Source organism: Sorex fumeus, unplaced genomic scaffold, assembly GCF_029834395.1.
Source record: "Sorex fumeus unplaced genomic scaffold, SorFum_2.1 ptg000001l, whole genome shotgun sequence".
Classification (NCBI taxonomy): Eukaryota; Metazoa; Chordata; class Mammalia; order Eulipotyphla; family Soricidae; genus Sorex; species Sorex fumeus.
In genome coordinates, this window is record NW_026606058.1 from 3,133,541 (window position 1) to 3,267,500 (window position 133,960).

The 133,960-nt window shown below is 45.5% G+C and overlaps 1 protein-coding gene and 1 non-coding gene across 2 annotated transcripts; both read right to left on the reverse strand.

Moving 5' to 3' along the window:
• Positions 1-303: 303 nt before the first annotated feature.
• On the reverse strand, positions 304-410 carry LOC130035816 (U6 spliceosomal RNA). The gene has a single exon (XR_008794263.1). It is a non-coding gene; the product is annotated as a U6 spliceosomal RNA (small nuclear RNA).
• Positions 411-8,042: 7,632 nt separating this feature from the next.
• On the reverse strand, positions 8,043-70,023 carry THEM4 (thioesterase superfamily member 4). Its single transcript, XM_056115778.1, has 6 exons — positions 69,917-70,023; positions 57,649-57,826; positions 45,828-45,987; positions 44,564-44,674; positions 14,712-14,836; positions 8,043-8,401 (listed from the first exon to the last, which is right to left on the reverse strand). Exons 1-6 carry the CDS (start codon positions 70,004-70,006, stop codon positions 8,367-8,369), a joined length of 699 nt encoding a protein of 232 aa, XP_055971753.1. The 5' UTR covers positions 70,007-70,023; the 3' UTR covers positions 8,043-8,366.
• Between the last annotated feature and the right edge of the window lie 63,937 nt (positions 70,024-133,960).

Genomic DNA, 133,960 nt, shown 5'->3' on the forward strand with positions numbered 1-133,960 from the left:
ATGACCCAAAAAGAAAAAAAAATTATTTTAAGTTTATTTTATTTATTTATTTTTATTATTGCTACCGTTTTATTTATTTTTTTAAATTTTTGGGGGTGGGGGGATATTATCCATGGTGGTGGAAAATGGGCGCTGGTGGAGGGATGGGTATCTGATCATTGTATAATCGAAACCCAAGCACAAAAAATTGTAAATCTACAACTGTAAAAAAAAAAAAAAAAAGGGAAAAAAAAAGAGAAAAAAAAAGAGAAAAAAAATTTTTTTTTTATTAGTGAAACACCATGAGGTACAGTTATAGACTTAAAAAATGTGGAATGCTTCACAAATTTGCATGCCATTCTTGCACAGGGGCCATGATAATCTTCTCTGTATCGTTTCAATTTTAGTATATGTGCTGCCAAAGTGAGCAGTTTAAGATTATTTTTAAGACACCACGATTAGTCCTTACTGACTTCTAGTCACTATACCAAACCAGCCACCTACGTATATTTCTCCACCATTTTCTGCATATGTGATGTCTGTTCTTTGCACATTCTTCAAGTTCACAGACTTGCTACTCTTCCTCATGTGTATAGATGAGTTTCCTGAAAACAGGACAAAAGTATGGATCTACTGTTAGGTCACCCTAGCTCTGCTGGGCATCAAACCAGACCCTGTTCCCTCTCTTTGAAGCTATTCTCTAGCCTGTGCTGGCTAACATCCCAATTTGTGTTATTTTCATTCTGATAAAGCCTTTTTTCTATTCAATAATTACTGTGGCCTTTTATTAGAATAAAAGCCTCACCCTACTGAGATCCACCACCAAGTCAAGGACTCCTGTCAAACGGTCAAAGAATCAAACCAGATGACCACAGATCCGGAAAATGAGGAGACAGACCCCAGAGGTAAGATGCTAGGCCCAAATATTCAACTTGTATTTTTCAGTAAAAGTTTATCCTTATATTTTTTCTTATACACCTGTATAATCCGTAACTTCTAACCTCTTTGTCTGAAAAAAACTTGTGGATTTAAGATGCTAAAAATGAAGACAGGTGGTTGCAGAGGAGAGCTTATAAGGCTGAAATGTTAAATACAAAGTCTCTGTAACGCATAAGGCAGCTTTACAGAATTATAGGACCTTAAATGTCCTTACAGACTTCCAAGGTGGCACAGGAGGGCATGATAAATGCCGAATGCTGTACCTTATCCCTCTTGTGGCATGACTTTCTAAGTCATAGGAAATCCCAAAGCATTTCGATAGATGATCTTCTGCCTTATCTGGGGAAGAGAACAGGAAACTGACTTTCTCATCATTGGCTAAGATCTGCACTTCTTTCTCTTATAATTTTATTTATTTTTTTCCCCCGCCTCACATAAGTCACTCGTGGGCCCAGGACATCACATTTACAAACAAAACAACAAAAAGGAAATTGCTTCTATTCAGAATCATCAGGACCTATTGATGTGGTGGGCCCCACGGGTGACTAATGTGAGGAGAAAGAAGGTCACTTTCTCCCCCACGGAATTTCAGGAGTAGACAAGCAGTGAAATAAATAGATTTTATTTGGAGGGTTTAAAGTATGGAGGGAGAGAGAGAGAAGAGAAGAGAAGAGAGAGAGAGAGAGAGAGAGAAACACATTCAAGAGAGAACACAGGCATCTCCAGGACAGAGAGAGAGAGAGTCCCTACACACATCCTAGCATTGGACACGAAAACATGAAAGTTCACATCTCAAGAGGAGAGATGCGGACGACACCTGTGTTCAAGCACCACACGTGCTTGGCCACGTGGGTGCAAGCAGCACATGGGCTCGGGCAGCATACGCGTCTCTCTTATAATTTTAGTAGCACAGCGGGTAGGGCATTTGCCTTGGATGGGCCAACGTGGCCGACCCGAGTTCGATTCCTCCACTACCGAGAGTATCTCGCCTGCACAGCAAAGCCTGGCAAGCTCCCCGTGACATATTTGATATGCCAAATACAGTAACAACAAGTCTCACAATGGAGACGTTACTCGTTGCTCAAGCAAACTGATGAACAACAGGAGGACAGTGACAGTGACAGTGACTTATAATTTTATGTATTCTATTTAAGTAGATATGTGTTGTGTGTGTGTGTGTGTGTGTGTGCACATGTGTGTGTGTGTCCCTTGGCAATAAATTTCAAAAAGAGAAGGCAGAAATGTGATCTGAAAAAGAATCCCAAGGTTGGACAACCTTTGGAGATGATTCTGGGGAACTGATGCCTGAGAAGAATCTGAGTGACAGCTGTCCAAATAGAGAAGGTTGGCCCTTTAGGAGAGATGATTTCACAGGCATAAAAAGCCCTGACAAGCCTGAAGATAACCACCCAAAGAACAAAATCCTCTTCCTGAGACGGACTGACAGTACAGCAGGGAGGGAACTTGCCTTCCATGTGGCCAGCCCAGATTCAATCCCTGACACTATATATGGTCCCCTGAGGCTTCCAGGAGTGATTCCTGAGTGCAGGGCCAGGAGTCACTCCTAAGCACCACCAGGTGTGATCCCCAAACAACAAAACAAAACAAAACAAAACAAAAATCCTTTTCCTTTATCCAAATTCTGGCTAGAGCTGCTACCCAGACTGTTACCTGCATAGAAAGCCCCTGAGTCAGGGAAACTTGGAAAAAGGCTTATAAAACCAGCTTTGCCCAAGCCACTAAAGTTCATGGGCACACTGGTCTTCATGCTGAAAACTTGGGGTGCCCTCAGAGGGGTGTAGGCTGAGTCCCGGCCCTGCCAAAACTCTACCCACAGCAGCTGCATTACAAACAGCCCAATTTCATTGCTTCACAACTAATCCCCAATCAGTCCCAAGAATCAGACTAAACCCACACCTCTCGAGTTCCCAGGCACACTGGGTTTTTGAGGTGTCCTCGGAGTGGGGGTGGGCAGCCCCCCCCATGCCCCAGTAGCTGCACCCACATCCCACAACCTCCTACATATAAATTCACTGGCCCAGCCTGACAGATCCTGGAGCTCTTGGGGCGACATTTCCAAATTCCACAATATTGACAGCCCAGTTAGGAGCACGACAGATTAGATGGGAAAGCAGCAAAAAAGCCAACTAAACTCAAAAATAATGACACAGAAGGCTCAATAGCGATAAATGGCTTAGTAAATCCTCAAAGACTCATGGTGAAATATAACAATTCTCACCAATTTTCTTCTCCTGAAGTGTTTTTTTTTTGATAATTCCATCGATCATTTAATAATCAAAATAATCAAAATGCACTGCACTGTCCTCCCGTTGTTCATCGATTTGCTTGAGCGGGCACCAGTAATGTCTCCATTGTGAGACTTGCTATTGTTTTTGGCATATTGAATATGTCACGGGTAGCTTGCCAGGCTTTGCCTATACTCTCGGTAGCTTGCCGGGCTCTCTGAGAGGGACGGAGGAATCGAACCCAGGTCGGTCACATGCAAGGCAAATGCCCAATTTTGTACCTACTCGGGGGCAGGCAGGAAACTGGGTACAATAGTGGAGGGACAATCATAGTAGTGGTGGAACTGGTGTAAAAAAATAAAATAAAAGCAGCTTTGCAAGAGGCCGGAATGATAGTACAGTGGGCAGGGCCTTTGCCTTGCATGTAGCCAAAATGGGTTCAATCCTCGGCACCTGGTATGGTCCCCTGAGTCCCATCAGGAGTGATGTCTGAGTGCAGAGCTAGGAGTAAGCCCAGAGGCCTACTGTGTGTGTACCCGCCTGTCCCCAGAGAAACAAACAGCTTTGAGGAGGCAGGTGGGCACACTCCCTACTGGGGAGCCTCTTACTCTGCTTTCTTTTATTTTATGGTACAGACTTCCAATTAGGGGCTGCCTACTTCCAAACGCATGGCATAATTCTTTTCTTTTACTTGACAGGTTCTCTCTTTGCCTTAATCTTCTAGTAAAGGTAATTTGCAGCACTCTTCTGCAATCCTTTTCTGCAAGAATAGACAACTAACCCAAGAAACCGGAATTTGGGCTTCAAAGGCCCACACCTGGCAGGAACTCAGATGGGCGTGTAAGGTCCTGAGATGCTCGGGCATTTCAGGGGAGATCCTGGCGGGCCTGCAGAATAGAGTGGGCTCTCCAAATGCCGGCTTCCTCCCCATCCAGTGCCGGTGTTCCACACTCCTGCATGGGCTGAAAGGCCCAAATAAAATTTTTAAAAAGGAGAAGAGGTTCAACAGGTGTGGATCAACGTAAACTCTTCTTGCCTGCTGACTTGAACGTCAGCAGGGGAATTGTAGAGAAAAATTTGTTTTATTAGTGAGCCCTGAGGCAGCCCCAGACCATGATATCCTGCCTCTGGTGGTACCCCAGGGAAGGGGAGACCTGGGAAAAAGCCCACCCATCAAAGTACCTGATGACAAACTGTCAATCTCTCATCTGCATTTCCACACACCTAGAATGTTTCCTGCTCAGGGAGTGCTCCCAAAGTTTGAAATGTATTATTTTCATTTTGGGTCAGACATCTTATCATCTCATGCCTACTTTGGACAAACTGGCAGGCTACCGAATGTAGCCTGCCCACACGGCAGAGTCTGGCAAACTCCCCGTGGCGTACCCAATATGCCAAAGACCAGTAACAATGAAGGGTCTCATTCTCCTAACTCTGAAAGAGCCTTGAATATGGCACTTTTTTTAAAAGTCTCAGGCAGGGCTAGGATGAAGGAGACGTTACTGGGGCCTGTTCGAGGCAATCGACAAGTAACAGGATGGTTGTGATTGTGACTGTTGGGTCAGACATAGGCAACTTCCAGTGTTCCTTCCAATCATTAATGAATTCATTTTAATTGTACTACTCCTTTCTTTGGGTCACACCCAGAAGTGTTCAGGGACCCTCCTGGTTCTGTCCTCAGGGATCCTATGTGGTACTTGGAGATCCAACTGAGGGCCACAGTATGTGAAGGACAAGCTCCTTGGCCCCTCAGTACCTCCCCAGCCCCTGTTAGTTTTAACATAAAGTAGTCACCATGAAGTCAGTTATTCATGTTTGGGTTTCAAGCATACAGAGTATCAACACCGATGTCCACTTCTCTCCACCAATGTCCATCCCCCACTGTACCCTGTTGGGGCTTGACTGAGCCATCAGGGTGAGCCCATGTAGGGACCCAGGAAAATGGGCAAGATTTCTCGTGTGTCCTGACTGGTGTGGATGAAGCTGAACATTTTCCCCCTTCAAACTGCCTTCAGTAAATAATTTCATAAATTTCAGTATACTGAAAGACTCAGTTTTTCCTTTTCTCACAGATGCCCAGCCTGAACTTTGACATAGAGATTTCGGGCTCTGGCCCAACCTAGTCTTTGGGATGGATGCAAATCTCAAATGCTTGCCCAGTTTGTCTTTGGGATTCAAACCCAAATACTTTAGCCCAAGAAAGGTTTCTGTTTTGGTTGTGTATCTCTTTTCTTAGGCCAAAATGCACTAGCCTGCGGATACAAGGAGACAATACATATTTTGCTGCCTCAATATTTTCTGTAACTTCTTTTGGTGACATCACAGTATCACGCCCTTTAGAGGTACCATGATCAATACATGGAGATTTCGGGGCTCTCTACCTTTGTCACAGGTCTGAGAGAACCTGGGCCCTCCATGACATAAACTTCTTTCGTGTTCCTTGTCTGAGCGCCTCCAACTGAACGAATATTCATGCAACAGTTCTCTCCTCCTACTTACCTACCTCAGCATGACACTCTCCAGATCCCTCCAAACTGCAGCAAATTGCATAACCTTATCTTTTCCTCTGGCTGAATAATATTCCATTGTGTATGTGTACCAATCTTTTTTTTTTTTTTTGCTTTTTGGGTCACACCCGGCGATGTTCAGGGGTTACTCCTGGCTGATGCACTCAGGAATCACTCCTGGCGGTGCTCGGGGGATAATATGGGATGCTGGGAATTGAACCTGTGTCGGCCATGTTGGCTGCGTGCAAGGCAAACGCCCTACCCGCTGTGCTATTGCTCCAGTCCCATGTGTACCAATCTTTATCCACTTGTCCGTTCTTAGACACTTGTGTTGTTTTCATACATTGACTATTGTGTACAGTGCTGCAAGAGATGTAGAGTCCAAATGTGTTTTCTCCATTTTGTTTTGAGGCCTTGGAAGCTTAATTCCTACATTTTTTTAGGAATGTCCACATTGTTTTCTAGAACGGCTGGATCATTCAACATTCCCACCAGCAACTGAGAGTCCTTTTCTCCCCGCATCCACACCAGCACTGGTTGTTCTTGTTCTTTTTGATGGTGCCAGTCTCCATCAGCCTTGGTGCAGAATGGCTTACCTGTCTGTCAGACTGCCCTATAAACTGGAGTTTGCTGTATTCTCGGGGGGCTGCATATTCTAGGGAGCTCTAAGCTTTAACCTTTGAAAAGCAAATTGTTTTCTTTTCATCCATATAAGGATGTTACTTTATTTAACATTTTGGACACACACACACACACACGCACACACATTTGAACCTAGTATCTGTGGAAAGCAAACTGGGAGACACAGCTGTCTGTGTAATTTCAGGATGCGGAGAAGAAGGCTGATCGCCAGAGAAGGCAACTTCAGGGCCTCTGTCCTGTGATGTGCCTGACTCTTCCCAAATCTCTGTTGGGGTCTTCAGTGAGAGGGCTTGCAAGTCTCACTGTTGCAGAGGCCCATCAGCTGAGATCTTTCTTGAAGCTTAGGAAACGCAGGTGGGCCTTGGAGATGGAACTTCTAAGAGTGAGTCTTCCTAAGGTCTGGCCAGGAAGTCTGGTCAAGTCTGGCAGGAAACCTAGCTGATCTGGCCGTGGGAAGCAATGGGCAGAACACTTTGAGAGTATTCCTAAGTGATTAGGTTGAGCCACAGGAAACTGTCAATACCTGCTATTGTAATTTTCTAAATCCGCTATTTCCTATGGCTCGGACAAATGTGTTAACACAGGGAAAAGAAAGGAAGAAACTGAAGCCCCAAAAAATCTAACCTGGTGCCTACAACAGATGACATCTATTTATGGAAAGTAGCCTGTTGTTAAGAACAGGCTTAAACATTAACTTTTCCCATGCATGACTTTCTCTTGCCTGAGAAAATTTATGCAAGTCCAGGTGTATAAAACAGGTATACAAAGTAAACATTCATAAAGAAACTTATAAACGTTCTAGCTTTCATTTTAATTAATTTTCTGATCTTTGGGCTATACCCGGCAGTGCTCATCAGGGTTTTATCCTGGCTCTGCACCCAGGAATCACTCCTGATGGGGTCTAGGGGACCATATGAGGTGTTGGGAATAGAACTCAGGTCAGCTGCATGCAAGGCGAATGCCCTACCTGCTATACTGTTACTCTGGTCCCCAAACTTATTTTTAAAACATTTTATTTTTTATTTTTCACGAATCCCACATTTCGTTATAAGATCCGATAGGGGAGTCACAACCCATAGTTTCTGAAGCTAGGTTCTAGAACATTAGTCTTTCAGTGCATTTTTTAGTGGCGTAAGGTTTATGTGTGAGAAAGTGTGTGTGTGTGTGTGTGTGTGTGTGTGTGTGTGTGTGTGTGTTGCTAGGAACCGAATCCACAGCTCCACACATGTAAGACAAATATTCTACCACTGAGCCATATCACTGGCAGCTGTAAGTTTTGTTATGCATTAAACTGAGTCCCCCACAAGAGTGATTTTCAAGTCCTCATGTTTCCAGTTATATGACTTAATTTGGGGATAGGGTCTTTATAGAGGATATCAGTCTAAACTGAAGTTCTTAGAGTAGGTCCTGGATTTATCAAAGGGGGAATGGGGCCAGCGATACAGAGGGAAGATGATGGGAAACTTGCCAGACCATGCCACATGCAAGTGGAGGGTCGAGTGATGCATCCACAAGGCCAGGAGCCTCCAAGGGGCTCACAGAGGGGTGAGGGAGGCTCTTACTGGGTCACAGAGTCTGCTCAGTCTTCCTCAGACCCTGCCTGGGAATGCGCAGGGATTACTCCTGGTTCTGCACTCAGGAATTACTCCTGGCAGTGCTCAGGGGACCATATGGGATGCTGAGAATCGAGCCCGGGTCGGCCGCGTGCAAGGCAAAGGCCCGATCTGTTGTGCTATCACTCCACCCCCGAAAAAAAGTTTTGATACAACAAACATAACTTTGTCATTTATGTAGCATGAGCATGTGCATACATACATACAGATGTGTGCCCACAGATCGATTCTCTCCTTCGGTTTTCTGGCATATTCAAGTTTGCGGTAAAAGTCTCAGTGTGATTGTTCTTTCTTCCATCTGGAGCTCCCGGAGCTGTTTTTAGCTTCACCTGATGGGGGACTCCACAGCGGAGGAGAGCAGGGCCGGGAACAGCAGCTTCTTCCAGAGGAGGAAAAGTCTTAGGTGGACTGGTGTGGAATTCTCCAGAAGATCCTTTATTTCAAAATTTGTCAATATCCAGCTTTATAAATAAACCTAAAAATGAAAACCAGATGGAACTTCTCTAAGTAAAATCAGATGGACAAAGAAAGGTGACCAGATTCATGTTTGTAGTGCCAATCTGTATGTCACCACTCATGGTTGTGCCAAATGAAGACAGTGAGACATCATGAGGTACAGTTGCAGACCTACACATTTTTGTGCTTGAGTTTCAATTATACAATGATCAAATACTCATCCCTTCACTGGTGCCCATTTCCCACCACCACGGATCCCAGTATCCCTCCCACCCCCCATCCCACCCTGCCTCTGTGGCAGGGCATTCCCTTTTGTTCTCTCTCTCTTACTGGGTGTTGTGGTTTGCAAAAGAGGCAATGGGTGACAGTCATGTTTAGTCTATAGTCTACTTTCCGCATGCTTCTCCCATCCTGGGAGGATCCTCCCGACACCTTTATTTGGTGTTCCTTTCTCTATCTGAGCTCCCTTTTCCTTTAGTATGTGTGGTTGACCTCCAACCCATGGAGTAAAATTCCTGGTACTAATATTGGCCATTCTTGGGTGTTAGTTTCCTATTTTGTTACTTTATGTTCCCCAGATGAATGCAATCTTTCTATGTCTATCCCTTTCTTTCTGAGTCATTTCGCTTAACATGATACTTTCCATGTAGTACCACTTGTATGTAAATTTCGTGACTTGAACAACCAACCAACTTTTATTTGTTTTGGGGCCATAACTGGTGCGTCTCCTGGCTCTGTGCTGACTGACTCCTGGCTCTGTGATCAGGAATCACTCCTGGAAGTGCTCCCCCCCCATACCATATGGGATGCTAGGGATCGAACCTGGGTTGGACACATGCAAGGCAAGCACCCTCCCCAATGTACTATGGCTCCAGTCCAAGAACCAACTTTTGATATCATGATAGTTTATAAGGTCCCCAGGAAACCAGTTCCTTTGCTACTCGGTCATTTCATGGTTCATCACCACTTTCATTACGTACAGTTGAGGAAATGAAAGGGAGCCTGAGCACAACAGAGCCATCTGGCACCTGTATGATGTGGAAAGGTCAGTGAATCAGCTGTGTGAGCCACAGCCATAGCCTGGAGATTTGAAGTTGATTGCGGATTCAAAGTATTCTTGATCTTCTTTCTGTTTCCTTTAGCCATCATTCCACAGAAAGATGACGGGAGAAACACGTTTTGTAAGATACAAAAAAAGGCACTACCCATTAAGTGAAAAAGTTTAACAAGTGTCACTACTTAACATGAAAAGCTCATATTCATAAAAATAACTTAAAGCCGGAAATGATCACTTGGACCGGAATTGAGTGTTGAAAGTAGGTAAAGGGATGTACCTGATAACCTTTCAGGATCTGTGTTGGAAGCCAAAAGAAGAGGGGGCAGGAAGGAGTCAGGAGGGGAACTGGTGGGACACTGGTGATGGACTGGTGAAGGGACAGATGTTGGAACATCGTATGACTTTTGAAACCCAATCACGAACAACTTTGTAACTGTGTGTCTGACTGTGATTCAATTAAAAAAATAAATTAATTAAAAAATATGGGGCTGGAGTGATAGCACAGCGGGTAGGGCGTTCGCCTTGCACGCAGCCAACATGACCGACACAGGTTCGATTCCCAGCACCCCATATGGTCCCCTGAGCACCGCCAGGAGTGATTCCTGAGTGCATGAGCCAGGAGTAACCCCTGAGCATCGCCGGGTGTGACCCAAAAAGAAAAAAAAATAAACTTAAAGCAAAAACCAATGTACATAGTACAAGGAGCTATAAAAAACAACAACAAGAGTTTAGTATAGAATATATAAAGAACATATGTTTGAGAGAGATAAACACCTTATAAGTCAGTGTGAAAAATGAGAAAATATCACAGCATGGACAAACAAGAACTTAAGAGAATGGAAACAAATACAGTCAATAAATATATGAAGATATGTCCAATGCATAAGAGATCAGGGAGTGCAAAAGATGCCATCTTACAACCATCTCTAGGCAAACATCGGGGAGTCGGGCATTATCTATCACTAAGAAGAGCGGAATGGGGGGAAGCCTAGGAAGGCTGATGGGGCTGTAATCTGGCACTGCTATGAGAACACTGCTAGCACTGATAGCACAGCGGGTAGGGCGTTCGCCTTGCATGTAGCCAACATGACTGACACAGGTTCAATTCCCAGCACCCCTGGTGCTCCTCTGCAGGGCTGGACAGCCTCAGAGCTCACAATCAAGTTCCTCTCTCCTTTTTTGTGAGGGAGGGTATCTTACTATGCTTAGGGTGATTCCTGGCTCTGTGCTCAGTGATCACACCTGGCAGTACTCGGGGTATCTTATGTGGCGTTGGGGATCAAACCAGGGACCGGTCACATGTAAGATAAGTGTCTTGAGCCCTGTGCTATCTTTTTAGCTTTGACCCAGAAATTCTTTTCCTAATTATATACCAATCTGTCACCCATGTGAACCCGAAGGAGACACGAACAAGGAGGCTCCCAGCAGCCCATCCTAACAGAGGCACCATCTGAAGGGAAGGCAAACCCACTGCGCCAGTCACACAGTGACTTCTGAGGAAGGATCTAAGGTGGAGGGATAGTTGCCAAGAAAACCAACTATGGGATTCCAAACAGGACTAGAGGGCTGGAATTCCCAGTTCCACCTCCTCGATGTCTGGGGAGAGGAAGGAGGATAGAAGTGGAACTGATAACCAGTGGTCCCAGTCAACCATTCACACCTCTGGAGCAGAACCTTCACCACAGCCCAGGGTGGGCTCCGGGCAGCTGAACTGCAGGCAAGCAGGGTCTGGGGGAACATGAAGAGCTCAGTGATCTAGGAAGTAAACAGGCTTCTTGAGTTCTAGCACCTTCCAGTGTGAGCCAGTCTAGCACATTAACTGAGCCAGGGGAGATGTCCCAGGGCCCTCAGATTCACACCCAGGCATCATAAGTACAGACAACAGGCCTGAGCATAGGACATTCTTGGGCGCTGAGTGCATGACCTGTAGAATTACCTCTGGGTTGACGGTGTCAGAACTGACTTCTCAGATGCCCAGCTGGTGAATAAGAACTGCCTGTCACTGCCAACAACACTGAAAACATGACATCTAAGTGCAATCCCTAGAACCCTGAAATGTACCTGTCATGGGGTTGGGGGGACATGAAATATGAAGGAAGTTGGTACTGGTGGTATTGAAATTTATTATGTGCCTACAGCTCAACTCTCAATAACTTTGTAAATCAACTCTAAATTACTGTTAAAAAACCGAGCTTCCTGTTACTGGGGAGAAAGTGCCTTATTGTCACATTACAACTGAGATACACAACCCTAACTTGACACCTGAGTTAACTCTCAAAATCTGGAACAAGTAGTTCCAGAAGATGAGGCTCCAAGGGCCCCTCACTAGCAAAGGTGCTTTGAAGCAGGAGTGCTCAGCTGAGAGCACTTCGAGGGGAAGACCTCTGGAGAATGGCCCTCAGAGAGCTCAGGGGACGGTACCTAGCCTCGAGACAGTCATCGTGTGCTGCGATTTCTTCTTATATTTCAAATGCAAGGGCGGGGCGCTTCTCTTGCAGATGGCTGACCCAGGTTCAATCCCACGCGGTCCCCTGAGTACTGCCAGGAGTGCTCCCTGAGCACAGAGCGAGTGCTGCCTGAGTGCAGAGCCCTGAGCACCGCCCGGGTACGGACCCCAAACAAGCAAACAAAAGGGATTTACCTTTGAACACAATTTGGTTTCTTTGCTCCAAATTTCTTTCTTTCTTTTTTTTTTTTTTTTGCTTTTTGGGTCACACCCAGCGATGCTCAGGGGTTATTCCTGGGGCTCTGCACTCAGGAATTATTCCTGGTGGTGCTTGGGGGACCAGATGGGATGCCGGGGATTGAACCCAGGTCGGGCTGTGTGCAAGGCAAACGCCCTACCCGCTGTGCTATCACTCTGGCCCCTCCCCAAATTTCTTAAAGAACATGAGCTCTAGGACCACAAACCTAGTTCCTCTCCTTGTGATCAGCTCCCAGGGCTGGTTCTCAAGCCTCAGCGAGGGTGTTCCCTACCGTTCACATCCCTTTCTCAGGCAGCACTGCAATGTCGATGCAATGCAAGTATGAATATTTTCCCTCCCTGTCTTTCATTACTATTAATTTAGGGGTGGGGGTTGGGCCACACTGGGTGGTATCAAGGTGGTTCTGCATTCAGGGCTCACCCCTGGCAATGCTCAGTGGATCCTCTGTGGTTCTAAGGATTGAACAGGGTTGGCCCTGTGCGATGCAAGTGCTTTATCCCCTGTGCTTCCTCTCCTGTTCAGGATAGATATTTTTCTTTTAAAAAATCCCCCCCCACACACACACACTTGATTCAAACACTGTTGATTACAGTGTTGTTCACGATGATTTGTTACAAGCATTCAATATTCAAACACCAATCCCACCACCTCTAGCTGCTGACTTTTTTCATCTGAAATAATTTCAAGCTCACAGAACGACTGCGGAGCTGCTACGAGATACAAGGAAGGACTTTCTCCCAAGCCGATCTAAACTTGCAGATGACAATGCAGTGTCACTTGTTAGAATGTTCTCTGTGAGCGCCAGAGCTCTCTGGGTTCCCACCGGCTTCCTTTTTCCATACCTGGGATGTCCTTCTCTGATGACAACCTGGCTTTCATCCCCTTCCCCCTGCCCTGGCACCAGCCCTGTCCCCATCCTCCCACCCCCGTTCTCTTACTGATGCTGCTTCTCCGCGCTGGGCCACACCAGCGCAGCGGTCTCCTTCCTCTGCTGTCGGACCCAGGCGAGGACATGACCAGGCCCCAAAGTCCCTGTCTCTATGGCAGCCTCTCAGCCCCCAGCCTACCACGTCCGCCTTCCCCAAATGGAATCAGTTAGGGAAGGATGGGTGAAAGCGAAAGAGGAAGAAAATGTGGAGAGAGGAGAGGAGAGGAGAGGAGAGGAGAGGAGAGGAGAGGAGAGGAGAGGAGAGGAGAGGAGAGGAGAGGAGAGGAGGGGAGGGGAGGGGAGGGGAGGGGAGGGGAGGGGAGGGGAGGGGAGGGGAGGAGAGGAGAGGAGAGGGGAGGGGAGGGGAGGGGAGGAGAGGGGAGGAGAGGGGAGGGGAGGAGAGGGGAGGAGAGGGGAGGAGAGGGGAGGAGAGGAGAGGAGAGGAGAGGAGAGGAGAGGAGAGGAGAGGAGAGGAGAGGAGAGGAGAGGAGAGGAGAACCCGTTGGTTCTGTCCATCACCCTCCCTCCTGCATCTGTGGTCTCCCCTGGCTCTCTATGGACACGCTGACACCAGAGTTGTGCTCTGTGTCCCTCACCAGCCTTGTGGAGCTAAAGTGTAATATAAAATTTTGGCAACTATAACCCTTCCTGTTGGTGCCATTTGTCCAATGTGGTGACCCACGGTCGTGTGCCGAGGCATCCACATGCCAATGAAACGGCTCCATAACGCAGGCAAAGTTTTTCCTTTTTTGGAGGGCCAGAGTGATAGCACAGCAGACAGGGCACTTGCCTTGCGTGCGGCTGAGCCAGGTTTGATCCCCGGCATCCCATATGGTCCCCTGAATTCTCCAGGAGTGATCCCTGTGCACAGACCCACACGTAAGCCCCGAGTACCCCTGGGTGTGGCTCACACTTCTTTATATGGCACCTGCAATGCTTCTTATGACACTTATGATACTGTCTGCTGATAAGGCTCTAATCCTACTGGCCGAGACTTTTTGTTTACTTGTTCAAATAACGAAGCATGAGTTGCACAATTGCTGGAGCCCTCGAGCAACTGTATGCATTTTAATTGAGCATGCATTTTAATATCTTTTTTGGATAAGGTCTTAAGGGTGTCTGACTGGAAATCTCACAGGTATCAGCAAAAACAAATACTGTCAGGTTCAAGGAGAACAAGAATGGGAAAAAGACCAAAGGTGAGCTTGAGTCTTCAGTCCCGGAGCTGAGCAGTCACCAGCCAGAAGGGACAGCAACAGGTGTCCACGGCCCCTCTTTGGGGCCCTGCCACCTGAAGGGATAGTGGAGCCCCACTGAGGGTCCCGGCCACCCACAGAATCCTGACACCTCTGTCAGGCCACATTAAAAGACTCTGAAGTATATGCCGGGGCCTCCAGCTGCTTCGGTCAGCCCGCTCACACAGGGTACGAGACACCTGCCACTTCTGGCTCTGCTCTCCTCTCCCGCGAGTCTCATTCAACTCTGTGTTCTATCTAGATGCTAAGAACCTAACAGACTCCATAGCACGTGCCCCTGCTGAACACGAAACATAACGCCCCATACCGAAACCCCAAAAATACCCAAAGAAGCCAAACTTCCAAGAACCTAAACGAAACCTGGACCAGTGGCAGCATCTTACTTGTTGCCTCTGTGTAGAGGGTCTTCTCATCAGCACTGTGCACAGTGCAGGAAACGAATATTTTCCTTCCTTCAATTTTGTCAACTTGGCTATTGATCACAACAGTAGTCAAAAGGGGGATAGGTCTGCAGAGGAAAAAAAAATTAAGTTTTAATCAGACTGATGTATCTATTTATCAAGAGATGATCAAGGATACAGCAAGGGTGGGAAGCTGACGTCGGTCTCGGTGACAACATTCCTCAATGGGCTGACGTCAGGAGCCGTGTGTACCTCCTTTCTCTTGGATACCACACTCAAGTTGACTCCGGGGTAACTGCTCCCAGACTGGCCTGCGGAGGTAGGCTGAGATCACCTAAAATTCATGGCACAGGCTGTCCCGTCTGAAGAGCCCAGCAAAGTCTGAAGGGGTCAGAAACCCTTTAAAGACACAGCAATAGGACAGTAGAATGTCCCAGTCAGTTGCTTTTATCTTCTCTGTCATCAAAATCTCTCCCTCAGTGCTCTTTAGAGAAACTCACAGAGGGACTGGAGCAATAGTAAAGCTGGGAGAGTGTCTGCCTTGCTTGCAGCTGACCTAGGTTCAATCCCCGGCATCCCATACGGTCCCCTGAGCACCACTAGGAATGACTCTGGAGTGCAGAGCCAGGAATAAGCTCTGAACACCACAGGGTGTGGTCCCCAAAACAAACAACGAAGACAGACACGACAGATTACTAGTAATGGCTCCACAGAACTTTCTGGTGTGGCTGACATGTGCCACCTCTTTGATTTTTTGTTTTTGGGCGACACCCATCGATGCTGAAGACCCACTCCTACTCTGCATTCAGGAATCGCTCTTGGCAGTGCGTGGGATGATATGGGATAGGACTGGGCTGGCCATCTGCAAGGCAAGCACCCTACCAGCTGTACTAAGGCTCTGGCCCCAGACTTGTTCCACTTCTGAGCAGTGGGGGACAGCACTGGCAGGATGGAGCTCTTATAATCTCTCACTCACAGTATCTTTGTAAATCTTTAAACGTATTTTACTTTAATTAACTTACACGTACAAGGAGAGTTACAAGTGGCTACCGTCACTTTTGAGAATCTTGGAAATAGAAAACTGTAATAAAGGACTATTTAAAAATTTTATTTTATATATATTTTATATAGATACAATTCTTCATCCTTATTGAGGTACTGTGATTTACAATACTTGATGATTTCATATGCACCTATTTCCAGCACCACACTAATCATGTGAGTACCCTCGAGTACCCTCCCTATCAGGTCCCACCCCGCAGGCCACCAGCTCCTTTCTGTTGATAATGGTCTTTATTTATTTGGCTTTGGGTCACACCCAGCCGGGCTGTGGGCTTATTCCTGGGTTTATTCCTTGATCAGGGATTATTCCTGGCGGTGCTCAGGGGACTATATGAAATGCCAGGGATCAAAGCCAGGTCGGCCACGTGCAAGGAAAGTGTCCTACCTGCTGTACGTACTATCATTCTGGTCCCCATAGGTCTCTCTTTAAAGGTGAAATTTCAGGTAACAGTACCGATGAGCACGATGTTTCTGTGTGCCTACAGCGCCATCATGTGGACAGAGGTAGCAGAGACGTTAGCACTGTGATTTATTTATTTTTTTTCAAAGGGCCCTCCCGTTGATCATCGATTTGCTCGAGCGGGCCCAGTAACGTCTCCATTGGAGACTTTGTTGTTACTGTGTCTGGCATATCGAATACTCTCGGTAGCTTGCCGGGCTCTCCGAGAGGGGCGGATATTTTTATTTATTTTTTAAAATTTTTTTCTCTTTTTTTAGTAGTGAAACACCATGAGGTACAGTTATAGGCTTACAAATTTTGTGCTTGGGTTTCAGTTATACAATGATCAAGTGCCCATCCCTCCACCAGTGCCCGCTCCTACACCTCTTGAAGGAACAACTAAGCCTGGCTTTTATCTCTTTAACTATCTCCTTTGGGCCACCTTTCTCTCCCCCCAAATTATTTTGCTTTCTTTTCAAGCAACGCATTAAAAAATTAAAACACCGTGATTGGCAAAATTATTTGTAGCTGAGTTTCTGACATCCAATATTGCAGTACCAATCCCACGACCGGTGTCAACTTCCCTCCACCAGGGTTGCCTTTTGTTTTTTATTTTAAAATATGATATATGATTTTTATTGAGTAACCGTGAGATACACAGTTATAAAGTTCTTCATGATTGGATTCCAGTCCTTCACCAGTGTACATTTCCCACCACCAATGTCCCGAGTTTCTCCCCCGCCACAACCTCATCCTCCCCATCTGCCCCAGCCTGCCTCTAAGATGGCAGACACTTTATTTTTTTGGGTCACGCCCGGCGATGCTCAAGGGTTACTCCTGGCTCTGCACTCAGGAATCACCCCTGGCGGTGCTCAGGGGACCATATGGGATGCTGGGATTCGAACCTGGGTTGGCTGCGTGCAAGGCAAACGCCCTCCCGGCTGTGCTATTGCTCCAGCCCCAATGGCAGACACTTTTTTAAAAAATTGTATTGATTCATCGTGAGCTACAGTTACAAGCTTTCATGTTTGAGTTACAATCACACAATGATCAAACACCCATCCCTCCACCAGTGCACGTTCCCCACCACCAATAACCCCAGTATAGCCCCCTTCCCCACCCTCCCCCTGCCTCTATGGCAGGCAGGATTCCCCATACTCTCTCTCTACTTCTTATGGTTTGCAATACAGACACTGAGAGGTTATCATGTTTGGTCCTTTATCCACTTTCAGCACACATCTCCCATCCCGACCGGTTCCTCCAACCATCGTTTTCTTAGTGATCCCTTCTCTATTCCAGCTGCCTTCCCCCCTTTGCTCATGAGGCCGGCTTCCAGCTAGGGAGCAATCTTCCTGTCCCTTACGTCTACTATCCTTAGGTGTCGGTCTTGTGTTATGTTGATACTCCACAAATGAGTGCGGTGTCAGTCTTGTGTTATGTTATTTTATACTCCACAAACGAGTGCGGTCCTTCTATGTCTGTCCCCCTCTTTCTGACTCATTTCACATCGCATGATACTCTCCATGTCTATCCACTTATAAGCACATTTCATGACTTCATCTCTCCTAAACAGCTGCATAGTACTCCATTGTGTAGAAGTACCAAAGTTTCTTTAACCAGTCGTCTGTTCTCGGGCATTCAGGTTGTTTCCAGATTTTGGCTATTGTGAACAGTGCTGCAATGAACATATAGGTACAGATGTCATTTCTACTGTGCTTTTTTGCACCCTCCGGACATATTCCCAGGAGTGGTATTGCGAGGTCATATCGAAGCTCAACTTCTAGTTTTTGAAGGATTGTCCATATTGTTTTCCGAAAAGGCTGGACCAGTCGGCATTCCCACCAACAGTGAAAGAACGTCCCTTTTCCCTCAGATCCACTCCAGCACCAGTTGCTTTTGTTCTTTTGGATGCGGGCCAGTCTCTGGGGTGTGAGATGATATCTCATTGTTGTTTTGATTTGCATCTCCTGATGAGTAGTGATGTGGAGCATTTTTTCATGTGCCTTTTGGCCATTTGGATTTCTGTTTTGAGGATGGCAGACACGTTTTTTTCTTTCTCTTGCTCTCTCTCTTTCCTGCTGGGCATTATGGTTTGTAATACAGGTACTGAAGGATTATCATGTTTGTCGCTTTCCCTGTTTTCAGCACTCAGGTCGTGTCCTCAGTGCTCATTTCTAACTAGCATTGTCGTAGTGCTTACTTCTTTATCCTAACTGCCCTGCACGGCTCTTCTGCATGTGGCAAGCTCCCATCCATGGACCAGTACTCCTGGAGGGCCACACTTTTATTGTGCATCTGGTCGGCATAAGTTCCTGAGGGTCTAAATCAGTTCCTATTTCTGCTGATTCTCCCCCATGGTGGTTTATTTCCTTGTGTATTTTGCGAGGATCTAGTTATTGTGAAGAAAAATATCCTTCAAAATTTTGAGACTGGACAGATAGCACAGCAGGGAGGACACTTACGTTGCAGGCAGCTGGCCAGGGTTTGATTCTGGGCAAAACCAAAAAAATAAAAAAGTCTACTTAAAAAAAAACTTAATTTTCGGAGGCAGAGAGCGGGGTGCTGGTGGACAGCAGCATGGCTGGTCAGGGAATAAGGCAGCTGTTGTTCTGGGTATGGAGGTGAGCTCCGCCATGAATGATCCCTTTTTGGGTAAGGAGTCCTCATTTGAACTAGTAAAGAAGGTAATAACCATGTTTGTCCAGCGACAGGTATTTGCAGAGAGCAAGGATGAAGTCGCATTAGTCCTTTTCAGGACAGATGGCACCGAGAATGCCCTTGCCAGGGAAGATCAGTATCAGAACATCACAGTGCACAGACATCTCACGCTACCAGATTTTGACTTGCCGGATGACCCTGAAAACAAAATCCAGCCAGGTTCTCAACATGCTGGCTTCGTGGATGCACTCAGCATGTGCATGGATTTGATTCAGCAAGAAACAGTTGGAAAGAAGTTGAGAAGTCTTCACTGAACCTCAGCAGCTCGTTCAGCAAAGATCAACTGGAGACGGTCATCGAGAACTTGAAAAGATCTGGCATTTCCCTGCAGTTCTTCCTGCCTTTTGCCATTGGCAAGGAAGATGGAACAGGGGACAGAGGAGATGATGACTTTGCCTCACCTTGTCATAGATCCTCATTTCCTCCGGAGGGAATTATTATTTTTTTTTGGAGGGAATTATTGAGCAGCAAAAAGAAGGTATTCAGATGGTGAAAAAAATAATGACTTTAGAAAGTGAAGAAGGGCTGGAGGAAATTTATTCCTTCGGTAAGAGTCTGAGACAATTGTGTGTATTTAAGAAAATTGAGAGGCGTCCCATACCCTGGCCCTGTCAACTAACCATTGGCTCTAATTTGTCCATAAAGATTATAAATTGATTGTACAGGAGAGAGTTAAAAAATCTTGGACAGTTGTGGATGCAAGAACCCACAAGAAAGAAGATATACAAAAAAGAAACCGTTCATTGCTTGAATGATGACGATGAGACAGAAATTTCAAAAGAAGATATCGTTCAAGGGTTCTGCTATGGGAGTGATATCATCCCTTCCTCTGAAGTGGACGAAGAGCAAATGAAATATCAATCAAACGGGAAGTGCTTCTCTGTTTTGGGAATTGTAGATCTTCTCAGGTCCACAGGAAGTATTTTATGGGAAATCAAGTTCTAAGGGTCTTTGCAGCAAAAGATATTGAGGCAGCCGTGGTCACTCTGTCCTCCCTCATTCATGCCCTGGATGAGTTAGACACGGTGGCCATCGTTCGATATGCTTATGATCGAAGAGCGAACCTTCAAGTTGGCGTGGCTTTTCCTTATATTAAGGACACCTATGAGTGTTCAGTGTATGTGCAGCTGCCTTTCATGGAAGACTTGTGGCAATACATGGTTTCCTCCTTGAAAAATAATAAGTGCACTGAGGACAGCCGCACACGCTAGGGCAAAAGGCAGTTCAGATAGAGAAGGGAGCACCAAATAAAGGGTGTTGGGAGGTTCCTCTCAGGATGGGAAATGCGTGATGAGAGTAGACTATAGACCGAACAAGATTGCCACTCAATGTCTCTTTTGCAAACCACAGCACTCAAAAGGAGAGAGATAACAAAAGGGAATGCCCTGACACAGTGGTAGGGTAGGATGGGGGAGATGGGGGGTGGGAGGGATACTGGGACTGGTGGTGGTGGAGAATGGGCACTGGTGGAGGGATGGGTACTTGATCATTGTATAACTGAAACCCAAGCACAAAAATTTGTAAGTCTGCAACTGTACCTCCCGGTGTTTCACGAATAAAAATAAAAAAAAATAATAAGTGCACTCCCACTGAAACACAGCTGAATGCTATTGACGCTCTGATTGTCTCCATGAGCTTGGTAAAGAAAGATGAAGAGGAGGATACTATTGAAGACTTGTTTCCAAACACCAAAACCCCCAATTCTCAATTTCAGAGGTTATTTCAGTGTCTGCTGCACAGAGCCTTACATCCGGGAGAGCCTCTACCTCCAAGTCAGCCACACATTTTGAATATGCTGGATCCCCCAGCAGAAGTAACAGCTAAATGTAGGATTCCTCTCTCGAAAGTAAAGACCCTTTGGGGCTGGAGTCATAGCACAGCGGGGAGGGCGTTTGCCTTGCATGCAGCCGACCTAGGTTCGATTCCCAGCATCCCATATGGTCCCCCGAGCACCGCCAGGAGTCATTCCTGAGTGCATGAACCAGGAGTAACTCCTGTGCATCGCCGGGTATGACCCCCCCTCCAAAAAAAAAGTAAAGACCCTTTTCCCTCTGACTGAAGCCATCAAGAGAAAGGATCAAATAACTGCTCAGGGCATTTTCCAAGACAACCATGAAGAAGGACCCACATCTCAAAAACCCAAGATGGAGGGAGGGGAAGCCCCATTTAGTGTCTGCAGTCTGGCTGAAGGCACTGTCACCTATGTTGGAAGTGTGAATCCTCTGGAAAATTTCTGCCTGCTAGTGGGGCAGAAGAATTCCAGCTTAGGGGAAGTGAGCCAACAGCTGATAAATCACACTGAACAGTTTTTGGATACAAATGAAACAGCCTGTTTTATGAAGAGCATGGATTGCATCAAAGCCTTCCACAAAGAGGCCAGTCAGTTTTCGGAAGAGCTGCGTTTTGACGATTTCTTGAAGGCCCTTTGGGAAAAGGTGGAAATTAAACAATAAAATCATTTCTGGGAGACTGTCGTTCAGGATGAAATTTCTCTGATTACCAAAGATGAAGCCGCTGGAAGCTCTGTCACAGCTGGAGAAGCCAAAAAGTTTCTGGCCCCCAAAGAAAACCCAAATGAAGAAAAAGTGGCCATGCCTGAGGATGACGTGGGTGATTTACTGGACTTGATCTAGGTCATGGATATGTGATCAGAGAATGGCCATCACTCTGACGCTGGGACTTCTACACTCCTTAAGAAGCTATTCACGAAGAAATGGGGATTCTAAGTGTATTACTTAATTACATTTCTATTTTAAAACAGAGGGAATAATTTAGAGCCCCAGTTTTTAAAGAGTCCTTGTTATTTTCTGGGGAAAAAAGCTCCACAAAAAACAAACAGAAAAACCACCTTAATTTTATTTTAGGTACCGCAGCTTACAATACTGTTAATATTAGGGCTTCTCTCATAAGTCATCCTGGCACCACACCCTCCAGCACAGTGTCTGCTTTCCTCCCCAGCTATCCAAGACATCCAACTATTCCCCCCATCCTATAACTCCATGGTAAGCTTCCTAGTTGCTAGAGTTCTCGCTGGCACGCCCCCTTGAGGTTGCTGGGCCTGCAGGGAGTGTGCGGGTTCTGACATCTCTGGGAACTGAGCTGTCGTTAGGGGAACCTGACATTTCTAAGGATAACAGATCAATTGGCCTCTACTTGCTGGCAGCTGATGTCTTGAGATATGTGAAACACATCTTTGGGCGTCAGTAAGACTTCAACCTTGCCTCTGCCTTTGAGCATCAAGGACAGTACTCCAGCAGCTTCTTCCTAGTCCTAAATACCCTGCCGCCCCCTCCCCTGCCACCTACTCATTAGTGCACATAACCATGCTACCTCAGCCTCTATTTAACCATTGTCCTTTTTTTTGGGGGGGGGAGTCACACACGGCGATGCACAGGGGTTACTCCTGGCTCATGCGCTCAGGAATGACTCCTGATGGTGCTCAGGGGACCATATGGGATGCTGGAAATTGAACCTGGGTCAGCCACGTGCAAGGCAAACACCCAACCCACTGTGCTATCACTCCAGCTCCAACCACTGCCTTTCTTTTCTTTCTTTCTTTTTTTTTTATTAGTGAAACACCATGAGGTACAGTTGTAGATTTACAAATTTTTGTGCTTGGATTTCGGTCATACCATGATCAAATACCCATCCCTCCACCAGTGCCCATTTTCCACCACCAGGATAATATCCCTCCCCCCATCCCCCCCTGCCACTGTGGCAGGGCATTCCCTTTTGTTCTCTCTCTCCTTTTGGGTGTTGTGATCAGCAAAAGAGGCATTGAGTGGCAAACATGTTCAGTCCAGTCTACTTTCAACCTGCATCTCCCCTCCTGGGAGGATCCTCCAAACACCCTCCATTTGGTGTTCCCTTTTCTATCTGAACTGTCCTTTCCCCTAGAATACCTGGCTGGCCTCTAGGCTATGGAGTAACCCTCCTGGTGTTGATCTCAGCTATTCTTGGGTATTAATCTCATATTTTGTTATTTTATATCCCCCAGATGAATGCAATCTTTCTATGTCTATCCCTCTCTATCTGACTCATTTCGCTTAGCATGATACTTTCCATATTGTACCACTTGTATGTAAAGTTCATGACTTCATCTTTTCTAACAGCTACATAGTACTCCATTGTGTAGATGTACCAAAGTTTCTTTAACCAGTCATCTGTTCTTGGGCATTCAGGTCTCTTCCAGTTTCTGGCTACTGTAAAGAGTGCTGCAATGAACAAACAAGTACCACTGCCTTTCTTAATAAACTTTTTCACACAACAAGTCTATGGCCCATGTGGGTAGCTATTTCCTAGTCATACTGACCGCATGAGTCTTGAGCACTCGTTCCTGACTTGAGGAACAATCCTCTGTTTCCCAGGGTCCAGGTAGTTGCAGGACAACTACACCTACTGAAAACCAGTTCTCGGATTCTGTTACCTTTGGGCATTTGTTATCCTTCTACTGCATTTCTTTAGACCCTGCCTATGAGAGAGATCACTCTGTACCTGTCGCTCTTCTGCTGACTAACTTCACTCAGCATGAGACTCTCCAGATTCATCCAGAGGACTTCATGACTTCAACTTTCCTTATAACCGAGTCGTATTCCAGTGTGTAGAATCCAGTCATCTGTGTTTGGACACTGGGGTTGTTTCCCAGATTCTGGCAACTGTGACTAGCTCTGCAGTGAACACAGGAATGCAAATATCTTTTCGACCTTGTGTTTTTTGGGCATTTGGGTTATATTCACAGGAGTGAAATTGCTGGGTTGTCTAGAAGCTTACTTCATAGTTCTTTTTAAGGAATGCCCACATTGTTTTCCAGAAAGGCTGGATCAACCAACCAAAATATTATTGATAATTAAAAAATAAAGTGATTTATTTTAAAGCAAACATTTTAAAAGTATGTATACCACCCTTGGCCCTCTTCTCCTTCAAGTTTAATAAGTTAGGACCTTGACTATATGCTTTGCACGCATATAGTCAAGAATTCAAATCCCCCATCTCCCACAGGCACTGAATGTGATCCTGGCTTGAGCCTGGTGGTCCGGGCAATGCCAGTGATTTCCGATAACACCACAATTGAGGATGAGCACCATTAAAAAGGACAGGACCCCTGAAAAATGTCACAGCTTAAGCAATGTGTGAGCACTGTACCAGAGAGTGTGGCCTTGGTAACCACGTGTTTGAACACTGCAGAGACAAACAGCAAACACAGTCCCAAGTCTGACAGTCTGACTGAGCGAGCAGCACAGCTGGAGGAAACTGAGCTTCCGAGAAGGCGGCCAAGCACGTGAGCACCGCAGCCTGATGTGCAATCCTGGGGAATGCCGTACTTAACAGAAGCTTCAAAAATAAACAATAAAAGCAGAATTGCCTGTATTTGGTGGGACTCGGTGCTGACTCCTGCCTCTGTGCTTAGGGGTTGCTCTTGGTGGTGCTCAAGAGGACAATGTGGTTTTGGGGAACAAGTCTGGGTGTCCCACATGTGGAACATGTTCTCAGGACTCTGAGCTATTTCCCCAGCCCTTAGACTGACGGAGTAATCTAAAAATTCCATTTTAAGGTACATATCCCGAAGAATAAACACAAGATCACAGATTTGCTGTTAAGGCTCTGAGGCCCCATACCTGGTGGTGCTCAGGGGCTACTCCTGGCTCTGTGCTCAGGGGACAATGAGGTACTGGGGAGCAAACCTTGGTAGCTGCATGCAAGGCAAGTGCCTAATACTATTTTCTGGTCCCTCACCGATATTTTTATATCCACATATATTACAGCATTATTAAAAATAGTCAAGAACTAGAAGTAAGCTTCTCTTTTCCCAACTTCAAATGACACTAGGAATCTATAGTAATCAAGAGAGATGGTACTGGCTAAGGGAGATTTTAATTTTATTTATTACTTTAGAGCCCCCCCCCCCCCCAACCCAGCAATGCTCAGGGTTACTCTTGGCTCGGCACTCAGGGATCACTTCCGGCAGTATGTAAGGGACCATACAGGGTGACAGGAATTGAACCTGGGTCAGCTGCTTGCAATACAAACATCCTACCCACTGTATTATATCTCCAGCCCCTAAATAATTTTTTTTTGGGGGGGCATACCCAGTGGTGCTCAGGGTTTACTCCTGGCTCTGCATTCAGGGATCACTTCTGGCGGTGCGTGAGTGACCATACAGACCCAGGATTGATCCTGGGTCGATGACTTGCAAGGCAAGCTCCCTACCCATTGTACTATCACTCCAGCTCCTTGGAATATGGGAGACTCTCAGACAAATAGAATAGAATAAAGAGTCCAGAGCCAGATCCTCAGGTATGTGTATAGTCAAATCTTTAATAAAGGGGCAAAAAAATTTGAAGTGGAGCAAGGAAAGCTTCTTCAACAACTGGTGTTAGGAAAACTGATCAGTGACATGCATAAAAACAAAACCTAAATACCATATAAAAAGACCACCTATTGGCCTTGTTTCAGAGACTCATAAATATATCTTTTTTTTTTTCTTTTTGGGTCACACCCAGTGATGCTCAGGGGTTATTCCTGGCTCTGCAGTCAGGAATTACTCTTGGCAGTACTTGGGGGACCATATGGGATGCCACATATCAAACCCAGGTTGGCCACGTGCAAGGCAAACGCCCTACCCGCTAATGCTATCACTCTGGCCCCGATATCTTGAAAGAGATCAACTATCTGCAGAAATTTCTCGGACACCCATTTCTGGCTGAGACATCCGGGGCACTCTTGGAGTGGGAAGGCGTCCAGCAGCCACTTGCTTCCACACTGCAAAGTTGCTGCCATGCCTCTGGCCAGACTCTCTAGTCTGAGGACTGATTCAAGGCCATTAGCCAAGCTAAGAGAAGCAAAGACGGGCAAATGGGACACATCAAACTAAAAAGCTTCTGCACTGCAAAAGAAACGATGACCAGAATAAAAGAATACCCTATACTCTGGGAGAAAAGATCTGCCCACCACTCATCTGGTAAGGGGTTAGTGTTCAAGATCTATAAAGCATTGATAGAACTTTACCCAAAACAAAAACAAACAACCCATAAAAAATGGGGGGGGGGAGAGATCAGTAGAAACACTCTGCATCATTTATCATTAGGTAAACGCAAATTAAAACAACAGTGATATATCATCTCACACCACTGAGACTGGCCCATATCACAAAGAACAAAAACAAACAGTGCTGGTGTGGATGCGGGGAAAAGGGACCCTCATTGACTGCTGGCGGGAATGTCAACTGGCCCATCCTTTTTAGAAAACAACACGGAAACTTCTCAAAATCTAGGAATTGAGCTTCCATAAAACTCCACTCTTGGTTATCTTCCCCAAAGACCCTTTTTTCTTCAGAAAAGACATTTTCACTCCTCTCTTTGTTGCAGCACTATTCACAATAGCCAAATTCTGGAAACAACCCAAGCAGTGTGGAAGAGCAAATGGTTGAATAAAGAAACTATGGTACATATATATTCAGTGGAATACAGCTTGGATATAAGAAAAGAGGAAATCATACAATTTTCTGCTACATAGATGTCTTTAGAGAGTATCATGATGAATGAAGTTAGGAGAGAGGCAGAGACATAGTGACCCCTCTCACATATGAGGTATAAAGAAAGTAGAGGAATAAGAACCAAAGGCAACAGAAACTGAGAACTGGTCTTCAGTAGGATGCTTACTGCGGGATTGGGGAGGTGAGGGGCCACACAGGGTCTATGGCGAGGAAAGTATACACTGGTGGCGGCTGCGGTGCTGGGATAATTTATCCAAGAAGCCCTGCCATTAATAGTACTTAGAGTACTGTAAACCATGGTGCCTAAAAAAAATAAATGGTAGGAAAGAAAAAAGATACTGCAACTGCAAACAAGTATGAACAGATGAATGGATTAATAAAATACGGTATATCCATGTGACAGAATATTGCTGAGCTTTAAAAAAGGAGGGAAAATCCTGTCATGTGTCACAAGGATGAATCCTGAAGATGGAACACTAAGTATCAGCCACAAAAAAAAATACTTCTACTTGTATAAACTAATTGAAACAGTCCAATTAACAAGAAGAATAAGAATAGTAATTTCTAATGGCTAAAGAGAGGGAAAATGGAGCCACCATAATAATGGGCAGAGAACTGTGACACAAGAGTGAGAAAATAATGAACACATTTGTGTGATATGTTTAAAAATGGGTTATACCCCTAAACAACAAGGTATTATAAACCAGTGATAATAATGATAAAAGTACTGCAAAAAAAATAAAGAGAAAAAAAAAGGAAAAAAAAAGGCTGTCTTAATACAAAACAAAATGGAAAACTACACTGAGGCATATCTTTGTGAATCTTTATTGTAATGGGATGAGAAGACAATTCTTACTGTTGGTGCTTTTTGGTCATACCCCATGGTGCTCAGGGATTACTCCCGGCTCTGTGCTCAGGAACGGTTCCTTGCATGGCTGGGGAGACCATATGGTGTGCTGGAGATCACACCCAGACTGATGGCATGCAAGACAAGTGACCATGAGGAGATAATTTTTAAGCCTTCCAGAGAAAAACAAGGCGATATATAAAGACCTGGGACTCAAAAATACGGGTTCATATTTCTTGACAGGAATACTAGGTTCTAGAATGCAATATGGCAATGGATTCTGTCTATCAGAAAGCAGCCTCTGGGGGAAGCCATCTGATGTCTGTATTCTAAGGTTTCCCACCTGGGTTACCAGTTGTCTGAGTTCTGAGGTGTCCCTGTTCCGGGTGCCAGATGTCGCTGCCACTGTCTTGTGGTGAGGTGCATTTGGGGCTGATGACTGTCCCCCGGCCAATGCATGAAGGAATGGAACCACAGGTTGGTCATCAGTGGCACTTTATTATTATCATTATTATTATTATTTTTTGCTTTTTGGGTCACACCTGGCATTGCACAGGGGTTACTCCTGGCTCTGCGCTCAGGAATTACTCCTGGCAGTGCTCAGGGGACCATATGGGATGCTGGGAATCGAACCCGGGTCGGCTGCATGCAAGGCAAATGCCCTACCCGCTGTGCTATTGCTCCAGCCCCATCATGGCACTTTATTCAAATTCATCAGATTATAGAGAAATTGTGAAGGGTTGGGGGGAAGCAATCACACATAGATGTGTTTTACCATTAACACGAACAATGAACAGATGTCAAGTCCCTCGTTCAGGGGAAATTCTTCTAGGAGAGCCACCCACGGACAGAACTTCATCCAGGGGCTCTGGCACTCTAGATTCCGACTAGGAGATTTGCTCAAGGGTGGAATTCCATATAAGGGCATACAACTTTCTCCTTTCCTTTCTTGGTAAAGCACAGCGGGTAGGGCGTTCGCCTTACAAGCGGCCAACATGGCCGACCCGAGTTCGATTCCTCCGCCCCTCTCGGAGAGCCCGGCAAGCTACCGAGAGTATTCGATATGCCAGACACAGTAACAACAAAGTCTCCAATGGAGACGTTACTGGGCCCGCTCGAGCAAATCGACGATCAACGGGAGGGCCTTTACCTTTACCTTTACCTTCTTGGTAAATCCATTTAAGCAACCATTAGATTTACTTCTTAATATTTATAATCATTTTGCATAAATTCAGCAAGAGATATACACTTCCGTCTATCCCCTAGATAAGGTCAAAAGGTCTCTCTAGACTCATGGTAGATGTGGCTTTTCCTGGGGACATCTCACTATATTTCCCAGACTACAGTCTTCAGGACAGGTTATTTCTTCCAACCCCCAAAAGGGTTCTATTCAGTTAACTTCTTTTTGGGTCATGTCAAGAGTTTATTCCATGATTGTACTCTTAACTTATTATACTTCCTATGGTGCTTAGGCTGTCCATGTCGAAGGTAGGGTAGTTTACAGCTTTCCCTGGGTCCATCCAAGTCCCTTGGCGGGACCCATCTCTTGGGGTATAAGGAACTAAGATCAATCTAAGGGCAACTGAGGCTTAAGTCAAGTAAATATGACAGATGCTCAGGAGTAAATATTATTCAGACTCAATTAACTCCCATATTACAAAAGCATAGCATTAAATGTTTTCCTGTGTCAATACAAAAAGGACATAGCTCAGAATAAAAACATGCAAAGAGGGGCTGGAGCGATAGTACAGCGGGTAGGGCATTTGCCTTGCACGCAGCCAACATGGCCGACCCTGGTTCAATTCCCAGCATCCCATATGGTCCCTCGAGCACCGCCAGGAGTAATTCCTGAGTCATGAGCCAGGAGTAACCCCTGAGCATTGCCGGGTGTGACCCCCCCCCCCAAAAAAAGCAAAAAAAATGCAAAGAACATAAGGGAAAGAGAAAAGCAATATTTCACTTACAAATACAAAATCCAGAGCCAGCAGAAGGTTTGACTTTACAAGTTACAGAGTCTTATTTGGAGATATTTGTCGCTAACAGGGGAAGAAGAGCAAAAATAAGAGGTTAAAGATAAACATGGAGGATTGGGTGTTCCCTGATGGAATTGGGTGTGCCTCAGGAGCACTGTAGTGGGTGTAATTCAATTAACTTAAGCTCCCTGTGGGAGGAGAAAGGACAACCCAATGTTAAGCCTAAAATGCTTGGAACTGTAATCCAACAGAAGGGGAGCATGAAAATAGGTAGAGGGGACATTCTGATAATGCTACAGCAATAGAAGCTTGCTGTGGGTGTGATGCAGCACCCACATTTAGAGAAGGTTAAGCTAGAACTTTCCAAATCTCACAGCACCGTTAACCAACAGCAAGACCTTTGCCTTTAAAAGCTAAGACCGTCAATGTTGCTACGTGTCCAATTTTTTCACAATGAAAAATTATGTAAGGCACACAAAAAGGTCTATTCTGAAATACCAGCATGAACTTACGACCTTGCTAAACATTAATCATTTTCCAGCTCTGATGATGAAATAACTCAGCACCAAGGTCCAGCCCGAAAACAAACCCAAAAACCTCCAAAAGCTTAGCGCTGTCATATGTTTGTATTTGACTCTACAGAAGGGTGTTATGAGAAAGTATGGAGCATGGACAGGCCAGGTTTGGAGAAGCTACATTGAAAGAATTGTGCTTTAAAGAGCCATAATACAGCAAGGAGGGAGTTTGCCTTGCATGCGGTTGACCAGGGTTTGATCTTAGCATCCCATATGGTTCTCCAGTGCCACCAGGAGTGATTCCTGAGTGCAGAGACAGGAGGAATCCCTGAGTACTACCAGGTGTGACCACCCCTCAAGCCCCGCAAAAATTTGTGCTTACACACGTCAAAGCATAAGGAAGCCAGTGGTTCTCTTAGGCCAGAAGAGAGGACACTATGTTCATCCAGGCATCCTTTTGTGTGCTCACCTCACAAGTGGAACAACTGAGTTATATTTTCTGTCCTTTATAAAGCACAATTTCTCATTTAAAATGACATCCGAAAATTTTATATATCTTGTCACAGACAGATGTGTCTTGTTGCTAGGGTCAAAAGTATTGACGAGAACAATGACTTCAAAAGCAGTCAACACTGACCAAATATTCTTTTGTATTTTGGGCCATACCTGGCAGTGCTCAGGACTTACTCCTGGCTCTGTACTCAGGGATCACTCCTGAAGGTACTCTGGGGGGGGGGGTACCTATGGGGTGCCAGGGATCAAGCCCAGCCCAGCTTGCTACATGCAAGGCAAATGCCCTCCCTGCTGTACTATGGTCAGCCACTGGGCACATGGCTTGTACTAGAACAGTCACAAGATTGCCTGGCAGGAACACACAGTTCCCTAAGGAGAAGACGCCAGGGGCAAGCGCTGGGCTTCGTGTCCATCTGAGCCTCAAGTCCCGCCCTGCTGCCCGCATTTCTGTCATTACCTAAGGGGAACTCATTTAAACCGGTCAGGGGGATGAGCTTTCCCACACTGACTCTCAGTCTTGGCACTGGTTTTTGTTCCTTTTCACTGACCCTTGGGGTAGTGACTCATCCCCATGTGATGTTCCTCCAGTCGCTCGAGTTGCCGTATAGGATTGAGGGTGAACCTTGATTGATTTGTGGCAAATGGCGCCAGAGCTGCTTCACAGAGACTGCGTGGATCAAGAACAGGTGATCACCGAAGGGATCCCCAGAGAGCCCGACTGATTGAGGAGGACCTGAAAAGGGCCTGACCCACTGGCTGAAGAAGCTGGACTTCTCCAGGGAGACTGCAAGTAGGTACCTTGACGCACACAGTGACTTGGGGGAATTTTAAGGTTGGTTGCACAAAAGGGCAAGTGCAAATCATTGTTTTGTGAATCTTTTCTCTGTCACTATGTTTCTCTTTTGAAATGCTCATTAAAACTAGAGGTAAGAATATATCCCACTCGGCTTTGCTTTCACTGTTAAATGTGTGCAGAAAGCATAGCCTTGACTCTCTGGTTACAGAATTTTGGATTCAGTAGTTTGGGATCGGACAGGGGAAACTTTAAAGAAACATCGTTGGGACTGGAATGACAGTGCAGCAGGTAGGGCATCTGCCTTGCATGCAGACACAACCCGGGTTCGATCCCCAGCATCCTATATGGTCTCCCAAGCACTGCCAGGAGTAATTCCTGAGTGCAAGAGCCAAGAGTAACCCCAGAGCATCGCCAAGTATGACCCCAACAGCCAAATATAAATAAAAAAGAAACATCGCTGTCAGATCCCTGAAGTTCGTAGCAGTTTCAGTCTTTTATATATGGGCTCTTATTAAATCATGTTTGGGACTATCAGGGAAAACTCTAACGTCTCAACTCTTTCCGGGAATGAAAATCTCACTGTGAGACTGAGCTGGCCGCAGTCTTTTCCAGGGCTTCTGTCCACTGTCTGCAGTAAATTCCATGTTTGCTAAGGTTGATCTTTTTGGTTTTGTTTTGGGGCCACACCTGGCAGCACTCAGGGGTTTCTCCTGGTTCTGCACTCAGAAATTATTCCTGGTGGGCTTGGGGGACCAAACGGAATGCCAGGGACTGAACCCAGGTTGGCTGCATGCAAGGCAAATGCCCTACCCACTGTACTTTGGCCCCAAATGTTAATCTTTTAATTTTGTTCTCTTCCTCAGAATTGAGAGAGCTGGAAATGCTAACACCTCACTGTGTTACAACAACTTGGCTATAATTTAACTTCAGATTATTAAAGCTCTTTCTTGATCTGTTTGCCCATAAAACAGATTGGGAACACATTATGCTGTGAGTGTTGGGGAAACGGAGGGCGTTAATCCCAACAGAGTCTTTGCCTTTCTCAACCCCACATCAATTTCTTTACCGCCAATCTTGATGGGTCAGTAAAACATCTGATCGTGTGTGATGGCCGCATCACTCCTCTGTAGAGTCAGTTCATCTTTCTGTATGGAGGTCTGTGGGATACTGAAATTTTACAGCTAAGGTGGGATTAAAAGTAAAAATCTCCAACAACAAACAGTAAATGAACCAGGAAAACTGCATCCTTGCTAAAAAAAAAAAATCAGAGTAATGTGTAAGCTACATTTATTCAAACCTTAATTAGAAAATTTTTCTATCCACCTCAGAACCAACTCTCCATCACCCAGATGTTAGGAGGGGACAGTTGCAGATTCTGATTCATAGACTGTAAGTCAATGTGTTATGTACTGTGATTTTTTTTTTCTTTTTGGGTCACACCCGGCAATGCACAGGGGTTACTCCTGGCTCTGCACTCAGCACCCTGGCGGTGCTCATGGGACCATATGGGATGCTGGGAATCGAACCCAGGTCAGCCGCGTGCAAGGCAAATACCCTACCTGCTGTGCTATCGCTCCAGCCCCATGTACTGTGATTTTTGAGTGTGAAAAATTAATTTGATGTTTCTTGAGTTACATGTTATGGTACTGAGACTTTAAGAAGATAGTATTATATTACTAGTGATAGTTCTCAGATCTAAGAAATATAAAATTTAACTAAAACCATAAAAAATAGGATTTGGCTGCACCTTTCTTCACCTCTCCATAACTCAATATTAACATACAAAGACATCCTAACTATAAGTTCCTAATCACACAACAACACACGAATAAACAACTCCAGATTGCAAAGATCACAACAGTAAAGCAACACAGAACCCCACCCGGCTTAGTGAGTGATGCTAGCCGGGAAGACTCAACGAGTAAAAAGGAGCTATAAAACCTCTCTGATAAGAAATTTTGGGATCCCACCAGAGTCTCCTGCCCCTGCGCCTGACTGTCCTCACCGGGGCCCCTTGGAGGGGGGCGGGTTGAATTTCCCTCCCTGCCCCGAGCAGAGTTCCAGCAGCTGAAGACCTCCAGAACCAGCCACCACCATGCTGAGACCACCCTCCACACGCATGAAGGTACCGGCAGAGGAACAAAGACATGAGGGTCTCGGGGCTGAGATCTCCAAGCCTGCTCGGATCGGGGCTGAGCATCCTCCACCCAGATCCTCCATCTTCCAGTAGGCAGGGGCCACAACCACCAACTGCCTACCCCCCTCTCCCCACGCCGTGTAATCCCATCAACGGCCAAGACCCAGAGACTATAAAACCCAGCTCCTGGACATCTTATTATCTCATTCTTACTTTGGACAACACGGCAGGCTACTGAATGTAACCTGCCCACACGGCAGAGTCTGGCAAACTCCCCGTGGCGTACCCAATATGCCAAATACCAGTAACAATGATGGGTCTCATTCTCCTAACCCTGAAAGAGCCTTGAATATGGCACTTTAAAATCTCAGGGCGAGGACGAAGGAGACATTACTGGGGCCTGCTCGAGGCAATTGACGAACAACAGGATGATCGTGATAGTGATCGTGTAAAGAAATTTAGAGAGGAATTACTGAGGTTGTATAGGAAGCTTAACAACAATGGAAATGGACTGCCAATAAGACACAGAGGAAATGGGAGCAGAAATGAAGAAACTATAATAGAAATGACAGACCTGAAAAACCTCGTAGGTGAAAGGAAAAATTCAGTGGAAGGCCTCAGCAGCAGAGTAACAGCTGCCGAGGACAGAAACAGTGAGCTCCAGTATGAGGTGTGGAAAACCTCCAGACAACAGCAGAAGATGGAAAAAAAGCTTCAAAATAAACCAACATCTGACAAGATAACTTCGGGATGAATTCAAGAGGAACAGCGTAAGAACAAGAATCATCTTAATTATCACAATAGTACAGCTTTTGTTTGTTTTTGTTTTGGGGCACACCTGGCAGTGCTCAGGGGTTTCTCCTGGTTCTGCGCTCAGAAATTACTCCTGGTGTGCTTGGGGTACCAAATGGGAGGGGTTGAACCCAGGTTGGCTGCGTGCAAGGCAAATGCAGAAAGACAACCCTTATAAAGAAGCCACAGTCAAAGACATCATTGCCAATAAGTTTCCAGAGCTGGAGAACGCATGCACCCAGATCCAGGAGGACTGCAGGGTGCCAGTCAAAAGAAAGAGAAATAAAAATACTCCAAGACACATCTTGATCAGAATGATGAAAACCACAGAGAGAATACTAGGAGCAACAAGATCAAAAAAAGAAATTATATACAAAAGACGGTCCTTAAGACTTACAGTAGACTTATCAGATGAAGACAGTGGTGGGATATAGTGAAAAAACTCATTGACACGAACACCTCACTGAGAATACTTTACCCAGTGAGACTCTCATTCAGATATGGAGAAACAACACACAACTTCACAGATAAACAACAACTCAGGAACTTTGTTATAAGAATAACTAAATGGGCCACTTTAAGACAAATCCCCCAAACATGACAAATTCCTGCAGAGAGATGGCTCAGAACTCCATGACAATAATTTCTCTCAATGTCAGTGGGGTTAAATGCACCAGTTAAGAGAGAGAGAGAGGCAGGGTGGATTAGAAAATTGAACCCAACACTCTGATGCCTGCAAGAAACACATTATTATTATTTTTTTTTTTAAAGAAAAGTATCTGCCAGGGTTGGAGTGATAGTACAGCGGCTAGGGCGTTTGCCTTGCATGCGGACAATCCAGGTTCAATTTCCAGCATCCCATAGGATCCCTCGAGCACTGCCAGGAGTAATTCCTCAGTGCAAAGCCAGGAGTAACTCCTAGGCATCGCTACTTGTGACCCGAAAAGCAAATAAAGAAATACATAAATAAATAAAAATAAAAGTACCTGCCATAGAGACAAGGAACATCGGCAGTGGAAAATGTACAATGGTGAAGGGATGGGTATTGGAATATTGTATGACTGACACCCAATCATGAACAGCTTTATAACTGTGTATCTCACAGTGTTTCAATTAAAAAACCTCATGACACACACACATTCACACACACACACACACACACACACACACACACACACACACACGAAACCCAAGAAAGGGATGGAGTGATAGCACGGCAGGGAGGGTGCTGACCTTGCACATAGGTGACCAGGTTCGATCATCTGCATCCCATAAGGTTCCTGGAGCACCACATGGAGTGATCCCTGAGTGCAGAGCTAGGAGTCAGCTGAGCACCAGTAAGTGAGACCCCCAAGAAAGCACCGGCATTGGCAAGGCCAGGGTCACTTTAGGAGAGGACTCGGGGAGGAGTATGTGACCTTGTCAGGGCAGGGCTCGGGAGAACAGAAATACATTTACACAGTCAGGGTGAACACTGACTCAAAGTCAAAGGTTGGAAGATAATTCTTCAAGCAAACAACCCCCTCAAAAGGCTGGGGTGACCATACTAATATTAGACAACATAGACTTCATGCTGAAAAGGTTATATGAGACAGCAAAGGTAATTTCTTAATGATCAAGGGATCTGTACATCAGGAAGAATGCACTCTCCTAAACAAATATACACTTTATTAGGGACCAGCAAAATACTTAAAACTACTTTAATCGTCTTGAAGAAAGATAATGATAGCAACATAATAATAGTGGGAGATTTCAACTCTCCTTTGTCACCTTTTGATAAATCAAGTAGATGAAAAATCAGCAAAAAATACTTTACTTGAGGGGAGAAATGAAAGTGTATGTGTATATATATGTGTGTGTGTGTGTGTGTGTGTGTTCTCAAAAGGCCAAATACACATTTTTCTTCAATGTACATGGAACATTCTCCAAGATAGACAACATGCTGGGACACAAAACATAGCTACATAAAGTCATGAGCATTGAAAAAGAATCAACCTGTCTTCTCAGACCATGATGCACTGGAAGTAGAAGTTAATCACAAACAGACATGGAGAAGGGGCTGGAGCAATAGCACAGCAGGTAGGGTGTTTGCCTTGCACGCAGCCAACATGGCTGATCCGAGTTCGATTCCTCCGCCCCTCTTGGAGAGCCCGGCAAGCTACCGAGAGTATCTCGCCCACATGGCAAAGCCTGGCAAGCTCCCCGTGATGTATTCGATATGCCAAACACAGTAACAACAAGTCTCACGATGGAGATGTTACTGGGCCCGCTCGAGCAAATCGATGAACAACGGGAGGACAGTGACAGTGACTGAACAACCAGTGGTCAGAGAGGAACTCAAAGAGGAAACAAGAATGTGGCCACTACCTAACAGAATTTTTGGGACACAGCAAAACTGGTGTTAAGAAGAAAGTTTATTGCTATGAAAGCATGAATCAGGAAGGAAGGAAGGACCCATATAAGTAACTTGATGACGGTACTTAAGAAACTGGAAAATGACCAACAATAGGAGTCTAAAGCAGGCAGGAGGAAGGAAGTAATAAAACTTTGAGCAGAAATTAATGAATTGTAACCCCCCAAAAGGATATGAAACATCAGGGAAACCAAGCACTGGTTCTTTGGAAAAATAAGCAAGATTGATAAACCACTAGCAAGACTCACAAAGAAAGAGAGAGAGAGAGAGAGAGAGAGAGAGAGAGAGAGAGAGAGAGAGAGAGAGAGAGAGAGAGAGAGAGACGAGAGACAGGGAGGGAGAGGGAAAGAGAACCCTAATAAACTGAATCTGAAATGAAAGGGGAGGACGTCACAACAGACACCTCAGAAATTCAAAGGATCATCAGGAATTACTTTGGAAATCTTTTTGCCACGAAATGAGAGAATCTAGAAGAAACAGATAACTCCTGGATCCCTATAATCTTCCAAGGCTGAAGCAAGATGATTTGGACTACCTGAACAGAGCTATTGAGGATATTGAAATGATAATCAAGTCTCCCCCCAAGCAAAAATCCAGGTCCAGATGGATTCACTAGTGAATTCTTTCTAACCTTTAAAGAGGATCTATTGCGAATCTTTTTCAAGTTCTTCCAGGAAATTGAAGAAACAAAAACATTCCCAAACAGTTTCTATGAAGTAAACATCACCCTGATACCAAAATCAGACAAAGACACCACAAAAAAAAGAGAGAGAATTACAGGTCAATATTCTTGATGAACACGATGAAAATATTCTCAATAAAATATTAACACATAGAATTCAACAATTCATCAAAAAGATTATATACCATGACTAAGTAGGATTCATCCTGGGAATGCAAGGATGGTTTAAATATGCAAGTCAATCAACACAATAACAGTATCAATAAAACAGAAAATCCACATGATCCAATAAATGCAGAGAAAGCATTTGACAAGATCCAGCACATATTCATGATAAAAACTCTCAACAAAATGGAACTGAAGGAATATATAGTCAAAGTCATTTACCACAAGTTCATAGCAAACCTAAAAAGTCTTCCCTCTAAGACTAACCCTGTCAGAAGACAACATTGCCCACTCTTGCCTCTTCTATTTTACATAGTTCTGGAAGTACTTGGCCATAGAAATTAGGTAAGAAAAAGATATCAAGGGCATCCATATAGGAAAGAAAGAGGTCAAATTCTGACTATTTGCAGATGACATACTATATTTAGAAAATACTAAACACTACAAAAAAGTTCCTAGAAACAATAGATTTATATACTAAAATGGTGAAAATTAATTCACAAAGTCCATGGATTTCCTATACACAAATAATGTAATTGAAGAAAGAGATTTAGGTCACACCTGGCAATACTTAGGAACTACCCTGGCTCTGCACTCAGGAATTATTCCTGTCAGTGCTTGGGGAACCATATAGGGTGCAAGAGATCAAACCACGGTCATCTGCAGGAAAGACAAGCAACCTAACGGTCCTGAGATTCAGTTGCCCTGAAACTGGCTTTACTATTTACATGTCAAAATGTGGATCTTGCCGAGGGCCTGGATGAAGCCAGGACAGATGTCAGGTCAGTCTGGCTTGTACACGAGAGGGCATACGGGCCCACAAGAGTCGATCAAGAGCACTGTAAGGAGATACACATTGTGACCTAGAGGCAGAATGAAGAAGCAATTGCAAGGAACCTATAGGGTTAGGGAAACCTAAAACAAACCAGCCTGAGGCCCATAATCTGGGGACTATGACGAGATGTCCCCAGGAAAAGTCACTCTGTTGATCTGTACCCCTGAGCCCAGAGAGACCACTTAAGTTTAATCTATAGATAGATATAAGAAATCTATAGATTTCTTGCCGTGTTTATGCAGAATGACTGGCAATATTTATCAGAAGTAAACTTAACCTGTTAATATAATTATTCAGTACATCACTAGCAAAAGGGGGAGAGAAAACTCTAGTTCAGTCGCTCGCCTTTCTGTGGAAATTTCTAAGGGTCTAAGATCCTTAGAAATGACCGGACATGTGTATTCTAGTAGGTGAATAATTCAAATGAAACTTAGTGGGGCCGGAACGAAAGTCCAGTGGGGAGGGCATTTTCCTTACACATGACTGACTCGGGTTTGAACCCTGGCATCCCATATGGTCCCCCAAGCACCACAGGGGTAATTTCTGGGTGCAGAGCCGGGAGTAGTCCCTGAGTATTGCCGGTATGACCCAAAAAACAAAAAAATAAAAATAAAAATACAAAAAAAAGGAAATTAAGTTCACTGACGGTAACAACCAGCAGGAGGCAATGGTGAAACAGCTTGGCCTCCTCATTGACCCTCTCCATCTCCAGCTGAACCGAGAGAAGACCCTGCACCCTGCTCCAGCCCCTGGGTGCCAGCTGGCCGACACGTCGAGCGACATGAAGGTGTCTACCCTTCTTGCCCAGGCCTGCCACCTGGCAGTTCTCTTCGCTGTCAGACTTGTTGCCTCGTGTTATCTGTTTATATGTGTGGGACTTTTAGCAACCATATGTATTTCATCCAGGGAATACCCTCCTGATCGGTTATTACCAGAATGATCACTCAGACTCCCTGTGCACGGATGTCTTAAAGCTACGGTCTCAAGTCTCAGCCACAGCTAATGGCTGAGAAGTAGGCGGTGGTGTGGCTGATGGCATTTCTAGCTTAATTTCCCTTAAATATTTCTCCACTTATATCTGGGGACCGGTGGACCTTACTGCTGTCTTAATGATATCTCTACTGGTGTTTGGTACAACTGAATTTTCACCACAAGGGATTCCCTAAGCTACTGTAAATTGGCAGTAGCAAAACTAAAAAGGAGGCGGGCCAGGTACTGGCTCAGGTGCTTCATGTGCATTAATTCATTTGCTGCTCCCATTGGCCCTCTGAGGGGGCAGTTGTTTTCCTTTTATAAACTGAGGACAATGAGGCACAGAGAAAAACCTGTTCCAGGTCATGCAGCAAGTAGATGGCAAAATGGCACCTGAATTTGCTTCAGTTCTCTCCTAACCAGTGCATTAGACTACTTCCGGGAGATGAAAGTACTTGAAAGGTATTTAAGTAAAACTGAAAGGACAGGGGGCTGGCGATAGCACAGCGGGGAAAGCCAGCATTTGGCCCACCCGGGTTCTATCCCAGCATCACCTATGGGTTCCAGAGCCTGCCGGGAGTGTCTCAGTGCAGAGCCAGGTGTAACCTATGGGCACTGCTGAATGTGGCCTCCAAACTAAAAAAGCAAACAAACAAAGAAAAACAAAAAAAAAATAAACAACAACAATAAAAACCTGAAAGGAAAAAGAGCCAGACCCTTCAAGGTCACAAAGAAATAAATAGCTAACTACGTGATGGAAAGCCGTGAGTTTCTACTGATTCCTCCAAAAATCAGAGTCAGCATAGGGAGAACAAAACTAAAGCTATTATTAGAAAATAAGGGTGCTAAGGACTACTCTGGGGCTGGGGATGGGCTCAGGGTAAGAGTGTGTCACACAGATGGAAGGCCCTGAGTCTGAGCTGTGACCAAAAAAAAAGAATATAAGAAAAAAGACAAAAAAAATGAAGATGACTATGATAGAATGAGTTTTATACATAAAGAAGTAGACATTTCGTCTACAAAGACTCAATCTCTCAGGGCCCAAAAGGGATGAACAGGCCGAGCTCATGCTTTATATGCAGGAGGGCTAGGTTCAATCCTCTGCACTGCGTGGTCTCCCAGCACTGCCAGGAGCGACCCCCCAGAAGGAACTGGCCAGGTACAGCCTCAACATGAAAAACGAAAGCTTATAGCTGTCATATCCATGTACTTGACTATGGAAGGGTGAGATGAGAAGAAAGTATGGAATGTGTACTGGTCAGATTCGGGGAAGGTACGTTCAAAGAATCATATATATATATATATATATATATATATATATATATATCTCACCGTCACTGTCACTGTCCTCCCGTTGTTCATCGATTTGCTAGAGCGGGCCCAGAAACGTTTCCATTTTGAGACTTGTTGTTACTGTGTTTGGCATGTTGAATATGTCACGGGGAGCTTGCCAGGCTTTGCCTTGCGGGCGAGATCCTCTCGGTAGCTTGCTGGGCTCTCCGAGAGGGGCGGAGGAATCGAACCCAGCTCGGCCGGGCTGGCTGTGTGCAAGGCAAACGCCCTACTGCTATGCTATCGCTCCAGCCCATATATATATATGTATACACATATATACACACACATATAATTATACATATATAATTATATATACATTAATTATATATAATTATATAATTATAAAAGGTAAAGGTAAAGGCCCTCCCGTTGTTCATCAATTTGCTCGAGCGGGCCCAGTAACGTCTCCATTGGAGACTTTGTTGTTACTGTGTCTGGCATATCGAATACATCACGAAGAGCTTGCCAGGCTTGCCAGGCTCTGCCGTGCGAGCAAGATACTCTCGGTAGCTTGCCAGGCTCTCCGAGAGGGGCAGAGGAATCGAACTCGGGTCGGCCATGTTGGCTGCGTGCAAGGCAAACGCCCTACCGCTGTGCTATAATTATTATAATTATATTATTATAATTATTATAATATAATAATTATATTATTATAATTATATATAATTATATATATACAATATATACATATATATATTACAGTGGTTTTCTTAGGTGGAATGTGCAGCTAGAGGACAGAGGATACTGTGTCCCCCCAGGCATCCTTCTGAATGTTAGTATCCAAAAAGGTAGTGAAAAAGGCTTGACTATGTATGGATTGAGACAGAGAAAGACTTAGACTTGACTTGATACCCCTGTCAGGACTCTGAGATTTTTTATCTGCCCAAGTGTGAAGATGAGTGAGCTGACTGTGAAGACAAGATACACATATCCTGTGGGTTTACACCCATGGGCAATGCCATTTTGGTGGGGTGGCTCTATTAGTACTGCACGATTTTCAGAAGCACCGCTAACTTTCTTCCCTAAACCAAAAGGCAAAGAACTGTGAGGAAGAAAATAATTCAGGAAACGGAACTGGGCTGGGGATGCGGCTCCATGGCGGAGCACATGCCTAAACGCACAAGGTCCTTGGGGCCAACAAAACCAGCAAAATAACCCAAACGGCAGTTGTGCCCTTAACACCTGAGTGGCTGAAAAGAGTGAGGCAGAAAGATGGTGTATCCTGAAAACGAACTGCAAGGAAGACTCAGGACCTACTTCTGGCCAGGGAGACGACTGTCTGCCGGTGACATGGAAAGCATTTAATTTTAGATAAGGAGTTAATGGAGGCAGAAAATTCATGAGCAAGCATGGGAAGGGGGGCGTTCTGGGCCGTCCTTCACGCCCGACCGAGGTCACCAGCTGCCCCCCACGAGCGGCTCTCCGGCACGGCCACGACTCCAGAGCACAGAAACCAATCTCTTAATTATCTGACTTTTAGTAGAAATACTTCCAGGGTTAATAAGTAAAATAGCAGAAATCCAAAACCATCATTTTATTCTTAAACCAAGTTGTAGAAAGCAAATCATTTCACAACGCTGTTTCAGCATGTCTGATTGGGGGGTGGGGTCGTAAACTCTAAACAATAATGGTGCATCTTTTATCGAAACAATGAATCTAGTCAAAGTAGATAGAGTATTAACTAGAACTCATCTGCCTCACAGGAATTGGGAGGGGTGGGAGGTGGGGATCTATTGGGGTTCGCGGTTAAAAATAAGTATTGGTAAAGGGAAATGTGTTTGATATTTACATGACTGAGACCTAAACCCGAAAGCTCTGTAACTTTTCCCACAGTGATTCAATAAAGAAATAAATTATATATATATATAAAAAAAGAAAATTCATGAGCAAGACACAGAGCCCCGACTACTATAAGGGGAAGCACTAAACTGTGAAGAGGTGAAGCTTTGGAAAGTGCCTTTGCTTCGGCATGGAAGCATGACTCCAACAGCACCCTGGCTCCCGACATCCAGGCTCGTGTTCCAACACCTCAAGACAAAAATCTTATCCCGCCAATCTCTAGGCTGACAGCCCAGAACCTACAAATCTGGCCAATCACAAATGGTTTCTTTAGAGTCTGATATGATTACTGGAGCCCAGGGAGGGCACAAGAATATCCCACCTTCAGGAAACTGGAAGTATGGACATCTCTAAGAAACTAGCCACAGGGCTGGACAGACAGCTAAGGGCTGAGTCCAGGCTCCGAGTGCAGGTTTCACCCCCAGCCCTGCGTGGCCACTTGAGTATTGCTGGGAGTGACCCATAGGCACAGAGCCTGTAGCCCTCAAGACCACAAAGATATGGCTGAAATAAAAAGAAACAAATGAATCAAATCTAGAATGAAAAATATTTTGATAAGTGTGAGCAATATAATAGCACTGTAGCACTGTCCTCCCGCTGTTCATCGATTTGCTCGAGCGGGCACCAGTAACGTCTCCATTGTGAGACTTGTTACTGTTTTTGGCATATCGAATATGCCACAGGGAGCTTGCCAGGCTCTGCCGTGCAGGCAGGATATTCTCAGCAGCTTGCCGGGCTCTCCGAGAGGGATGGAAGAATCGATCCCAGGTCGGCAGCATGCAAGGCAAATGCCCTACCCACTGTGCTATCACTCCAGCCCAGGGAATATTATAGTTAAATAAAATATTCTATGGACCAAGAAGATAACTCAAAGGACTACAGCGAAGGCTTTGCACACTAGAGACCTGGATTTAATCTCTAACACTGCTGCATATATATGCCCCCCCCCCAAAAAAAAAACAAGGGACAATTTGTATACAGTCTACATATTTTTGTGTGTGAGTGTGTGCTACACACTGGTTACAGTATTTATGACTTAACAGAAAACGCTGATGTCATGGCTAAACTAAATAACAGATAATTTTGTATCTGAGACATTTAGAGGAAACCCATACTAAGCTGATTATTTTACCTACTACTTAGTAATGTTGGATACTTCTGATGTTTATTTATTTGTTATTATACATTTTTTTTTTTGCATTTTTGGTCACACCCGGCCATGCTCAGGGGTTACTCCTGGCTCATGTACTCGGGAATGACTCCTGGCGGTGCTCAGGGGACCATATGGGATGCTGGGATTCGAACCCCGGTCGGCCGCGTGCAAGGCAAACGCCCTACCCGCTGTGCGATCTCTCCAGCCCCTGTTATTACACATTTTTGACTTTGGGGCCACATCTGCCAATGCCCAGGGCTTACTCCTGACTCTGTGCTGAGGGACCATGGCACCATATGTGGTGTCTGGGCTCGAACCTGGGTCGGCTGAGTACAAGGCAAGCACCTTATCTGCTGTACTAACACTCCAGTGCCACTTTTGGTAGTTTTCAGCGTCAGTATTAAGCAAAATTCATAGTACATAATTTATACGCTATGGCTGATGAAACTTGCCTGGCATTATGTGACTCACTGATTCTAAATTTGAGATACAACCATTCCATGCTTATCGCTAACATTAAATTAATGTGTTGTACATGTCTAGAAATTCTCTGTAAAAGAAAGACAGAGGTTAAAGCCACAGGCCAAGAGATTCAGCACATAACTTGCATGTGAGGTCGGGGTTTGATCACCAGCATTACAAACATAAGCAAAAAACCCCAAATATTTTACTTTTTTTTGGGGGGGGGGTGATGCAAGGGGTTACTCCTGGCTCTGCACTCAGGAGTTACTCCTGGCGGTGCTCAGGGGACCATATGGGATGCTGGGAATCGAACCCAAAAAACCCAAATATTTTAAAGTTATGTCTGGCTGAGAAGTACTTACAGCAAAGAGACATGGGTCAGAAACTATAGCAGCGATTGGATAATTCTGGTTAGTTTTGTTTTAGTTTTGGGCTACACTGAGCTGTGCTTTGGGGTTCCTCCTGTCTCTGCACTCAGGAGTTGTTACTCCTGAATAACCATCTTATATGGTGCCGGGGATGGAACCTGTGTTGGGTGCGTGCAAAGCAATCGCCCTACCCCCAGTACTACTGCTCTAGCTGGGAAGTCACCTTTTGCAGGACGAAGAGATCAACCTGGGTTGGCTTCTTCCTCTTCCCTGCTGGGGTTGGGGGCTGAGAGCCCGCCCATCCCTCCCACAATGCCATAGCTTACTTTTTATAATTGATGTTGAGATTGGCGGTCATGACAATCCCTCCGGTCATTAGTGCCGATGTACCAACAGTCCCATCAATCATGGAGGCAATGGAACCTCCATGAAGGAATCTAGTTACAAAAGGAAAGAGAGAGACATGTTTCAGAGATAAAATGATCACACTCATTTCTGGGACATAAAAAACACAGTATGAGACGAAGACCCAAGAACAGTAGAAACAAGGGCCAGGAGGACTGATGCATGGTTGGAAGCATGCAGGAAGGTAGGATGGGGGGATGTGGGGGGCCTGGAGTGACAGCACAGCGGGTAGGGCGTTTGCCTTGCACGCGGCTGACCCGGGTTTGATTCCCAGCATCCCATATGGTCCCCCGAGCACCGCCAGGAGTGATTCCTGAGTGCAGAGCCAGGAGTAACCCCTGTGCAATGTCCGGGTGTGACCCAAAAAGCAAAAAAAAAAAAAAAAGAAAGGTAGGATGGGCATCTAAGACAGAGAAGGGACCACGATGACAATGATATTTGAAAACAATCACTCTGATCACTCTGGACAAGAACTGAGTGCTGAAAGGAGATAAAGGGATATTATCGCATGATGACCTCTCAGTAGCTGTATTGCATAATGCCCAAAAAAGGGAGGGGGGTCTGGGGGGAGGGAGGGAAGGAATGAGGACAAGTGTCTGCTGTATAAGAAAGCTGCGTGGGGGACAGGTGGGGGACTTTGGTGATGGGAAAGGTAAGGGACCTGTATTGGAACACTGTTACATTGTATGACTGAGACCCAATTAGGAACAACTTTGTAACTGTGCCTCTCACAGTGATTCAGTTAAAAAAAAATAAAAAAGAGAGGGAGAAGCTTGCAAAAGTTCTAAGGGGTGGGCGGCGGGCAGAGAGATAGTACAGCAGGTGGGATGCTTGCTTTGCATGTGGCTGACCCGGGTTTGATTCCCCGAGCCCTGCCAGAAGTGATCCCTGAGCACAGAGCCAGGAGTAAATCCTGAGCACAGCAGGGTATTACTGCCCACCTATGCCCCGCCCCCCCAAATGCAAAAATCAGGTATTCATGAAGACATAGTACAGCTCTTTGTAAATACCTGCTTACAAAGGTGAGGTATTTTCCTTGCACACAATTGACTCAGATCTGATTCCCCCAAATCCCACAGATCTCCGAGCACAGAGCCAGGAGCAAACCCTGAACACCGCTGGGTGTTGCTCCTCCCCCTCCCCCCCCCCCCCCCCCAAAAAATCCACTGTTTCTTTCATTCTTACCCAGGGGCGCCTTGCAGGTAAGGGCCCCCTTGAAACAAGCAGACAGTCCTCTTCTCAGCCTCTTTATAGAACATCACGTATTCAAAACCCAGGCCCTCCGGAAAGCTTCTGGTGAAGAGCTGGGCAAGCGAGGTTTGCTCTTCCTTCATAAGCTTCGCATCTGCAGAGAGCAAGGCAGATGGACATGGGCCGTAAGTTGTGAGAAACAACCACAGCTGTGAGACTCACTCACCATGGATGACAGCCAGGTCAGGTGTTGGGAAGATCTGCCCGCGATGGAGATGCATGCTGAAAGTAGACTATAGACCGAACATGATTGCCACTCAGTTCCTCTTTTGCAAACCACAGCACCCAAAAGGAGAGAGAGAACAAAAGGGAATGCCCTGCCACAGAGGCAGGGTGGGATGGGGGGATGGGGGGTGGGAGGGATACTGGGACCCGTGGTGGTGGAAAATGGGCACTGGTGGAGGGATGGGTACTCGATCATTGTAGAACTGAAACCCAAGTGTAAAAATTTGTAAGTCTACAACTGTACCTCATGTTGTTTCACTAATAAGAATTAAAAAAATAAAATAAAAGAAATGTTAACTCTTGCTATCAATTGTAGTTATCAGTCACATATTTCTCATTGTAGCAGATTCTTCTGTATGCAGAGAAGTTTCAAATGTATTTCACCTTCAGGTGCTGTTAAAGAAATGATGATTCAACTATTCATATCGTTTCAGATATATCATATAAACATATATGCATGCACATATACTTATCTATACGTATAGTTATTCTACTGATACCTCTTCTCAAATAGATCTACCTTCTGTGATCCTTAAACAAAAAAAAGGCAAAGAAGGGGCTGGCGCGATAGCACAGCAGGTAGCGCGTTTGCCTTGCATGTGGCCGACCTGGGTTCGAATCCCAGCATCCCAAATGGTCTCCTGAGCACCGCCAGGAGTAATTCCTGAGTGCAGAGACAGGAGTAACCCCTGGGCATTGCTGGGTATGACCCAAAAAGCAACAACAACAACAACAACAACAAAAGGGCAAGGAAGGGGACAGTCCCCAACAGAATAACAGAATGAAGGATCTGTACTCCTGAAAAACTATTCTCAAGGTGTGAAAAACGAGAAAATGCATTCACAAGTTTGCCAATCAACTGGCATGACAGCACACAATTGTGTCTTAGTTTTCATTAGAAATGAAGGTTTCTTTATTGTTAGAAATTCTAGTTAACATATGGAATTAAATTTCTAGAAAAATTAAGGGACAAAGCTTTGCATATTAGGAAAGTACAATATGTGTATTTATTTATTTATTTTATTTAATGAAATTTGCATAGGAAGGGGGCTGGAGCGATAGCACAGCGGGTAGGGCATTTGCCTTGCACGCGGCCTACCTGGGTTCAATTCCTCTGTCCCTCCATCCCTCTCGGAGAGCCCGGCAGACAACCGAGAGTATCCCGCCTGCACGGCAGAGCCTGGCAAACTCTCCGTGGTGTATTTGATATGCCAAAAACAGTAATAAATGGAACCCCGATGACCATGAGCCTGCAAGCGGGCACCAGGACATTCTTTCCAAACTGCAACGGGGCTGCCCCGGCTCTCAGGCAACCTCTGATTTTGGAAGTCACGCCCACAACCCGCCCCCCAGCACCATCTTACAGCACACAGCAACGAAGAAGAAAACGGCTGGGGGGCCCCATAGCTCCCAGAGAATGCTCCAGGTCCCAAACAGAGCCCATATCACCGGGAGGTCCCAGATGGGGTAGGTGCTGCATCCTGCCTTCTCCAGAGGAACCCCGATGACCATGAGCCTGCAAGCGGGCGCCAGGACATTCTTTCTAAACCATGCGGCTGCATAAGCGGCCACGCGACATCTTCTTATGTACAAAGTGATCAATGGAAAGAAAATCATCCAACGTTTCTCCATGATAATCAGACTTAACTCTTTTGCAAACCACAACACCCAATGGGAGAGAGAGAACAGAGGGGAATGCCCTGCCACAGAGCCAGGGTGGGGTGGGGGGGGGATGGGGGGTGGGAGGGATACTGGGATCCGTGGTGGTAGGAAATGGGCACTGGTGGAGGGATGGGTATTCAAAAGAAAGAAAGAAAGAAAAAAAAAAACATGAACAAGAAGTCTCACAATGAAGACATTACTGGTGCCCACTTGAGCAAATTGAAAAACAAAGGGAGGACAGCCCTACAGTGCTACTTAGAAAGATGTGAGGGAAGGAAGGAGGAAAATGTGTTCATGAGAGAAATAAGGCTGGAGAGAGCCAAAAAGTAGGGTGTACTTTTAGTTTAAAAAAAATTTTGGTGCAGGACCAATAGTACAGTGGGGAGCAGTGGGAAGGGTTTTTGCCTTGTATGTGGCCAACCTGGGTTCGATTCCTGCAATCCCTGAGCCTGCCAGGAGTGGTTCCTGAGTGCTGAGCCAGGACTCACCCCTGAGTATCTCTGGGTGTGGCTCTAAGACCAAAAATAAAAAAAGAAATCAAACAAACAAATCAATAAATGTGTGTCCAGAGCCATACTGCAGCTGGTAGGCACTTACCTTGCGCGCAGCTAACTCAGATTCGATCCTCAGCACCCCTTGTTCCCCCGAGCCCCGCCAATAGTGAACCCTGGGTGCAGAGCCAGGAATAAGCTCTGGCTTATGGTGTGGATTTTTGATGTGGACCAAAAAAAAAAAAAAAAAGGTGAGGATACCAAGATATGTCTTTCATAAAGGAAAAAATTAATTTTGTCCTAAAGTGGAATAACTGGTTGTTTCGGTGAGAAAGAGGAGACAAATTGAGTGGGTAATATGAAAAGGGAGAATATATTTACATAGAATAGAATAAAATAAGACCATCATAAGAGCGGGCCCAGTAACGTCTCCATTGGAGACTTTGTTGTTACTGTGTCTGGCACATCGAATACTCTCGGTAGCTTGCCGGGCTCTCCGAGAGGGGCGGAGGAATCGAACTCGGGCCGGCCATGTTGGCCGCTTGTAAGGCAAACGCCCTACCGCTGTGCTATCGCTCCAGCCAAACACAGTAACAACAAAGTCTCCAATGGAGACGTTACTGGGCCCGCTCGAGCAAATCGACGATCAACGGGAGGGCCTTTACCTTTACCTTACCTAATCATAAGAGGTTTTTAAAATAAACTTCAATAGGATACCCATGCAAAATTAAAATTTAATATTCTTGCAGATATTAACGCACTGTTTTCTCGCACTATATTCACTGTTCTTGCTGGGGTTTGCCTTGGGGCTTCAGCCAGTGATGCTCAGAGGTTACTCCTGACTCTGTGCTCAGGGATCACTCCCGGCAGTACACAGGGGACCATAAGGGATGCTGAGGATTGAACCGGGGTCAGCTGTGTGCAAGGCAAATGCTCTACCTGCTATATTATCGCTCCATCTCCTACACTTGGGAATGATGTGGAGAGGGTGTAAGAAACTCAACACCACAAAGTAGAGTTATTAAGAGGAGGTGGGTGTCCACCGTACCCCCAGCTGCATAAAGGACTCCCATCAAACATACAGTCTGCGTCACTGAAATGCACCCAATGGAGCGTGACTATATATACCTGTTATCCAGAAGAGACCGTGACAGGGTTTCTGAACCCTTTAATTAATCTGTGTCGATAACAAAGATTTGATAATTTACCAAAATAATCTTCTGGGCTTCAAGTTCTTTTTTTTCAGTATTTGATTATTTAGAAATGACAGTCTTCTCTATTGAGCTAAGGCTGTTTTTTTTTTCTGCTGTGTATAAAAATAATGAAGGCAGCGGCGTTATTTGCTTTTAAAACCCTTTGTCACATTGGGGCTGGAGCTACAGTATAGCAGGTGGGGTTCTTGCCTTGCATGGGGCAGACCCAGGTTTGATCCCTGGCATCCTATACGGTCCCCTGAGCCCACCAGAAGTGATTCATGAGTTCAGAGCCCCAAGTAAACATCTAGTACCCATGGGATGTGGCCCCCCAAACAAATAAACACCAAATCCTTTGTCTCTTTGGTTAAATGGACTACTAAAGGTTGTTTCACCGTGACCTCTGATGTGTTTTAGTCAAGTGTTTACAAAGTTTGGGCTGGGGGTTGTGAGTCAGTGGTAGAACACATTCCTTGCCTGTAAAGTTCTGGGTTTGATCCTCAGCAAAACATACACACACATACCCTGCATGTGTGTGTATACATATATACATATATATATATAAAATTTAATATACTATATCATATCATATTATGTAATATGTGATATATAATATAAACAAGTGTATATTTATATATAAAAGTTGCATGTGACAAATTTCCCCAAATCAATTTTTTTGGATAATTTTAAATATAATGATAAGGAGCTATAGCACAGCGGGTAGGGCATTTGCCTTGCATGTGACCAACACAGCCGACTTGAGTTCGATTCCTCCGCCCCTCTCAGAGAGCCCAGCAAGCTACTGAGAATATCTGGCCCGCACAGCAAAGCCTGGCAAGCTCCCCGTGACGTATTCGATATGCCAGACACAGTAACAACAAGTCTCAAAATGAAGATGTTACTAGGCCCACTCGAGCAAATTGATGAACAACGGGAGGACAGTGACAGTCACAGTGATATATGTGCATAGCAGAGCCTGGCAGGCTATCTGTGGCATATTCGATATGCCCAAAACAGTAACAATAATGGGTCTCATTCCCCTGACCCTGAAAGAGACTCTAATACGGGAGTGTTGAGAAAGACCAGTATGGAGAGGCTGCTAAAATCTCAGGGCTGGGATGAATGGAGACGTTACTGGTGCCCACTCTAGTAAATTGATGAACGACGAGATGACAGTGACACAGTGAAAATGATTATAATTTCTGTTGGACCACATCTGCAGGTGTTCAGGGCATAATTATTTCTGACTGCTCAGGAATCACTCTTGGCACGGCTTGGAGGGCCCTGTGGGGTGCCAGCGATCAAACCTGGCTTGGCAGAGTATATTATCACTCTTATGAACAAAAATGTTACACTTGGAAATAACATCCAAGAATTCCATACAACTTTGGAACACACACATTAGTAACATTATCCATCAACATACTCTCTGGACCTTGAGCCAGACTTCCTTTGGCTGGGTGGGGGCCACACTGGTGGTGCACGGGTCCACCCCAGCCGATGCTGGAGGACAAGTCCCAGGCTCACATCTGGAATGTCTCTTCCTGGGTGCAAAGCATTGCTTCATATTGACAGTGTTTTGCATATAACATTACTAAACAGTTCAACATCGCTCCTTTGTGTGGAGAGAGAACAATTCCGGGTCCTCCAGGAAAGCTCCAAAGCTTTCAAGGCCAAAAAGGCCTCATTTAGATTTTGATTTGGGATGGGGAGAGCCCGGCAAGCTACCGAGAGTATTCGATATGCCAGACACAGTAACAACAAAGTCTCCAATGGAGACGTTACTGGGCCCGCTCGAGCAAATCGACGATCAACGGGAGGGCCTTTACTTTACTTTACTTTACTTTACTTGGGATGGGGTTAAAGAGATAGTACAGTGGGGAGGGTGCTTGCCCTGCACTCAGCCCACCTGGGGTCCATCCCAGGAACCTCAAAGGTCCCCTGGGGGCTATCGGAAATGATCCCTGAGCACAGAGCCAGGAGTGGCCCTGGAGCCCTACCACATTTGACGCCCCCAAATCCACACCCAACTAAACCAAAAATCCCTCTTACCAGTGGCCGTTTGAAAATATTTTTATTTTTTTTAAATTTTTTTTTTCGTTTGAAAATATTTTTGTCATTTTTATTTATTGTTTTACTCTGACGCTTTTACCAAAAATGCTTTGTCTTGAAAGCAATTCATGGAAAAGACCGCCAAGTACAGGTTTTGGCTTTTCTTTTTTGGGAGTGCTGGGAGGGAGCCCCAGTTCTCACACATTCAAGCAAGTAATCTACCACTGAACCACATAACTGGAGGGAAGCTGTGCACAGGGCATCAGACAGCGAAGAGACCAAACCCAGAGCCTTGCTAATTAGGTCTGTGTTCAACCACTGGGCACGCTCCAGGGTCCAAGGACAAGTTTCTCTAACTCTAGAATTGTATCACTGAACTGGGTAAGAATATACAGAACTCTAAAGGAAAAATGGATTTTCAAAAGTGATTTGTTCTGCTCCCACCCTCCACCCCAACTCCCTGAAATCAAGGGGAAACTACTCAGGATGGTAGTTGGCGGCTTAGCAGGGTAAAAGACGATGGGACACAACCAATGGGGGTTGGGATGCTTGCGAGACCATTTTTGGTATACCAGGAATGGAAACGGGGTTCACTGAATTTGGGTAAGTGCCTTATCCCCTTTCCCCCTATCTCTCCCATCCAAGTTTAAAAAATTGTAACTTTTAATGCTTTTTGCTTCAAACAATGCTGACTTAATTTTTTAAAATATTTTGAAAATTATGATGCATTTTAAAAAACCGAATCGCCATGAGATACACAGTTACAAAGCTGTTTGTGATTGGGTTTCAGTCATAAAATGTTCTATCACCCATCCCTTTACCAGTGTACATTTCCCACCACCAATGTCCCCAGTATCCCTTCTGCCACCCTCATCCTCCCCATCACCACCCGCCCCAGTCTGCCTCTACGGTAGACACTTCCCTTCTTCCTCTCACTCTCTCTTTCCTTCTGGGCATTATGATTTGCAATACAGGTACAGAGAAGTTATCATGTTTGGTGCTTTGTCTACTGTCAGCAGCTCTGATCCAGAGTGATCATTTCCAACTATCATTGTCATAGTGGTCCCTTCTCTGTCCCAACTCCCTTCTCCCCCAGCAAGCTTCCAACCACAGACCAATCCTCCTGGCCCTTCTTTCTACTGTCCTTGGGTCTTAGTCTTATGCTGTCTGTATCACTGTCATCCTGTTGCTCATCGATTTCCTTGAGCAGGCACCAATAACGTCTCCTTTATCCTAGCCCTGAGATTTTAGAAAGTGACACATTCGAGGCTCTTTCAGGGTCAGGAGAATGAGACCCATCATTGTTACTGGTTTTTGGCATATTGAATACGCCATGGGGAGTTTGCCAGACTCTGCCGTGTGGGCAGGATACTTTTGGTAGCCTGTCAGGTTCTCCAGAGTAAGAACTAGATAATAAGATGTCGCGCAGCCGCGAATGAGGCCGCATGCTTCTGAGAGCTGGGTTTCATAGTCTCTGAGTCTTGGCGTTGATGGGATTACATGGCACGGGGGTGTGGGGGGAGCAGTTGGTGGGTGTAATGCCTACATATTGGAAGATGGGGGGTATCTGGGTGGAGGAGGCCCAGTCCCAGTCTAAGCAGGCTTGGAGATCTATGCCCCGTGTCCTGCACACCTGGGTTCCTCTGCCAGTTCCTTCATGCTGAAGACCTCCAGTTCCAGCCACAGCCATGCTTAAGACCACCCTCCACACGTTCGGATGAGCCTCACACATAAAGGAACCGGCAGAGGAACCCACGTGTGCGGGACCCGGGGCGTAGATCTCCAAGCCTGCTCGGATTGGGACTGGACCTCCTCCATCCAGATCCCCCAACTTCAAGTACGTAGGTGTTACACCCACCAACTACCTCCCCCTCCTTCCCCCCAAGCACCGTGTAATCCCATCAACGGCCAAGACCAGAGACTATAAAACCCAGCTCCCGGAAGAGAATAGCGCAGAGTCCCTGCCTCCCTGCCTGGCTGTCCTCACTGGGGCCCCTTGGAGGAGGGTGGGTTGAGTTTCCCACCCCACCCCGAGCAGAGCCCTGGCAGCTGAAGACCTCCGGTTCCAGCCACAGCCATGCTTAAAACCACTCTCCATACATTCGGATGAGCCTCACGCATGAAGGAACTGGCAGAAGAACCCAGGTATGTGGGACACGGGGCATAGATCTCCAAGTCTTATGCTAATATCCCACAAATGAGTGCAATCATTCTATACTGCTGACCATTTAATGTTTGTTTTTTTTCCAGAATTTAAGATTTCTTTCACTCTTAATCTGTACCTTGCAATTTGGTAAAGAATACCTTTGTAAATAACTGAAATGATTTATATCTCCCCCTGATTCCCCCAGAATCTAGTAAATCCTATTTATTAGGGTTTTTGTATTTTTTTGCCATACCCCAAGGGGCTCACCATATCCCCCATAATTCTTAATATACATGTTATTACCCAGTGCAAAGTAATTTGGTTCAATTCAAATGAAACAGGCAATGAAATTTCTCTGTAACAAGTCCACCGCTTCATTTTTTTTAAAAACTAATTTGGCAGGGAAAGGTTTGGACCACATGCAGAGTGCTTGGAGAACCATGTGGTGGCAGAGTTGAACCAGGGTCAGCCAAGTAAAAGGGAAGGGCCTTAGCTTCTAGACTATGTCTCTGGTCCCTTCTCTGCTCCATTAAAATGGCTTCACTGATGTCAGTTTTAGAATCGCTATTTTAAAAAAATATGTCTTGCAAACTAATGCTAGACAACTAGATAGAAACTTTACACAGTGATAATGTTGTGAAGGAAAAATATGTGCCTTACAAAATATATATTGTTAAGTGAAAGAAATCAGTATGAAAAGGCTATGAGGGATCTGTCTTCTCAAAAGAGTGAGTCAACCCAGACTGGGCCTCTTCTGGTGAAATATCACCTTGGTACAGGATCTCAAGGTCAACCAAGGCCCCATGGCATCAGGAAGCCTGTTATTATTACTTAAAGAATATGGATTATTTTAAGTTCAGAGCAATGAAAGTACTCAAGGCTGAGATACAACATATAACCTTGTCTCAGTCCTTTGCCCTTTACCTAATCATAGAGGCAATTGTTCTCATATTTTGGGTGTTTTTTTTCGGGCCACACCTAGGGGTGCGCAGGGATTACCCCTGACTCTGTATTCAGGCTCAGGGTACATGGTGCCAGTGATGGAACCCTGGGCAGGCACATGTAAGGCAAATGCCTATCTGCTATACTATTATCTCTAGCTCTGATTTCGGGTTTTTTTTTTTTTTTTTTTTTTTTGCTTTTTTGGGTCACACCCGGCGATGCTCAGTGGTTACTCCTGGCTCATGCACTCAGGAATCACTCCTGGCAGTGCTCGGGGGACCATATGGGATGCTGGGAATCGAACCTGTGTCGGCCATGTTGGCTGCATGCAAGGCAAACACCCTACCCGCTGTGATCTGATTCCATTTTTTGTGCTGAAGAAGAATGTAGTTGGAGGGGTATTACCATCCAGACGGGCATAGGTTTACTGGTGAACATGCCCTCCTTAACTGAGAAGCTTATCTTTCCTTTTTGAGTAAAAGATGAAGTAAACCCGTCCTTGCCTTAGTAAAGGTTTCTCCTAGACTCTACTCTCCGGGTAATATTTTTTTGGGGGTACTCTTAAGCAGTGCTCAGGGGCCCAGGCGATACTCGGCCTGGCTGTGTGTGTGTGATGTCTGGCGATACATACTGGGGAAATCAAGGCCACTCTATCAGTGCTGAGAAGCACATGTGGGCCTTATGTAATTCAGGCATGCGTTCTAGCTCTTTGAGTTATGTCACTAGCATGACAGCCCAGATCTTTTTAAAACATTTTACATTGTCTATTCCATTTCACTTTAGAATTTACAACCATGTGGGTCCAGAGAGACAGTACAGCAAGGAGGGAGCTTGCCTTGTATATAGCTGACCTGGGTTCGATCCCTGTCATCTCCTATGACCCCTTGAGCACTGCCAGGTGCATTCCAATCGGATCCCACCCCATATGCTCTCCCAAGCTCTGCCAGGGGGTGATTCCTGAGTGCAGAGTCTGAGTGCAGAGCCAGGAGTGCCCCTCCATCCCCCCAAGAAAAAAATTATAGTCATATGAATTCTTCATATGTATGTCAGTAGAACCTAGGGTGTGTGCGTGTGTGTGCGTGTGTGTGTGTGTGTGTGTGTGTGTGTGTGTCCTAATAATACAAATGTTCTGAAAAAGGCAAAAGTACAGAGACAATAAGATTGATGGTTCTGAGGGTTCAGGGGCAAGAAAGGAGGAATGAGGGTCGTGCAAAGGCGATTTTAGGACAGTGAAACCATCTCCTGATACCCTGGTGATAGGCACATGCCATGATACATTTGTCAGAATCCAGAGAAAGTATAATACAAATAATGAGCCCTAGTGTAAACAATGGACTACAGCTATTAATAATATTTTAACACTGACTCATCGTAATAAATGTAATCTCTGCTGTAAGATGCTAAAAATAGGAAAGCTAAAGGAATATATGGCAACTCCAAACTTTCTACTTATTTTTTGTGAACCAGACTTCCCGCTTGAAAAAAAAATAGAGGGGATGGAGCCACAGTACAGTGGGTAAGGTGCTTGTCTCACATGGGGCTGACCCCGTTGGATCCCACCCCATATGATCTCCCAAGCACTGCCAGGGGGTGATTCCTGAGTGCAGAGTCTGAACATTGCTGAGTGTGGTCCCAAAAATAAAGAAAAAAAATCTTATTCAAACACATAGGATAGAAAGCACATTGATTGGAGTTAAGGACCAGCCACCACCATGCCGAGACCACTCTCCGCACACATGAAAGTACTGGCAGAGGGACAAAGCCACGCGGGTTCCGGGGCCAAGATCTCCAAGCCTACTCGGATTGGAGTCGAGCATCCTCCACCCAGATCCTCCAAATTCCAGTAGGCGGGGGTCACACCCACCACCTGGCCCCCTGGCGCCGTGTAATCCCACCAACGACCAAGACTCAGAGACTATAAAATCCAGCTCCCGGAACCGCGCGGCCACATTTGCGGCCGTGGTACATCTTATCAGGACATCTTTTTATGACATCTTATTATCTCATTCCTACTTTGGACAAACTTGCAGGCTATCGAATGTAGCCTGCCCACAGGGCAGAGTCTGGCAAACTCCCCGTGGCGTACCCAATATGCCAAATACCAGTAACAATGATGGGTCTCATTCTCCTAAAGAGCCTTGAATATAATCTCAGGGCTAGGATGAAAGAGACGTTACTGGGGCCTGCTCGAGGCAATCGACGAATAACAGGATGATGAAGGCTGGTCTCCCTGGCATTCAAGAGGTTTTTATTTTGGTGGTGGTGATTGGGAGGTGCTGGATATCAACCCAGGATCTCGCACATACAAAGCAAACACCCTACCACACAGTCACATCTTCAGTGCATCTCGAGAGTTTAGAGTCTGGGGGGTGAGGGGGTGACCTTAGTGTCCTGAGCTTCTTAGGGTGACAGAACCATGTAGCGGGGTAAGTGATAAATTAAGATGTATGGTATCAGACCCAAGACAGAGAAGAAATGAGGCAGGAGAAGGCAAGGCGGCTTATTGGGGCACTATTTCCACTCCCTGGGATGGGGACAGTTTACTCTGATTTTCTTGTGGGTTTTTTTTTAGGGGGCGGGGTGGGGGAGGCCTGTCTGTGTGTGGGGGATTGAACTGGAGCCGGCTGCATGCGAGCCAGGACCTTAACCCCATACTCTGTGCTATGTCTCCAGGCTGGAGGACAGGATTCACATTCTACCATACCTGCAAAATGTGCTGAGATTCCAGGCCTCTGAAACATGAGAACATAGCAACCCTGTACTCTTTATGGCCTTCATGTTTTAAGAGTGTGCTCTGATCAAACCCCTCTCACCTACTGGACAATTCTTTTTTTTTCTCTTTGGGTAACACCCAGTGATGCTCAGAAGTTACTCCTGGCTCTGCACTCAGGAATTACTCCTGCTGGTGCTCGGGAGAGCCATCTGGGATGCTGGGAATCGAACCCGGGTCGGCCGCGTGCAAGGCAAACGCCTTACCTGCTGTGTTATTGCTCCAGTCCCCTACTGGCCATTTAAATATTCTTTTTCATAGCGTAGGCCCTTACCAAGAAAATAGGTTCTGTATTTCTTATCTTGCTGATGATTATATGAAGACAGACGCTCCCAGGAGCCGTCTTCACATTTCTTCATGAACTGCTCGAAGAGGAGTTTCAGGTCTTGGTTCCAGCACTTGTTGGGGAGAGAACGGTCCTCCTGAGTAACTTGCTCAGAAGAGAATGACCTCTGGAAGACAGTGAGGGAGAAAAGAATGATGGGAAACACGTCTTGTTTCATAGATGTACTTCCCCAAACACCATCTTCTTTTTTTTTTATTAGTGAAACACCATGAGGTACAGTTATAGACTTATAAATTTTTGTGCTTGGGTTTCAGTTATACAATGATCAAGTACCCATCCCTCCACCAGTGCCCATCCTCCTCCCCCCCCCACGGGTCCCAGCATCCCTCCCACCCCCCATTCCCCCGTCCCACCCTGCCTCTGTGGCAGGGCATTCCCCCTTGTACTCTCTTTCTTCTTTTGGGTACTGTGTTTTGCAAGAGAGGCACTGAGTGGCAGTCATGTTTGGTCTATAGTCTACTTTTAGCATGCTTCTCCCACCCTGGGAGGGTCCTCCCAACACCCTTTATTTGGTGCTCTCTTCTCTATCTGAGCTTCCTTTTCACCTAGCACGAAACATCATCTTCTATTCGCTAAGATCTTCTCACAATCTTTCTTTTTCCCAGAAACAAAAAGGAGAGGAACTATCTATTTTTTTTTCAGATTTTTTAATTGATTCGCTGTGAGACAGATCTTTACAAAACTGTTCAGTCATACAGTGGTCCAACACCCATCCCTCAACTGGTTTGCATTTCCCAGCATCAGTTTCTCCAGTTTCCCTCCCATGCCCCTCTGGTCCCCGAGTCTGCCTCTATGGCAGGCACTTTTCTTCTCTCTCTTTCTTCCTCAAAATGAGGAAACATTTTGGGGAGGAAGCAAATTTCAAGAGGTCAATCTTGTGGGAAATGTTATACTGAGGGCAGATGAATGGGGATAGCTCTAATTATCACCCCACCAACTACTGGCAAATAGCCTGAAGTCCAGGCCTGGCCACTCCCTTCTTTTGACAAACCTTAATCAAACACAAGTGAACCAGGTGCTGGAGCTGAGGTGAGAGGAAGATCTTTTCCTTCAAGTAAAGAGTATGGTCAAAAGAGGCTGGAGATAGTACCGTGCACAGAGCACTTGCGTTGCGCTAGGACCACCTGGGTTTGATCCTCAGAACCCCATATGGTCCCTTCATACTACCAGAAGTGATCCTAGAGTCCAGAGTCAGGAATAAGCCCTGGCCTCTGATATGTTTGGCCTCCCAACCCCCAAACAAACCAACCCCCCAAGCAAAACAAAGAAAGTTCAATCTAAGCCCAAGAGAGGAGTCATGTCCCACTGCCAATCCAGGGGTTCTCTGCCTGAAAGTTTATTACATAATCAGAAAACGACCTTGCTACAGTGCAAAGGCAGGTCGCAGGAGAGTTCTCAGAAAGAAGCCTTACTGTAACCATCTGAAGTGGGCATTGATGATGATCTTTTGTTTTGTTTTGTTTTGTTTTTAAGCCACAGCTGTTAGTGCGCAGGGCTTACTCCTGGCTTTGCACTCAGAGATCACTCCTGGGAAACCCTATGGGGTACCGCCCATTGAACCGGGTTGGCTGCATGCAAGGCAAGTGTTCTATCTGCTATACTATTGCTCTGGCCCCAGATGACCTTTTTTTTTTTTTTAAAGAAGCCAATTTATTTGATTTTTTTTCTTTTTTGGGTCACACCCAGCAATGCTCAGGGGTTACTCCTGGCTTTGCACTCACGAATTACTCCTGGTGGTACTTGGGGGACAATATGGGATGCTGGGGATTGAACCCGGGTCGGCCGCGTGCAAGGCAAATGCCTTACCCGCTGTGCTATCGCTCCGGCCCTTGACCTTTGTTTTTTATAGATGATGGAACTGATGCCCAAGATAAGCCGAGCTGTAGACCTTCTGGTCAGGGCCGCACTGTGGGTAGCCTCAGGGTCAAGCTGACCACCTGAACTCAGGTAGCGGAGCTCTCCATGTCAGGAGTATTGGCGTGTCAGACCTGGGTCATGACAGGTGAGACAGCAGGAGGGAACAACACTGGAGCCAGAGGGCCTTGTCTGGGGGTTATCTGGGTGACCCAGGTGAAAAATAAGAGTATATGAAGAAGAATGTGGCTACTCTTTAGATAAGAAGAAAGCTGGAGTGGTAGAACAGCAGCCTGAGAGATTGCCTTGCATGCTGTCCATTAGAGTTCTACCTCCAGCATCATATATGGTCCCTGAGTGCAGATTCAGGAGTAACCCATAAGCATTTCAGGGCATGGCCCCCAAATGAAAAGAATAGAGGAGGTATGGTGCTGCCAGCAGGCCAACTAGCACCTGTGGGGGAAGTGTATCAGCAGCCTGATGGTGCCTTCAGACTGCCAGATACCCCAAAATTGCTGCTGTGCCTTTGGCCGAACCCCAAAATCTTGGGGCAAAGTTTACCAAGAAAGTAAACGGCCAAAAGTTAGGTATGTGGGAAACACACCCACAAACCACCTCCGGCTCAGCTATATAATTGGAGGCAAGGCCTCTTTGGTTCCTGATCGAACTGCTTAATGGCCATGATCCCAGAGACTCAGAAACGAATCTCAGAACCCAAAGGCTTTTGGCAGAAATGTGTCCAGTCCCTGCAGTAGGTTACCGGTGCTGGGCCAACCCAGTTGGGAATAGGTTTTGTGCCTTGGCCTATTCCCCCTGGTGGCCCAGTGGTCGCCATCCTCCAGAGGCCACTGGACAGTCAGGATTGGACCTGCAGTGACGAGAAACGCAGGGCCTCACGGGATGGGGACGGAGCCTGTCCTTTCCTGCCCGTCCCAATGAGACCCCAAGTCATCACCCACAAACGGCCTCTCTGGCTCCTGATCAAGCTGCTTAATGGCCATAATCCCAGAGACTCAGAAACAAATCTTGAAACCCAGAGGCTTTTGGCAGAAATGCATCTGGACCCCGACTAGGTTACTGTCGCCAGGCCACCCCAGGGGGGGACAGGGTGTTGTCACTCCGCCTGCTCCCCCTTGGCGGTTAGGTGGCCGTCATCCTCCAGAGGTCATTGGACAGTCAGGCTTGGGCCCGCAGTGACAAAACTTGTTGGGCCTCACGGGATGTGGGGGGGGGGGGAGCCGAGTCTGTCCTCCCCACCCCAACGAGACCCCAAGTCATCACCCACGAACGGCCTCTCTGGCTCCTGATCAAGCTTCTCAACGGCCATGATCCCAGAGACTCAGGAGCAAATCTCGAAACCCAGTGGCTTTTGGCAGAAATCCCTCCATATTTAAGTGTTAAAATTTCAGAATTCAAAATCACATGGCCCTACTGCAGCCACGCGACATCATATGTTATTCATAACCATCAATAGAACACAAATTGTCTACTGTTGCCTTTTCTGATTTGAGTGTGGGGGTAAAATCTCAAATAATAATGGTGGGTCTGGTGTCAAAATATTGAATGTGATCAAAGTAGAGAGAGAGTAATGTGGAAGTCATCTGCCCCACAGGTAGGGGGAGGGTGTGGGATGGGGTATACTGGGGTTTTTGGTGGTGGAGGATGGGCACTGGTGAAGGTACGGGTGTTTCATTGTATGACTGAGACTTAGACCCAAAAGCTTTGTAACTGCTCTCATGGTGATTCAGTAAATAAAATTATAAAAAATGAAAAAAAAAAGTAAGGTGGAGTTCATGCACAATTCAATCAGCTAATCAGTGGCTGAATAAACAGCAGTACTCCTAGATTTAAAAAAAAAAGAAGGAAAAGAATAGAAATAAAATTTAAAAAGAAAATCAGTTAAAGGACTATTGGGGAGACTTCTCCCTGCTAGGTGGCCTTGTTCCTCCTGTCTCATGCCCTGGCCAGCGAGGCTGCCAGATTTCTTCTGGGGACTCCACTGGATTTCCGCTGACATCTGTAGCACCAGCCTAAGAACTGTCTGGACATAAATATCACTTGCCCAGCCCAGCCCTAGTGAAAAAAGTAGTAACTCAGAACATGCCCAGTCTCTAGAGGGAGGCTTCTGCACAGTTTCAAAACGCCCAAAGAATACCAAATAAAAATGGATTAAAACAGAACACAGGGTAATAAAGATGGTAAAAACCAGAGATAAAGACTACGGAAAGCATCCTGAGAGATGGATTTTTTGTTTCCTGATCAACCAGCTACTTTATATTTTAGCCTTTTGCTGTTTATAGGAAACCTAAATTCACAGGATAAATCAGGCTCAGAGTGAAAGGATGGGAAGCAGTCAGACAAGCCAATACTAGGGGGGGAAAGAGCTAGGACAGCCACACATATATCGGACCAAATATCAATCAATCTAACAAAAAGTAATTTGATGGACAGGGGCGATACAGCAGGGAAAGTGCTTGTCTTGCAAGCAGCTGACCGGGGTTAGATCCTCAGCATCCCACCTGGTACCCCGAGCCTGCCACGAGTGATTCCCAAGTGCAGAATCAGAAGTAACCTCTGAGCATCACCGGGCGTGGCCTCTCCATGCCTCCCCAAACAGGAAATTTAGGATGGGGGTGATTTAAGATGGTTAAGTAAAGGAGTACCACATCAAGAAATACTCTGGTTTTTTTTTTTCTCTTTTTTTGTAGGAGTATTGCTATTTATTCAGCCACTGATTAGCTGATTGAATTGTGCATGAACTCCACCTTACTTTTTTTTTTCATTTTTTATAATTTTATTTATTGAATCACTGAGAGCAGTTACAAAACTTTCGGGTCTAAGTCTCGGTCATACAATGAAACACCCGTACCTTCACCAGTGCCCATTCTCCACCACCAAAAACCCCAGTATACCCCTATCCCACACCCTCCCCCTACCTGTGGGGAAGATGACTTCCACATTACTCTCTCTCTACTTTGATCACATTCACTATTTCGACACCAGACCCACCATTATTTGAGATTTTACCCCTACACTCAGATCTGCTGAAAAGGCAACAATAGACAATTTGTGTTCTATTGCTGGTTATGACTAACATATGATGTCGTGTGGCTGCAGTGGGGCGATGTGGTTTTGAAATTCTGAAATTTTAACACTTAAATCTGGAGGGATTTCTGTCAAAAGCCACTGGGTTTAGAGATCTGCTCCTGAGTCTCTGGGATCATGGCTGTTGAGCAGCTTGATGAGGAGCCAAAGAGGCCATTCGTGGGCGATGACTTGGGGTCTCATTGGGGTGGGGAAGACAGGTCCGGCTCCACCCCCCCCCCCCCCCCCCCCATCCCGTGATACCCAACAAGTTTCGTCACTGCGGGTCCAAGCCTGACTGTCCAATGGCCTCTGGAGGATGACAGCCACCAAGTCGCCAAGAGGGAGCAGGCGGGGTGGACAGCACCCATTCCCCACTGGGGTGGCCCGGTGACAGTAACCTACTGCGGGGTCCGGACACATTTCTGACAAAACCAACTGGGTTTTGAGATTTGTTTCTGAGTCTCTGGGATCAAGGCCGTTGAGCAGCTTGATGAGGAGCCAGAGAGGCCATTTGTGGGTGATGACTTGGGGTCTCGTTAGGGTGGGGAGGACAGGCCCGGCTCCACCTCCCCCCCCCCCCATCCCATGAGACCCAACAAGTTTCGTCACTGCGGGCCCGAGCCTGACTGTCCAATGGCCTCTGGAGGATGACAGCCACCAAGTCGCCAAGAGGGAGCAGGCGGGGTGGACAGCACCCATTCCCCTCTGGGGTGGCCCGGTGACAGTAACCTACTGCGGGGTCCGGACACATTTCTGACAAAAGCCACTGGGTTTTGAGATTTGTTTCTGAGTCTCTGGGATCAAGGCCGTTGAGCAGCTTGATGAGGAGCCAGAGAGGCCGTTTGTGGGTGATGACTTGGGGTCTCGTTAGGGTGGGGAGGACAGGCCCGGCTCCACCTCCGCCCCCCCCCCATCCCATGAGACCCAACAAGTTTCGTCACTGCGGGCCCGAGCCTGACTGTCCAATGGCCTCTGGAGGATGACAGCCACCAAGTTGCCAAGAGGGAGCAGGCGGAGGGACAGCACCCATTCCCCCCCTGGGGTGGCCCAGCAACAGTAACCTACTGCGGGGTCCAGACACATTTCTGACAAAAGCCGCTGGGTTTCGAGATTTGTTTCTGAGTCTCTGGGATCAAGGCCGTTGAGCAGCTTGATGAGAAGCCAGAGAGGTCGTTTGTGGGCGATGACTTGGGGTCTCGTTAGGGTGGGGAGGACAGGCCCGGCTCCACCTCCCCCCCCATCCCATGAGACCCAACAAGTTTCGTCACTGCGGGCCCAAATCTGACTGTCCAATGGCCTCTGGAGGATGACAGCCACCAAGTCGCAAAGAGGGAGCAGGTGGAGAGACAACACCCTTTCCTCCCTGGGGTGGTCCGGCGACAATAATGTACTGTGGAGTCTGGATGCATTTCTGCCAAACGCCACTGGGTTTTGAGATTTGTTTCTGAGTCTCTGGGATCATGGCCGTTAAGCAGCTTGATCAGGAGCCAGAGAGGCCATTCGTGGGCGATGACTTGGGGTCTCGTTGGGGTGGGGAGGAAAGGGCCGGCTCCACCCTCATTCCGTGAGGCCCTGTGTGTCTCGTCACTGGGGTCCCAAATGTGACTATCCAGTGGCCTCAGATGGATGGCGGCCACTAGGCCGCCAGGGGGAACAGGCCAAGGCACGAAACCTATTCCCACCTGGGTTGGCCCAGCACCGGTAGCCTACTGCAGAGACCAGACACATTTCTACCTAAAGCCACTGGGTTCTGAGATTCGTTTCTGAGTCTCTGGGATCATGTCCATTAAGCAGTTCAATCAGGAACCAGAGAGGCCATGCCTCCAATTATATAGCTGAGCTGGAGGTGGTTTGTGGGTGTGTTCCCCACATACCTAACTTTTGGCCATTTACTTTCTTGGTAAACTTTGCCCCAAGTTTTTGGGGTCTGACCAAAGGCACAGCAGCAATTTTGGGGTATCTGGAAGTCCGAAGGCGCCATCAGGCTGCTGATGCACTCGCCTCACAGGTACAATTGGACCTGCTGGCAGCACCATACCCCCTCTGTTTTGTTTTGAGGTCACACCTAGGTATGCTCAGGGGTTACTCCTGGCTCTGTACTCAGGGATCAGTCGTGGCAATGATCAGATGGAATGCTGGGGATCAAACCCGGGTTGGCTGCTTTCAAAGTAAGAACCTTAGCCACTGGACTATCTCTTTGGGACCAGGAAGTACCAACTTTGTTTTGTTTTGTTTTGTTTACAATTGAATCACTGTGAGATACAGTTAACAAAGCTTTCATATTTGAGTTTCAGTCATACAATGATCAAACACCAATCCCTCCATCAGTACACATTCTCTATAACGAAATATCCCCAATATACCCACCCCCTCACTTCCCAACCCTCCCTTTGCCTCTATGACAGAGAATTTCCCCCATACTCTCTCTCTACTTTTGGGCATTATGATTTGCAATATAGATACTGAGAGGCTATCATGTTTGGTCCTTTTTCTACTTTCAGCACACATCTCCCATCCTGAACAATTCCTCCAACCATCACTGACTTAGTGATCCCTTCTCTTACTCAAGTTGCCTTTTTGCCCAGCTCATGAGAAAGGCTTTCAACTATGGAGCAATATTCCTGGCCCTTGTATCTACTGTCATTGACTGTCAGTCTCCTATTATGTTATTTTATCTTCCACAAATGAGTGCAGTCATTCTATGTCTGTCCCTCTATTTCTGATTCATTTCACTTAGCATGATACTCTCCATGGCCATTCACTTATAAGCAAATTTCTTAACTTCATCTTTCCTAACAGCTGCATAGTATTTCATTGTGTAGATAAGTACCAACTCTTATCAACACATATGTATCTACAACGAATCATGAAAGTTTATAAAGCTGCCTATAACACACCTAAAGACACACAATGATGGAAACACAATAGTAGTGGGAGATTTCAACACTCCTCTCCCACCACTAGACAGATCAACCAGACAGAATATCAGTAAAGATACAACAGCCCTAAATGTACCATAGAGGTGTCTTCACAAGATGACCACAGAAGCAATAAGATAAAGATAAAGATAAAGGCCCTCCCGTTGATCGTCGATTTGCTCGAGCGGGCCCAGTAACGTCTCCATTGGAGACTTTGTTGTTACTGTGTCTGGCATATCGAATACTCTCGGTAGCTTGCCAGGCTCTCCGAGAGGGGCGGAGGAATCGAACTCGGGTCGGCCATGTTGGCCGCTTGTAAGGCAAACGCCCTACCCGCTGTGCTATCGCTCCAGCCCGATGAAGCAATGACAGAAGCAATGACAACCAAAAAAAAAAAATAAACAAATAGGGTTACATCAAATAAAATATCTCTGCATAGCAAAAGAAACTCAAGCTAAAATATGACACTCTACTGAAAGGGAAAAAAATATTTGCAAACAATACATCAGATAAAGAACTAGTACCCAAGATCTATAAAGCACTCAAAAAGCTCAACAAAAAATTCCAACAACCCCATACAGGAATGGGGAGAAAAGAAAAGACACTTCCCCAGAGAAGAAATACAGATGATCAACAGCCATATGAAAAAGTGCTCATCATCACTTATAATTAGGAAAACAAAAATCAAAATAACAATGAGATGTCATCTCATAAGCCTGGCAAGCTGCCCGTAACGTATTCGATACGCCAAAACACAGTAACAAGTCTCACAATGTTACTGGGCCCGCTCGAGCAAATCGATGAACAATGGGAGGACAGTGACAGTGACAGTGAGCAGAGAAAATGGCATACACCAAAAAGCGCGGTAACGGTCAATACTGACACAGCTGCAGTAAGAAAGGAACCCTCGTCATTCACCATGGGTGGGAATGTCATCTGGTTTAACCTCTATGGCAAGCAATATGAACGTTTCTCAAAAAAATTTTTTTCCATGTGATACCACTTCATAGCAGCTACCCCAAAATGTTAGTTCAAAAGGATATGTACACAGCTCTGTTCTTCACAGTGTTTAGTACAATAGTGAAGATACAGAAACAATGGAAATGTCCAACTATGTATGACTGGATCAAGAAACTGTGTCCACACACACAAATGGAACACTATGCAGCTCTAATAAAGAACAAAATCATGCAATTTGCAGCCACATGAATGGCGCTAGAGTATATTAGCTAAGTGAAGTCAGTCCTAAGGACAAGGGCTTGATGCAGAATGATGGTTCTCATATGTGGGAGGTAAAGATATTTAAAGTAAGGGAGCAGCAACAAGTGACCAAGGGCAACAGAACTGGAGAGCTGGTCCAAATGACTGATCATGGTGGAGGGAAATGGGTACTCTGGTGGGGTATGGTGTTCAAATGCTGTAATCAAGAAATCATCATCGGGGCTGGAGAGATAGCACAGCGGGTAGGGCGTTTGCCTTGCACGCGGCCGACCCGAGTTCAATTCCCAGCATTCCATACGGTCCCCTGAGCACCGCCAGGAGTAACTCCTGAGTGCAGAGCCAGGAGTAAGCCCTGTGCGTCGCCAGGTGTGACTCAAAAAGCAAAAAAAAAAAAAGAAAGAAAAAAGAAATCATCATGTACTATAAAGCACAGTACCTGAATAAGGATTAAAAACAAACAAATAAAAAGGATTGTCGGAGAGGTGCTGGAGAGATAGGCCAGGAGGTCAGGTGCTTGCTTTGTCTGCTGCCATCAAGGTTCAATCCCTGGCACCACATGTAGTTTCCCACCAGCCAGCACAACCTCTAAGGGCAGAGGCAGGAATAAGTCCCAAGCACTATCAGGCGTGGCCCCAAATTGCCCACCCCTACTCCTAAAAAGGGCTGATGGAATGGTTCAGGAATTGAACCAGGTTGGGAAGAATGAAAATAAGAATTAATAGCCGGTAAGGTGACTGGAACCAAGGCATGTGCAAAGTGATGGATAACCGCACCCACAGAAGAGGCCTGAAAGAGTCCAGAGTCTGGCTTTGAGGATGAGAGTGGAGAGAAGGGATGATTTTGGCTTTTGCTTATTTGTTTTCATCCTTTTGGAAGACCCAATGATGCTCAGGGCTTATTCCTGGCTCTGCACTCAGGGATCACTCTTTTTTTTTTAATTAATTTATTTATTTATTGAATCACCATGGGAAAGGTTACAAAGCTTTCAGGTTTAGGTCTCAGTCATGCAAATATCAAGCACATTTCCCTTTACCAAAACTTATTTTTTACCATGAAGAACCCCAATAAAACCCCACCCCCCACCCCTCCCAGTCCCTGTGGGGCAGATGAATTCTAGTTAACACTCTATCTGCTTTGATTAGATTCATTGTTTCAATAAAAGATTCACCACTATTATTTAGAGTTTACCGCCCCCCCCCCCCCCGAATCAGACATGCTGACAAAGCATTGTGAAGTGATTTGCTTTCTACAGCTGGGTTCAAGAATTATATGTTGGTTTTGGATTTCTGCTATTTTACTTATTGACTCAGGGATCACTCTTGAAAGGCTCAGGGACCATATAAGGTGCTGCGGACCGAATCCAGGTTAGCTGCATGCAAGGCAAGTGCCCTCAGTTGTCCTATCTCTTCAGCCTAAGTAGATCTGGGCACATGCTTTGCATGCAGAAGGCCTGGGTTCAATCCCTAGCACCATACTGTTCCCTTAGCGTTCAGGAGTGGACCCCAAACACTGAATCAAGAGTAAATCCCCTCAACAAACCAACAAAAAACCAAAAACAAATGCTTTCATGCAAGAAGAACAACTAAGAGATCCTTCAAATAAAGGCCCTTGTACATTGAGGAAAACAGACTTTACAAAAGAAACATGTTAGAAATGCCACTGATCCAGGCAGAGCAAAGGCCTTGCTTGGTCTTTGGTTATGTGTCTTTCACCTGGGACCTGTGAAGTTATGACTTTCACGGGACTACTTCTAAGACTCAGTTCCTAAAGAGAAAATGACAAAGCCCATAATTACAACTAGCAGGCTTTCTTAAGGCAGATTACAAGGCACCCACCTATAATTAAAGAGATTACCTTTGTAGTGAGATCAGTAAGGGTCATTTTCTTTCCCCAGTGCAAGATGATACAAGACTACCAAGCGATTCCCACTCACTCCTGAAGGGCTGCCTTCAGTTCTTGCCCAATACTGAGTCGGTCCCTTCCGTTCCTCCAGGTAGAACATCATACACATGTTCTTTAATCTTGCAAGTTCGTTCCTTTCTTCCATGCCCATGCTAGAGAATAAGACTTTTTTTTGTTTTTCAGGGTGACTTATTTTAGTCACTACTCAGGGATAACACCTGGAGGTGCTGGAGGGAGGGGGTGGTGGTGCCTTGGGTCTAACTGCAATGGGAGCCACAGGGGAGGGGATTGCCTTACCCCTAGTAGTCTGTCTGTCTGTCTGTCTGTCTCTCTCTCTGGCTGGACAAATACTGAGATCCTCGAAAGGCATGTTCCTTCCATCAATGCTGTCTGTCTGTCTGTCTGTCTGTCTCTCTGGCTGGACAAATACTGAGATCCTCGAAAGGCATGTTCCTTCCATCAATGCTGTCTGTCTGTCTGTCTGTCTCTCTCTCTGGCTGGACAAATACTGAGATCCTCGAAAGGCATGTTCCTTCCATCAATGCTGTCTGTCTGTCTCTCTCTCTGGCTGGACAAATACTGAGATCCTCGAAAGGCATGTTCCTTCCATCAATGAAATGCATGGCATGTTCTTGGGCTCAGCTAACATTAAACCGACACATCCATGCCTCATCGAAACACTGGGAGATACAAGAAGAGGCAACATTTACTCGTTACAAACTAGCCACTGCTTCTGCCGTTGGACACTTTCTCGCCTTATTAAAATCCTAGAGAAGAACTTGCAAGGTGTGAAGGGTCTGGAGAGGCCGGACAGCGGGGCGGGGCGTTTGCCTTGCAAGTGGCCAGCTCGGGTTCAACCCCCTGAGTCCCGCCAGGAGTGATTCCCCGAGCACCGAGCCAGGCGCCAAGTCCTGAGCACCGGCCGGGCAGTGGCCGCCCCCAACCGAAAACAACAACAACGATGTGCAAGCTGACCCCAGTCAAACCCTTGCAGGCCACCGGGCTCTCGCGGGGAGGGCAAAGAGCGCGGGGCCGGTCCCGACAGCTCGGCCCATCACGAGGTCTCCGTGACCTTGCCCGGGGGCAGCGCTGCACCGGGAGTCCAGCAGCGCGATGCCCGCTGGCCTTCGCCCTGCACGCTGGCACTCCGCTCGCGGCGTCACACCCCCGGGGAAACGGACCCAGCCCGCAGCCCCTCCCGCGCCGCCACTCACCCGCGGCTCCGGCTCGGGGAGGTGCGCGCAGCCCCGGGGACCGCGCAGGGCCCGGAGCGCGCCGAGGCGCCCGGCGCAGGTTCTCAGCATCGCGGCCGCCGCCCGCCGCCGCCGCCGCCGCCGCCGCCGGCCGCGCCTTTTAAAGGGAGGGGGCGGGGCCTCGGCCGCCCCGCCGGAAGACCGCCCCTGGCCCCGCCCCCGGCCACTTCCGGCGCGGCGCCACGCCCCCTCCTCGCCCGGGCTGTGCGGCTGCGGGTGGGCGGCCGCATCCCGGAGTCGCCGACCCCGTGGGAAGGCTCGGGTCTCGACCCCCGCCAAGAGAACAACGCCCCGGATTGTTCGCGTTCCGGTGGGGCCACCCCAGAGCTAGGACGGAGTTGGAAGGCGCGAGCAAATGCGCTGTGACCGCTTACGGTCCTTTGAGCCCCGGGAGCGTTGCACACACACGCACACACACACGCGTGCACACACGCACACGGAGCTAGGACAGGGTTGGAAATTGCGAGCAAATTCCTCATATCGCTTACGGTTCTTGAGCCCTGTGAGCATTGCACACACACACGCACACACACACACGCACGCACACACACGCACACACACACGCACGCACACGCACACGGAGCTAGGACAGGGTTGGAAACTGCCAGCAAATTCCCTATATTGCTTTACAGTCCTTGAGCCCCGTGAGCATTGCACACCCACACGCACACACACACATGCACACGGAGCTAGGACAGAGTTGGAAATTGCCAGCAAATTCCCTATATCGCTTTACAGTCCTTGAGCCCCGTGAGCATTGCACACACACACACACACGCACATACGGAGCTAGGACAGAGTTGGAAACTGCCAGCAAATTCCCTATATCGCTTTACAGTCCTTGAGCCCCGTGAGCATTGCACACACACACACACACACACGCACACATGCACACGGAGCTAGGACAGAGTTGGAAATTGCGAGCAAATTCCTCATATCGCTTACGGTTCTTGAGCCCCGTGAGCATTGCACACACACACACACACACGCACGCACACACACGCACACACACACACACGCACGCACACGCACACGGAGCTAGGACAGGGTTGGAAACTGCCAGCAAATTCCCTATATTGCTTTACAGTCCTTGAGCCCCGTGAGCATTGCACACACACATACACACACACACACACGCACAAAGAGCTAGGACAGAGTTGAAAGGCGTGAGCAAATTCCCTATATTGCTTACGGTCCTTGAACCCCGTGAGCATTGCACACACACACGCAGACACACACACGCACACACGCACACGGAGCTAGGACAGAGTTGGAAACTGCCAGCAAATTCCCTATATCGCTTACGGTCCTTGAGCCCCGTGAGCATTGCACACACACACACACACACACACACACACACACACACACATGCACACGGAGCTAGGACAGAGTTGGAAACTGCCAGCAAATTCCCTATATCGCTTTACAGTCCTTGAGCCCCGTGAGCATTGCACACACACACACACACACACACACGGAGCTAGGACAGGGTTGGAAACTGCCAGCAAATTCCCTATATTGCTTTACAGTCCTTGAGCCCCGTGAGCATTGCACACACACACACACACACACACGCACACGGAGCTAGGACAGAGTTGGAAACTGCGAGCAAATTTCGTGAGCATTGCACACACACACACCCACACACACAAGCACACACGGAGCTAGGACAGAGTTAGAAGGCGCGAGCAAATTCCCTATATTGCTTACAGTCCTTGAGCCCTGTGAGCATTGCACACACACGCAGACACACACACACACACACACGGAGCTAGGACAGAGTTGGAAACTGAGAGCAAATTCCCTATATCGCTTAAGGTCCTTGAGCCCCGTGAGCGATGCACACACACGCCCCCTAGTTAGGACTGCAATGGGGGCATTCTCCGCAGTGCCCAGGGCCACGTGGGCCACGTGCAGAGCAGCGCAGGGGCCACAGGGGGCCTCCGAGGTACATGCCGCGCTTATGTTGTACTACTTGAACCGAGTCCTGGCCAGGCAAGTGAATTCTTAAACTCTGTTACCAGTATGTAGACTTAAAATTTACTTACATTCATTCAGAAGGGTGGGGCTGCGGAGATAGTGCAGGAGATACACCATCTTGCCTTGTAAACAGCCGCGACCCCTACCAAATTTAGACCTGGCACACCACCAAGTGTGGATCCCAAACAGAAACATCAACAAACAAGCAAAGAAAAGAAAGACGCTGAAATGTCGGAATTGTCTCACTTACCTTATTTTAGTATCAACGTACTGTGTTGGGTGCTCTTTACCTGATAGAGGTATTTGTAGAAAGCTCATTGTATTCGTACAAATAAAGGTATTGTGGGGTACCTATCTCTCAGCTCCTGCAACTGATCACCCCATTGTGGTGGCTTACAACTCACTGGCTAGCCGTATGGTCTCAGACCAGGAGTGAGAAGCCCTTCCTTCCTTCCTCCACAAAACATTGACCAGTGCTATTCCTTAGTCCGGTAGTGGACTTGATCTTGGGACGGTAAAGCAGGCTAGAAGACCTGGTTCCTGGCATTGCGTATCCGTACATACAATTTCCCCACCAAACTCTCACTCCTGCGTGCCACTGCTACTTTCCTTATTTAAAAAATTAAATGAAATACAACTGCTTTCAAAAATCTCCCATTTCCTATTGTGTCTGTGAGGACAGAGGTCGATGCCTGGTTGCAGCTCACACTCACTGGGGGCTGTTCAAAGGTCTAAGGCAGGAAGGGATGGAGAGGGGGCAGGCCGGCCAGTGGACTGAGGTGACCTCCCTGGCCCAGGTTTGCAAGACAGGAACTCTTATCCCAGGACCCACTGCTCTTCTTTTTAACTAACTCTCCCATCAGTTTTTCAGTAGTGCTTACATACATGTAATTTTTGTTCTAAAATTTTTTTTTAATAAAAATTTTTTATTGAAGGTGCTGGAGAGATAGTACGGGGAAAAGGTGCTGGCCTTGCATATGGCCAACAGAGTTCAATCCCCAGCATCCCATATGGTCCCCAGAGCACTGCCAGAAGTGGTTCCTGAGTGCAGAGCCAGAAGTAACCCCTGAGCATTGAAGTCATGGCCCCTAAAACTCCTGGAAGATTTTTAAAAAATTGAATTCTCCTACTTTACAATAAGGTAAAGGGAAAGGTAAAGGCCCTCCCGTTGATTGTCGATTTGATCGAGTGGGCCCAGTAACGTCTCCATTGGAGACTTTGTTGTTACTGTGTCTGGCATATCGAATACTCTCGGTAGCTTGCCAGGCTCTCCGAGAGGGGCGGAGGAATCGAACTCGGGTTGGCCATGTTGGCCGCTTGTAAGGCGAATGCCCTACCGCTGTGCTATCGCTCCAGCCCAATAGGTATTAAATATTCATTTTTTTTTTTTTTTGCTTTTTGAGTCACACCTGGCCATGCACAGGGGTTACTCTTGGCTCTGCACTCAGGAATTATCCCTGGCGGTGCTCAGGGGACCATATGGGATGCTGGGAATCGAACCAGGGTCGGCCACATGCGAGGCAGACGCCCTACCCGCTGTGCTATCGCTCCAGCCCCAAATATTCATATTCTTGACTTTCAATTCTACTATGCCCATTACCAGAGTGCCAGTATTTCTCTCCCACTGTTCCTAGCTCAGATTTATTTTCTCAATTCATTTAAGTTTTTGGTGGGGACACATTTCGCTGTGCTCAGGGATCGCCCCTGTGAGGTTTGGGAGATCGTTGGGGCAATGGGGATTGAACCTAGGTCAGTTGTATACAAGGCAAGTGAACTGCCCATTATACTATCTTCTGGGTCCCGCAGATCTGTTCGTTTTAAATTATTATTTATTTATTTACTTTTATTTATTTTCCACTCAGGTCTGTGTTACGCTCACAGTGTGAGCAAGGGCTAAGATAACCAGCTTCACTAACTGGCAGGACAATTGAATGGCTGTTGATATCCTATAACTTATACAGACTCTCACCCCCATCCAACACAGATACCCTTTCTTCTATTGTTTTTCTCATCAAAAGAGTATTCTATACTCCACAGTAGGTCACAAAGTAAGGGACCTAAGAGAAGGGATGGTGAAAAAAAAGTATCATTAATTATAGAATTTATGTTTTGCTTTTTTTTTTTTTGGCCCCACCCAGCAGGGCTCAGCAGTTACTCCTGGCTCTGCACTCAGGACCATTCCTGTCATACTCAGGGCAGGGGTGGGGGTGGAGGGACCATATAAGATAACAAAGATTGAACCCAGGTCAGCTGAATTTGAGGACAGTGCCCTACCTTCTCTACAATTGTAGTATTTCTTGTAGGAATACACATTACTTCAGTACTGGTAGAAGTAAGAGACTAAAGTATCATTCAGGTCTATGGTCTTATCAAGTGGTGCATACAGCGAGACACTACAGCATAAAACAAACCCATGAACATAACAAATAAGACTTCTTGGTTATTTGGACTTCATTTAACGAATAAAAAACCTGTTTCTATAGAAAGGTTAAGGCTGCGTCTCTTTGCAACATACAGTGTAGTCAGAGTTGATTACTACACCGGATTACAGCCTGCTCTGGGTGATGAAGGGACCAACTATCATCTGTCCTTTCTCTAAATGCTTTGAACTAAGGCTTGAATGTTGCAAGTCAGTGATGCTTAGTGTAAATTGTGAGATTTTCATATATCGTAAGCACATTTGATCAGTCACCCACTCTGTCCTCCGATTTCCCCATCAGTCTTTTAAGAGTAGCATTCATATTGACAGAAAATATAAAATGTCTGCCCAAACATAGAGGCGGGAGAACCAGGAGACAGTATAAGAATTGGTACTGGTACTATGTGAAAGTGGAAGAGTTTTTCTTTAAAGTTTGTGTGGTTTAGGGCCAAAAAGATAGCACAGAGAGTAGGGCTCTTGCCTTGCTTGTGGTTGACCCAGGTTTGGTCCCCAGAAACCCGTATGGTCTCCTGAGCACTGCCAGGAGTTATTCCTAAATGCAGAGCCAGGAGTAATCCCTGAGTATCAGCAGGTGTGGCCCAAGAGTGAAAAGAAAGAAAAAAGCTTTTGTGTTTTTCCTCTGGCTGCTCCAATGATCAAAACTATTCAAGGGAGAGTACAGTCCTGAAGAGCAAGCTCTGAATGGCTTTTGGGAGTTTTCAAACAATTCTTCCAATTGTTTTCTTTCCCCTGGAGTTTTGCTTACATAAAAGTTGGGTATTGTCACAGGAAAGTCTTGCACTGTTGATGCTCTTCTCATAACTTCATCTCTTGTACTGTTGATGGTTTCTTCATAATCTCAGGTTCTTCTGTAGCTTCTTCTTTTCTGAGGAGTCCATCCTACTCTGGGAGGAGGGCCTTGCATCATGCATTTGGGTGTTACCTCAACTTCTCCTCTCCGAAGAGTTCAGGATTTTTGTGTCAAAGATGTGGTCTTCATGCTTTTGGCCTACTTCAGGGCTAAGTAATCTCTTCTTAAATTTTAATACTTCTCAAAAGTACATTAGGAGGACCCCCAACACTTATCAGCCTCCCACACCTTCTTGTAAACTTTTCCCTACCGTTCAGACACCCACTGCATTCAGCATCTCTCACAGTAGATTGGTTTGCATTTTCTGGAGTTTTACACACAAGTGTATCATCTAGTATATAATCTTTGTGGGGGTTCTGAGCTGCTTTTATTGAGTTCAGTTATTATGAGAGATTTATTTCCTATTGTCTAGCTGAAAGTCTGTCTGGTAGGATGGTTGAAAATGTTGAGAATGTGCCTTCATCTTGACCTAACGGAGAAGGATGGAAACCGTTAGAGATCTGTTTGAGGCCATACCAGAAGGGAGCCTTGAGAAGTGAGCCCTAGTGAATGACTCCCCCAGTGTCACCGTCTGTGACCCCCACTTTTTTGTCCTAGAGAACTGCTCCCCTGCTGTCTCTGTCTGTGACCCCCTTTCCTGGCAGGGTGCTTGTCCTTGTCCCTGCTCTTTTCCGTGAAAACTGCTTCTTGTGACCATACAGACAAAATAAATGGTTGCTCTGAGGACACAAGAGCCTCACACAATAAAGTTTGTTGCCAATAAAGCTTTTTCAGTCACTCATGCTTCTCTCTTTTTTTGGGGGGATTTTTGGGTAACACCTGGCGATGCACAGGGGTTACTCCTGGCTCTGCACTCAGGAGTTACTCCTGGCAGGGCTCAGGGGACCATATGGGATGCTGGGAATCGAACCCGGGTCAGCCGCATGCAAGGTAAACGCCCTACCCGCTGTGCTATTGCTCCAGCCCCTCATGCTTCTCTTTTAATTGGTCCTTGAGAGCACTGGAACCAACCTTCTCAGTTTAAAGGTTACTGAACCTTGGGGTACTGCTTTAGCCCATAGTGCTGAAGTGCTTCCCTATTGTCTAGCACAGTAACTAACTGATCTGAGACCCTCAAAAAGAATATTTAATGGACACGTGAATGCAGTTCCCTTCTCCTCTTTAAGCTTCTGACTTATCTCATCAGTTCCCAGAGCTTTAAACACCATCTCTATGCTGATGCTCCCAACCTTATATCTCCCATCTCAAGTCCTTTTCATTTCATCATTAGGATAATTGTGTGGAATAGCTATTATTACACCAACTTTCTTTGTAGATGAAACAGATGAGATTATTTGCTTGAGTGCCATCATCAACTGCAGGCTTCCACAGATGTTATGGTGTTTTTCCTCAAAAGGCTTTGCGTTAACATTCTCACTCTGCTGTATCTGCTTTACCAGCGTTGCTCTCATTGGATTCAGAGTTAATTCTCTGTAAGATTTGTTGTGTAAAGGTGCCTGGACTGATGGCTCCAACCAAGCCGTTAGATAAGATTCTGGTAATGTGTGCTTTGGTTCAAATGATATGCAGCATTCTTTATAGAATTCTCATTTAAGAAAGCTTTTTTTTTTTTTTTACATTTTTTTTTTTAATTAGTGAAGCACCATGGGGTACAATTGTAGATTTACAAATCTTTGTGCTTGGGTTTCGGTCATACAATGATCAAATACCCATCCCTCCACCAGTGCCCATTTTCCACCACCACGGATCCCAGTATCCCTCCCACCCCACCCCGCCTCTGTGGCAGGGAATTCCCTTTTGTTCTCTCTCTCCTTTTGGGTGTTGTGGTCTGCAAAAGAGGCATTGAGTGGCAAACATGTTCAGTCCATAGTCTACTTTCAACATGCATCTCCCCTCCTGGGAGGATCCTCCAAACACCCTTTATTTGGTGCTCCCTTCTCTATCTGAACTGCCCTTTCCCGTAGAATACCCGGCTGGCCACTGGCCGAGCAAGTGAAAACAGAGATAGATAAATGGGACTATCTTAAACTAAGAAGCTTCTGTACCTCCAAAGAAACAGTGACCAAAATACAAAGACAGTCTACAGAATGGGAAAGGATATTCGCCGAATACACATCTGACAAGGGGTTGATATCAAGGATATACAAAATACTGGTTGAACTCCACAAGAAGAAAACATCCAACCCCATCCAAAAATGGGGCAATGAAATGAACAGAAACTTTCTCAAAGAAGAAATCCGAATGGCAAAAAAGCACATGAGAAAATGCTCTACGTCATTAATCATCAGGGAGAAGCAGATCAAAACCACAATGAGATACCATCTCACACCTCAGAGACTGGCCCACATTCAAAAGAACAAAAGCAACCGTTGCTGGCGCGGATGTGGCCAGAAAGGGACACTCCTTCACTGTTGGTGGGAATGCCGACTGGTTCAGCCCTTTTGGAAAACAGTATGGACGTTCCTCAAAAAATTAGAAATTGAGCTCCCATTTGACCCAGTGATACCACTCCTGGGAATATATCCCAGAGAGGCAAAAATGTGTAGTCGAAGAGACATCTGCACTTGTTTGTTCATTGCAGCACTCTTTACAATAGCCAGAAACTGGAAGAAACCTGAGTGCCCAAGAACAGATGACTGGTTAAAGAAACTTTGGTACAGCTTTTTTTTTAAACCTAGGTATGCTATAAGAAATGAAAAGCACAATTCATTAAATACTTATGAATTCCCCCATACAGATTTTTTTCTTTTTTTTTTTATTATTAGTGAAACACCATGAGGTACAGTTGTAGATTTACAAATTTTTGTGCTTGGATTTCGGTCATACCATGATCAAATACCCATCCCTCCACCAGTGCCCATTTTCCACCACCAGGATAATATCCCTCCCCCCCCATCCCCCCCATCCCCCCCATCCCCCCCTGCTACTGTGGCAGGGCATTCCCTTTTGTTCTCTCTCTCCTTTTGAGTGTTGTGATCAGCAAAAGAGGCATTGAGTGGCAAACATGTTCAGTCCAGTCTACTTTCAACCTGCATCTCCCCTCCTGGGAGGATCCTCCAAACACCCTCCATTTGGTGTTCCCTTTTCTATCTGAACTGTCCTTTCCCCTAGAATACCTGGCTGGCCTCTAGGCTATGGAGTAACCCTCCTGGTGTTGATCTCAGCTATTCTTGGGTATTAATCTCATATTTTGTTATTTTATATGCCCCAGATGAATGCAATCTTTCTATGTCTATCCCTCTCTTTCTGACTCATTTCGCTTAGCATGATACTTTCCATGTTGTACCACTTGTATGTAAATTTCATGACTTCATCTTTTCTAAGAGCTACATAGTACTCCATTGTGTAGATGTACCAAAGTTTCTTTAACCAGTCATCTGTTCTTGGGCACTCAGGTCTCTTCCAGTTTCTGGCTACTGTAAAGAGTGCTGCAATGAACAAACAAGTGCAGATGTCACTTTGGCTACACATTTTTGCCTCTCTGGGATATATTCCCAGGAGTGGTATCACTGGGTCAAATGGGAGCTCAATTTCTAATTTTTTGAGGAACGTCCATACTGTTTTCCAAAAGGGCTGAACCAGTCGGCATTCCCACCAACAGTGAAGGAGTGTCCCTTTCTGGCCACATCCGCGCCAGCAACGGTTGCTTTTGTTATTTTGGATGTGGGCCAGTCTCTGAGGTGTGAGATGGTATCTCATTGTGGTTTTGATCTGCATCTCCCTGATGATTAATGACGTAGAGCATTTTCTCATGTGCTTTTTTGCCATTCGGATTTCTTCTTTGAGAAAGTTTCTGTTCATTTCATTGCCCCATTTTTTGATGGGGTTGGATGTTTTCTTCTTGTGGAGTTCAACCAGTATTTTGTATATCCTTGATATCAACCCCTTGTCAGATGTGTATTCGGCGAATATTCTTTCCCATTCTGTAGACTGTCTTTGTATTTTGGTCACTGTTTCTTTGGAGGTGCAGAAGCTTCTTAGTTTAAGATAGTCCCATTTATCTATCTCTGTTTTCACTTGCTCAGCCAGTGGCGTGTCATCTTTGAAAATACCATTAGCCTCAATGTCATGGAGGGTTTTGCCAACTTTGTCTTCAATGTACCTTATGGTTTCTGGTCTGATGTTGAGGTCTTTAATCCATTTTGATCTTACCTTTGCCCATACAGATTTTAAGGCACTGACATGTAACTAAAGAAACAAATTCGGCCAGGAGACAGCTCAAAGAGCTGAAGTGTATGCACTGCACACAGGAGCCTGGGCTCATTGTTCAGCACCACATATAGGTCCCAAGCACCTCTGGAATGACCCAAGCATGAAGTCAAGAGTAGTGCCTGAGCACACACTGTTGTGGCCCAAAATCCAAACAAAACCCACAACAAACAGAAATAATTTCACTTTGATTGTAGGGATTCTGTAGAACATACTTTCTTCACCTGTTGTATAAAACTGTTTAGGATTAGACACTAATCCAAAAGTCTTTAAAGTCTCAAAAAGGAAAGCCGTGTTAGGCTAATGGTGAGCCTGCCCTTGTGATTATGGAATTAAGTATGATTTATTAATTATCATAGGTAATTATGACTGCCATGAAGAAAGGAGGGAAGGGAAGGAAGAGATAGAGGAAACTGCTCTGAGAAGCAAGTTGGACGATCTCATGTCTAATGATAAATGAAGTGACATTGAGACAGGCAAAGGGACCTTAAAGTTATAATCCAGAGAGTTCTCTGGGAACCACCCTTCCAATAGGGAGCTTTGTGAAGACCACTTCCAATCAGTTGGTGGACCATCCTGAACAAATAGAAGCCAGACCTTACTTTCCCTTTAAGCCCTAATATATAAATTGCCTCTAGTTGTGTAATTAGATGGTAATCAATCAAAATTACAGTTTATGAGAACATGTAGCTTTTACATGTATGTGAAACTTTGGCACTGCCCCAGTTGTTTTTCACGTTCCAACTCATTTTTTTTAAGAGTTCCCACGTACTTAAAATTTTTTTTAACTGAATCACAGTGAGATACACAGTTAAAAATTTGTTCATGATTGGGTTTCAGTCATATAATGTTCCAGTCCCTTCACCAGTGTACATTTCCCACTACTAATATCCCCAGTTTCTTCTCCCCCTCACCCACCTCTATGGCAGGCACTTCTCTCTCTCTCTCTCTCTCTCTCTCTCTCTCTCTCTCTCTGTCTCTCTCTCTCTCCCTCACACACACACACACTCCTTTTGGGCATTATGATTTGCACTACAGATACTGAAAAGTTATCATGTTTATCCCTTTACCGATGTCCAACACTCAGTTCTTGCCCAGAGTAATCATTTCTAAATATTATTGTCATCCTGGGGCTGGAGCGATAGCACAGCAGTAGGGCGTTTGCCTTGCACTCAGCCAACCCAACCGACCCGGGTTCATTTCCTCCACCCCTCTCGGAGAGCCCGGCAAGCTACCGAGAGTATCTAGCCCGCACGGCAAAGCCTGGCAAGCTACCTGTGACGTATTCGATATGCCAAAAACAGTAACAAATCTCACAGTGGAGACGTTACTGGGCCTGCTTGAGCAAATTGATAAACAACGGGAGGACAGTGCTACAGTGCTATTGTCATACTGGTCCCTTCTCTATCTTAGCTGCCCTTTGACCCCCCGCACACTTGTGGCAAGCTTTCAACCTTTAACCAGTCCTCCTCTGGGTGTTGGATATTAGTTTCATACTATTTTTTTTTTCACAGCCCACAAATGAACGCAGTCATTCTATATCTATCTCTCTCCTTCTTACTCATTTCATTCAGCATGATACTCTCCACGACCAGCCATTTATAACAAATTTTTATGACTTCATTTTTCCTAACAGCTGTGTAGTATTTCAGAGTGTGGTTGCTTCTTTATCCACTCATCTGTTCTTGGGCACTCAAATTATTTCTAGATTCTACCTGTTGTGAATAGTGCTGCAATGAACTTAGAAGTGTAGATGGTGTTTCTGCCGTGTGTTTTTGGGCTCCCAGGTTTTATCCTCAGAAGTGGTATTGCTGGGTCAAATGGGAGCTCAATTTCTAGTTTTTTGAGGAATGTCCATAGTATTTTCCAAAAAGGCTGGACATGCCCAAACCTTAAACCTATTCCTCCTCTTGGTTAACTTATTCTTTAAGAAGATCTTATTCCTAAACCTAATGTGATTATCTTCCTCAAGAATAGCCACAGTCATGCTTCAGGTGTGTTCTATCTCTTTAATAAACCTGTCCTATTATCTATACTAGCTATTCCTTTGATTCTTTATCCAACAAAGACAAAGAACCAAGGTACAGCAGGACTCAGTTGCATTAGCTTCCATATCTATGAGCAGTTGAAGCCTGAGTTAAGTCCTGGGGGAAAATGAAGCAGAAGAGGATGTTGTATGTTCAAGAGGCCCTGAAACGATTCTTCAAGTTAAAGTCAACATGGAACTGCTTCTCAAGTTCAGGAAGCTACTGACGGTTTCTGTAGGGTTTGAATGTTGATTAGGAGGGGATGTGGGGAGACACGAAGCTGGAGAAGTAGGCGGGGCCTGATGACCCTGAAGAGCTGTGTCTATGCATCCTGATATGTTTGGGTTTTATTCTGTAGGCAGTGGGGAGTCATAAGAGCATTATTAAGGAGATTATATATCTGATCTATATTTTTAGGAGGATGGTGACAGCGGTTATATAGAATTGCACTAGACTCTTGTCTCAGTTTTGAACTTTCTAGGTTGAGGGGGGTGGGAGTAAAGGAATGGTTTGGTAATAGTTGAGACTTGGTGCACAGGAGAGAAGGAGGAGCAAGAGATCACTTAGGTTTATGGTCTTGGATGGGAGATAGTCAAAGTCACTCTTCAAAGAGGAGAAAGGAATAGTGTAGGTGGAAGTAGGGGGAAGAAATATGAGTTCTGTCTATGACTGTATTGAATAGGTCTTTTTCTCAGGTGTTGTCCAGGGGATAAGCATGGAATTTTGAATAACCTTATCATGGTCTCGTTGCTGTCGGAGCTTTTCCTCCCATGGGGGTCTAGAATTATGGACTGATGCTGGCAACTTTTTATTCTGTGTCCCAATAAGGCTTTACGTGTTTGGGCCAGTTCCAGTCCCTGCTCCGTGCCTACCTGAATGCATCCTATCCCCTCTAGAGATTTCACCCCTATAAATCTTTAAGGGGCAGATTGCAGAAGATGCATATTTTGAAACAACTTTATACTGAAAGCCACAGGCCTACCTATGTATACGGGAGTAAAAGCTCATGTTACCTTAGTTTTAATAGAGACCAGGCAATGATTTATCAGGTTCTAAGATTATTAAAGTGTGGGGGGGGGTGAGATGGGCGTGGCGGAGAGCAAATGATTAGACTCTAGTGGAATAATCTGCTCACAGACCCCGAAAAGGCAGGAGGTAGAAGAAAACAGTGGGCACAGCTTGGACTTTGATTCCCTTCAAAATTTTGTATGCTGTGGCTTAGAGGCCAGCCGGGCATGCTAGGGGAAAGGGCAGCTCAGATAGAGAAGGGAACACCAAATAAAGGGTGCTTGGAGGATCCTCCCAGGATGGGAGATGCATGTTGAAAGTAGACTATAGACTGAACATGATTGTCATCCATTGCCTCTTTTGCAAACCACAACACCCAATAAGAGAGAGAGAGAGAGAACAAAAGGGAATGCCCTGCCACAGAGGCAGGGTGGGATGGGGGGGATGGGGGTGGGAGGGATACTGGGATCCATGGTGATGGAAAATAGGCACTGGTGGAGGGATGGGTATTTGATCATTGTATAATCGAAACCCAAGCACAAAAATGTGTAAGTCTACAACTGTACCTTATGGTGTTTCACTAATAAAAATTTAAAAAAAATTTAAAAAATTTTTATGCTGGTGAGGCTGCTGTGAAGAGAAAATCAGCTTTTTTGTGCTTTAAAAAGACATACTCAGGTAAAAAGACATACTACTTGGCTTTTAGAGGAGAATAGTGTCTTGTTTCTAAAAAACAAGTTTTAAGTCCTTGATGGGTTTATAGGAGTAGGCTAGCTTGTCTTCTGTAAGTCTGGTCACTGGTTGAGTAGATCTGATTTTATTCGGGAAAGATGAATCCAACTAGCAGTTCCATTTTAACTAGGTATATCTAGAATCCACTTCCACAAAAAGGCATTTTACTGAAGTGAAAGAGTTTTCTCTCTCTCCCTTCATAATTATTGTAACAGATTACCTTTACTTCTGGTAATGCAATCAGCTATTTTGCACAGGCACAACTGAGGTAACTACGTAGATTCCTTTAGCCTGCAACTTTGAATTTCATCAAACAAGAGTAAGATGTCTTCTCCCAAAGACTATCTTGTCATCCTTCCCAATCTTCCTATCTTTCCCCAAAAAAGGCCAATCTTTTTTTAGTTCCCTAAACCTCTGAGAGTTAAGCCCCAGAGATAATTCATGGTTTAGAACTCTCACTCCTCCTTACCATGGAACAGCAAGAAATTTGAAACTATAAATAAAACTTAGTTTTGTTTTGGGTGCAGGAGGAGTCCCGTAAGTGGTTCTTGGGAGGCTTAGGGCTCCATCAAAAATTCTTAGCCAACAGGGGCTGGAGCAATAGCACAGTGGGTAGGGCGTTTGCTTTGCACGCGGCCGACCCGGGTTTAATTCCCAGCATCCCATATGGTCCCCCGAGCACCACCAGGAGTGATTCCTGAGTGCAAAGCCAGGAGTAACCCCTGAGCATCGCCACGTGTGACCCCAAAAAAGCAAAAAAAAAAAAAAATTAAATTAAATTAAATTTTAATATAAAAAAAAAAAAGAAATTCTTAGCCAACAGAGCGTATAATTTCATGCCAGGTTTGAGGCTACAAAGGTTTGAGGATACTGCTCCAGTCCTGTGGGTTCAGGGATTACTTGGGCTCTCCTGGTGTCTCCAGGGCCACGCTTGACAGTGCTTGGGTGGTGGCAGTGGCAGGGCTGCACCTGCCCAAACTAAGGGAACCATATGGTTCCAGAAATTGAACTTGGGCCTAGTACAAGCTCTAACTGCTATACTGAATCCCAGCCCAAAGCTTAGTTATTCCAAAACCAAGACTCTATTTACTTAGAAGATCACGTGATAAAAACTTCCATGATGGCAGAGAGATAGCACAGGGGTTTAGGTATTTGCTTGCACAAGACCAGCCCTGGGTAAATACGTAACTCCAAAAATAACCTCATACCAATACAATAACCTCAAAACAATGCATAACCTCAAACCCCACCAGGAGGATCACTGAGCTGAGAGCCAGGAGGAGTCCCAGAGCACTGCTGGGTGTGGCCTCAAAACAAAACAAAAACTTTAAATGAAGCATAGAGACTTTGATAACATATATTTCCATGGATTAGGCAAGCTAATTAAACAAATTAGTCTGAAAAAGCTGATAACAGTGATATCTCTTTTTTCTCCCAACCAAATCTTTCTTTCCCTCTTTTCTTCCTTCCTTCCTTCCTTCCTTCCTTCCTTCCTTCCTTCCTTCCTTCCTTCCTTTCCCTTTCCTTCCTCCTCTCTTTCTCTCTCCTCTTTCTTTCTTCTTTCTTTCTTTCTTTCTTTCTTTCTTTCTTTCTTTCTTTCATCTTTCTTTCTCTCTCCCTTCCTTCCTTTCTTCCTTCCTTCCTCCCTCCCTCTCTCTTCCTTCTTTTCTCTTCCCTCTCCCTTCCTTCCTTCCTTCCCTTCCTTCCTTCCTTCCTTCCTTCCTTCCTCCTCTCTTTCTCTCTCCTCTTTCTTTCTTTCTTTCTTTCTTTCTTTCTTTCTTTCTTTCTTTCTTTCTTTCTTTCTTTCATCTTTCTTTCTCTCTCCCTTCCTTCCTTTCTTCCTTCCTTCCTCCCTCCTCTCTCTTCCTTCTTTTTCTCCTTCCCTCTCCCTTCCTTCCTTCCTTCCTTCCTTCCTTCCTTCCTTCCTTCCTTCCTTCCTTCCTCCTCTCTTTCTCCTCTTTCTTTTCTTTCTTTCTTTCTTTCTTTCTTTCTTTCTTTCTTCTCCTTCCTTTCTTTCTTTCTTTCTTTCTTTCTTTCTTTCTTTCTTTCTTTCTCTCCCTTCCTTCCTTCCTTCCTTCCTTCCTCCTCTCTTTCTCCTCTTTCTTTCTTTCTTTCTTTCTTTCTTTCTTTCTTTCTTTCTTTCTTCTCCTTCCTTCCTTTCTTTCTTTCTTTCTTTCTTTCTTTTCTTTCTCTCTCTCCCTTCCTTCCTTCCTTCCTTCCTTCCTTCCTCCTCTCTTTCTCCTCTTTCTTTCTTTCTTTCTTTCTTTCTTTCTTTCTTTCTTTCTTTCTTTCTTTCTTTCTTCTCCTTCCTTCCTTCCTTCCTTCCTTCCTTTCTTTCTTTCTTTCTTTCTTTCTTTCTTTCTTTCTTTCTTTCTCTCTCTCCTTCCTTCCTTCCTTCCTTCCTCCTTCCTTCCTTCCTTCCTTCCTTCCTTCCTTCCTTCCTCCCTTCCTCCCTCCCTCTTTCTCCCTTCTTTTTCCCCTTCCCTCCCTTCTCTCTTTGGTCCTTTCTTTCTTTCTTTCTTTCTTTCTTTCTTTCTTTCTTTCTTTTTTTCTTTCTTTCTTGAAGCAAAAAAATTTTTATCACAAATTATTTAGAAAGATGTGAGGGAAAAGACAGAGAGAAGTACATGTTCGAACGAGAATGCAGAGTGGAAACAGGCAAGCAAAGAAACAGAGACAAACAAGCCAGATACTTACTCAAAGGAAAAGCAGGGGCTTGAAGAGGGAGGCCCCGTCTCCCTTCCTCATGCACGTTAAAGTTGAGGTGCTCCACTAACAGGCAGCATTTAAGGTGATGTGACTCCCATTCTGTCTAGTCAGCAAGCATCAGGGACAGAGTCATTTCGGAGTGGGCAGTAGGTTCTGTGGGGCTGGCTTCCTGTGAGAGGAGGGGGTAAGAAAGGAGCCAAAGTTATCTCTCCAGGTACAACTGGAGCCTCTGAGGCATTCATGCCATAAATGTGCATTTCCACACTCTCCATAAGCTCTAAGGGGAGTTTTGGGAATTAAGGTGCAATTTCTCAGGTTTTTGCATCCTTAGCACCAGCAGTGACTATGGGCTAAAAATTGAGCCAGGGTTGACTAATGTTTTCTTTCTCAGGCTGGCTTTAATTTCTTCACCCAAGGGGACTCTAACTGTATCTGATGGGGTTCCCAGTGGCAACTATAAAGTTTGCGGGGAGGGGACTTTTTGAACCCCTGATGCTAGGAGTACTTTAACCATAAACTTTCATGAGCATCATTGGATTGTGTGTTTTCATCAATGCATTCTATACTAGGACATAAATATCCTTATGATCCCCAAACTGATATCAGGCATGACTGCACTGTTCCTTGTGCCTAATCTATGATGACCTCATTAATAGTGAGAGAGAGGAAAGCCAATGGTTTCTGGCTAGCTGTCTGTATTTATTTCATCTAGGGATAAATTTATTTTTGTTTTGTTTTTGGGCCACACCTGGCAATGTTCAGGGGATACTTCTGGCTCTGCACTCAGTAATCACTCCTGGTGGGGCTTGGGGAACCATATACATGGCATGCCTGGGATTTAATCTGGGTCAGCCACATGCAATCAACTGTACTATTGCTCTGGCCCACCTAGGGGTGTAAATTTCTGTGTCTTGGCCTGATTGTCCTCCTTATTACAACCCAAATCTCAGATCCCCTTTCCTGAACTATGGGGGGAGGGGAGGAAGAACCCCAAGGGGAGGGAGAGAGGTGGGGGAGGGAGAGAGGGAGGGAAGGGGGAAGGTGGGGGGGGAGGGAGGAAGGGAGGGAGAAAGAGGGAGAGAAAGAGAAGGAAGAAGGGAGAGAGAGGGAGGGAGGAAAGGAAGGAGAGGGAGAAAAAGAGGGAGGGAGGAAGGAGGGAGGGAGGCAGGGAGGGAGGGAGGGAGGGCGAGCGAGTGAGAGAGCTCGCCCATAAACTGGCCTGGTCATGACATTTTCCATAAGATAACGTTTTCATTGTGACCAAGCAGGAACTACAAGATTGTCCTAGAGAGCGTTTTGCAGCAGATTGCCCCCGGTTACTGCCCTACCCCTGAAGAGTTTTCTCCTGGTGTTTCTTCACTTTTGTACTGACTGGTTCACCAAATGTAGGTAGGATAAGTGGCTCCCCCAAAGAAGTAGGTCTCCTGGCTGGCCATATGACTCCTGACTATCTCATCTTATTTTGTAGGTGAAGTGGGGAGGAAGTGGGGTAATAGTCACTTGTCACTTGTCGTCCCGTTGTTCATCGATTTGCTCGAGTGGGTGCCTGTAACGTCTTTCGTCCCTGTCCCCTGTCGCGTGCTAGTGTAACCCAATGGCGTCTGATCGCTCCAGGAACACGAAGAGCCTCAAACCATTCATTCAGGGTCTTAACGAAGGAGTCCGACCATCTCGTGGGTGGGCAACCAGGTGTTCTTTTGACATCCCGTGGAATCCAGTTGGTAACGTCCAGTGGTTGTCTTCAAATCACATTACATGTCCAGCCAGTCTGATTTTTGACATCTTGGCAAACAAGGCATTGTCCCTGATCCTCAACGGAGGTAAGAACTCCGGATTTCTTCTCTCACTTGAGTTAAATGTGATACTCCAAGCATAGCTCTTTTGATTCCTCTTTGGGTGACCCGAATAGCATTCTCATCCTGTTTTCGTAGGGCCCAGGTCTCTGAGGCATATGTTAGTTCAGGAAGAAAGGTGGAGCAGAAAAGATTTGCCCAGAGCTGAAGGTTCTTCATCCTCTTAACAATTTCTTTGATGCTCTTGAAGGCATTCCACGCCGCTCTCTTGAGTTCTCGACCTAGGTACACATAACTGCTGCATTTGGAGATGTTAGTTCCGTTGAGAGCAAATGGAATGTCAGGGACTAGTCCGTTTTTCATGAACATTGTCTTCGTGAGATTCAGCTTCAGTCCAACCTTTCCACACTCACGGTCGAAGTTGGCCAGTATTCATGCAGTATTCATGCTGCTTGGCTGATGTTTGGTGTTATTAGAATAATGTCATCAGTGAAGCGGAGGTGATGTAGTTGCTGACCATCTATCTTCACTCCCATTTTTTCCCATTCTAGTCGTCACATGACGTTCTTGAGGGGGGCACTGAAGAGTTTCAGTGAAATGGTGTCACCCTGCCAAACCCTTCTCTTTACGTTGATGATCACTTCTTTGTAGAATGGTGAAATCCTGATGGTGAATCTGTATACAGAGTAATTGTATTGAGAGAGAATATTCTAGTTCTATCTACTTTCTGTTTAGTTTGTCTTGATCTCCCAGGAAAGTGCCTGGGGTAGTTTGGACTGATAAAGTCTCCCTAAGCTCAGGCTTACATGTCTGGTAGCATTCCACCAGCTCCACTAGCAGCCATTGAACTTCACCTGAGGTTTACTTGATCTTTACTACCAGGAATTAATTAGTCCCACCACTTGAGTTTTTGTAGAGTCATTGCCTCAGACTGGAGTGAGGAATTGCTCTTTGTAGGAAAAAGAAAGTCAGTCCTGATGTGTGCCTGTTTTTTCCTCTAGCAGATAACTTGGCAGAACTAAATTTTTTTTTGTTAGTGAAACACCATGAGGTACAGTTGTAGACTTACAAATATTTGTGCTTGGGTTTCAGTTATACAATGATCAAGTACCCATCCCTCCACCAGTGCCCATTCTCCACCCCCACCAATCCCAGTATCCCTCCCACCCTCCCAACCCCCATCCCACCCTGCCTCTGTGGCAGGGCACTCCTTTTTGTTCTCTCTCTCTCCTTTTGGGTGCTGTGGTTTGCAAAAGAGGCATTGGGTGGCAATCATATTCGGTTTATAGTCTACTTTCAGCATGCATCTCCCATCCTGGGCGGATCTTCCCAGCACCCTTTATTTGGTGCTCCCTTCTCTATCTGAGCTGCCTTTACCCCTAGAGTGTGTGGCTGACCTCCAAGCCATGGAGTAAACCTCCTGGTATTTATCACAGCTATTCTTGGGTGTTAGTCTCCTATTTTTGTACTTTATGTTCCCCAGATGAATGCAATTTTTCTATGTCTGTTTCTCTCTTTCTGGCTCATTTTGCTTAACATGATATTTTCCATGTAGTACCACTTGTATGTAAATTTCATGATTTAATTTTTTCTAACAGCTACATAGTACTCCATTGTGTAGATGTACCAAAGTTTCTTTAACCAGTCATCTGTTCTCAGGCACTCAGGTTTTTTCCATATTCTAGATATCGTAAACAGTGCTGCAATGAACAAACAAGTGCAGATGTCGCTTCAACTGTACTGTTTTGTCTCTCTGGGATATATTCCCAGAAGTGGTATTGCTGGGTCAAATGGGAGCTCAATTTCTAGATTTTTTGAGAATCGTCCATACAGTTTTCCATAAGGGTTGAACCAGTCGGAATTCCCACCGGCAGTGAAGGAGGGTCCCTTTCTCGTCACATCCGCGCCAACACAGGTTGCTTTTGTTCTTTTGGATGTGGGCCAGTCTCTGTGGTGTGAAATGATATCTCATTGTGGTTTTGATCTGCATCTCCCTGATGATTAATGATGTAGAGCATTTTCTCAGGTGCCTTTTAGCCATTCAGATTTCTTCTTTGAGAAAGTTTCTGTTCATTTCGTCGCCCCATTTTTGGATGGGGTTGGATGTTTTCTTCTTGTGGAGTTCAACTAGTACTTTGTATATCCTTGATATCAACCCCTTGTCAGATGTGTATTTGGCAAATATCCTTTCCCATTCTGTAGACTGTCTTTGTATTGTGGTCATTGTTTTTTTTTTTTTTTTTGAGGTGCAGAAGCTTCTTAGTTTAAGATAGTCCCATTTGTCTATCTCTGTTTTCACTTGCTTGGCCAGTGGTGTGACATCTTTGAAGATACCATTAGCTTCAATGTCATGGAGGGTTTTGCCAACTTTGTCTTCAATGTACCTTATGGTTTCTGGTCTGATGTTGAGGTCTTTAATCCATTTTGATCTTACTTTTGTACATGGTATTAGGCAGAGATTTGAGCCCAGTTTTTTGCATGTAGCCGTCCAGTTTTGCCAGCACCATTTGTTAAAAAGGCTTTCTTTACTCCACTTCACATTTCTTGCTCCTTTATCAAGGATTAGATGATCATATGTTTGAGGGGAGATGTCAGTATGTTCAACTCTGTTACACAGGTCTGCAGCTTCGGCAGAACTAAATTTAAAGAGGAAAAACAAACAAATCACTGTATCACTGCCATCCTGTTGTTCATTGATTTCCTCAAGCAGGCACCAGTAACGTCTCCTTTGTCCTAGCCCTGAGATTTTAGAAAGTGCCATATTGGAGGCTCTTTCAGGGTCAGGAGAATGCGATCCATTATTGTTACTGGTTTTTGGCATATTGAATACGTCACAGGGAGTTTGCCAGACTCTGCCTTGTGGGCAGGATACTTTTGGTAGCCTGGCAGGTTCTCCAGAGTAAGAACTAGATAATAAGATGCCTAGCTTCTGAGACCTGGGTTTTATAGTCTCTGGGTCTTGGCCGTTGATGGGATTACACGGCGCTGGGGGGCAGTTGGTGGGTGTAATGCCTACATACTGAAAGATGGGGGATCTGGGTGGAGGATGCCCAGTCCCAATCTGAGCAGGCTTGGAGATCTATGCCCTGGGTCCCGCACACCTGGGTTCCTCTGCCGGTTCTTTCATGCGTGAGGCTCGTCCGTACATGTGGAGAGTGGTCTTAAGCATGGGTGTGGCTGGAACTGGAGGTCTTCAGCTTCCAGGGCTCTACTCAGGGTGGGGAGTGAAACTCAACCCACCCTCCTCCAAGGGGCCCCAGTGAGGAGAGCCAGGCACAGAGGCAGGAGATTCTGCACTGTTCTCTTCTGGGAGCTGGGTTTTATAGTCTCTGGGTCTTGGCCGTTGATGGGATTACATGGCAGGGGCAGTTGGAGGAAGACAAATAGTGAAGCAAAATATCTTTATTCAGGAAATATGAAGAGAGAGAGAGAGAATGTTCAAGAGACAATGTGGGTTTCTCCAGAGGGGAGAGAGCTGAGAGCACAAATGCCAGATGGAAATCCCAGAAATGGAGAATGCACACTTGTTTGCCTTTGGTTTTCATTCATGTTCTTATCCTAAACTTTGCTTCTATTGGATTTTCTCTTCCCAGGGGTCCAGTCTTTTGGACTGATGTTTCATAATGGGTCTTCATGCTTTTTGACTAGTTTCCAGAGTAACTTCTTTAATTCACATTGCCCTGTCTACCTGCCTGCTTTATTGAGAAGGAGTGAAGTGGAAGAGTACTGTCCATAGATATTGGTGCCAGCAAGTCTGAGAAGGGGATCTGAATCCTGTCCTGAGGTTTTTGTACTTGAACCTTGAGGGATATTATTAAACCGCTCTTCCTTGTTCTCATTATTGGGCATTCCCCAAGTTTTCTGGCTGTTGCAGATTTGGACTCCCAGCCATTCCCTAGGTCTCCCATCCCCGCATCATTCATCTGTAGGTGTGCAGATGAGCAATGAAATTGTCCCATGGAACAATGAATTAGTCCTATTTTGAATTCATCCCATGATCACTTAAGCAAAACTGGAGGTGAGGAGGCCAAAGCTACTATGTAGAGGAGACTAATGAGGCTGTCCCCTTTCATACATTCTGTGGGAGACTTGGGCATCAAGTACTCTCAGATGAACTAGCCCACAGGAATCTTGAATTTTGGCATTCTTGGACTTTGAGAGCACACCTCCCAGGGCGCATTGGTTCTAGACCATCTTCCTAATTGTCAACATTCCAGATGGATCCTGGGCAATCCTCTCTGTCTATATAAAGTACCGTCTACCTCATGTATGAATAACCTTTGCTAACTGCTTTTGCTAACACTGTGACTTAACAACACAGAACATATTGTTATATACATATAAAATAATATTTTATATTTATTTACGTAGACTAACTGACAGTAGGCACACCTTGTTCTCAGGACACCTTGTTACATCTGGCACCAGCAAACACTGCCTGCAGGAAAACTGCATCAGGAAAAATGTGCTGCAAAAAACATTAGAAATCCAACAGCAAGTGACATGCAGAATCCCTCTGCTCTCAGCCTGCATAAAGCCTCTAGCCCTTACCTGGGTGCAGTGTAATTGTACAGTTGTTTCCTGCTTCCTTCTATTTTCATCTTTGGTTGGTCACTGTAGCACTGTCCTCCCATTGTTCATCGATTTGCTCGAGCGGGCCCAGTAACGTCTCCATTGGAGACTTTGTTGTTACTGTGTCTGGCATATCGAATACGTCACAGGTAGCTTGCCAGGCTTTGCCATGCAGGCTAGATACTCTCAGTAGCTTGCCGGGATCTCCGAGAGGGGCGGAGGAATTGAACCCGGATCTGTCAGGTCGGCCATGTACAAGACAAACGCCCTACTGCGGTGCTATCACTCCAGCCCTTCATCTTTGGTCATTTATAAAATTTGTTCACAATAATTTATACATTAAATATTACAACACCAATCCCACAACCATTACCCCTTCCTACCACAATTATTTTGAATTTTCCCATCACCTCTCCCCCAAAGGCAGATGCTAATTTATTTTGTATTGCTTGTTATAAATAATACACCAAAAATGATTATTCAGAAAAGTTTCATTAGAGGAAAGAGTGTAAAAATTGTTGTATCTCAGCTTGGAGTCATTAAGCCCCTATATATGAGATCACTAACATGCTGTTAACAGGTTGAACCTTGTGTGCTTTTTTTTAAATTAAGATTGATTGCCTTCTACTTTACACCCTATCAAATGTGGTGTGCTACTCTTGGTATGGGCTGGAGCGATAGCACAGCGGTAGGGCATTTGCCTTGCACGCAGCCAACATGGCCCACCCAAGTTCGATTCCTCCGCCCCTCTCGGAGAGACCGGCAAGTTACCGAGAGTATCTCGCCCGCACGGCAGAGCCTGGCAAGCTCCCCGTGACGTATTCGATATGCCAGACACAGTAACAACAAAGTCTCCAATGGAGACGATACTGGGCCCGCTCGAGCAAATCGATGAACAACGGGAGGGCCAATGTGGCATAAAGTATGAAATGTCACATGGCTGCTCCGAGATTCTAAAATTTTAATAGGGTGCTAGAGCTGGAGTTGAATTTTTAACTGGATGGTGATTTGGTGATCTGGAGGTATCTTTGCAGCGTGTTGCTCTTTTCTGAGATTTATTTGTAAGCTTCTGGACCATGGCTATTAATGAACTTGTATGATGTCCAGAGGCCGTCATGACTTCCAGGCACCCGAAGCTCAGGAGATGGGGGAAGGTACCTACCCCTGACTTCGATCCTGGGGGCTTCAGTTGCAAAACCCGCATATCTGGGTTTTTCAGCAAATTTGTTCTCATGCCGGGGGAGGGGAGGTTCATTCTGAGACTGTGAAGATCGGCTGTGAGCATGGCAGTGACTGTGTTCTGGAGTTTGAGACTGCTGGGGTTCGCTGGGGCAGGTGGAAGGATTCACCTGTCCCTCTCCGAGGTTTCCAAGATGAAGTTAGCCTGGTGAGTTGGCATCTCTGCGGCATGTTGCTTTCTTCTGAGATTTATTTGTGAGTTCTCTGGATCATGGCTCATTTGTGGTGAATTCTTTTCCATCCTCACGCACCCGCTCGGTGAGACCAGCCAGATTTTCAACCTGTTATTGGGAGAAGTGATTGCACTGGATTTTGATGTCCTTATCTCCCCAGAAGAAAAGAATTCACTCAGGAGACTCAGGCAGGACAGCGAGAGATTAAGAGAATTAAGAGGAAGGGAAGGAATGCTAGAAACGGTGCAGAGGTCGATGCTCTTCCCTTGCAGGCAGCTAACACTGGTTCAGTCCCTAGCACAACATACAGTGCCCCAAGCACGCTAGGAGACACAGAGCCAGAAACAGCTCGCAATAGCTGCAACCACCTCCCCCCGCCCTGCCCCCTGCCCCCTCGCCCCCCAAAAAGAAAGCAAGCAAGAAAACAAGCAAGAAAGGAAGGAAGAAAGAAAGGAATGAGGAAAGGAAAGAAAGAAAGGAATGAGGAAAGGAAAGAAAGAAAGGAATGAGGAAAGGAAAGAAAGAAAGGAATGAGGAAAGGAAAGGAAGGAAGGAAGGAAGGAAGGAAGGAAAGAAGGAAGAAAGGAAGGAAGGAAGGAAGGAAGGAAGGAAAGAAGGAAGGAAGGAAGGAAGGAAGGAAGGAGGGAGGGAAGGAGGAAAGGGAGGGAGGGAGGGAGGGAAGAAAGGAGGGAAGGAGGGAGGGAATAAAGGAGGGAAGGAGGGAGGGAAGAAAGGAGGGAAGGAGGGAGGGAAGGAAGGAAGGAAGGAAGGAAGGAAGGAAGGAAGGAAGGAAAATAGGACCCCCCGGGACATGTTTGTCCTGGGAAGACCCAAGAATTAGATATCAGGCTTTTATTTTTTTTTTAATTTACAAATTTTTGTGCTTGGGTTTCAATTATACAATGATCAAATACCCATCCCTCCACCAGTGCCCATTTTCCACCACCACGGATCCCAGTATCCCTCCCACCCCCATCACCCCCACGCCATCCCACCATGCCTCTGTGGCAGGGCATTCCCTTTTGTTCTCTCTCTCCTTTTGGGTGTTGTGGTCGATATCAGGCTTTTGTTTTGGTTTTGGTGCCACACACAGGGGTTACTCCTGGCTCTGCACTCAGGAATCACTCCTGGTGGTGCTTGAGGAACCATATGGGATACTGGTGTTCGAACCAGGGTCAGCCACATGCAAGGCAAGCTTCTTACCCATTGTACCATCTCTCCAGTCCCTTTCAAATAATGATAATAATCACGGTCACGGTCCTCCCGTTGTTCATCAATTTGCTCGAGCGGGCCCAGTAACCTCTCCATTGTGAGACTTGTTGTTACTGTGTTTGGCATGTCGAATACGTCACAGGTAGCTTGTCAGGCTTTGCCGTGTGGGCGAGATACTCTCGGCAGCTTGCCGGGCTCTCCGGGAGGGGCAGAGGAATCGAACCTGGCTAGGCCGGGCTGGCTGCGTGCAGCAAGGCAAACGCCCTACCCGCTGTGCTATCGCTCCAGCCCAATGATAATAATAATAATAATAATAATAATAATAATAATAATAATTTTCTGGGCTAATAAGATAGTTTGGAATGCTCAGGCCCTCACTTTTTCTGTCAAGATGTCACTGCTTTTTTGTTGCAGAAGTGAGGCTCTCAATCAGGCACCTTTTCGCCTTTCTTTTCTGCTCAGAACTGCCCCCTTATGGACCCTGACAGCTATTACTGCTACCATGTAGCCAAACAGTCATGATCTCAACGCTCCAAGGTGTCCTCTGCCACCAGACACCCTCTCCACAGGGATCCAAGAAGACAAATACGACTGTCTTCCAGCTACTGTCACAGTCTGCTCAGAGTCGGTAAAGCTAGTTTACTGTGTCTGTCATTCTGGGTGGTGACGGAAGAAACTCATCAAAACAGACGCTTATAATGGACTTCAGGCAAGAATTCCCTAATTTCACCAAGTGGTCCAGTCCTGCCTTTCTTCCGTTCCTGGAGGGAGAGAAGAGCCTGACCGAGAGCATAGAGAGTTCCGAATATTGCTCCCCCCCCCCACTCCAGCCAAACTCTGGCTTTTGTACTGTTTCGAAGAGATGGGCCAATTTCAACAGAGAAAAAGAAAATACATTTAATGTATGAGTCAAGGGAGACAAATAATTGCATTTTTTTAAAAAAAAATTTTCTTTTTTTCTTTTGCTTTTTGGGTCACACCAGGTGAAGCCCAGGGGCTATTCCTGGCTCTGCACTCAGGAATCACTCCTGGCGGTGCTTGGGGGACCATATGGGACACTGGGAATTGAACCTGGGTTGGTCACCTGCAAGAAAAATGCCACACCCACTGTGCTATCGCTCCAGCCCCAAATAATTGCACTTTTGGTGGGCATATGGTAAGTCCCACCATCCCGAATGACCAAGAAAAAAAGTACATTTTGAACGCTGAGAGACAGGAAATATTTTAGGTTCAAGGAAATGCAAATTAATAGTCATCATAAGATATTATTTAGATGGATATTTGGTCTGGCCTTGCAGTTATGGTCCCTAAAGGTACTGAAATGAAAAATAACTGAAGCTTCCTTAGGGATATACAGCCAAGAAAGGAAAGGACTTCTCTCTCTCTCTCTTTCTCTCTCTCTCTCTCTCTCTCTGTGTGTGTGTGTGTGTTTCTCTTTATGGTTATTTTAAAATACCTCTGCCAATCTGCCTTCCCTAAACCCAATTTTATTTCACAGCTGGATAAGACAAAAAGAACTCTTTCAGGGGCCAGAGTAATGTTAGAACGGGTAAGGCACTTGCCTTCCATGTTGCCAACCATGGTTCAATCTTGAGTACCACAGATTGTCCCTCAAGCCTCGCCCGGAGTGATCTCTGCACACGGAGTAAGCCTTGAGCTCAGTTGGGCATGTCCCCAAAACAAAACCAAAAACTCTTTCACACTCTGTTTTTCAGAAACTACCTTGCTCAAATATTACAAAAGAATGCTTCAGCTATTTTGCAGGACGAAACAATACTTCATTTGTACCTTTTACCTTCAAAACAACCTGAAAAATCTGCCAAACCCATTATAAATGATATTTTAGGAGGAAATATTCAAAAAGTAAAACCTCCTTCTGTTTATGTCAAGTCCTCCTATTTTTTCTCAAGTTCCTATCTGGTTTGTCTCAAGTCCATCTTTAAACCCCTTCAATTGATAAAATAGACCCCAAAATAACAAACAGGAAGGTAGAGTTGAACACTGCTGCTACCTCTTTTGCACCCTGGAATGTCATCTTACCTTTTTTCCTTCGAACAAAATCTAGTATAGAAGTTGGGCTCTCTGATGCAGCAGGCAGCAACCCTTCGTTTTGACTTTACTTTCATGCAAAACAACACGAATAAGAGTAGAAAACTTCAGTCCTGTAGAAACTTCACTAATCCAAGAGAGAGCATCGCTTTCCACTACAGCCAAAATAATGTCAATTTTATAAATGGTTCCTCAAATGAGTTAGGTTTCCTGACTCTTGTGGAGTGAGAGATTGCCCAAGAAGTCTCAACACACTTGTTTGCTGTACTGAAGAGCCTTAACTAACCTGCAGGGGTTACTCAGCCCGAGAGCAAAGATCTCACCGCAAGGAACAGTCAACAAGCAATATAAAAATAAGTGATTGTGGGCCTGCTACGGGAGCAGGCTTGAGAGGCAATTTGGAAAATGGAGACAGAAGTGGAGGGAAGGTGACAGTGATGGTGGGAGTGGTGTTGGAGCACTGAATGATTGTCACAAATCATCATGAACAACTTGGAAAAACCCAGTGTTTAAATGAAGTGGAAGGAAAAAAGAAAACTAACCCCCCCCCCCAAATCCAAACCCCCCAAATGCATTGCTTTATTGAATCACAGCTAAATTGAAAGACTTCTCAATTAGTTGTTGATCTAGGAAAATCCAGAGAACTCTTAATCTAAATCTATTTGTTTTGGGGACACATCTTGTGGTGTGCAGGGGCTACCCCAGCTCTTTGCTTGGGGGTTCCCCTTGGCTCTCTTGGACTACGCAATGACAGGGATTAAACCTGGGTCTCCTGCCCATTGAGTTGTTGATATGGTCTTCAATCTGAGTTTCTTATGGGGGAAAAATATTAAAAAGGTAAAAATGGGAAATAGATAATGTAAAAGTACTATGGCTTAAAATCTAAAATCATTTTTAATAAGGATTTTAACCTTTGCAGATTATTACTGTTTGCAGTAATTAAAAAAAACCCTCTAAGGTTTTTGTTGCTACTAGAGAGATTATATTGAATTAAATTCCTAAATTTAACACTGCAGTTAAAAAAATTGTAACGGATCAAGTGGGGTCTATAAACTACAGATTATGTGTTCTTCTTGCTTTTGCTGGCATTCAAGAACTGGGTTTGATTGCTTGATCTCAAAAATGAATTAATAACCACGGGGCTTACCTTAAAGGCCACAATCCAATCTTTTTAAGAATTAGATTGCCCTTGTTTTACAAATGAAGGTACGGCTTCAGAAACTTTAACAAGAAACTTCTTGTACCAGAAGTAAAGAGTTATTTTGAAATTAAACCAGTGAAAATTCTTGCATTTTTGAAAATACTGGCAATCCAAATTTTTTTTTTAAAAAATGTCTGAAATAAAGACAGGAATGAGCTGGGGAGTAGAGAGATGGGAGGGGAACTGGTCATTGGCAGTGACGAGTGACACTAGTGAAGGAATTAGTACTGAAACATTGTATGCCTGAACCCCAAACACGAGTAACATTGTGACTTACAAAGACCAAATAAATAGGTAAATAAATAGATAAATAAAAGTTTCTTTTATATTACCACAAATGCCAGAGATGTTAATGGAAACTAAGATCTCTTTCTAAGTCACCATTAGATTTTTGTCTTCTCATTTTCTATTTTATTGTATTTGGCATCTGAATTGCATAGTCAAAATGAATATAGTTTACTACACCTCAGCTAGAACTTCAATTTTAAAAAATGTAATTTGGGATGATTTTGGTAAATAGAAACACTAAAATTAAAACACTAAATTAAACACTAAATTAAATTAAACACTAAAATTAAGTTTGAAACATGCATGTCTCTAAAATTGTCAGATTGGATTCAACATATTTTTTCTATTGATGTTTATGAATCAGTTATCTTTGTTATATAAGCAGGGGAAATAAGTGATTTGCTCTCACAACAATTTTTTTTTGGTGAGTATGGAAATGAGACATGTCTCTTGAGCTATAACTGTCCAGGAATATTTGTACAGATCCCCAGGACAGGTCACCCCCTCTTGGAAAGTACAAGATTTAAATCAAATGAGAAATGTCTAGCAATAATTGATCTCAGATTTGTATGTGTGTTGTGTGTGGGGGGCACACCCAGCAATCACAATCACAATTACAACCATCCTGTTATTCGTTGATTGCCTCGAGCAGACCCCAGTAATGTCTCCTTCGTCCTAGCCCTGAGATTTTTTAAAAAAGTGCCATATTCAAGGCTCTTTCAGAGTTAGGAGAATGAGACCCTTCATTGTTACTGGTATTTGGCATATTGGGCACGCCAATATGCCACGGGGAGTTTGCCAGACTCTGCCGTGTGGGCAGGTTACATTCGGTAGCCTGCCAGTTTGTCCAAAGTAGGAATGAGATGATAAGATGTTGCGCGCTTCCAGGAGCTGGGTTTTATAGTCTCTGAATCTTGGCCGTTGATGGGATTACACGGTGCCAGGGGGCCAGTTGGTGGGTGTGACCCCTGCCTACTGGAATTTGGAGGATCTGGGTGGAGGATGCTCAGCCCCGATCCGAGTAGGCTTGGAGATCTCGGCCCCGGGACCCACGTGGCTTTGTTCCTCTGCCGGTACCTTCATGTGTGCGGAGAGTGGTCTCAGCATGGTGGTGGCTGGTCCTGGAGGTCTTTGGCTGCCGGAACCCTGGTCGGGGCGGGGAGGAAAGCTCAACCCGCTCCCCTCCAAGGGGCCCCGGTGAGGACAGTCAGGCGTGGGGGCAGGAGACTGCACTGTTCTCTTCTGGGAGCTGGTTTTTATAGTTTCTGAGTCTTGGCCGCTGATGGGATTACACGGCGCCAGGGGGCCAATTGGTGGGTGTGACCTCCGCCTACTGGAATTTGGAGGATCTGGGTGGAGGATGCTCAGCCCCGATCCGAGTAGGCTTGGAGATCTCGGCCCCGGGACCCACGTGGCTTTGTTCCTCTGCCGGTACCTTCATGTGTGCGGAGAGTGGTCTCAGCATGGTGGTGGCTGGTTTTGGAGGTCTTCGGCTGCCGGAACCCTGGTCAGGGCGGGGAGGAAAATACCTAGCAATACTCCGAGGTAACTGCACTAATTTTTGGCTTTCAACTCAGGAATTACTTTTGGTGGGGCTCGGGGGACTGTAAGAGATGCCAGGGATCAAAACTGGTTCAGTTGCATGCAAAGCAAGTGCCCTATCTGCTGTACTATCGCTCTGATCCTTATCATTTTTTATATTTTAATGGATATTTATATTTAAATATAAGTTTTATATTAAATGACCACAGATTTTAGTTTGGCTATCTAATTACCTAATTGATTTTTTTTTTCCCTGTGAGGACTCAGAGAGACTGGAAATCTGTGCTGCCTCCATCCTTCCAAATTCCTTTATGAAACACAAGTATCTGCTTTGATATATTTTACATATGTACTGCTTTGATGGGCTGGAGTGATAGCACAGCGGGTAGGGCATTTGCCTGGCATGCGGCCGGCCCGGCTGACCTGGGTTCAATTCCTCTGCCCCTCTCGGAGAGCCCGGCAAGCTACCAAGAGTTTCTTGCCCGCACGGCAAAGCCTGGCAAACTAGCGGTGGCGTATTCAATATGCCAAACACAGTAACAACAAATCTCACAATGAAGACATTACTGGGTCCACTCGAGCAAATCGATGAACAATGGGAGGACAGTGACACAGTGCAGTGCTACTGCTTTGATATATTTTTACATATATACATAATATATGTATATATATATACACAGTTTCTTTTCCAGACCAATTTTAGGTTAGCAGAAAAGCTGAGCAGGAAGTAAAGACCTTTCATACATTTTCTCTCCTTGGGACAGTTTTTCTTAATATTTTCTTGTTAATTATTTATGCGGGAATTATACTCAGAACGTTGTTGGTTTTTTTTTGGGGGGGTGGACACATATAGCAATACTTGGGGCTCACTCTAGGCTCTGCTCTCAGGAATCACTCCTGGTCGCTTGGAGAACATATGTGGTGACTGAGATTGAACTCAGTCCGCTGTATGCAAGGCAAAAGCCCTCCCAGCTATACTATGGCTCCAGCCCCTCAGTTGGGTACCTCCACGCCCAGAATAGCTCCCCCTAACAGCATTTTGCATTAGTATAGCATGTCAGTTATATTTGTTGCACTAGCAATATGACCTGTACTAAAGTTCATAGCTTGCATCAGGGTTCCTTTCCCCTTTTTCTTACAGAGTTCTGTGACTGTTGATGAATGTGCTGTGTCATGTATAGAATCGCTTGATCACTTGACATCTCGTTACTCATCGATTTGCTCGAGCAGGCACCAGTAACGTCTCCATTCGTCCCTGTCACGTGCTTGTGTAGCTCAACCGTGTCTGCTCGCTCCAGGAACACGAAGAGCCTCAAACCGATCGTTCAGGGTCTTGATGAAGAAGTCTGACCATCTCATAGGTGGGCGGCCACGCGATCTTTTGACGTCCCGTGGAATCCAGTCGAAAATGGCTCTAGTCCAGCGGTCATCTCCAAATCGCATTACGTGTCCAGCCCATCTGATTTTCGACGCCTTGGCAAATGAGACAGCGTCCCTGATTCTTGGCCATCGACGGAGGTCGGAGCTCCGGATTTTTTCTCTCATTTGAGTGAAGTGTGATACTCCAAGCATAGCTCTTTCGAGTCCTCTAATATATGGAATGCTTTGATTTATTTTAATCAATTTATTGAATCATTGTGAGTTACAATGATCACAGTCACACAAAGCTGTTGTGATTGGGTTTCAAGCATACAGTGTTCCAACACCCATCCCTCCACAGGTGTATTTTTCACCACCAATGCCCCCGATTTTCCTCTCCACCCTCACTCCCCGCCCCCAGCCTGTCTCTATGGCTGGCACTTCTCTCTCTCTCTCTCTCTCTCTCTCTCTCTCTCTCTCTCCTCTTGGGCATTATGGTTCTCAATACAGATATTGAGAGGTCTTCATGTTTGTTCCTTCACCTAATTTCAGCACACAGTTCTTATTCAGAGTGATCATTTCCAACTATCTTTGTCAGAGTGCTCCCTTCTCTGCCCCAATTACCCTCTCCCTAGCACTTGAGGCAGGCTTGTATGGAATATTATTAAAAAGCACTGCCTTCTGTTTAAGAAGGAGCTTACCACTTTTTCATACTGAGTCCTCAAGAGGGATTTGGATGGGGTTTTCACAGAAGGGATTCTCTGTCCTCAGGGACATCACCAATAACATCCTCACTGTTTAGGTAGCAAAAACTCTCACACGCCTCTCCTGCATCTCTTGCTGTCAGCTGTTGACTTTGAAGTCCAGTGGAAGAAGTTATGGAAGTGGAGGAGACCAGGAGGGGAGGAAATAAGAGGCTGGAGAGACAGTACTGACGGGTTCGGGTGCTTGCCTCACACCCAGCTACCTCGTTTGATCCCCAGCACCACATATAGTCCCCTGAATCCTGCCAGAAGTGATCCCTGAGCACAGAGTCAGGAGGAAGACATGAACACTGCTGGATGTGACCCCAAACCAGACAGACAGGCATTATAAATTGCTGATAACCTGGATTCACGATCACGATCACGACCATTCTGTTGTTCGTCGATTGCCTCGAGCAGGCCCCAGTAACGTCTCCTTCGTCCTAGCCCTCCTGAGATTTTTTTTTAAAAAAAGTGCCATATTCAAGGCTCTTTCTGAGTTAGGAGAATGAGACCCTTCATTGTTACTGGTATTTGGCATATTGGGTACTCCACGGGGAGTTTGCCAGACTCTGCCGTGTGGGCAGGTTACATTCGGTACATATATTCCACAAATGAATGCAGTCATCTATACTGCCCCTCTCCTTCTGACTCATTTCACTCAACATGATACTCTCCATGTCAACTCATTTATAAGCAAATTTCATAACTTCATTCTTCCTAACAGTTTCATAGTATTCCATTGTGTAGATATTACCATAGTTTCTTTATCCAATCATCTGATCTCGGGCACTCAGGCTATTTACAGATTTTGCCTACTGTGAATAGTGCTGCAATGAACATTGAAGTGCAGATGACATTTATGTTGTGACAACACAAATTTATTATCTTTCTCTGGTGGTTGGAAGTTCAAAATGGGTCTCAAGGTATTAAATCAAGGTTTTCTGATTCTGAAGGATGTAGACAAGTCTGCTTCCAACATCTAGCAGGCTTCCCACTCTTGGCTGAGACCAGAATACTCAGAAATTCTCTCATTCCTACCTCTGCTCTGCCCTCATATTTCCTTTGATTCCTCTGCCTCCTTCTTCCACATTAAATGTTCCTTTAGTACACTGGGTCTACCTGGACAATCCAGGAAACAGTCCCCATTTGAAGATACTTAATTATAGCTGACAAAGTACCTATTGCTATGTGAGGTAACATGCGTTGATAGGTTCTGGGGACATATTTGGGGACCTACTATTCTACTTACTACAGTGTATTTGGATAATTCTTTATTTCTGACATTGATTGTTTTCCCAGCTGGGGGTCAAATTCAGGACTCACATATTAGACTGCTGACACACATCTTCAGCATCTGCCCTGATATTTATTCTGAGTCTTCAGAATTTGTGGTCAGCCAGTAAAATTTGTGGCTATTATCTATATGTTTTGAGTAATTATAGGAAGGTTTTATATATCACGAATTCCTAATATACTTTTAGACTTGTTTTCCTCAATAAGCTTATAGACTATGCCTATCTTAATACGTAACAACTGGTGGGTTAGAGAGGAAATCAAAGAGGGATTCAAAAGATTCCTGGAAACAAATGATAATGAGGCCATGAGCTACCAGAATTTGTGGGACACAGCAAAAGAAGTATTAAGAGGAGAGTTTATAGCTCTGCAAACATTCATCAGGAAGGAAGAAAGGGCCCACATCAATAACTTAACCTCACAGCTGGAAAATGAACAACAAAAGGAGCCCAAACCAGGCAGGTGGAAAGAAATAATTGAATTTAAAGAAGAAATCAAAGAGCTGGAATAAAAAAAAAGCAAGCAAAAACAAACAAACAACAAAACAAAACAAACAAAAAAAAAGCCCAAAAGATAAACAAAACCAAGGGCTAGTTCTTTTTTTTTTTTATTTTTAAAATTATTTATTTATTTTTTTATTAGTGAAACACCATGAGGTACAGTTATAGACTTACAAATTTTTGTGCTTGGGTTTCAATTATACAATGATCAAATACCCATCCCTCCACCAGTGCCCATCCTCCACCACCATGGGTCCCGGCATCCCTCCCACCCCCCATCCCCCCCATCCCACCCAGCCTCTGTGGCAGGACATTCCCTTTTGTTCTCTCTCTCTCCTTTTGGGTCCTGTGGTTTGCAAGAGAGGCATTGAGTGACAATCATGTTTGGTTTATAGTATACTTTCGGCATGCTTCTCCCATCCTGGGAGGATCCTCCCAACACCCTTTATTTGGTGCTCCCTTCTCTATCTGAGCTTCCTTTTCCCCTAGCACATGTGGCTGGCCTCCAAGTCATGGAGCAAAATTCCTGGTGCTAATCTCGGCCACTCCTGTTAGTCTCCCATTTTGTTACAAGGGCTAGTTCTTTGAAAAAATAAACAAAATTGATAAACCACTAGTGAGACTCACAAAGAAACAGAGAGAGAAACCTAATAAATCATATCATAATATGTAGCAATATGTACCTTTGATGACAGTTATAACAGTTTAGAACAATTTAGGTTAGAAGAACATCGAAACTTAGTCTGATTTGGTCTAAAGAGACAGTGCAATAGGGAAATGCACTCACTTTGCATGCCGCCTGCCAGGGTTCAATCTGCAGCATCTATATGGCCCCTGAGCCCGTCGGGAGTGGTCCCTGAGAACAGAGCCAGGAGTAGGCCCTGAGCACCATGGGCTGTGACCCCCAAACTAAAACCTGACTAAAACAACAACAAAAAAAGACCTTAGTCTTCTGGTCTTATAGTGACAGATTGCTCTAAAATTATCTAAAATTTTTAGGAGGATTGGCCAATGGTTGGAAGCTTGCCACAGTGTGTAAGGGGTCAAAGGGAAGTTAGGATAGAAAAGAGATCATTTGACAATAAAAGAAATGATCATTCTGGACAAGAACCAAGTGTTGGAAGTAAGTAAAGGGATGTACATGATAATCTTTCAGTATCTGTATTGCAAACCATAATACTCCAAAGGAGAGAAAGAATGTGTGTATTTGTGTGTGTATATGTGTATGTGTGAGAGAGACAGAGACAGAGACAGAGACAGAGAGACAGAGAGAGAGAGAGAGAGAGAGAGAGAGAGAGAGAGAGAGAGAGAGAGAGGAAAAGTGCCTGACACAGATGCAGGTTAAGCGGGGGAAGGAAACTGGGGGGCATTGGTGGCGTACACTGGTGAAGGGATGGGTATTGGAGCATTATGTATATTTAATATATATTAAAATCTAGATTATCTAAAATTTTACTTTCTTAACTGACTGTCAAATTAGCAGATGTATAAAATGGGGTCTTGTGACTGTTTCCTTTTCTGTAAAGTGAGGAGTCGTAGTAAAATGCTCCCTCCTCTATTTCCGATTTTTACATTGATGGTTGGTTTGAATGTTCCTGGAGGTCAATGGTTATTTTTAGTGATTTCAACTAGCTCAGTTATACCACCAGGATCATCCATCCAACCTCTGTTGAAACCTGCACTGTGACTCCCTCTTCATCCAACGTTATGGGGCTGCAGAGGGATAGGGTTTAAACCACTGCTTTACAGACACTTCCAGGCACAACCTGAGAAGCTGGCACAGCATCTGTGTCCTGTAAGTGTGTGTGGGGCTGGGGTGTGCGTGTTAAGGTTGGAAAAAGCAGAGTCCAACGTGTAGAAATGAGTCACGTGGAAAGTCAACAGGTGAATGTTCTCCAAGTTTCGAGAACAAAAATTCTAAGGGTCCTTCTGAAAACGAGTCCCACTGAGGAGGGTACTTCTCTGGGGTGACAGCAGTACAGGAAGCAGCCACTATGTTTGTAGGATTTACTACTTCAGAGCAGAAGCCTCAGAACCACAGCCATCTTCAGGAGAGGGACAGACAGATGAGCACTCTTGTAACGTCAATGTTCACATCTGCATGATTATTAATTGAAGATTAAGATAGAACTAAGTTGGATCTGGAGAGAGTCCAGTGGGTTGGGATGACCTAGATTCAATTCCCACATCCCACATGGTCCCCTGAGCTGAGTGCAGAGCCAGAAAAAAACCTCTGAGCACTGCTGGATGTGGTCTCCCCAACTGCTCTAAATTATTACTGTTATTACTATTGGTTTGATTTCTAAGCTCACGGTCACGGTCCTCCTGTTGATCATCGATTTGCTCGAGCGGGCCCAGTAACGTCTCCATTGTGAAACTTGTTGTTACTGTGTTTGGCATATTGAATTCGTCACGGGTAGCTTGCCAGGCTCTGCCGTGAGGGCGAGATACTCTCGGTAGCTTGCCGGCCTCTCTGAGAGGGGCAGAGGAATCGAACTCGGGTTGGCCATTTTGGCCCCTTGTAAGGCAAACGCCCTACCGCTGTGCTATCGCTCCAGCCCTTCTAAGGTCACAGGACACATTAAGCCTTTAACAATATATCAATGTATTTTTATCTTTAAATGAGACATATAAAATATTTATTTATTTGGTGTTGGGCCACACCTGGCGGTGCCGAGGGCTTACTCCTGGCTTTGCACTCAGTGATCACTCCTGGTAGCCTGGGGGGACCATGTGGGATGATGGGGACTGAAACTAGGCCAGCTGGATGCAAGACAAGTACCGTAAACACTATACTATCACCTCAGCCTTGAATGAGACATTTTAGAAATATAATCTTACTCTGCCCCTCTCAGAGAGCCCGGCAAGCGACCGAGAGTATCTCGCCCGCACGGCAGAGCCTGGCAAGCTCCCCGTGATGTATTCGATATGCCAAACACAGTAACAGCAAAGTCTCCAATAGAGATGTTACTGGGCCCGCTTGAGCAAATCGATGAACAACGGGAGGACAATGACAGTGACAGTGACAGTGACATGCAATTCTCATGCCAACTGTATAAGTCCTTTCTGACATCTGTATTTGACAGGCAAGTAAGCAGCTCTAAGAGATGAACGCGTTTTTCTGGGATTATATAGTTAATAAGTCGTTATCCCCCCTCCCCCCCGCCCCAACAGGTCTTTGTGACTGGTTTTTCATGAATTTTAACTAAATCACAGCAAATTACATTACCAAATCATGGTGAAATGTCTCATCTCATAAATAACGGGGATGTCAAAGCATAACTTCCACGACACTCCCCAAAACGTTTACTTTCTGAGACTTGTAGTTACTCTTGTTCATGTTGGACCCAGGGTTTAGATGCAAGTGAGGTGTTAAGAGCAGGGAAAAGGAGAGAAAGTAGGAAGCCAAACGCAGGGGCGTGATGGTGGGTAATGAGGGTGGCGGGGCCTGGAACGGTGGGGAAGGGAAGTGTATCCACTTCTAGGGAGGAATTGCAACGATAACCCCAACATTAACAATAAAACCACACAGTCACAAATCACAAATCATCCTGTTAATCGTCGATTGCCTCGAGCAGGCCCCAGTAACGTCTCCTTCATCCTAGCCCCGAGATTATATTCAAGGCTCTTTAGGAGAATGAGACCCATCATTGTTACTGGTATTTGGCATAGAAAACCACAATTAACAATGAAACCACAGTGCCTGAAACTTTTTTTTTTTTAAGAGAGAAAGTGAGTTGTCTTGAGGACCGGCAGGGGGCGACAAAAACCAGGCTGTTTCGACAACTATGGGCAAGAACTCGCGCTTCTACCGTTCTTGTTTACAGACGCAAGCGTGTGTGTGTGCGTGCGTGCGTGCGTGCGTGCGTGCGTGCGTGCGTGCATGCATGGTCATTCAACTTTACTCCCAGTCTTCCCTGCTTTTTTGATTCTTAGTTTCTTTATTTCCTACATTCACTGTTTCTTTTTCCTTCCCCTGGACTTACTTTTTTAAAATTTTTTTTTTTATTAGTGAGACATCATGAGGTACAGTTGCAGACTTACAAATTTTTGCACTTGGGTCTCAACTATACAATGATCAAATACCCACCCCTCCACCAGTGTCCATTTCCCACCACCACCACGGATCCCAGTATCCCTCCCACCCCCCATCCCCCCAATCCCATCCTGCCTCTGTGGCAGGGCATTCCCTTTTGTTCTCTTATTGGGTGTTGTGGTTTGCAAAAGAGGCAGTGGGTGACAATCATGTTTGGTCTATAGTCTACTTTCAGCATGTTTCTCCCATCCTGGGAGGATCCTCCCAACACCATTATTTGGTGCTCCCTTCTCTATCTGGGCTCCCCTTTCGCCCAGCATGTGTGGCTTGGAGGCCAATCCTTGGCTTATTTTTATTTGATTTTGGGCAGGGGGCGGAGGTGGTGCCACACCAATGGCGCTCAGACTCTGAGCTCAGAAAACCATCTGTGGTCCAGGGTTTGAAGCCCCTTATTTATTTTCGGTTTGGGGCTTGCACCTGGGTGCTCAGGGGACCATATGTAGTATCAGGGATGAAGCTGTGTTCTCATATTTTTTTGAACCTTAAATTTACTCATAAGAATCCAAAGTGCACTGATTTTTTAAATAATTTTTTAAATTATTATTATTAGTGAAACACCATGAGGTACAGTTGTAGATTTACAATTTTTTGTGCTTGGGTTTTGATTATACAATGATCAGATACCCATCCCTCCACCAGTGCCCATTTTCCACCACCATGGATAATATCCCCCCCACCCCCATCCCCCCATCCCACCCTGCCTCTGTGGCAGGGCAATCCCCTGTGTTCTCTCTCTCGTTTTGGGTGTTGTGGTCTGCAAAAGAGGCATTGAGTGGCAAACATGTTCAGTCCATAGTCTACTTTCGACATGCATCTCCCCTCCTGGGAGGATCCTCCAAACATCCTTTATTTACTGCTCCCTTCTCTATCTGAACTGCCCTTTCCTCTAGGATACCCGGCTGGCCTCTAAGTTATGGAGTAATCCTCCTGGTGCTGATCTCAGCTATTCTTGGGTATTAATCTCATATTTTGTTACTTTATATCCCCCAGATGAATGCAATCTTTCTATGTCTACCCCTCTCTTTCTGACTCATTTCGCTTAGCATGATACTTTCCATGTTGTACCAAAGTGCACTGATTTTAAATGATCTCTGCACCCTTAAATTTGTGGGGATAGAAAAACAGCACCAATATTTTAAGCCGTTACTACCGAGAGTGCTTATTGATTCTGACTAAGTCGGGGTGTAAGGGAGGGGAAGGGATGGCTGAGTAAAATGTAATCAGGGCTGACACATTTATGATCACATAACAAAAACCTCCAGTATTTAGGAAACCATCTCCTAAAAGGAGGTGGAATATCTGCTTAGTGAAACTTATTATTCACTTTTGAAAGAAATGAAAGAAGCCACAAGAGAACATATTACTTGTTCATGGATTGGAAGGATCAACATTGTTAAGAAGAGCATTTTACACATCTTGTGTTACAGAGGCAACACAATCACCATTAGAATTCTCATGGCGTTCCTTCAAGAACATAGAAGAACAAATACTTTTTTTTCCCTTTATTTTATTTTATTTTTTTTAAAGTTGTAGATTTACAATTTTTTGTGCTTGGGTTTTGATTATACAATGATCAGATACCCATCCCTCCACCAGTGCCCATTTTCCACCACCATGGATAATATCCCTCCCACCCCCATCCCCCCATCCCCCCTGTCTCTGTGGCAGGGCAATCCCCTGTAGAACAAATACTTTTAAGATTTGTATGGAACCATCAAACTCCCAGAAGAGTGAACACAACTCTGAGAAAAAAGAAGATTGGGAGACATTGCCTTGCTAGACTTTGATCTTTACTACAAAGCTATGGTCATTAAAACTGCTTGGTATTAGAGTCTCAGAACTGAGACTCCAGAGATAAACCCTCAAATGTACAAACAGTTCATTTATGACAAAGGGACTAAGGTGTGTGGAGTGGAGCAAGGACAGCCTCTTCAGCAACTGGTGCTGGGAAAACTGGCTACCCACAGGCATAAAGATGTATTCACATCTCTGTCTCATGGCATAAACAAAAATCAATTCAAAATAGATGAAAGACTTTGGTATTAGACCTATCTACAAAAACACACTGAGGAAAACACAGGCAGGACTTTCCAAAATCTTGGTCTCAGAAAAGTTTTCAGTGATACAGTATCCATCATTAGCAAAGAAACCAAATCAGAAATACACCAATAAGACCATAGGAGTGAAAAGCTTCTGAAATGCAACAAAAGTAAGTTCTATGGAAAGTATCACGCTAAGCGAAATGAGTCAGAAAGAGAGGGATAGACATAGAAAGATTGCATTCATCTGGGGGATATAAAGTAACAAAGTATGAGATTAATACCCAAGAATAGCTGAGATCAGCACCAGGAGGATTGCTCCATAGCTTAGAGACCAGCCGGGCATTCTAGAGGAAAGGGCAGCTCAGATAGAGAAGGGAGCACCAAATAAAGGCTGTTTGGAGGATGCTCCCAGGAGGGGAGATGCATGTCGAAAGTAGACTATGGACTGAACATGTTTGCCACTCAATGCCTCTTTTGCAGACCACAATACCCAAAAGGAGAGAGAGAACACAGGGGATTTCCCTGCCACAGAGGCGGGGGGGATGGGGGGATGGGGGTGGGGGGGATATTATCCATGGTGGTGGAAAATGGGCACTGGTGGAGGGATGGGTATCTGATCATTGTATCATCGAAACCCAAGCACAAAAAATTGTAAATCTACAATTGTACCTCATGGTGTTTCACTAATAAAAAAAAAAGTAAGTTCTAAAATTAAAAGACACTCTATGGATTGGGAGAAAATATTTGCACACCATACATTGGTTAAAGGGCCAGTCTCACTGGTATCACTTGTCATCCTGTTGATCTTCGATTTGCTCAAGCGGGCGCCAGTAACATCTCCATTTGTGCCTGTCCCGTGCTAGTGTAGCCCAAAGGCATCTAAGGGCTAGTAACCAAGATATATAAAGAACTCTCAATGTTCAACAAAAACAAAGTGACCCCATCAAAAATGGGGAGAGGAGATGATCAGACACTTTATAAAATGTGAATAATTTCTGTATCAGATCAGAGCATTTTTTGGGGGGAAGATTCTGAACAATGTGGAATTTAACTTTACTTGATTTACATGATACTTGCAAAAAAAATCCAGTTGTCTAACAATAGCAAGAAACTTCCTGCACTTCCAGGTAACACAGACTTAGGCTACAAGTTTAGTAATCATGAAGAATGTTTCATCTACGTGAAGACCGAGAGGTTATAGAAAACTGTGAAGCTCGTGGGTCAATTTGCCATTGCTCTGACTTGTAGGTACAGAACATTTAGTATCGAACCCCATTGTGTACTGGTAGTATACCAATCACTGTGACATCAACAACAAGCTTCATACTTGGATACTTCCTTGAGGTGACATCATCCTCTGTTGAGATTCACCAGTCAGTGGGGTCCACCTGTGATTTGTCTTGGGCAAGATGATCCCAAGTAGGTTGACTATTGAATTCTGACTGTGTGCTATATACTGTTCTAACCATTGAATAGATTTTTAACTTACTTAATCCTTAGGAAACCGCTAGTAGTTTGTATTATTATTCTCCATATACAAAAGGGGGAATTGAAACTTATCCAAGTAACTCATCCAAGAAACTCTATCTAGTAAGTAATTAGAATTCAGGACTGGGGGCATTGCTTAAGTGGTAGTCTGTACATACTTGTAGAGGGGTTTCATCTCCTGTACCACATGACCCTGGCCGTACAAGACTAGGTTGTGGTCCCTACAATAACACACACACACACACACACACACACACACACAATTTGAGTTGGAATTCAAAACCTTGGAAGTCTGATGCCGGAGCCTCCTGTGTCATTGCTGGTCAGTCAAGAATCAGTCCCCCCACCCCCAATACGTAGGGATTAAAATTTTATCAGATCAGAGCATTTTACTGTTTGGGGGGAGGGTCACACCTAGCTGTGCCCAGGGCTTACTCCTGGCTCTGTACTCAAGAATTGCTCCTGGTGAAGCTTGGGGTACCATATGTGGTGTCAAGGGTTGAACCTAGGTCGGTTGCATGCAAGACAAGTGCCCTAACTACTATACTATCACTCTGGTCCAGAGCATTCAAAAATAATCTAATTAAGCCTGTTGTTGGGGAAAATGATCAAATTGACTTGCTTCCCTTTCTGGCTGTCCTGTTCCCCCTTCTCTCTCTCTCTCTCTCTCTCTCTCTCTCTCTCTCTTCTCTCTCTCTCTCTCTCTCATTCTCGCTCTCTCTTACACACACACACATACGAACACACACCCTCACATTACTTTTTTCTCTCTTGTTAACTAGACTGAGTGATGTTATCCAGTGATAGGTAGTTGAGTGATGTTACCCAGTGATAGGTAGTCGCTGTGGACCTGTGAACCATGATATTAAGGACTGGCAGAAGTGAGCTGGCTGCTGCCTAGAAGCGTATTGTATTTTCACCACGGATGTAGTAACTTGGCTACTGTAGCTTGGTAACTGTACACTTCTAAGTAATTTAAATCAAACCTGGCTCCTCTAACAGTTCAAGCAGATTTTTCCATCCCTCTTTTCAGTCTCTAACTTTCATTCCTATCACGGGAAAAAAAACACCCAACAGTCTTTTACCTTTTCCCTCAACCTTCTCTTTTTGCCAGATTTTGCAAGTTCAGACATTTAAATCATGGCGTGAAGCTGCTTCCCAGTGGCTTTAAAGTCACTCTTTTAAGCAAAACTTTAACACTTCTGCCATTGACAAAAGAAGAGGGACTAAGTGAGGTTTGTGTTTTCAGGGGTGACATCTGGACCACGATGTATCTGAACATGCTGTTACTCACCCTAGTCTGACAGTTTGTGGAGTCTTGGGTGCTGGGGTGGGCTGGGCGGGGATCCTGCTATCAGCCATTATTTGTTTGTGCTGGGGGAGTTCTTGCACACACAAGTGGTCAGTGGTCTAGTGGTCAGTGTACTTTTGTGTGACCTGGGGCGAACGACTCAAACTCAACAGGTTTCACTTTGCCTTTCTGTTTTGGAAAGAACACGTAGCGTAGCGGTGATCAGACAAGGTGATCAGTGTCCAGCGGGCAGGGCCGTGGGCACCTGGGTTGGTGCTCACACAGAGAGAGCTTCCCATGCTGAGTTCTCAGAATCACCAAACCTCTCGTGGCCAGCAACGATTGTACAGATGCCAGTGACTGGACGCTGTGGATGAGCTTCTGGTGTGTATTTGGTGATTCCTAACTCATTTAAAAATATTTACAAGGGCTGGAGCGATAGTGAGGTGGAGAGGGTGTTTGTTTGGCGCACAGCTGATCAGGGTTCCATTCCAGCACCCCATGTGGTTCTCTGAGCCCTGTCAGGAATGATCCCAGAGCACAGAGCCAGGAGTAAGTCCTGAACACTCCTGGGTGTGGTCCAATAAGGAAGAAAGAAAGAAGAAAAGAAAGAAAGAAAGAAAGGAAGGAAGGAAGGAAGGGAAGGAAGGAAGAAAGGAAGAAAGAAAGAAAGAAAAGGAAAAGAGGAAGGAAAGAAGGAATGGAAAAATGGAAGGGAGGAAGGAAGGAAGGAAGGAAGGAAAGAAAGAAAGAAAGAAAAAGAAAGAAAGAAAGAAAGAAAGAGGGTGAGAAAGAGAGAAGAAACATTAACAGGTCTGGAAGATAGCTCAATGGGCTGAGCATGTACTTTGCATTCAAGAATCCTGGATTCCATCCCTATCACCATATGACCCCTGACCCTGGAGCACCGAATCTGGAGAAGCCACTGAACACTGCTAGGTATGACTTCTCCCCTGCAAGAAGTAAAGCTTTCAAACATTTTACTATGTTTCCATCTTTACAAACCAAAAGGCCACCTGTGGCTATCACCACAGGCCCCTCTGACTGCTGACTGAGTGTTGTGGGAAGCCACTTTGCAACTGACACTGCCGAATATGGCCCTTATATTAGAAAATAAATCAGAAGATCTTGTTTATTTATTTATTCTTGCAGCACCCAGCTGTGCTCAGGACCGACTCCTGACTCTGTGCTCAGGGATTCTTCTGGCTGGCTCTGGGGAATCCTATGGGATGCTGGTGATTGAACACAGCTCGGCCACAGGCAAGGCAAATGCCGTCCCCTCTGGACTATCGCCCTACTCCAAGATTTTAATTTTAACAGCCTGAAATGTGGTTTCTCTGGAAACCCCGGAAGGTCTGAAAGGCCCTCTTCCCCAGCAGGCGGCATCAGATGGGAAGTGAGGTGGGCTTGTCCCTGCCTGGCACTCACTGTCCTGCATGACCGACCAGTGGAGTCACACAGGGCCTTCAGGACAGCCGCTGCACAGCAGCTGCGTGACACCCACCTGGGACGGGATCAGCTGTCCGGCCAAGAAGCATGGGCACAGCTCTTCCTGCTGGAAAGCCAAGTTCCCCAGAGGCACGTCAGCCAGGAATCTCTGGGGCTTACCTGAGGGCCCGTCCTCTCACCATCCGCCTGAGTGTTTTAGGCCCATTCTTCAAAAAAGGTTTCCAGCTTGTGACCAAACACAGGATGACAAGCCCATCATATTTGGGGACTTAGCTGGAAATTCAAAAGAAAGTTCTGAAGACAGGTGCACAAACAAAATCCTCTGTGGCAACCCAGAACTCATTGCTCCCTGATGCAGATAAGAAAGCACATTATACCTAAAACAGATTGCAAGTGATCGTCTATTGACAAACTTCAAGGTTGGCTCCAACCTTGATCTTTAAAAAGCATATGGGTAAGCTGACAACAACAACAACAACCTTGAATCAGGAAAAGGACTATGATCTAATTTCCAAGGTTTCTCTTTTCCCTTTTTTTTTCTTTCTTTTTTGTTTTTGTCTTCTGAGTCGCACCCAGGGGTGCTCAGGGCTTACTCCTGGCTCTGCACCCAGGAATTACTCCTAGTGGGCCTCGGGGCACCACCTGGGGTACCAGGGATTGAACATGGGCTGGCAGCATGTAAGGTACTGTACAGGGCCTCCATCTCTTTTCCTTTTTCTGAAACATCCAGCCAAACGTTAGTTTCCAACACTCTAGGATGCCTTGTAGCTTTCACTGGGGGAGAGAGAAGTAGGAATCTGTGAACATCTCAAGATACTCTTCAAGCTTAATCAGTATAAATCTGGTATAACTAAACATTCAGTAACATACTGAGAGGGAGAGAAAGGGCAGAAACCATGGGAAAATTGGGTGACTTCAGCCATTCTCCTCATGCTTTGTGTTGTACTTGCCCTGCACTGTTTCCATTCAGTCCCTGTCGCCCCAGTTATCAGCCAGTGACCCGTTCTTTTGTCTATCAGCTTGGGGGAATGACTACTGGTCCTGAATGCACCAGGGGACAGGGATATGGTAGGTCCATTACATTGGGCCAGAGCTGTTTGGGTTTGGGGGGCAACTCTACCCTTTGTGCTCAGGGGTTCTCCAAGTGATCAGGAGATCACATGGTGCTGGGGATCAAAGTGGGGCCAACCCCATGCAAGAGAAGAGTCTTAACTCTGGTACTATTTCTCTAGCACAGGAGGAAGAATTTTTATGGTCACAGCCAGCAGAGTTGGAGGAAGGGAGCCGGTGTGGGCTTAGGTCACCAATGCCTGAGGAGAACATGGGCTGCCTGGGATGGGGGACCCTTGGGTGTCTGCACAACCACGTGAGCTATCTCCTTGGCTCTGGAGGAGGGATCTATATGGAATCAAACACAGAGATTTCTCCCAAGCAGCTGTGAGTGGAGTATCACCATTCTAACCCCACTTCCTTGGTTTTTCACTTACTTTTCTTGGGGGGGGGCAGCTGGAGATGCTTAGGGGTTACTCCTGGCTCTGCACTCAGGAATCACTTCTGGTGGGGCATGGACACCATATGGAATTGAAGGATTGAAGTACCTTGGGTGTGGTAGTACTTAACCACACCCAAGGGTTCAATTGAAGGATTGAACCCTGTTTGGTAGCATTCAAAGCAAATGGCCGACCCGCTATACTATCACTTCATCTGCCATGGTTTTTACTTAAGCAGCGAATCCTCAAATTAGAAATCCATCCTGCTTTAATCTTTAAGAGTCTTGATATAATTTGGATGTTTACCACAGTGAGAAACAAGTTGAAAATAAAATTCAATGCACTGTATTTTAGATGCCAGAGTTGAAAACTGATTTACGTAAAAAAAAAAAAGGCATTAGTTCATATTGTACTAAGTAATTTGAATTTCTTTCCAGCAATCAATCACCACAAATAAACATTTTAAAATTTATTTTCTGATCATTCCATATGACATTCCTTTAAGTTTTGTTGGAGTAAGCAATACGAAGTAAATTTATTATCTGTCTGCTAAGGGGACAGGATAGGAGTTAGGAGGGAATCTGAGGACACTGGTGGAGGGATGGTCACACTGGTGGTGAGATTGGTGTTGGAACATTGCATACCTGAAACAACTGTTTTATGAACAACTTTGTAAATCAGAGCATTTTAATAAAAATTAAAATCTCCCCACCCCCAATAAATGAAACTAGAGCCTTGATATAATTTAACTTTGGCTGACAAAACTAAACAAAGAACCTAACCAAACGGCTTGTGAGGGTCTTCCTAGCCTAAAGCCGAGCGCCGTGCACTACAAGCTGAAAGCCTTCAGGTTGTCTGAATAGAATCATGTGAGTTTGGATCAGTCCACCCTGCTCTTTTTTTCCTTGTACTGCTATGTGAGAACGGCCTCTTCCTGTGATTAATGTTTCAACTTTCCAACTAGCTGAACTGATTAAAAAAAAAAAAAGCGGTAGTACTTAGCCACACCCAAGTGAGGGCAGACTGGGTCTGTTGCCATGGTGATACAGAGTATTTGGCAAAAACACTTGGCTCTGGGAACTGGGATGAGTCAGCTGGAGGCTGGGTGGGGAGAGGGTGCCTACTTTCAGTCAGAACTGCCAGACCCACAGTGGAGTTGAGATTCCCCGTAATTCCTGCAGTAAATCAGTCATCTCAAGCCTGGGGTTTGGTTGTACTGTGTGGTTCGTGCGCTTCTCTTTCCTTCCTGAGCATAGAGGGAGCTCTAAGTACCCATTTGCTGGGGTGTGTCCATTAAGAAACTGCAAACCCCGGGCTGATAAAATAAGTTCTGTTTTCCCATGAAGTCTTTTCTTTCTTTCTTTCTTTCTTTCTTTCTTTCTTTCTTTCTTTCTTCTTCTTTTTTTTGTTTTGCTTTTTGCTTTTTGGGTCACACTTGGCGACGCACAACGGTTACTCCTGGCTCTGCACTCAGGAATTATCCCTGGCGGTGCTCAGGGGACCATATGGGATGCTGAGATTTGAACCCGGGTCGGCCGCGTGCAAAGCAAACGCTGTGCTATTGCTCCAGCCCCCTCCTCCCCATGAAGTCTTGATAGAAGTGAACCTAGAAAAGGATTCGTGTGAGCTGTTCCTTTTCCCATCCAGTCTTCAATGTTCACCAGGGTCCTTGAGGGACCCTGGTGGTGCTGGGGAATGAACTTGGGCTTCCGCAGGTAAAGCCTGTGCTACAGTTCTTTGAGCTGTCTCTCTGGGGCCCAGCTTGTTTCTTTTTTTAAAAAATTAAATTTTATAAGTTAGTTCACAATATTTGATTTCATTTAATATTCAAACACCAATCCCACCACCATTACACCTTCCCACCACCAAATTTGGGATGTTTCCATCCCAAGGCCCAATTCTTATCCCAAAACACAACCGAAATAATATATTTCGTATTGTCTGTTATGAAGAACTGCTGAACATGCTTACAAAAAAGTATTCATATAGGAAAGTGTGAAGATTTTTCTATTTTGGCAGGAGCCATTAAGACATTCTATAGGGTATCACTAACATGTTGTTAAAGTTTGGGTGATGTGAGCTTTGGTATATATATCTGAAAATATGTGTATATGCATATATATATATTTCACTCTACACTTTACTGCTTACTAACTGAACTCCATCAAATATGGTGTGGTGATTATCGAGAATGGGTAGGGGAGTGTCTTATGATGAAGCGGCCATGCGGTCCAGGAATATGTTTACTCATACGTGAGGCTTGGCCTGAGCGTGTGGGGGGCGGTCTTGAGCGTGGCAACAGTTGGGTTGTGGAGGTTTTCAGCTGCAGGAGCTAGGTCCCTTGGGACAGGGAGGGCTCTCACCCACCCCACTTTGGTGTGCCCCAAAAGAAACACCAGCTTGTTTCTTTTGAGAAGAAAGTAAGCATAGGGGAAGACGTTTTCCAGATAAAAAGTATTTGACGAGTGATGGGCATTGCAATTATGATGGCTGGAATTTACTAGATGGTTCAGGTCAATAAATGGGCTCCAGCAAGAGTTAAATGCAGTCTCGTGCTAAATCCCGAGTGTTTAGTTGGGATTACTGTCACTCCTTGGTCATGGGCTATGACAGCACTTTGTTTTTTTTTGTTGTTGTTCTTTTTGGGTTACACCCGGCGATGCACAGGGGTTACTCCTGGGTCTGCAATCAGGAGTTACTCCTGGCGGTGCTCAGGGGACCATATGGGATACTGGGAATCGAACCCGGGTCAGCTGCGTGCAAGGCAAACGCCCTACCGCTGTGCTGTCTCTCCAGCCCCTACCACAGCACTTTGGACAGGAGCAGTTGTGAACTGCCTCTCCAGAAGTGACGTGCTAAAGCCGGTAGAGACTCAAGGCTCTTCCCAGATGCTGTCCCAAGCCACCTTGCTGTGCCACACGCCCTCTCTGAAGCCACCATCCTAGGCCCATTGAGATAGCAGGTAGGGCACTTGCTTACCTGGGTTTGATTCCCATCACTCCATATTGTCTCCTGCGCCCCTCCTGGAGTAAGCTCAAAGTTAGGAATGGTTTGCAAATTCCCAAAATAAAAAAATGAAATTGTGGTCCTACCCCAGTGATTCTGTGCAAACTCAGGCCAGGAACTGGTACCATACAAGAAACCAAGCCCAGGAGAGATCAGGAGAGTCCCAGCTCCGGCCAGTGCACCATGGTTCTCAGGAAGCCACATCACCTTTCTGGACATCTATCTGGTTATTTTATTTTATTTTTGTGTGGTTTGCAAGCCACACATGGTGATGCTCAGGAATCACTCCAGGCAGGGCTTGGACTTAATTATCTGGAGATCCCTACTCACTCCAAGCTTTCTGAGTCATCGGCTTTTAAATCTGTTCAGATACTGATCTGCCAACAACTACAACCCAGTACCCACTCATTCTTAAGGCATTTCACAGGAGAGAAAAGGCCAGAGACATTGCAGAGGATCTGCACACACAGACAATAGCAAGGAAAGCAGACCCTGCCCCTGGCGGACCCACTGACTTGCTCCTAGAGAAAACCTGGACAGGCAGAGAATTTTGAACTTGCAGACAGGCTTATGCCATGTTCTTCCTTTTATTTTGCTGCCATAATTGACTATCGCCTATTTAGAGCCCTAAGCAATTCAGATGCATTAACTTCCAGTCCTACAGATTTCTCACAGACCAGAACCTCTGCCCACCAGCTCTCCTTCCTATCTAGAGGTTCTAGGGGGAAGGTTCTATTGCCTTCCTCTGCAGGGTTTGTTGGTAAAATTCAGTTCCTTTCTGAGGCAGGGCTATGTGTGATCCCTGATTCCTGGAGCACTGTCAGATGAAGACTGGCTAGAGACATTCCTTGACTCCTGATCCCCCTTCTTTTTGAGTGTGTGCTTTTTGTTCCATTTTTTGGTTTTTTGGGGGGGCTACATCTGGCAGTGCTCAGGGCTTACTTCCGGCTCTGTGATCAGGGCTTACTCCTGACAGGGCTTAGGGGACCATATGGGGTTACAGGGTCAACAGTGTGCAAGGCAAATGCTCTCCCTGCTGTAGTATTACTCTGGCCCCTTCCCCCACCCCCAAATTCTTCTTAACTGTAATTGATGATTGTCACAGTAAGAGTGTATTGCCTGTATTTCAACCTCTTGTGATGGGTTTTCTGTGCTGGATTTTAATATCTTTGAGTCTGGACAAGTGCACAAGTCCTTTTAAAAGAAATACGGTTTACTTGTACAAAACTGATCAGTTTTGAGGGATAGTTAATATCCTTGAAGTGTTTTTGTGGGTGAGAATGGTGAGAATTTGAAATGGTTCTTCTTCTTATAGTATTGGAATGAAGTTTACTTAATTTGTCGATTCCTGTTCATTTCCTGATTTTACCTATCAATCTATCAATGAATATTAGGATATTTGGGGAAGGGGGAGCGAGTAAGATCTGGGAGTGGGAGTTTGTGGTATAGGGAGGTTTTTAGATTTATCTTCAGAATTGATTCTGGAGAGGATGAAAATGTTGTTTTGGGTTACTCTCTTCCCAAATAGAACTAGGAATCAGAGGTAATCACTGGGCTCTGAGAATACAGGCCTTTCCTTATTTATTTATTTATTTATTTTACCCAGTGGTGTTCAGGGCTCACTTCTGACTCTGTGCTGAGGGATCACTCCTGGCAGGATTCAGGGGACCATATGTGTGGCTGGGGATTGAACCTGGGTCAGTTGCATGTAAGCAAGAACCCTAACCACTGTACTATTTCTCTGAACTCATGACGGATGCCTGTTTTGTTCAACCTAAGCAGACAAAGTGTCTAACTTTATCAGTTCCTATACTTTGGCAGCAGACATCAACAGCCCCCTCTGGGCCAGAACTTTTCTTCTCTGGCTCATGGGAGTTTCTGCTTTTCTTTCTTTCTTTCTTTCTTTCTTTCTTTCTTTCTTTCTTTCTTTCTTTCTTTCCTTCCTTCCTTCCTTCCTTCCTTCTTTCTTTCTTTCTTTCTTTCTTTCTTTCTTTCTTTCCTTCTTTCCTCCTCCTCCTCCTCCTCCTCCTCCTCCTCCTCCTCCTCCTCCTCCTCCTCCTTCTTCTTCTTCTTCTTCTTCTTCTTCTTCTTCTTCTTCTTCTTCTTCTTCTTCTTCTTCTTCTTCTTCTTCTCCTTCTTCTTCTTTTTCTTCTCCTTCTCCTTCTTCTATTTATTTATTTTTTGGTTGATCTTTCCATGAGAACAGCATGGTGTTGTTCTCATGTGTTTTGTTGTTTTATGTTTTGGGGGGAGGGCACACCTGGAGGTACTCAGGGATTTCTCCTGACTATGTGCTCAAGGATCACTCCTGACAGGCTCAGGGGACCATATGGGGTGCTGGGGATCAAACCCGGGTCAGCCGTGTGCAAAACAAATGTCCCAAGCGTTTCTGCTTTTCTAGGGTGTCTTTGGGGGAAAATACCATTCCTATTGGTCATGCTTAATTTATTCCCAATTCATCTCCAGCACTAACTGCGTTAAGAAATCGCATCTGGGGCATTCTCAAAAGTGAATAAAAGAAGATTCTATAATCTCAAAAAAGAGGAAAATAATCATTGTCTTCCAAGTCTTATCTCCGAACTTCAGGTTAGACAGCTTCACACACAAGAATGCTGAAGTGGCCTTTGGTCCATAGGCAGATGTTGGGTGCCCGCTGCATGTAGAATGCGGCCAGTGCAAAGGTCTGGGAGTGCAAAGGGAGCGTCAGGGTGTTGTTCTCATGGAAAACAATATCACGTCAACTTGGCTTCTTGTGAAAGGGCTGACCTTGTTTGGGGGCTTGTGTGCCTGCCACAGTTGCTCAACAATAGCCTAGAAACCCTCAAATTATGTCCCTTTAGTCAATTAATTATTCAAGAAACTGTTTCCACTTTAGGGCAGAAGGAAAAGAGGAAAAAAGTCCTTTGACTCTTAGCTTTCTTAGGAATATTTTCCCTGGCAGATTCTGGCTGAGAGAGGAAACAGGTTTTGTTTAGATGAAGATGGAATCCTTTCATACTCGTGCTTACTGTCTGGTGGCTTCTTCTGATAAGCAGAATTTGGGAAGCACTGGAGAAAAAACAACTTTTCCTAATCTTCTATGAAATGCTTTTCTCTTTGTTCGTTGGTGTGCATCTTTGATTTTAGTTATTTTTCCTCTTAAAAGGAAAACTTTTGGCTCTGGATGTTGTGATGGAAGAGAAAAAGCATAGACAAAAGACACCAAAGGTCCAGGCTCCAGTCCCCGCCCTGCCTCCCATTTCTGACGTGTTGCTGTGTAGGGTTGCTTTACAGCCTCTCCAAGTTTCAATTCCGGTATCAAGGGAATGGATAAAACCCACCAGTATCGATCAGAGTTCTTGTTTATAACAACAGAAACTGCTGTGGTGTTTGTTTGCATGCTTAATAGAGAGGGTATTGGGCAGCTCATAAGACTCTTGAGGAGGGAAACATGTCGGAAAGAACAGGGAACCCAGATGACCACCAGGTCCACAGAAGTATATCACCAAGTTAGTCAGGAAAGTTTCTCTTTAAGGACTAAGGTGTTAAGATTGGGCACACCAACAAAATAGGAGACTAACACCCAAGAATAGATGAGATAAATACCAGGAGATTTACTCCTTGGCCTGGAGGCCAGCCGCATCTGCTAGGGGAAAAGGCAGCTCAGATAGAGAAGGGAGCACCAAGTAAAGGGTGTTGAGAGGATCCTCCCAGGAGGGGAGATGCATGCTGAAAGTAGACTATAGACCAAACATGATTGCCACTCAGTGCCTCTTTCGCAAACCACAGCACCCAAAAGGAGAGAGAGAACAGGGAGGAATGCCCTGCCACAGAGGCTGGGTGGGATGGGGGTTGGGGGGGGTGGGAGGGATACCGCTATCAGTGGTGGTGGATAATGGGCACTGGTGGAGGGATGGGTACTCGATCATCGTTTGACTGAAACCCAAACACGACAATTTGTAAGTCTACAACTGTACCTCATGGTGTTTCACTAATAAAAATTAAAAAAAAAAAGATTGGGCACACCAAGGAAATGATCTTCTAATTTTAACCTGAATCACACCTGCAAAGTCCCTGTAAGAGGGCACATTCAGACAGGCTCAAGGATGGGGATGAGGATGTGGAGGGGGGGAAGGGGCAAGGTGTTATTCCATCACCCTGGTCGCTGTAAGAGCACAGCCCTGAGGGGAGCAGGGCAGGCTATCGGTGGCCCTGTCCTCTCTGCTCAGGATGGCTGCTTTGCCCCACCCCATCCGGTCTGCCCTACTGCCACGTCAGTATTAGTTTCTATCCAGTTCTTCTTCCTCTTCCTCATCTTTTTCTTCCTCCTCCTCATCCTCCTCTTCCTCCTCTTCCTCCTTTTGGTTTTTGCGCCACACTGGGCTGTGCTCCTGGCTCTGTGCTCAGGGATCAAACCTGGATCAGCTGCACACAAGGCAAGAACCCTTCCTGCTATACCACTCTCTGGCACTCCCTCCCCCAGCTCCAGCTTTTGCATGGGTTATTTCTTTTTTCTGGGTCAGAAGTACCATTGCATTAAACTCTGTGCAGTTTGGGTGTGTCTCTGAATGCCATCTCCGCTTCTTGGTATCACTAACACCAGGTTCAATGTTTGGAGCAAGTGAGTCCACTTGGTTATCTTCTACACCCTTATAGTAGAGGGGTTGAGAAACTAAGTTTCTAGTACTTCAGCTTTCACACAGAGGGAGAGGTGGGCTTTTCCCACCCAGCAAAAGTCCTCCAGCTGAAAAATTTCCAGACATAGAAAAGGCATTCAGAATTCAGATGTCTTGAGGAGAGAGAGAGACAGAGACAGAGAGACATAGAGAGAAAAAGAGAAAGAGAGAGAAGCTATAGCATAGTATTTGTTGGTCTCACACTAATCTACTTTCTCTTTCCTACATTATTTTTACTCCACACAACTTAATGCACTTACACATTTTGTGTGTGTGTGTGTGTGTGGGGGGGGGGGTTATACCCAGCAGTGCTCAAAACTTCTGCCTGGTTCTGCATTTAGGGATCCCGGTGGGGCTTGGGGACCATACGTGGTGCTAGGGATGGACTCCAGGTTGACTCTGTGCAAGGCAAACACCAGACCTGCTATACTCTCTCTCATTCCAGTCTTGCACCTGAACTTTGTATCATATAAAATCTCCTGCCCTTCCCCAAGAGGTGTGTACCATCAGTTATGGTGTTAATCTCCAAACTCTGGAATTCCCAGGTATCCATTCTTTTCCTTCTGACATGACTCTCAACTCCATGTATGTGTAACACACAGGCTGACTTGTAAAGTTAATCATCACCAGCATATCCTCTATAAAGTTTAATGTGTATTGAAATATTGAACAAAGCTAGAAAGGAAATCTGGAGAGATGCCATAGGCAGGCTTCTGTATAAATTCACAAGGTCAAAGCTACCCTTTTCATTTCCTTTTCTCCATTCCTCATTACACACCCTTTCAACGGAAAGACTGAGTGATGTTCTTTCTTCACAACGATGATTCACCCTCAGCCTCCATTCCTGGTTCTCTAGGTCATTTGCAGTCCTGCCTCTGAACCTTTCCCTTTTTACTCTGTTTCTCTGATACTCAGAATCAATCATTTCGGAAAACACAATAATTCAAACCCTGTTTCACCACTGCCTGCCCGGGCTGCTCTTAAAGGCCCAGAGACAATGAGTGTCAGTGTGGGTGGAGCAGGTGAAGGACTTCCTCCTGCACAGCACCCTCCCCCAGCTGCAAGCTCACCAGCAGGCAGAAACTGTGTCCTAGAACGAGGAGAGAGTAGCAACTTTGGTGGGCAAGAATAACTCAGAGAAAGCTCTCTGGAACTGCCAAAATGCCACATTTCCTGATTCCAGAATTTGGGATTACATCTTATCTATTCAAGTACTCTAAATCTCACACAAAAGATCATATGTATACACACACACACACACACACACACACACACACACACACACACACATATATATGCAGCACTGCACTGCGCTGTCCTCCCATTGCTCCCATTGTTCATCGATTTGCTTGAGCGGGCACCAGTAACGTCTCCATTGTGAGACTTGTTGTTACTGTTGAATACTCATATTGAATACGCTACAAGTAGCTTGCCAGGCTCTGCCATGTGGGTGGGATACTCAGTAGCTTGGCGGGCTCTCCGGGAGGGACAGAGGAATCGAACCCAGGTCAGCTGCGTGGAAGACAAACAAACCCGGGTGTGTGTGTGTGTGTGTGTGTGTGTGTGTGTGTGTGTATTTTTTCCACACCCATTACTGCTCAGGGCTTATTCCTGGGTCCTTCCCTCAGGGTGGGACTCAAGAGACCATGTGAAGTTCTGGGGATGGAACTTGAGTTTGCAAGGCAAGTGCCTTCCCTTCTGTACTATTTCTTTGGCCCCGTGAAATATTTTTTGTTTTTAACTTAGGCACCATGATTTATAAAGTTGCTAATAAAAGAGTTCCAGGCACACAACATTCCAACTTCAAGCCAGTGTCCCAAGTCTCTTCCAACTTCTCATTCCACCTCCTTAGCAAACTCGTTTCACACGCTCTGCTTTTTGGACCACAACTGGTGGGTGCCAAGGTTTACCCCTGATGCGGCTCTCAGGGATCACTCCCGGCAGGGTTCAAGGGACCACATGGAGTTCCAGGGATCAAACCCAAGCCAGTCACACACAAGGCAAGAACCCTACCTGCTGTACTACTGCTCCAACTCCGCAAACTCGTTTTTAAAAACTTATTATAGTTAGTTGTTACTGTGTCTGGCATATCGAATACTCTCGGTAGCTTGCCGGGCTCTCCGAGAGGGGCGGAGGAATCGAACTCGGGTCGGCCGTGTTGGCCGCTTGTAAGGCGAACGCCCTACCCGCTGTGCTATCGCTCCAGCCCCCGCTCGAGCAAATCGACGATCAACGGGAGGGCCTTTACCTTTACCTTATTATAGTTAGTAAATATAGTTAGTAAGTACGTAGAAATACATGTTTACACCAGTGTTGGCTTTTATGGTTTGTACAAAGCTACCTTACTACACCACTGAAGTGTCCAAGGCCCTTGACCAATGTTCTTTTATTACCATCAGTTTCTCTCCTGTTTTTCGTCACTCCTCTTCTTCTCCATAATAGGCATTCTCATTTCTTTTTTGTATTAAATCACCATGAGATAGAACATCACAAAGCTATTTATGATTGAGTTGCAGTCATACAATGTTCCAACACCATCCCTCCACCAGTGTGTATTTCCTAGTTTTCTTCCACTGTCCCATTTGCTTCTGGAACTGGTACTTGGCATTCTCTCTCTCTCTCTCTCTCTCTCTCTCTCTCTCTCTCTCTCTCTCTCTCTCCTTTTGAGCATTATGGTTTGGATTGTGTCTATGATTGCTGGGGTTCCAGGAGGACCAGGGAGGTGGGGGAAGTAGCACATCCTGATGGATCCCGAGAGAGCCTGGAGATTTGTCACAAAACCCGCATACTGGAATTTCCAGCAGATTATACAGGAGGTGGCTTGTGGGCGTGGCTCCCACATAGCTCACTTTTGACAGTTTAATCTTTCAGGAAACTTGGTCAGGAGCTCTTGGAGTCTGGCCAGAGGCAAAGTGAAATTTTGGGGTATCAGGAAGCCTGAGGGCACCATCATGCCGCTGATACACTTACCTCCCTGATCCAGGTTGATTTGCCAGCAGTGCCATGCCCTCCCCCCAGCCCCCAGTAGCCATAGCAGCAGTGGGTTCTTCAGGGACCAGGACCTGGCCCAGGGCTGCTTCATCACACAGTTTGGGCACTCTGGGCGGGCTGCAGTCACTAGTCCAGCAGAACCTGACCAGGGGGCACCCCCCGCCCCATCTTCAGTCTCCAACCGTTGGTGCTCAGGGAGGTTTTCCTCCACAATGTGGGCTGGGTCAGGGAGGACATGGAGGTGAGGCCTGCAGCCTCCTCAGCTCCCGGACCCCAACACCCGCACTCTGCAGTGGTGCCTGAGGTGGTGGTTTTCAGGCCTGGCTCTGCAGTGGAGTCTGACCCGAAGAGCCTGCTCAGACCTTAAAAGTCTGCCCCTGCCCATAGCACCGAGAGCTGAGGGGCCTCCACCATCCTTGCGGGCCCACTCGGCCCGTGCTCTGCACAGCTGGCCAGCCAGCTTCGTTTCATGGTGCTCTCCCAGAGTCTCAATGTCCAGGAGCACCCACGCTCACTCACGAGGAATTCTGTAGCCCCATAGGCTGTTCAGAGCGTTGGGAGCTGCCTCCCTCTGGTGCTCTCATCTCTATGATCCAGGGCCAAGGGTTTCTGGGATCCGGTATCTTTCATTCCCTCATCTTCTCACTCTATATCACACAGATAGGTAAGCACACCCAATATCTGTCCGTCTCCCTCTGACCTACTTTGCTTAACATGATACCTTCCAGGTTCATTCGTGATGCAATGAACTGCAGGATTTCATCTCTTCTCGTGGCTATATAGTCTTCCACAGACACAAAAAATTTCTTACAAGGTTGTGGATTAAATGTATAACTTGGTAACCCATGGCATCCAACTTTGTGTTTTTTTTTTCTCCTCTGTTATCTCAGTCATATAAGAGATTAAAAATGGGAACTTGTAAATACATATTAAATGCTTAAACAAAAATGAGAAAAACACTGTTTTGACTTGCCAGCTGAATCTGATATCAGAATAAAATTACTCATGATTACAGCTCTGATTACAGCTGCGTGCAGCTTACAAGTCCCCAAGACCTATTTATTGAGTTAGAAAAAGCAAATTCACCTATTGGCTTCTGTAACAAAAGAATGCCATCACTCACGGCTTACCCTGTGCAAATTGCGATGCTTTTGCATGTGCATAAGGCCTTTAAACCATTCCTCAAGTATGTCTGTGCTCCCAGTCCATATTGGATAGTGTTTCACTGGCTCTGTAAGCACAGCAATGAGAAGACAGGAGGTCTGAATGGCAGGAGAGATAGGTGCTTCATCCAGACACTGCAGTGGCAGTGGAGGGAAACAAGACAGGCAAGCATACGGGCAAAAGAAAAAATGTTGGTTCAAAGGAGGTAGTGATTAACTATCGCTGGCAAGGAAGCTTCAGTGGGATCAAAGCAGGCTTCAAGAGGAAGAGAGAGAGGGAGTGGCCCAGGGCACGGTTCAGGTAAAGGGCAGAAGGTACTTCAGATAGAGACACGGCAGGCATGTGGAGAACACTGAAGCTTCCAGAGAACACTGAACTTTGTGGGGACACTGAGGGTAGTTGAGCACTGGGAGGACAGTGAGGCAGGGATTTGGAGGGGAAGCTGCATCAGAACTGGGTGAACCTTCAATGAGAGGCTGAGGAACATACTTCATCCTGCAAGTCCTGGTGGCCAGTGTTGAGCTTCCAATGGGGGGAGAGGTTTTGCATTGAGGGCGATTATTTCACAAGTAGACATTATGGTCTAGCACAGTGCGGGCGAGGCTGAAATACGCAATTGAAAGTAGGGAGGCCAGCGAAGACAGAGACTATACCATGGCGGAGTCCCTGAGAAGCCAGTGATGCCCATCTCTGACTGTCTCCACTCCGTATGACGGAGGTATCCGAGTTGAACTGATAAGGAATCTCCTTTGGACCTGAGCACTTAGGTATCCAAAAATATAAAGTTATGGTCAGTGAAACTATTTTGGTAAGTCCCCACCATCCATCCCTCGCAGGCTGGTGGGGCCCACTGGTGATCAGTGGTTCTCGTTAACAGAAGGGCCATACCTGCTTCAGGTGGTCTAAGGTCACCCTCCCTACTGTCCTGCTCTCCTTCTTCTCTCTTGACGATTAGAAGTCCCCGAGTCACCAGTGGAAAGAGAGCAGCTTTTCTTTAATGGTGTTCATATAGCAGCTGCTCCCTCACGGCAGAGCCTGGCAAGCTACCCATGACGTATTCGATATGCCAAACACAGTAACAAGTCTCATGATGGAGACGTTACTGGGCCCGCTCGAGTAAATTGATGAACAACGGGAGGACCGTGAACTGTGACCGTGATAGCAGTTGCCGCTAAGAATCAGCCTGTCTCTTCCATGGCCAAATGTCAGACTTAGAGGGGCCGGAGAAATAGTACAGCGAAGAAGGTACTTGCCTCGCAGGTGGCTGACCCAGGTTCAATTTCTGGCACTGTGCGTGACCACCACAAGCCCTGCCAGGAGTGGCCCCTGAGCTCAGAGCTGGAAGTAATCCCTGAGCATGGCTGGGTGTGGACCAAGGCCATAGCCAAAATGACAGAAACTTACTATTAGGCTTGAAGAACTTGTTGCCAAATTATGAAGGTTAACTCTAAATCATCTCATAAATGATGAATTATTTTGGCAGAAAAGCTATTCATAGACTTGTGGAGTTTGCATCCTTCTTACTGAAAGTCATCTTCAGGATTCTGTGTGTGTGTGTGTGTGTGTGTGTGTGTGTGTGTGTGTGTGTCTGTGTGTGTAGGGAAAAGAGCCAGAGCTCAAACCCAGGACTCACGCTGACAAAGACATGCTATCAGAGAGCCGCATCCAGTCCCTTCGTGATTCCGGTTTAAGGAGTTGGAGAGATGGAGGTCGAGGTCAGTATGTTCTGTTCCACAGAGTGACTCAGGAAAAAACCAGAAGGAAGCTGAGGTCTGTCTTTTCAGGCTGCTCCTCTGGGCTGGATTATGCCAGTAAACTAAGTTTCACGGGATTTATTTCGAGCACTGTTTCGGTCCTTTCTTTTTAATTTGCACAAATATTTTTTTGGCATCTATATGTGCCAGGACTGTTCATCAAGGTCTGTTCATAATTTGTGCTTAAAATTGTGCTGGATTGTTTTTGATTGTTCTGGAAGGAACAAGAGCAAGATAGTGTCTGTTCTCCTGGAACTGGCAGAGCATTTTAGAAGGCAGAGGGATGAAGGGAATTGACACAGACGAATGTGAGTGATGGGCTGGAGCGATAGCACAGCGGGTAGGGCATTTGCTTTGCACGCAGCCAACATGACCGACGCGAGTTCGATTCTTCTGCCCCTCTCGGAGAGCCCGGCAAGCTATTGAGAGTATCTCGCCCTCACGGCAGAGCCTGGCAAGCTACCTGTATTCGATATGCCGAACACAGTAACAACAGGTCTCATGATAGAGACGTTACTGGGCCCGCTCAAGCAAATCGATGAACAACGGGAGGACCGTGACCGTGACCAATGTGAGTGATAGAGCAGGATTCGTGAGAGTGGAGTGGAAGAGCACAAAGCCTGAACTCAGGGACTCAGGAAGAGTTCCAAGAGCAAACAACATTTAAATGATGACTTTATCAGGGATAATAAGAATGAGTCAGATGGAGTAGGAGACAGTGTTCTATGAAGAGATAAGTGTAGACGCCTACAGGGAAAAAGCATGAAAGAACATGAAGAAAGCTTGATGCACCTTGAGAATAGAGTGTAAAGTAGGAAGTGGCAACAGCTATAGTGGGGAAGGGAAGTGGGTTCCGTGGATGAAGGAATTTATGGACCATTAATGGGGACTCCTTAAGACTGGGGCATCAGAACCAGAAACCAAGCAAGGGTGTGGGTGGAAAGAATTTATGTGGAAGGTGGTTCTGGGTAGCATGGCAAAGAAATGGGGAAGTAAGCCAGAGAGAAAACTCACAAGGCCTGGGTTAAGCTGTTAGGTCCGCTCTGGGCAGCAGCATCTTGGATTTTTAAAAATTAGTTTTATAATTTTCTCATGTATAGATTGTACACATTTTGCTTGATTTATGTCTAAGTATTTCAATTGTGCGATTGTAAATAGTATTCTTGTTTGTTTGTTTGTTTGGGCTCACACCCAGCAGTGCTCAGAGCTGTTCGTGGTACGTGGGAGAATTATTTTGGCAGTGATGGGCTGGAGCGATAGCACCGCGGTAGGGCATTTGCCTTGTGCCCAGCCAGCCTGGCTGAGCCGGGTTCGATTCCTCCACCCCTCTTGGAGAGCCCGGCAAGCTACTGAGAGTAACTCACCCGCACAGCAAAGCCTGGCAAGCTACCTGTGACGTATTCAATATGCCAAACACAGTAACAACAAGTCTCAAAAAAATGGAGACGTTACTGGGCCTGCTTGAGCAAATCGATGAACAACGGGAGGACAGTGTTTTTTTTTTTTTCTGTTTGACAGAGATGGGATCTGAGGTTCCTGCACGCAGAGCAAGTGCTTTGAGCTATCTCTCTGATGCATAGTATTGTATTTTAAATTTCAATTCTACTTGTTCCTTGTTGTTCCATAGGAAATCATTTGAACTTGATTCCTGCAACCTCGTTCAGGATATGTTATATGTGTTGTTTGGGATCAAACTGGGGTCAGCCTCAAGCAAAGGCCTTTAACCTCTGTCCTATCTCTCTGCCCTGGCCCTATAGATATTCTTTATCAAGTCTATGGAATTTCTATTCCAGGTTTACCAAGTTCTTATTATGAATGGGTGCTGGGTTACATTAAATGCCTTTTCAGTATCTGTAGATAAGATAATATGATTTTTAGGCTATTGATTTGATAGAGTGTATCAAGTTTTTGAGTGTTAAAATTCACTTGATCACTTGACATCCCATTACTCATCGATTTGCTTGAGCAGGCGCCAGTAACGTCTCCATTCGTCCCTGTCACATGCTAGCGTAGCCCAGTGGCGTCTGCTCGCTCCAGGAGCACGAAGAGCCTCAAACCGATCATTCAGCGTCTTGACAATGAAGTCTGACCATCTCGTAGGTGGGCGGCCACGAGATCTTTTGACATCCCATGGAATCCAGTAGGTAAAGGCTCTAGTCCAGTGGTCATCTCCAAATCTCATTACGTGTCCAGCCCATCTGATTTTCCATGCTTTGGCAAACGAGACAGTATCCCTGATTTTCAATCGTCGATGAAGGTCGGAACTCCAGATTCTTTCTCTCGCTTGAGTGAAGCATGATACTCCAATCATATCTCTTTCAATTCCCCTTTGGGAGATCTGAATAGTATTCTCACCCTGTTTTCATAGGGCCCAGGTCTCTGAGGCGTATGTTAATGCAGGAAGAACAGTGGAATCGAAGAGATTTGCCTGGAGCCAGAGTTTCTTCGTCCTCTTTTCTATTTCTTCAAGTGTTAAAATTACCCTCACATATATAAGATAAATTTTATTTTGGAATAGTGTATAATTCTTTTTTTTTCAGAAATTGTTGAATTTTATTTAATATTTTATTGAAAAGTGGAGGTAATGGAGGCCTGCCAGGCTTCTGGGAGCAGGCAAAGGAACGCCTTCAAGAACATTGAAGAAATAACTAAGAGGACAAAGAACCTCCGGCTCCGGGCACATCTCTTCGATTCCACTGTTCTTACTGCATTAACATACGCCTCAGAGACCTGGGCCCTACAAAAACAGGATGAGAATGCTATTTGGGTCTCCCAAAGAGGAATCGAAAGAGCTATGCTTGGAGTATCACGCTTCACTCAAATAAGAGAAAAGAATCTGGAGTTCCAACCTTCGTTGATGATCAAGAATCAGGGACGCTGTCTCGTTTGCCAAGGCATTGAAAATCAGATGGGCTGGACACGTAATGAGATTTAGAGATGACCGCTGGACTAGAGCCATTACCAACTGAATTCTATGGGGAGTCAAAAGACCCACCTATGAGATGGTCAGACTTCTTCATCAAGACCCTGAATGATCGGTTTGAGGCTCTTCGTGTTCCTAGAATGAGCAGATGCCATTGGGTTATGTTAGCACGAGACAGGGACGAATGGAGACATTACTGGAGCCCGCTCGAGCAAATCGATGAGTAATCGGATGTCAAGTGATCAAGTGATTTTATTGAAAATATTTTATTGAACCTATTTTTATTGAGAAAATAGGTTCTTTTGAACCTACTGCAAATATTGGTCTACAGGTTTTGCTTTAGTTTTCTTGTAATGCCTTTCTCTGAGTTCAATATCTTCTGAAAGTGATAGTATATAATCAGTATAACTCTTTCTTAAATGCTTGGCAGAATTCACCAGGAAATCCATCTAGGTCTAGTGCTCTCTGTTTTGGAAACTTATTAATAATTGATTCAATTTATTTAATAGATATGCATTTTTATTTTATCTCTTTTGGTATGAGTTTTGGTATAGTATTATTCACAAGGAATTGGTCTAAGTTATCAAATATTTGGGCACAGAACTCCTCACCGTGTTCCTTTATTATGTTTTAGATCCACAGGGGGCCAAAGAGATAGCTTAATGGGTTGGAGTGCATGGTTTTACATGCAGGAGGTCCGGGTTTGATCCCTGGCACTGCATGGTCCCCCAGAGCACCACTAAATGCGTTCCCCAAAACAAAACAATACAAATATGGGCCAGATAGGGTGTACAGCTGATAGGGTATTTTCCTTGCACTCAGCTGACCTGGTTTTGATTCCTGATACCCCATATGGTAGAGTGTCAAGTCCACCAGGAGTGATCCCTGAGTGCAGGACCAAAAGTAAGCTCTGAGGGGCTGGAGCGATAGCACAGCGGGTAGGGCATTTGCCTTGCACGCGCCTGACCCAGGTTCGATTCCCAGCATCCCATATGGTCCCCTGAGCACCGCCAGGAGTAACTCCTGAGTGCAGAGCCAGGAGTAACCCCTGTGCATCGCCAGTTGTGACCCAAAAAGCAAAAAAAAAAAAGTAAGCTCTGAGAACTGTTGGGTGTGGCCCCAAAAACCAATAAAACAAAACTATTAAAAAATTATCCAGGGCCAGAACGAAAGCATAACAGGTAGGATGCTTGCCTGCATGTGATCCTGGACACCGAATAGGGTTCTCCAAGCACTGTTATGTGTGGCCCCAAACCAAAATAAAACCCAAATAAATAAATATCCATGGGATCTGTAAAAACATCTCCTCTTCCATTTATATTAGTAATATTTTTCTCTAGAAGCATCTTTTGGTTTCACTGACTTTTTCTATTGATTTCATTATTATTGTCTTTAATTCATTAATTCTCAACAGAATCAAAGGCCTTCTTTAAATCAATGAACGTTAGAGTGGCATCTTGAACTCCTGAGAAACCTCAATGAGCTTGGTTATCGTGTGGATATGGTCGATGGTGCTGAATCCTTTTCGGAACCTGGCTTGCTCGCATCGTTGTCCTTCATCTAGTGTTCAGCCAATCCTATTCAGGATGACTCGAGTGAACAGCTTGTAGACGACAGACAACAGGCAGATCAGGCGATAATTGCCAATGTCGTGGATGTCTCCCTTCTTGTACAGTAGAATAGTCCTGGTGGTTTTCCACTGGGACAGAACCTTGCATTCACACAGGTAGATTG

What these genes read in the sequence shown, in the direction of transcription:
- THEM4 (XM_056115778.1), bottom strand. Translation starts at nt 70,006, where the DNA reads ATGCTGAGAACCTGCGCCGGGCGCCTCGGCGCGCTCCGGGCCCTGCGC. An exon ending in TACCTGCAAGGCGCCCCTGG is followed by an intron (nt 44,675 to 45,827) that starts GTAAGAATGAAA and finishes TTTTGTAACTAG; the next exon opens with ATTCCTTCATGGAGGTTCCA. An exon ending in CTCAACATCAATTATAAAAA is followed by an intron (nt 14,837 to 44,563) that starts GTAAGCTATGGC and finishes TTTCCTCTGCAG; the next exon opens with ACCTATCCCCCTTTTGACTA.